We start from the raw sequence: 144,179 nt of genomic DNA, 5'->3' as shown, positions 1-144,179 counted from the left end.
GTTTTCCCATCAATAATCTATGTAACGATTTGGTGCCTTTTGTTTACAATTTAGATGTAAATGTTCTTTATCACAGTTTTCCCTATTTTGTGCTATGGTGTGGAAAACACAGTTCTATTTTTCAGCCTCTTTTCGAATGAGGTTGAAGTCATGTTACTAATGATTGTCAAAGAAATAAGAGTGTAATATGTTTTAAATTCTGGTCAAAGGCAGTTAATAGTTTGTTTACCCCCTCTTTTCCAGCTGAAAATCTGAAGGCCATGAGTTCTACATTATGATATAGATTCAAGATGGCTGAGGGCTGTACAGCTCACTTCAGAATTGTATTGGGAGAAAAATAAATCTCAGGTATGTTAAACACGAAGATTTTGGGTTTTAGTAACATTATGACTGAACTTAGATGATAGATGTATATGTATGCTCTCTGTCTGTCTGAAACTTCACTTCAAATGTATTAATAATGGAACGTAGAACACTTGCTGAACATAAGAGAATGTTTCTCTCTAAACAGCAAATGTATTATTCTTATATTCTAAAAATTGTGAAGTAATAACAGCTATTTACAAGCTGAGGAGGCATTAGTAATCATCCAAAGATTTTGATATATAGATTTGCATTTAAGGTTTATTGTGTGTTAACACATTTCAATTTCAATCTGGCTGTCTTATTATAAACAAAACAAAAAATTTATTACAGAATGTTTAAAGTCTAAACCACAGTAGGACAAAGCTAATTTATCTATTGTGAGATGACTAGGTGATGAAATTTTGTCATATTTTTAATTATAGTTGTGCTATAATAGACAAAATTTTTATTATAGAATGTTTAAAGTCTTTTTCTATACTACAAGGCAATTTACTGTGAGATGATTAGGTTTGACATTTTAGTCATATTTTTAGATATATAAATGTAATTTATATAAAACAAATGAAGTATAAGAAGATGCTATATACTATCTCCACATAATGGTTTAAGTGGTATGGCTATAAATTAATAATATTAATTTTTACATACTAAATGGATACTGAAGGGGTTAAAAAAGAAGCAAAATGGTAGTAGCTATAATTTTTAGAAATGCCATCAATACAAGATACAGAAAAATATGCATAGCTTTTAATTTTAAAATAATGTATTCCTGTAAAAAAAATTAAAATGATTGAAGTGCATAATGTAGAAGGGTTTTTCTCTCCATTCCAAGGCCCAGAAATAAACACCATTGATAATTTAGTATGCCTCTTCAGACATTTTGCAATGCTTTTGAAACATAAGCAGGATACAGTGCAATGGACAACATTATGCTGAATGTCGAACATTATCTTCTCACTTAAAATACATCATGCACATTATTTTTTTATTAGATTGCAAAAATTTACTTCATGTTTAAAAACTATTGCATATTATTCTAGAGCTTGTGGTTTTTATGATTCTATAGCCTGAAGATTCCTCAGTTGATTGAAATTTTAAAAACTATACTTTATCCCTCTTATAAATATTGCAATGATATATGATTATATTCATTTTCTTTTCAAAAATTTTATTATATTTATTGTGGTGACATTGGTTAACAATATTATATAGGTTCCATATTTCATCTTTTTGGGTAAAGCACTCCCCTCTGAAAAGTCAGCCTGAGGAAAGCAATAGCTCCACCATCTGAACTTCGTCTCACTCCACCCTGTGGAGCTTACACCTGCTGCTACGAGCTCTTACAGTGACTGCGCCTACCAGGCAGCTGGGAGGAGGAGGCAGATGGATGTGGATCTTGGGGTGCCTTGAGACTTTTGCTGATCAACCCACAGGTCCAATACTGGTAAAAGCAGGTCTTGGTGCTCAGCTTGGTCCTTCTCATATGCACCCATGCCCAGCAGAGACAACCACAAACTGCGGTTTTCTTCACTTGTGGCTCTGAACATGTTGCCGAGGGCCAGTTAGAGGAAATGTCTTACACTGGTCTGCACCAGAGTCCCTCCCAAGAGGCCAGGAACCAACATACCCAGTGGCCAGCTTCAGACATCAGAGCAGCATCCGATAAGCTTCACAAGCAGCATATCCGAAGTGAAATCTCAGCAGCACCAAACCCTGCTGAGGTGAATTTCACTTTGTGTGGTGATTGCCAATTTCTACTTTTTATCCCTTCACTTTTTTCATCCAGTCCCCCAACCCTATTCCCATATGGCAACCATCAAAATGTTCTCTGTGTCTATGAGTTCATCTCTGTTCTGTTTGCTTCTTTATTTTGATTTTTTAGATTCCACATATAAGTGAAATCATACGGAATCTGTTTTCATCAGTTTGACTTATGTCAGTATGAACAATTCCCTCTAGGTTCATCCGTGTTGCAGATGGCAAGATTTCATTCTTTCTTTATGGCTGATTCATAGTCCATTGTATATATGGGACACTCCTTCTTTATCCGTTCATCTACTGATCTGATGGACACTTAGGTTGCTTCCATGTCTGAAGCAAGCCTTTTGTAAACAGCATATGTAAGGGTCTTGCTTTATTTTAAATTCAGCCTCCATATGTCTTTTGATTAAAACATTTAATCATTTGCATTTAAATTATTGATAGATATGTATTTATTGACATTTTATTATTCTTACTAGAGGCCTAGTGCACGAATTCCTGCACTGGTGGGGTCCATCTGGCCCACCCCGATCAGGGTGGAGAGGCTGATATGGGGCCAGGCCAGCCAGGGGGAGGAGCTGTGGGAGGTTGGCCAGCCGGCCCACCCCTATCAGGCCAGTTGGCCAGCTGCTGTGCGTGTCATAGCAACTGATCATTCCGGTTGTTCTGGTCACTTGATATATATATATATATACTATAATTATATAACACACACACACACACACACACACATATATATATATGTTATATGGGCTTTTTTCCCCTTCTTCCTCTTAAAGAGGACCCTTTAACATTTCTTGTAATACTGATTTGGTGGTGCTGAACTCCTTTACCTTTTCCTTGTTCAGGAAGCTCTTTATCAGTTTTTTATTTTGTTTTGTTTTTATTTTATTCTAAATAATAGCTTTGCTGGGTAGAGCAATCTTGGTTGTAGGGTCTCACTTTTCATCACTTTGAATATTTCTTGACAATCTCTTCTTGCTGACAAAGTTTTTGTTGAAAATCAGCTGACGGTTTTATGGGAGTTCCCTTGTAAGTAACTAACTTCTTTTCTCTTGCTGCTTTAAAGTTTCTTTCTCTGTCTTTGAACTTTGGAATTTTAAATGTGATGAATCTTGGTGTGGGCTTCTTTGGGTTCATCTTGCTTGGGACTTTGCATTTCCTGGACTTGTAAGGAAGTTTTCTATCATTGAGATTTTTATTTCCTTGCTCTCTTTCCTCTCCTTTGGGCATTCCCATGATGCAAATGTTGGTACATCTGAAGTTGTCACAGAGTTCCTTATATTACCCAAATTTTTTTAGATTCTTTCTTCTTTTTGCCATTCTGATTGGGTGTTGCTGTTTTTTTGTTTGTTTGTTTGTTTTTTGCTTTATCATCTTTTAATTGCTGATTTGATCCTGTGCTTTATGTACTACACTATTAATTCCCTGTAATGTTGTCTTAATTTCAGTTAATGTACTCTTTATTTTATTTCTATTTTTTTATTGCTGTGAATTTTAGTCTTTATTTTTGACTGGCTCTTTTTTGTTTCCTATCTTTTGTAGGTGCTTTTTGAGGTTCTCAAAATTTCATCTACTCTTCACCTAAGTTCATTGAGCATCCTTGTAATCAGTATTTTGAATTCTACATCTGGTAATTTGCTTGTCTTTATTTTGTTTAGTTCCTTTCCTGGGATTTTGTTCTATTCTTTCATTTAGGACATGTTTTGTTGTTGTTGTTGTTGTTTTGTCTCCTCATTTTGATTGTCTCATGTTTGTTTCTATGTTTAGATAGAGCTGCTATGTTTCCTGGGCTTGGTACAATGGCCCAATGTAGTAGATGTGCTGTATAGTCCAGTGGCAGAGCCTCCCCTATTACTCAAGCTGGCACTCTATGTGTTGCCCTCCATTCCATGTGGGCTGTGTACATCCTCCAGTTATAGTTCAGCCTTGATTGCTGCTGTCACCTCAATGGGCACAATTTACCCTCAGGCCTAATGGCTGCAAAGACTGGCTGTGACTACTGTGGAGTTTCAGCTGTGCATGGGCCAAAGCCACAGAGCAGGACTTATTTCACTGGGACTCTGGTGCCTATTGAGTCTATCCCTTGAGTGTGTCTCTTGTAGAGGTGACTGGATATTGCTTCAACATAGTCTGAAACTGTCCACTGGTTTCACTGGTTCTGTGTCCTCCCGAGAGATGCAGCACAAGGTCAGCTGCTACCTGTGCCCTGCCTGAGGCCACCCAACATGAAATACAAAGTGATCTGCAGATGGCTGCTATTTGTGCTGAGCTTGGAGGTGCCCAGGTGAAGGCAAGCTGAGAACCGAGATTGCTTGCCACTGATTTCAGACCTGGGCCCACATAGCAAGAGAAATGGGACACACTGAAGACAGATGCTGCTTGATTGAGAGATTTAGGAAATTTTGCAGAATGAGCCCAAACAAGTAATTTTTATTAAAAAGCCAGTGGAAACAGCTCATGTGAGACCACAAGTTAGGTAGTGTGGGATCTCAGGGAATCACCAGGTTGAGCAAACAGTATTAGCCAGGTTGATGAAGACTCAGATATGACACCTATCTGCCAGCTCCATGGGGGAAGGTTTTAGAAAATGGCCTCTTCTAGCACTTCTGTCTGGGAGAAAGTTGCCCCACCAGCTCTCACCATGATGCCAGGCAATTTAGTTCCTTTCTGGTGTTGTAGTTGTTGCCCCTGCTCTGGAACTCAGAGTGAGTGAGTCTGCATAAGTCCAAGTATGGGCCTTTTAAAAGAAACACCCAGAAATCCAGTAGCCCTTCCTCTTACTTAGCCACAAACCCCACTAGTTTTTATAGCCAGAAGTAATGCTGACTTCTCTTACTGGCTGGGGAGCCTGGTATGGATGTCTCATGTACAGGCGAGGCTTATATTACCATGCCATCCCCTGGATTTTTACCCACCACATGGGCATGTGGGACCAACCCTTTTGGCATCTCCACCTCTCCTACCAGTCTTGACTGGTTTCTTCTTTAGTTGTAGGATATATGTTCAGCTATATTTTAGGTGGGTTTGAATGATGAATGCTTTGTAGATTAGTCATAATTTTGATGTACTTGTGGGAGGATTTGGGTACCACATTGACCTCAAAATTGTTTTTTTTTTCTTTATAACCTTATTCTTTAAACTTTTCTCTTTTTACTTTATAAATGTTTTTGTTAAAACCTAAGAAACACACACACACACACACACACACACACACACACACACACACACACACTAGCCTAGGCCTACACAGAGTCAAGATCATCAATATCACTGTCTCCCATCTCTATATTTTGTCCCATTATAAGGTCGTCAGGAGCAGTAACACACTGTCATCTCCTATGGTGGCACTGCCTTCTCCTGGAACACCTCCTAAAAGAACCTGTCTGACACTCTTCCTGAGCAGGTGTCATTCTTTAGAAATATATACATAATAGTTTGCCTTTTTTTTCAACATAGGTTTTCTTTTAAGCAGATAAGCATTTTTATTTATTAATAAAAATCTTTTAGTATTGGAGGTCCATGTTTTCAAACTTTTTAAGGAGCCTGTTGAGGTCTACAAAAGTTTTTTTCAAACCATTTACTGTAGCTTTTCTTAGGGGGGGTTGTCTTTATTATTCTCTTGCAGTTTTTGTTTCCCTTGACTTTTCTTCCATTATGTGTTCCTGTTCCAGTTTTAAAAACTCATATATAATCAATTCTTCAGGAACCACATCTAGGACGTTCTCAATGTTTTGCCATATCAGCCACAGCCTTGTTGATTGTTTCAACCTCGTCATCTGTGGCGAATCCTTTGAAGTCACAGACGGATCTCTTGACTGTCTTCTTCCAGATGCCATTCATATACTTTTGACATCACCCAAAACTAACAAAGGTTCTTGATTCAGAAATATTGTAATCCTCCTAGAACTATATCAGTGTCTTCTCAGTGTCTTTCTGAGTTGTCTCAATAGCTGGGTAAAGGTCACCCTCAAGTTGTAGACCTTTAAAAGCTGTTCCAAATCTTTGATCCATTGGTTGGGTCAAAGGGGTGGTGTTTGTAGTGAGAAACATCACTTTGATATAGAGATGAAGATCATAATTTAAAGGAGGGTATCTGAGAACATTGTCAACAGGAATCAAAATCTTGAAAGATATTATTCTCTAAATAGAACTTTTCTATTCTGCTGGTATAGCAATTCAAGAGGCTTCTTAGAAGAAGAGGACCTGGGTCATTGATGACTTCTTATTGTCTTATTGATCATATAGCACCCTGGCAGTATGTGATTATTGATAGACTTGAAGGCCCTGGCATCCTCACTGTGCCAGATCACAAAGAATTTCAGTTTGTAACCTGCAACATTGCTCCTAGGCAAGACTATTATCTCATCTTAAAAGACATGAAGTATGATATTGACTTAGCCTCCTTATGAATGAAAGTCTTTTCAGTCATATGTTTCCAGAATAGGGGGGTTTTATCCATATTGAATATTTACTCTAACAAGTAATTTATCTTCACAATCAGCTTATCTAGAGTTTCCAAAAATTCTTCAGCTGCCTTCACATCAGCCCTAACAGACTCACCATTTACTTTCATATTATATCACAAGTCAAATATTCTTTAATTGCTTAACCCACCCAGAGCTAGCAGTATATTCAACATTTTAACTGTGTCCAGCTTTTTCTTTTAATATCGCTAACAAAGTTTTTGCTTAGCTGTGGTTGTAATGGTGCTAAGAGAACTGCAGTTCTATATCTTGTCTTCAATCCAAGTTATTAGAAGTTTCTCCATGTCTGATATAGTCTCTTCTTAAATTTTTTAGTCTCAATGCCTTCAATGGAGCAGATCCTTTAACAGCTGTTGTTACTTTGTTTTTACTCTTTCAGATCATAGCTATGGTGGAATTGGACATGCCTGACAGGCAAGCAATAAGCATTCCTGATTTTCTACTTTTGTAGTATTTAATCACTTCTAATTTTGTTTCTAGGTCAGTTACTGAATGTGGCTTCTTACTGGTGACATTAGCGGTGAATTGTGTATGCCTAGGAGCCATGGTGAACAAAGCAATCTGAGATCAAATTAAGTACAAGAAAAAATGAGGCAATACAGACATAGTAAACATGTAAGAGGCTGCTGCCAGTGTAGCACAGCATACTGTTCTACAGCAAACTGGTATTTTTATAAGTAAAAGACTTTTTTTGCAGTTTTAGGTTCTTAGCAAAATTGAAAGGAAGGCACAGAGATTTCCCATATACCCTCTGCCCAGATTTATGCACCAACTCCCCATTGTCCACATCCCCCTGAACAGTGGTACATTTGTTGTAATTGATGAACCTACATTGGTGCATCATAATTAGCTAAAATCTATAGGTTTCATTAGAGTTCATTCTTTGGGTTGTACATCTATAAGTTTTGATTGTTGTATAATGATATGTATTCATGATAATAATATCATACAACATGTATTTACTGCCCTAAAAATCTTCTCTTTGCTTACTCATCCCTATCCCAAACCCTAACCCTTGGCCACCACTGATTTTTTTATTGTCTCTACTAGAGTCCAGATGCATGAAATTCATGCAAGGGGCTCAGCCCTAGCAGCCCGGGCTTCATCTGGAAGGTCGTTCAGATGGTCATTTGGCTGTTCGGTATAATTAGCATATTAGTTCTTTATTATATAGGATAGTTTTTTTTTTCTTTCCCAAAGGGTACTGTAGTTAAAATAGTACAATATTATCCTTTTGAGATTTGCTTATTTCATTTAGTATTGAGCATTTAAGCTTCCTCTATGTTTTTCATGACTTGATAGCTCATTTCTTTTTAGTGCTAATCATAGTGCATTGTTGGATGTACTACAGATTATTTATACATTTATGTAGTGAAGGACACCTGAGTTGCTTTCAAGTTCCATCATGTTTTCATGAACAAAAGAGACATCTATGGAAGTGGAGAGGTGACAGTAGAGAATCCTGGGTATTGGATTTTTGGACTCTGGCAAAAAAAGTGTCATTGTTAGGAGTCCAGATTAGTGGTTATAATAACTCTTTTCAAAGTTGGTTCATACTTAATTTAGTACCTTGGAAAATCTGTCTAACCTTTTTAAGCCTTGGTTTCCTTATCCGCAAAATGCAGAAAATATTTATATTATATCATGGTTCATTGAGAAGTAAATAAGATTATTTCTTAGAAGACTGCCCATTACATCCCATACCTTTGTTAATATTTTATTATTATAGTTATTATTAATCTTATTTTATCAAATATACCTCATAGTGGTTAAATATACCTCTGCCTTGATGGAAATAACATTCATACTTTGACCCAAGTGTAGAAAATGAATATCTGAAATTCTCTTTAAGAGAGAGAGAAGCATCAATTTGTTGTTTCACTTATTTGTGCATTCATTGGTTGCTTCTTGTGTATGCCCTGATTGGGGATAGAACTTTGTCCACCAGAACTTGTCTTATCAGGACATTACTCTAAACAACCAAGCCGGCTGGCCAGGGCCAGCATCTGCAAACTTTTAAACCAGAAAATCCTGTTAGACTCTGGTTGGAGTTAGTCCTTGGTTTCTATTTTTCTGCTATTTTTTATTTTATTTTATCTTTTTAATATGCACCTGCAGCAGATCCAGCTTTTAGCTTTTAGCTGTTTTATTTTCCACATAAACTGGAGATTATTCTCTGCTGAAATTATTTCTCACACAGCTGTGTAATACAATTACTGATACACACAACTTCAACAGGATTAATTATCATTATGTCACCAATTATATCATGTTGCTGATGAGTTCTGGTACAATTATTAAAAGAAATCAACTGCATGGCTAAGTGTTAGCAACTCTTTCTTATTGCTTTCATTAAAGCGGAATAATAGCTATATTCCAACTTTTAGATAATTGTCTAAGCTAATTGTCTATTAGATGCTGAATTCAAAATCATTTTATTAGCATGAGTTCAGGTGAAAATTTGGACTATATTTTAATAGAATACATTTTACTTAATCTTGGGAAATATTTTACAATACACAGTCATTGGGAATGTGTCATTTAAACAGTTTTCATCACTTAATTTGCAGGTATCAGGGCTGTTAAAAAAAAAAAACAAACACAAAACTATTTTGAATTTTTATCATATTAACTAATTTTGATATAATTAGCCATTTTATGAATCCATTTTAAAGGCTACTAGTGACCTGCCCCCACAACTATATTATAGCTGCCACATTCTTGTAGTGCACAATGAAATATGATGGGCCTTAGTACTTCCAAAGCTACTTTTTCATATATGTTGACAATTATGTGCAATAAAATAGTATAGCAAACAATGACATAGAGTTCACAGAAGCTTATCACTCCAAACAAGACAGATTTTATGGCACTAGACCCCTTAGAAGCCAGTGAAAACTATTTGAGGTGTCAAAATATATATACTACTCGATAATGAAATATTCCTTTGCAATCACTTCATGTGAAAGCAATCCCTAGGAAGGCAACGATTTAAAGGGCAAGCTCTATAATGGAGCAGTGAAGGTGCTTCACCTAAGATATATGTAATTTTTAGAAATTTAATTGTAACTGAGGGGCATGAGTCTGATAGACTACAGTCTCCAAGTACCTCTATATTGTATAGCCAGACCTTCACCTATGCCAAGCCATCATAGTATATATTTTCCATAGGCAATGTAACCTGAAGGTTATCCCAGCAATATTGCTACATTTCTGAAAAATTTTTAATTGTCTTAACAAACTGAATTCAAATAATTCAACTGGATCAGTCGCTGCTTCCCCAGAGGTTTGCCAGTAGCCACTTTATTAGATCGAAATGAATTTGCACCTCAGTGAGAATTCACTCTGGTCAGGCATAGTCAGGCCAGGTTAAATGGATTTCGCCCTGGGGAAAAGTTGAGAGTCATCACCCTGTTGAGTCAGTTCTCACTGTTTGAATCTTAACCTGAATCAGGGAACTAATAAGGAATGACTGGAATGTCCAAGAAGTAACCTACTTAGATTATTTTCCTCCATATGCTTATACTGGCATTTAAAATGAGCATTCATATCTTAGATTACACTAAATATAGCAATTAATTACAAACATATTTATATAGACCAATTTTTCTTTCCTTTGCCTCTTTCCATAGTGTTAATCTAAATTGTTAACAAAATCATTTCTAATGGATAATAGTGTATATGTCGTTATTGTATAGGTAGAAATGCCTCGATAAGCATCCTGTTCTTCCATGTCAAATAAAACAAAAAATCCATACTCAGGTAGGGAAGACTTTAATTGAAAGATTATTGCTAACAGGGAAAAAAGGGCTATGGCAATAGGAAAAACCCTCTAACCATCAGATTTATAGTCAGTTTCTTTAAGGTTAAGTTTGTCCTTCTTTCTTCCTTTTTTTTTTTTCTTAATGTGGGGTGTTAGCAGTGAGAAGACAAGACTTTGGTTCATGTCTTCTTAAAGGAAAGACTTCAATCAAAGAGAGTGTAGCAAAGTAAGTAAGAATTTATTGTCCTCAGCAAAAATGATACTTAAGACAGTGAAACAAGGCAGGTACATAGAAAATGTAATAAGAAAGCCTAGGCTGGGCTGCCTTGGACTGAGAAGTCAGAGAAAAGGGGGCCTTGGAGACAGATTCAGGGGGTTAGTTTGGGATGAGCTGCCACTGCCCATTGCTCTCCTGGTTACAAGTCTCATGGGGTCCCTTATAGGGAAGAAGGGAATGGTGTGTATATACTCCTCTGTGGGAAAGCACACACTTGAGCCTTCATCCCGGCAGTATTTATCTCTTTCTTGCAGGTGGAAATCTTAGGGGAGGTCTCAGAGGAGGGTCTCAGTAGAATATCCATCAGCTTTCCAAAATTGTTAACAAAAACATTTCTAATGGATAATAGCTTATATGTCGTTAATTTATAGATAGACATGCTTCAATAAGGTGTGCTCTTTCAGGGTTCTGGTTCCACAGATTGGTCAGCACCAGGGTCATTAGTCAATGCAGCTGATCTTGAGGCAGCTATGGTATCACTCATCTGGTTTTGATGCTTTCCTGGGACTGGATCTGAAATATGACTGCGGCCTAGATGTTATCTTTAGGGAGAAAAAGTGATGACCAGTGATATGAAAGACCAGGGGTCCAAACCACATGATCAGTGATATGCTAGGAGAGGATAGGGGGTGAGGTACTTGTTTTCCCATTTTGCCCCTTGTTAGGCATCCAGGGCTTTTTGGTGAGTTTCTATGCCATCATCATTACTCAGTCCATGTCTGTCTAACTGCCTATAACAGGGAATAATAAACAAGGCCAGAAAGAACCAGGATCAGACAACTGATTTCTCTTTGTGTCTACCTGTTCTAGGGAGGGGCCAGTAAGGAAGGGGTTGTTCCACATCCATGGCTTGCTTGAACTGATAATGAGTCACATTTCTGAAAACTAGAAGAATGAAATTACAACTAAAGTTCGTTGGCTCATAATAGTGGACAGGCTTTTCCTTACGGGTCACTGAGGACAAACAGTAATGTATGAGGCAAAAACAGGGACAGGGCTGGGGATAGACATTTATTCATCCGATCTAAACCACATAAAATTGATTCTTTTTGTAGTAGGCCTTTTTCCAGAAGGCTGGAGGAATCTCTTAACAGTTGCTATATTCTAGGACAGTGATGGCAAACTTTTTGAGCTCGGCGTGTCAGCATTTTGAAAAACCCTAATTTAACTCTGGTGCAGTGTCACATATAGAATTTTTTTTATATTTGCAACCATAATAAAACAAAGACTTATATTTTTGATATTTATTTTATACATTTAAATGCCATTTAACAAAGAATAATCAACCAAAAAAATGAGTTGACACGCGTGTCATAGGTTCGCCATCACTGTTCTAGGAGTTCAACGTTCACATAAAGTTTAGCATTATCATCCCCTGATCTTCAATGTTTTCCAGTCATAGTTGCTTTCTTTTATAGTATTCTAGAAGCCTGGTGCACAAATTCATACACAGGTAGGGTCCCTCAGCCTGGCTGGCGATCAGGGCCATTCGGGCCTTATCGGGGACAGCCAGATGGAGGAACCACAGGAGGTTGGCTGTGGGAGCACACTAACCACCTGGGGGCAGCTCATGAATATAAGTCTAAGTGACCAGTCATTGGGTCAACTGGTTGTATAGTCGCTTAGGATTTTATATATATACTAGAGGCCTGGTGCACAAAAATTTGTGCACTCGGCGGGGAGGGGGGTTCCTCAGCCCGGCCTGTGCCCTCTCACAGTCTGGGACCCCTCCGGAGATAACGTCCTGCTGGCTTAGGCCTGCTCCCGGGTGGCAGAGGGCAGGCCCAATCCCTAGGTGCAGCCCCTGGTGGGGCTCAGAGCAGGGCCGATTGGGGAGTTGGGGGGCCGCCTCCTGTCATACACAGAGCAGGGCGATCGGGAGGTTGTGATTCCACCCTTAGTCACACTCAAGGTAGGGCCGATTGGGGGGTCGGGGCACCAACCCTGTCACACTCAAGGCAGGGTCGATGGGGAGTTTGCGGCGCCACCCCCTGTCATGCACAGAGCAGGGCGCATCAGGGGGTTGGGGCGCCGCCCTCTATCACCCACAGAGGAGGGCTGATCAGGGGGTTGGGGTGCCACCACTCTCACACTCAGGGCAGGGCCTATGGGGAGGTTATGGCTCTACCCCGTCACACACAGAGCAGAGCCTGTCGGGAGGGGGGGGTTGGGGCGCCACACCCTGTCACACACAGAGCAGGGCCGATCAGGGGGTTGGGGCACCGCACCCTGTCACACACAGAGCCGCAGAGCGATCAGGGGGTTTGGGCGCTGCCCCCTGTCATGCTGATCCCAGTGCTTGGAGGCCTCGTGGCTCTGCTGATCCCGGTGCTGGGAGGCATATTACCCTTTTACTATATAGGATAAAGGCCTGGTGCATGGGTGGGGCTGGCTGGTTTGCCCTGAAGGGTGTCCTGGATCAGGGTGGGGGTCCCCACTGGGGTGCCTGACCAGCCTGGATGAGGGGATGGGGGTCCCCACTGGGGTGCCTGGCCAGTCTGGGTGAGGGGCTGAGGGCTGTTTTCAGGCTGGGGGTGACTGAAGCTCCCAAACGCTCCTTTTTTTCTTTTTTTTTTCTTTTTATTCTGGCCAGCTTTAGCTTTGAGGCTTGGCTCCAGCTCTTAGGCCTCCGCTGCTGAAAATAGGTTTCTGGCCTTTGCTTACAATGTTGCGATCCTGCTGGCTGATGCCCAGCAGATTTCTGGGGTTTTGTTTAGCTTCTATGTTTGTTACATAGTTGCTTGCACCTCAGAGGCCTGCAGCTGCAGGCGGGGAATGTTGGAGTCCTCCGTCACTGAAGCAAGCAAGCCTCATGTTAGTTTCAAGCTGCCTGGCTGCCGGACGCCATCTTGGCTGGCAGTTAATTTGCATATCTCGCTGATTAGCCAATGGGAAGGGTAGCGGTCATACGCCAATTACCATGTTTCTCTTTTATTAGATAGGATATATATATATATTAGAGGCCCCGGGGATTTGAGCCTAAGCTGACAGTCATACATCCTTCTGGCAGCACGGGAGCCCTCGGGGGATGTCCACTTGCCAGTGGGGAACAGGCCTAAGCTGCAGTTGGACTTCCTTAGTGCTGAAAAGAGGCGGGAGAGGCTCCCACCACCACCACTGTGCTGGCCGCCATCAGCCTGGCTTGTGGCTGAGCAGAGCTCCCCCTGTGGGAGCGCATTGACCACCAGGGGGCAGCTCCTGCATTGAGCATCTTCCCCCTGGTGGTCAGTGTGTGTCATAGTGACCAGTCATTCCCAGTCATTCTGCTGTTAGCATTAATTTGCATATTACCCTTTTATTATATAAGATAGAGGCCTGGTGCATGGGTGGGGGCCGGCTGGTTTTCCCTGAAGGGTGTCCTGGATCAGGGTGGGGGTCCAGCTGGGGTGCCTGGCCAGCCTGGGTGAGGGGCTGATGGCTGTTTACAGGCTGGTCAAGCCACCCAGAGGGGATCCTCACCCCATGGGGCTGTGGCCAGCCTGGGTGAGGGGCTGAGGGCCGTTTCCAGGCTGGCCACATCCCCTTCATGTTGGAGGTCCCTGCTGGGGTTCCTGGCCAGCCTGAGTGAGGGGCTGAGGGCTGTTTTCAGGCTGGCCACGCCCCCTGGCAACCCAAGCTCCCAGCCTCTCCTTTTTCCTTTTTTTTTTTTTTTCCTGGAATTTATTTGTCTTCTATAATTGAAACTTTGTAGCCTTGAGCGGAGCCCAGGCCAGCCAGGGCAGGTGGGAAGCTTGGCTTCCTCCATCGCCGGGTGCAACCCAAGCCTCCTGCTCACTCCAGCTCAGTGGCCTCCGTCATCTTAGTTGGTTTAATTTGCACACTCACTCCTGATTGGCTGGTGTGCGTGGCTTGTGGGCATGGCTTGAGCATTGAGCATAGCGGAGGGATTGTTAATTTGCATGTTTCTCTTTTACTGTATAGGATATATATATATATATATATATATATATATATATATATATATATCATCTATCATGTAATTTTTTAAAATATTTTATTGATTTCAGTCAGAGAGGAAGAAAGAGGGAGAGAGAGAACCATCAATGATGAGACAGAATCATTGATTGGCTGCCTCCTGCATACCCCCCACTGGCAATCAAGCCTGAAACTCGGGCATGTGCCCTTGACTGGAATTGAACCTGGGACCCTTTAGTCTGCAGTCTGACGCTCTATTCACTGAGCTAAACCAGGTAGGGCGAGCATGTAATTTTTAAGAGTTCTAGTAAAATTGGCATAATCTACTTCTTAACTTTCTCTAGTGCCCTCTGCTTCTTAGACCCTCACCCGTGTGTCTTAGATGTGGCCATCGATACCCTCACTAGTCTTCTGCTATGACTTTTTTTTATTATTCTCTCTGACCCTCTATCCTTTTCAAGCCATGTATCCCAAGGTCAGAGTTATGTCTCTGAAATGCAAAAAGCTCCCATGTAATTTTATGTTCTAAAACAACCTAACAACTGGATAAACTCCGAACTCTTTTTAATTGAATAATTATCTATTCCAGATGGGGCTGAACTCAAGTTTCCCTGCCTCCTCTACCTGCCATTTGCATCTGGGTGCCACTATAATACAATCTTTTAACCTGAAAACCCTTTTGCTACTTTTGGATATAGCAGGCCTTTGACCTGCAATGATTTTCTCTCTCATGGAAAATCCCTGTGCTTCTTTTAAAGTTGGTTGGTTTCATTTCATCTTACTTGCAAGGGTTTTTTGTTTGTTTGTTTGTTTGTTTCCTGGAAAGTATAATGACATTTAGAGGTGTCTTCTGTTTTCAAATAGCACTTTAAGACACACTATCGCCGAAACCGGTTTGGCTCAGTGGATTGAGCGTTGGCCTGCGGACCGAGGGCTCCCAGGTTCGATTCCGGTCAAGGGCATGTACCTGGGTTGCTGGCACATCCCCAGTGGGAGATGTGCAGGAGGCGGCTGATCGATGATTCTCTCCCATCGATGTTTCTAACTCTCTATCTCTCTCCCTTCCTCTCTGTAAAAAATCAATAAAATATATTTAAAAAAAAAAGACACACTATCATTAAGCCAATTACCATCTTATATTGTAATATCTCAACAAATTGTAAGCACCTTAGTGTCAGAAGCCATGCATTTTTCTTCATTTCTAAAGCCTTAGAGAATTGCTAATACATAACTGAAAATCAGATAATGTTTAGTTTTTGTTTTTTGTTTGTTTGTTTTAAATGAATTAAAGAAAGAAGCCGCTCTTTTACAAAAGGCAAAAATAAATGTCATCCAGAAAAAATGTGTTGTTCTTCCCAAAGATTACCAGAAACAGACATTCAAAGCTTCCCCAAATATTACATGTTTATAATGCAAAAAGCAAAATAACAAACACTCTGCAATAATGTCTAACCAAATTATTTCCTTCTTCCTTCCCTATTGTTCACTTATATGAAAATGGAGAGTGGTTAGAGAATGCTCATTTTTACAGAAATAAACAAACAACACACACACAAAAAAGCACAATGATTTAATCTTAGCTTTATTGTTTGTTACTCTATGCTAACTCTCATTTTTCATCCTTCACAACTCTATTGACTACTACTTTAAACTTTGTATGTCCAATATGTTTAAGTGAATTTATAAAGGATGTTATTAAAAACTAGATGTAGCACATTTGTATGACTTTGACTAGTAAAGAATGATTCAGATAGTTTAGTGTCAAATCTTTAAATGTATCAAAGGCCACTTTTTTATGACTATAATATTATATATTTCCATCATTTTTTCTTTACCTGTGCTTCAAATAAATTGCTATTCTATTTTAACTTATTTTTCATGTTATGTATAAATTATATTTTGCTCCTGAATTCTATCAATTTTCACTTGTCATGTTGAAATTGCATACTGACATAAGTACTTTTGTTCATGGAATTTATTTATTAATATTTTTATTGATTTCAGAGAGAAAGGGAGAGGGAGAGATAGAAACATCAAAGATGAGAAAGAATTATTGATCAGCTGCTCATGCACTCCTCCCTACTGGGGATTGAGCCTGCAACCTGGGCATGTGCCTTGACTAGAATTGAATCCAGGACCCTTCAGACCACAGGTTGATGCTCCATCCACTAAGCCAAACCAGCTAGGGCCATGGAATTTATTTTATTAAAATGAAATTTTATTTTGTGATGCAGAATCTAATAAACTTTAATTGCAAAAGATATACAAATGTGAGGAAATATTCTTATTAAGAAATACAATGAACATAATAGATCCTGATTATTAATAAAAAATGTATATAAGAGGTATTCAAAAAATATATATACACACTTTAGTAGCTCATAACTCAATTTTTAAAATGAAATGTATTATAATAAACAAGGACTTTATAATTATTCCATGTGTGTGTATACATTTTGGGGGGACACCCTATATAAATTCTTTTGATGTAATGCTATTTTATGTGATTCATATTAACATTTAGAATGTGACAAACTGAACTGATAAAAATATCATGTGTACTAGTCTCAGAAACTTTTGTTATGGGTTCTCTATCATAGTTTTAAAGTAATGTGGCATTAACTTTATGTATTAAGTAAGTTTTTATGTTAATACTTAGAGGAAAAATTCAAGCCATCAAAACACATTTTGTCTAACTTATCTTTAGATCAGAAATAATTGACAGAACAAGGGAATACTTTTTACCTCCTTTGCCTTACACTGAGACTAAAGATACACGGTTATAACTCATATGATAAGCTTTTGAATCTCCTTATGGGCCTCTAGATTTCATAATACTAAAAATGAAACGTGAATATATTCCTAAGACTAGTGCTATAGCATAACTATTTTCTTGACACATTTGAAACTGATTTAAATATGTGCATCAAATAGAACACATTGTTTGGGAAGATGTAGTGTGTTTTTAGAACAAGAAATATTTTGACATTGTAGAAAAATATAAGTAAATTTTATAATAGAAAAAGAAAGCTCTGCAGTGTGTCTGAAAGTAGTCAAAATTACAGAACGTGGGGTGTTTTGTTCTGTACTTGCAGTGTCATTTGTTTATTTTGTATTTACCTTCAACACTGGTTTGCAAGTATTTTCCCATATGAACAATTTTGAACGACAAGTGTATAAAAGCAGTTGTAAATTGCTTTTTAAAACAGCAGCATCTATGACACACACAAAAGATAAGAATAAATCAAGGTAGTAAAGTGTTCATCCTTATAGTTATGTATTCAGAGTGCATTTATGGTGTGCCTTCTATATTCTAAGTAGCATGCTGGCACAGCAGGCATAAAAGTTGACTAATGTAAGGAATTATGTACACAAGTTGTTACGGTAACATTAAATAAATAAGCTATCCTGTTGGGATGTCAGAGAAAAGTTCAGAGAAACAGTTTTTTTGGAGCTCAGTTATGAATTATCAGAAGGAGACAGCTATATAGAGAGGATAGAAAATCAGTCAAAACAGAGAAGACAGAATGTGCAAACTCTTGGTAATATAAAACATCCTGATGCAGGCTGGGGATTCAGCAGTTGCTATTACCAGAGTTCAGTGTGGAGGGACAAGGCAGAATGTAGCTATGGACCAGGCTATGAAGAACTTTAATTGCTAAGCTCAAGTATCCCAAAACTATTCTAAAAGTTATTAGTGTATTTTCAGGCAAATAATCTAATGGTCAGATTAACATTTTAGAGGAATCACATGGCATTATTTAGGGAGATCAACTTGAGAGGCATAAACTCGAAGTTAGGAGATAATTTAGAAAATTATTACAATAATATATGTGAGAAATAATACACTCAGGAAGTATTTGCTATCCATGGGAAGAGAATAGGAGGAAGGATATGAGAGATATTAAGGCAGCAAAACCTATTGTACATGACTATATAGGCAGTTTGGGATTGAGAGAAAAAATCATATTCAAATTGGCTTATAATTTTTTGTAGGTTATGACTGGGAAAATGGCAGTGTTATTCACAAGAACAAAGAAAGGAATAGGCTTTTGGAAACAGATTATTTTTAAATGGAAGCACGTTTGTGACACCAAGGTGAAAATTACTCTTGATCACATTAAAACTTCTTTATTAATAAGTTGATTTATGAGAAGTTTCATAGTATCACTTTGAATTAATAATGTAAAAAATACACATATACATTAACATTTTAAGTAAACATGGTTTTAAACAAAATTTCACACATTTTTGAAAATTGTGTGAAGGCCATGTGCTTTGCCCATGAGAAAGAGAGCAGAAATTAACAAAAAGAGATCAAATTTTAGGCTAAAAGATGTTAAGACAAAAATTTTTAACCCAGTCATTATAATTAGCAGCATTAGGTATTCACATTTCCAATTAAATTTGGGGAAATGAGAGATAATTATTACCTATTACCTCTCATTTGACCTAGAAAACCATAATTATTTTGAATCAAGTTCCATGAGGTATAATTTACCCATTATGTTGGTCAGTTGGTGCTTGAACTAAGCATTAAAAATATCCCTGAAAAAGGAGTAAATGGCTTTAAATCCCCTAGTTATGAATAAAACTTGTAGAACTGGAAGCAATGCCTAATGGTATTAACATTTTGGCCTGCAAAAGTACATTTGCATGATATACTTACTTCAGTCAGAATAATTTGTCTGTAAATAAGCAAACTCTTAAATACATGTGGCTTTGATAATGAGTACATAGTATATTTTATTTAATAATAATTTTGGAAATGAGGCAACTTTTTAGCTGTCCATTCTTCTATTCTCAGATTTCTCTTTTCTGAATTTATGATAGCTGCCACAGCTTTAAGTTGTATGTCCTCCAACAAAAGCAAAAGGAGGGGAATAATTTTTCTTTGTAAGTTGCACTATTTGTATTATAATAAAACCTCTTTTTTCTTCCTGAAGGTCCCACATCAGCATCATCTTCCTCTGCCATTTTTCAGGTTTGCTTTACATGTATATCAGTATACATTTCCATCAAAGATGGTGGTCGGCAAACTCATTAGTCAACAGAGCCAAATATCAACAGTACAACGACTGAAATTTCTTTTGAGAGCCAAATTTTTTAAACATAAACTATACAGGTAGGTACATTGTTATTAACTTAATTAGGGTACTCCTAAGCTGATCTTTGCTAAAAATGTCCTCAATCTGATTGAGGTCCGTTCGCTGAGGTCGACCCTTTCCAACTCTCCCATCCACACTCGTCTTGTATACTTGTTTCATCTATCTCCTTTCTGAAAACTGACTTCTGCGCATGGGCCACGAAGTTTCAATCGCACTGTACTGCATGCCCGCACGTGGTATTTTGTGGAAGAGCCACACTCAAGGGGCCAAAGAGCCGCATGTGGCTCACGGGCAGCTGTTTGCCAACCACTGATCAAAGAGGAGTAGACTTTGTACTAGGGATCACAGAGACTTATATTCTCTTGGACCACCAAACATGAGCAACTCCTGAATCCTATTATTAAGTATACAAGGGAGAAACTAAGATGGCGGCATAGATAAACACCGGGAAATTGCTGCCTCCCACAACAATTGAAAATTACATCAAAAACACAAAATGGACATCATCCAGAACTTCAGGAAAGCTGGCTGAGTGTAAATTCTACAACTAGAAGGAAAGAAAAGCACCCTGAGAGCCAGAGGAGCTGCGGAGGTGGAATGCAGAGGTACGGGGGCCTGCGTGCGTGGAAAGGGTCTGGCACCTGAGGACAGGGCTGTCTTTTTGAATCCCGAGGGAGACACAAGCTCCCGACGGCTCTGAACTCTGGTTCCGGGAAGTCTCTGGGGACCCAGAACTCATACGGGGAGAAACTGGTCTGTCTGGCAGCGGGCGATCTTGAGGGCGGCTTTCCCTCAGAGGTGCTTGCAGCCATTGCCGGGACACTGGGACTCGCGACTCCTTAGGGCAGGGCTGAGGCTCCGCCATAGCTGCTTGCTCCGCCCTTTGATTCCTTGAGACCCCGCCCCACCCAGGCTGTGGCAGAGGCTTTTGCATATGAATGCCCCGGCCATTTGCAACCTGTAATTACCTAACTGCAGCTGGGCCAGATAGACCCAGAGCTTCCAAGAGAAGGCCCAAGGCCCCATAGCAGCTTGCATTGCTACACAGCTGAGCAGCATCAGGGCACTTCCAAACTCCAAAAAAAAAGGAAGGGGAATCTGCAGTTCTCTTTGTAGTTCCTGCTGTGTAACCTCAGACAGAGGCTAAATTAGCACCTCCTTAGATCCAAGAACCACTGTACCCAGTGGTGAGAAGGGGGACCATCCAGATCACAACTCCTCAGATCCATAAGGGACACACTCAGGGTGCAGTCTCAGTGAGCACCAAAGCCCCACTGAAGCAAGTCTTGCCCCAGAAGGGTGTCTCCAGCACTGAAGTTCTCCCACTGCAGACACAGCTGATTCTCACTGCCAATTGGCCTGGAGGTCAATTCCTCCCAGTGATCCTACAACAACCAAGGCATAGCTACAAAAAGACTGTGCACAAAGCCCACACGGGGGTGCACCAAGAGTGTCCACCTCAGGTAACTGGGGAGGCTGAGCCACTGGGCCCTACAGGACACCTAGCACACAAAGCCACTCTATCAACACAGGGAAGCAGCCAAAATGTGGAGACAAAGAAACAGGTCACAAATGGCAGAAACGGAGGAAAGCAAATGACTGGATATAGAGTTCAAGGCCATGTTTATAAGGTTTTTCAAGAATTTTATGGAAACCGCCGATAAATTTAATGAGTCCCTCAATAAGTATAGTGAGACCATGGAGGACATGAAAAAGGACCAACTAGAAATTAAGCATACACTGACTGAAATAAAGAATAATTTACAGAAAACCAACAGCAGATAAGAGGATCCCAAGAATCAAGTCAAAGATTTGAAATACAAAGAAACAAAAAATACCCAACTGAAAAAGAAAAAAGACAAGAGATTCCACAAATATGAAGTTAGTGTAAGGAGCCTCTGGGACAACTTCAAGCGTACCAACATCAGAATTATAGGGGTATCAGAAGAAGAGAGAGGGCAAGATATTGAAAACCTATTTGAAGAAATAGTGACAGAAAACTTCCCCTACCTGGTGAAAGAAATAGACTTACAAGTCAAGGAAGCGCAGAGAACCCCAAAGAAAAGGAATCCAAAGAGGACCACACCAAGACACATCATCATTAAAATGCCAAGAGCAAAAGACAAAGAGAGAATCTTAAAAGCAGCAAGAGAAAACAAGTCAGTTACCTACAAGGGAGTACCCATACGACTGTCAGCTGATTTCTCAACAGAAACCATGCAGGCCAGAAGAGAGTGGCAAGAAATATTCAAAGTGATGAATAGCAAGAACCTGCAACCAAGATTACTTTATCCAGCAAAGCTATCATTCAGAATAGAAGGTCAGATAAAGAGCTTCACGGATAAGAAAAAGCTAAAGGAGTTCATCACCACCAAACCAGCATTATATGAAATGCTGAAAGGGATTCTTTAAGAAGAGGAAGAAGAAAAAGGAACTCTTACCATTTGCCACAAAATGGATGGAACTGGAGAGCGGATAAATACCACATGATCTCACTCATTTGTGGAATATAATGAACAACATAAACTGATGAACAAGGACTGATCCAGAGACGGAGAGGCATTGATTGGACTGTAGGGCTTTGGAAGGAGAGTAGGGGAGGGTGGGGGTAAGGGGGAAAAATCAACCAAAGGACTTACATGCAGGCATATAGGCCTAACCAATGGACACGGACAATGGGGGGGGGGGGTGAGGGTAACGTGGGGACAAGGACACATATGTAATATCTTAATCAATAAAAAATATATTAAAAAAAAGAATACAAGTAGAAATGTCTATTGGGTTGGCAACCTAATATCTCTACCACAACTTGCAAAATTAAAAATTTTTTTTTGGATGTGCATGTTGATAATTGTAAATTATTATTTGGATAAAGTTCCACTAGAACTTAGTGCAAGACCTGGCTTCTATCAAGTACTAAGGAGTTTAGAGAGAGTAAATAAATTCATCTATTTCTTAACTTCCTTCTCAATGATGTATGATTATTTTACAACATCTTTTTTTCTACCTTCTATCTACTAAAACCAACAACACCCAGAAATTCTTCCCTGAACATAGCCACAGCATTTCTTATTTCTGAATTGGAAAAATACCTCAATGTCCTAAACAATGTAAGTTATACTTAAAATTAAAAAAAATTAAGGAACCAGGTTACATAGTTATTTTAATATCTTCCATAAAAATAGTACTTAGGTTATTTTAATACAGTGAACATTAAAATTAGTCAAATGTACTGTCTCTAAAATTCTCTTGAATAAAATTTCCTCATTCACTAAGTAAAATAAAAGTCTAATATCTATTATTACTTTTTCTTATCTAAAAAAGTTTACATTTAATTCTGCTTTGATTTTGATTGGTATATCTCCTCTTACTGTTCCCCAAATACATCTCCTCTTCTTTATCATTTTTTATGGAAAGTTTAAATATGGTAATGATAGTCAGTTTGAGAACACAAAACATGTTTTGTTAATGACTGAAATTTCTAATATAAATATCAGTTTCATTTTAGCAGTAAAACTACTTTCAATCTCTTCTTAAATCATTAAATGATTATAAATATAACACTTTCACTGGCTGAAGTTCTCCACATTCACACATACACACCCACACACACACACACCAACATTTTTTTTTAAAATATATTTTATTGATTTTTTACAGAGAGGAAGGGAGAGAGATAGAGAGTTAGAAACATCGATGAGAGAGAAACATAGATCAGCTGCCTCCTGCACATCTCCTACTGGGGATGTGCCCGCAACCCAGGTACATGCCCTTGACCGGAATCGAACCTGGGACCTTTCAGTCCGCAAGCCGACGCTCTATCCACTGAGCCAAACCGGTTTCGGCAACAACATTTTTTTTTTTTTACTTTGGAAGTGATTACAACTCTTCAAAATTCTAATAGGAGATACACTTCTCCTTAGTTCTAGTTTTCAGAATATGTGTACTGAATAAATTAGGATGTAAATCTGGTATTAAGAACATTATCAAATTAAAACAGAAGAGCTTCTTGGATGTGCATGTTGATAATTGAAAGATGTTAAAATACACAAAAATAGATTGCATTATTGTTTTATGTTGAGTGAAGAGCCTACTTAAAATTTTAAAATTAAGTATCTATGATGAAAAATATTAAAAGAAATAGGAAATTTTAATTTATTGGTAAGTGTTTGGTAACTGTGATAAGATGTTATAAAGTCATAATAAGATACATACTTCTAGTAAAAATAATAGTATTAAGGAAAATGGTATGAAAATATTAATAAATAAAACTATTGAAGAAATTAGAAAATGTTCTTTTATAAATCTCATGATAATGGTTCTCATTTTATTTTAATGAGAACATATAATTTAATTTATTTTAATGAAATGTTAGAGAATAAATTAAACAAAATCAGACTCATAATGAGTGAATTTAGGAGGGAACATGTAGAACATTGTGATGAATTGCTAAATGCTTAGAAAGTAATTATTGAAATTACTGGATAATAGATCTAAATTTCAGTACAAAACTAGAGATGTTACAAGGAACAAAAGCAGTTTCTGAAAGTTTTCTCATTAATCAAGAATAACATGCAAAATGTGTCATTCAGTCTCCATAGAAAGTTGTTGCTTCCACACTGTGTGTGTTTTTCTTTCTTCCCCAATCTGATCTCTGATCTCAATCTCTTTCCCTCATATCCATACATCCAGCCTCATCAAATACTTCTCCTAGGTGTGTGTGTGTGTGTGTGTGTGTGTGTGTGTGTGTGCGCGCGCGTGCGCGCGTGTTTGTCAGGATTTAAAAGACTGGATGAATTTCAGATTATCTCACACAATAAAAAATGAACATAACATCGACAACAATAAAACACAGATGGAGGTATTTTTCCAGTTCATTCTGTTCCACTTTTCGCATTAGTGTGTGCTGCATCTTTGATCAAACAGTACAAAGAATTTTGATTATCCTGTTTACTAGGATAATAAAATACGCTATAAATAAAGATGGCTGTGAACATTGAAGAAAATAAAAACTGGGTGCTTTTGAGAATTTTAAAATATTGCCAAAATAATGTTTTGAACTGAATTGTGGAAAGAGAGATTAGTTTAGCTATTATGTACTTCGTACTATACGATGTTGATATTATGAATTTAACTCAAAAAAGAGCATTCTAAAATTAGTAACTATATATTCTGGGAAAAAACCAAAACACCTGTTTAACATCATATATTATTCTTGATATTACTTGCAGAAGCAATGTATTAGAAATACACAGATATTTCAAGGATTATCACGCTCCATTTTTATTTATTTATTTATTTATTTAGGATTTTATTTTATTTTTTTTGTCCTTTTGCAACCTTTTTATTTTATTTTATTTATTATTTTTATTTTATTGCTTAAAGTATTACAAAGGGTATTACATATGTGTCCTTCCCCCCCCACCCTTGACAATCCCCTGGCCTCACCTACCCCCCAGTGTCTTATGTCCATTGGTTATGCTTATATGCATGCATACAAGTCCTTCGGTTGATCTCTTACACCCCTCCCTCCTGCGCCCCAATCCTCCCCGGCCTTCCCTCTGCAGTTTGACAATCTGTTTGAGGCAGCTCTATATCTATTATTGTTCATAAGTTTATAATGGTCTTTATTATCCATGAATGAGTGAGATCATGTGGAATTTTTCCTTCATTGACTGGCTTATTTCACTTAGCATAATGCTCTCCAGTTCCACCTATGACGTTGCAAATGGTAAGAGTTCCTTCTTTTTTACAGCAGCATAGTATTCCATTGTGTAGATGTACCACAGCTTTCTAATATATTCATCTGCTGATGGGCACTTAGGCTGTTTCCAGATCTTAGCTATGGTGAATTGTGCTGCTATGAACATAGGGGTGCATATATCCTTTCTGATTGGTGTTTCTGGTTTCTTGGGATATATTCCTAGAAGAGGGATCATAGGGTCAAATGGGAGTTCCATTTTTAGTTTTTTGAGGAAACATGCTCCATTTTTAAAATTAAATATTTAATGATGCAGCAAATTTTTTCAGGGATTCAGGTGACTCAAAAGGTAAAGATCACAAAATATCTCTTCAACTGTGCTTCTTTAGCTCTGGTCATTTAGTCCACTACAAAGTGAGTACATAATGACAACTCTATCAATAAATGAATGAGTGAATTTTTCTAATGATTGGGACCTTCTAATGACTGGAATCATCATACAACCTCCTTCTAAAGTGACTAACTAATCTTCTAAGGGCAACTTTTTCTTTTTCTGCCAAGGATAGTGTGTGTATCAGTCAACAACTTAAGATAAATTAAAGAAGAGTAATCAGAGTAACTGTGCAAATTTTAAAACTTGTCCATGTTACAAAACGAGTATTGTAACTATAAGGCAGTCAGCAAAACATGATTTTTTTCAATAAAAATTAGGAATATGTATGTGGCTAGTTTGCTTGCATCAGAACCAATAGTAAGCCATAACATAAATAATATAGGTAGAATTAGGCTGAAGTGCCATATTATGATACATTACCATAGCAATATCTAATGAATTAGAGAATGTGCATAAAATATAGTTGCCAATACCAATATCTATGTATCTTTGAATTTTTGAATTTATGTATAGCGTATATAATATGCATGTTCTTTAACATTTTATAGTCTCTACCTTTTAAGTTATCATATAATTGTATATATACTAGAGGCCCGATTCACGAAATTCATGCAAGAGTAGGCCTTCCTTCCTCCGGCTGCTGGCACCGACTTCCCTCTGGCACCCAGGACCCCGGCTTCCCTCTGGCCGCCTGCAGGCACCTGGGACCCAGACTTCCCTCGCCGTCCCGGCTTTGTCCGGAAGGTCGTCTGGAAGGATGTCTGGAAGGTCTTGTCTAATAAAATATTATGCTTTTATTATTATAGGTTATTATAGATATATAGCATATAAACATCTCAAGATCTTCACATCTACCACTCTAGTTTAAGGCAGCATCATTTTTTACTGATGAACTATATCCTGGGACAGGATTGAGAGACATATCCGTAAAGTAACAAGTGGTAATTATTTTAGGCCTTGCTGGTCAGGAGGCAAACTGAGAGTACTGGATAGTTATGGGCAGTTCTCATGATCTGCAGTTGTTTTATTCTATACAGTCTCCACAGACACTGAATTAGCAATGACTGAATCACTGCTCCGAGAGAAAATACAAGTTTAGGCATCTGTGAGCCTCTGAACACAACAGTTTTACCAATCATGCAATATTTGAACTTGTTTTATGTGTGTTTCTGTCTAAAGAAACTTTATGTAATGCATATTGTTGATTCATTAACATTGAACTCACAGCCAACAGCACTATAATTCATGCCTGAACAGATCTTATCTGAAATATGTGTTTTCTCCATAAAATACAACACAGTCTTCTTGCATTTTGAAAGACTAACAAGCACATTAGTACTACTCCATGGGCCGTTTAAATGATGAAATCACCCACAAAATACACAAAAATGTGCCACTAAATAGACCTGGAATTAAACAATATTTGAAACAAGAAGTCAGAATGTAACCTTGTTCAGCCTTAGCCGGGAACATGCACATGGGTGACTGGTACGTTTGGCTGCTCTGTACATGTGCAGGTCTGCAAATGACTTTTAAAGTGCCTTCAGCATCAATTTTGGTGTTACCGATACATTTTAGTATGTAGACAAATTTACAAAAAACAAAATCCATGAGTAATGAGAATCAACTATTCTTATATAACAACTATTAAAAAACATAACAACACTTGGTAGTTCATGGGCTTTTGTAAAACTGGTTTTAGGCTTGATTTGGTTGGTTGGCTGTGGGTTGCTGATACCTAAACTAGGCTGCTCTTAGGATCTTCATTTATTCCCTCTGTTCTTCCCAGAATCTATACTCAGATCAGTAGACAATTTTCTCCAATACAAAACTATATATATATACATATATATATATATATATATATATATATATATACATATATATTTTTTCTTCAATATTTTATAGTCTGTACCTTTAAATTTATCATATATATGTATTATAAATATATGTATGAAGATCTCCACATCTGCCCTTCTAGTTTAAGGCAACAGCATTTTTTACTATGACAGTATATCCCGGGACTGAGTTGGCAAACATATTTGTAAAGTAATAACTGACCAGATGATAAATAACTTAAATTGCCTTGGGCAGGGAGGTAGAGGACAGAGACCCAATTATTGCCATTAGTGCCAGCTAATTCCAAAGACAGATGAAGTCCAGTGAACAAATAAACAACTCATGACCTTTTGTTCAAATTTATTCAAAAGATTCTCATTCTTTCTATTACAATGACAAACTCCCCACTGTGTCCCACAGATTTCCTGCAAAACTTCAGACTTGGATGCTGCACTTGCTCACGCTATTCCAGTCACTGATTTCCTAGATGTTATCACAAGGTATCAGACTAGCATCCAGTTCAAGGTCTTTCTGCGTGTGCTTTCTCCAGCAGGGAAAACCTGTTATTTAGATCTTTGAAAAGCAAATTAATCTCATGCTGGTGTCCGCTCACTCTTTCCTTTAAAGAAAAGTCTGTCCTCACAAAAAGTAGATTAGTCCTTGCCTAGGGAGAAGGCAGATAAGGATAACTGAGGCAGGGTAGTAATAAGCTAGGAAAATTCCTGGACAAGTGGAATGGGCAAACTGAGACAAGCTAATTAAATAAGGCTAAACAATTTGACCAATTTGCAGGCAGCTAGTGAATTGCAAGACCTTATCTTCCCTAACCAAAGACACTTGAGAACAAATGGTTTATACCTTTCCTCTCTGACCAGATAATAAATAGCTTAAATCACCCTGGTCAAGGAGATAAAGGACAGAGACCCATTTCATGTCATTTGTGCCAGCCGAACCCAAGGAAGAAGGAAATCCAGGAAACAAATAACAAAAACCCAATTAGAGCCAGACCAAAGATAAAAGTAAAATGGTAAAGCCAACCAAAGAATATTCCAAAGTTCCCCTGCACACTCATTTTGATGTATTAACAGTGGTTGGAAAACTGCGGCTCGCGAACCACATGCGGCTCTTTGGCCCCTTGAGTGTGGCTCTTCCACAAAATACCACGTGCGGGCGCGCATGTACATTGCGATTGAAACTTCGTGGCCCATGCGCAGAAGTAGGTATTTTGTGGAAGAGCCACACTCAAGGGGCCAAAGATCCACATGTGGTTCGTGAGCCGCAGTTTGCCGACCACTGTTAGCATGTTGAAGGACACACCTGGAAATCGGGTGAATATTCTATTGAAAGTCTCTCCTCAGATTCTTGCCCACAGAGTGAAATAAAAACCCTCAAGACAAAGGATACCAGTGTGGGCTCTCTCGGGAGCATGCCCATACCTGTTCTTGGGCATTAACTTTTTACTTCCTTTCTCCTAAACTCTAAGGGTTCCCATGAGACTTACAACCAGGGGAGCAAGGGGGTAGCAGTAGCTTGTCTTGATCTTACTCCCTGAGCCTGACGCTAAGGTCCCCTTCTCTGTGACTTTTCAGTGAGCCAAAAGCAGCCCAGCCTTGGCTCACTAATTTCCTATAACATTTCTAGGAGCAAAAGCAGGGCACCCCTAGGCTCTCTCCTGGTGCTTCTTCTACCCTTAGTCCTTCCTTTGTTTCGTCGTCTCCAGTTTTAATAATTGTACTAGCAAAATCATCTGGATCTGTGTTGTAAAATATTTTCTGCATGAAGCCAAGAACCCACATAATACAGGCCAGCCTGAGACTGACCTGCTTTGAGCCTGGCCCCCATTAGATAACATAACAACTAATGGTATAGGATTTACTTTTGGAGAAATAAAGATGTTCTAAAATTGATGATGATAATATGATAGATATACATCTCTCTGAATATACTAAAAGCCATTGGATTAAATACTTTAAATTGGTGTACTCAATGGTTTATGAATTTTATTTCAATAAAGCTATTAAAATAAAATGGCTATTCCATTTTTTCTCTTGTTTTTATGCTGAAATTTTAGTAGCATTTGTTACTACCTAATATTACATTACATATTTGCTTATTTACTTGTTATTATCCATTGTTAGCCCATGAGAACAGAGAGTTCATTGTATTAGTTCAAAACATGTTTCAAAAACACCTTGACACTTAGTAGATGCTCAATAAATATTTGCTCCATGATATTGAAAGAGTACACTTACTCTACTGTTGTGACATTCTACCCATTTCACTCTTAGGATGTTTACACAAACTATAAGACATAGGGTAAGCTAGATTTCTATTGAATCTCATTCAGATCTTTTTCATCTTTACATCCTCCATTTTCTATTGGTCTTTGGCTTTATCAAACTCTTGGATCTTTTTAAAATCACTTTTTTTTTCTATTTACCCACTAAATATTAACATTTTTTATCTCTCATTTTTGTAAATCATCAAATGGTTTATAATGTAATAACATTTACTGCCTTGTTACTAAAATTGTGGTCCACAGATCAACAGCATAAACATCAAAATAGAAATCAGAATTGCAGTCCATAATCCAGAAATACTGAATCAGAATCTGCATTTTCATGTGCTCCCAGCATGATTTATATGTCCATTATATTTGAGAGGCACTGACAGTGGACTAAAATGGTGGGACACTAATATGGAAACTAATGGCATCTCTTAAATGTTTAGACAATTCAATAGCAGAGTGAAGTAAAATTAGACAACAGAGTGATTATTATTCTAAGGATGTTCAGAGAATACCACCCTTTGATCACTCTGGAAGGCCACAAACCCATCCCAGGGAAGTCTGAGAAGGTTTCCCAAAGGATATGACCCTGAAACTGGGTTAATACTTGAATTAAGAGGAGAATGCAATTAGTCAATATTAAGTAAGTATTTGATACATGAAAGATGGAGAGTTCTTGTTAAGAACAAATGTCAGATCATATTCTTCTTTTATCCATCTTAGTTCCTGATCCTTAGTAAATACTAATAGAATTAATAAATAAATGGGGGAATAAGTTTCCTTCAAACTTAATGCATCTCTTGGCCATTAAATATTTTCTATGCTAATAGCCATAAATATGGAAAAATACTTTCATTATTACTAGATAGTATATCTTGTATTTAGAGCAAGTAGAGTTCTCTTCATAATCAAATATGTTCTTGATTTCCAGGACAGTTTCTCATTGGAATTGTTGTTTCCTCCAAATTAGTATGATAACATTAAACAGAATGTTTTAGTGTTGTTATATTAATGTTAGTCTGTTCTCCTTGTTGGACTAACCTGTTCCATGTTGTATTTGTATTTGTGCCTCTGAACCAACAATGCTGGAAAACATAGGCTTTGATATGTTGATTTAGTATTCACTTGACCTTGTCATGAATAAAACAGGAAAAAAAAGAGGAGGCGGAAATGTAACAAGATGTCCATATCTACACTAAGTACCCATGATGTCTCTAATTCTTAAACTATAGACAAGTTTTAATTTAAAAATTAATTATTAATTAATATGTCATTAATTTTATTTGCTGTTTTGGGTACGTATATGCATGACAATTAATGCTTTTTTACTCATTTATATTTAAACAAATATGTCACTTTTTATTTTTTCTTAGACAAAATATTAGCAAAATAAAAATATCTGCACTCATAAAAGACAAACATGCAAATTGACTGTACCTTTGCTATGCCTTAAGTCATGCCCACCAGCCAATCAGAGTGATTATATGCAAATTAACCCAACCAAGATGGAGTTCAGCAGCCACAGAGCTGGAGCAAGCAGGAGGCTTGGTTGCTCCAGTGATGGAGGAAGCCAAACTTCCCACCTGCCATGGCCGGCTCTGAGCTCCACTCAAGGCAACAAAGTTTCAATTATAGAAGATAAATAAACCCATATACCTGCTTTCCGCTGGCCGTGGCCACGGAGCTGGAGTGAACAGGAGGCTTGTGTTGCCCCTGGCGAGGAGGAAGCCAAGCTTCCCGCCCGCCCTGGCCGTCTCTGAGCTCCACTCAAGGCTACAAAGTTTCAATTATAGAAGGTAACTAAATCCCAGAATTAAAAAAATAAAAATAAAAAAAGGAGAGGCTGGGAGCTTCCATCGCCGTGGGGCTTGGCCAGCAGGAAAATGACCCTCAGCCCCTCACTCAGACTGGCCAGGCACCCCAGTGGGGACCCCACACCCTAAAGAGGGTGTGGCCAGCCTGAAAACAGCCATTGGCCCCTCACCCAGGCTGGCCAAACCTCCATGGGGTGAGGGTCCCCACATGGGGTGGCTTGACCAGCCTGCAAACAGCCATCAGCCCCTCACCCAGGCTGGCCAGGCACCCCAGCGGGACCCCCACCCTGATCCGGGACACCCTTCAGGGCAAATCAGCCAGCCCCCACCCATGCACCAGGCCTCTATCCTATATAATAAAAGGGTAATATGCAAATTGACCCTAACAGCAGAATGACTGGTCCATATGAAACACACTGACTGACCACCAGGGAGCAGATGATCAATGCAGGAGCTGTCCTCTGGTGGCCAGTGCGCTCCCACAGGGGGAGCTCTGCTCAGCCACAAGCCAGACTGATGGCTGCCAGTACAGCTGTGGTGGTGGGAGCCTCTCGCACCTCCTCAGCAGCGCTAAGGATGTCCTACTGCAGCTTAGGTCTGCTCCCTGCTGGTAAGTGGACATCCCCTGAGGGCTGTGGGTTGGCCAGAGGGATGTCTGACTGCCAGCTTGGGCCTGATCCCCCAGGGAGCAGGCCTAAGCCAGCAGGTGAACATCCTCTGAGGGGTCCTAGACTGCAAGAGGGCATAGGCTGGGCTGAGGGACCCCCCTGAGTGCACAAATTATTTTGCACTGGGCCTCTAGTTTTTTTTATATATTTGTCGACTACATGTAATATAGCAATTCAATAGAGGCAAGTTGAGATTATTAAAAGAATAGCTGCATTCCTTAATAAATATTTCTCTTTAAAAATATATGGTATTGAAATCATGTCATTATAATATTGTCAATGAATGTTCTTTTGGATTTAATAAACTTTTTAACCTATTGAGTATATTGTGCCTCAAGCATTTAAAATTATAAAAATTGTCCTTATGAATTACAGTAATCTACTGACTAGCAGAGGTTGGTGTTTGTGAATCAACCTAGGCATGTACAGTGCTCTGTGATATCAATTACCTTGATTTTAATAAACTTTACATGCCAGAGTTCATTCTCCTTGAGCACATATAAAAATATTTTCTACCACGTTTACAACTATCTTTAATATGCCAAGTATAACAATGAACAGGAATCAGTACTACCTCTAATTTCATTAATCATATTAAATCACTTCAGCAAATTATAGCTAACCAGTTCACTTAGAGAAAAATACTTGTACTATATTTGGAGCAATAGTTTTATACCTATAAGCTGTCATCTTTAACAATATTTCAAAATCAATACTAGTTAGAGAAACGGGCCTATAACAAGTATAGTGTTACAATTTTTATTGGTTTTTCTTTGCACTATAATCAGGCCTGCAAGTAACAATTCAGGCTTCAGTCCACATTTGAGGGAAGATTTTGATATATACTCATGTCAAATGTAAGGTTGCAGTTTATATTTTTCATTTAGAAAATAAATTGCTATTTCAAAAATTGTTTTCTTTCCCCTAATACTTCTATTGCCTCTCTTCTCCTTGAAATTAGAGTTATCTAGATATATGGAATCCATTACAAGTGCTATGTTAAGTTATATAAAATTAATGGTATATTTAGATATTACAAAATCATACAAAGCATAGATGACTTTGTAGTATTTTAAATGTTATTTTATATCTAATTAATTCATTCATTTTCTATCAGTAATTTTATTTTTAAATTATTAGTAGAGTTTTCTTTGTTTCTTGAGTCTTACGTATGCATAACAAGCATATTTTATTACCAGTTGACATTTATACACAATTCTGCTTGGAAAAATTGTTAGCTAATATGATAATAGATTTTTTCAATCTCAACCTTGTTTAGTTTCATAAGGTATACAAAAAAACCTGTCAAAATATGAAAGTAAGAAAAATAGCATTCAGCAGATTGTGGAATAAGTGGTGAGAAACATGTTCATAGATGAAGTAAAATATTTTAGAATAGCTTTAGTTGAAAATCTGTCAGTCCTTGGCTTTTTACTGAATTTTGTGATTAAATAGTTTAAGGTTACAATTAGAAATAAATTATATAAACCTTGAAAAGCTTATTCTAAATTTTAACCATGGCTTCCAAATAAAATTAAGTAAATATGCTAAAAAGAAAAATCATGCATATGAAGTTACCTGTATTTAAGAGCATGAAATATAAGAAAAATTCAGGCTTTTAATTGCATATATTGATTGCAAAGTGAGAAAAAAATATGAAAAGCCTGTGGTATTATTAGTGAGATTTATAACTAACATCTCCTGATACAGAATTAAATTGCTTGAGAAATTAAGATAATAATTTTATGTACAGGGCTATTCATATTAATTTTTACTAGAGGCCCAGCACACAATTTCATGCACGGATAGGGTCCCTAGGCCTAGCCTGCGATCAGGGCCATCTTCCGCCCACTCACCAGTCCCTTGGTCCCTCCCCCCAGTCCCGCCCGCCACCACCCACTCAGTTCCTAGTGGTTCCCGTTTGCCTTGCTGTGATTAGAGCCTGTGGGCTGGGGGAAGGGACCAAGAGTTGAGCCATTCTGCCCACTCACCAGTCCCCAGTCCCACCCTGCCACCAGCCACCCGGTTCCCCGTGGTTCCTTGTTCGCCATGCTGTGATCAGAAGCTGCGCCTGGAGGGAGGGATCGAGAGGTGGTCAATGCACCTCATAGTGACTGTTTGAGAAGTCGTTCCAGTCGTTATGCCATTATGGTCGCTGGGCTTTTATTATATAGGGCACTTAAGCAGAAAACACATTGGGTTTGCTATCTGTATACTGATTACAAACTAACAGTAGAGGTGGGGGGGCTGAAATGTTGGCCAGAATCAAAACCAAAGTGAGAATTTACTGTAACATAAAGCAAGCTATCAGTGGAGATGAAGATAAGTCATTGTTCCTATATTTCTACAGATCAAAACTACAGTTCTCATACTTTGAAGTTGGTTCTCAAAAAGAAGATTATTTCAGAGCTTACGTTTTGGAAATCTCATGTACACTCATGTACATACAGCCTTTTTTTTTTTTTTTTTAATCTTTTAGTGCCTAAAAGAAAAATATAATGTTAGGTAGTTTTTTCCTTTCCTTTTAAAAAATTTTATTCATTTTTCTTTGTAGATATTAGATGTTTTCTACATAAAAGATGTAAGATTTTTCTCTTGATGTCATGGGGATACTTAAGCATAACTTCTTATTCTGGCCTGGAATTCTGTGGATTCCTAGTCTGCCAACTAAGGACTCCAGATCAGGGAAATTGTCTTCTATTAATTTAATTATTAATGTACCTCCAAAGTATTATAGTTTGAATGATAAATTAAAGAGATCATTCTATACATAGTGTCCACAAACCTCTAACCCCATCGCTGATCTATAATCAGTACATTGTTGTCCTCACTGGAGTGCTCCAAATTGGTTCTCCAAATTCTGGCCCATTCCACAGAGGATAAAGTCTTTTGCTGCTTTTCTCTGTTATGGCATGAACAAAGTGCTAGACTTCACTTGACCCAGCTGACTAAAAGAATACTTGGAAATTGAGAGAAAAATAAAAACAGGTTTTGTTGTTGTTTGCGGGTAGAGTAGGAAGAAAATGTTAAAGTATTATGACATCAATTCCAGCGTGCTGCTTCAAAGCTGTAACTGGAACATGAAAGGCAGAAGCAGTGGCTCAAACTAGCAACATTTCTCACCTGAACACTGTAGTCTGATCATTCCAATTTTTAGTAACAAGGGAATGGAACAAATTATAGGTGATATTCCAACTTTCCTTTTTCCAAAGGATGGTTTTCTTTACCTTCTTTTCCTCTCACTTTCCCCTTTTCCCCTTTCCTCTCTCCTCTCAGCCTTCTTTTTTATAAAGAGTATACAATGAATCAGAAAATCTGCAAGGCAAAAAGTCTATTCATTGCTTATAACTATAAATTCAAAGACTATTATTTCAAAATTTTCAATTTGTAGTATTTAATTTTTATTCATTTCTACCTTCCTCTTGACAGACTTAACTGTGTCATTAATTATCACATTTCTGACACGATTAGGAAAATGTAGACACTGACTAAACAGCCACTTTCTAGAAACAATTTACATTAAGGAAGGAAGACCCAAATCTATGATTGTCTCCTTTTATTTCCACATCAGGAAAGTACAATGTCACTGATATATTAATATTTAACTGAAGTATAATGCAAATAAAATGTTTCAGCTACATTTCTCATGATTCTTCAACTAAATTAAACTTCTTTGCATTAAATATATTTTTGTTAGGGTGTTTATAAGCCATTGGTCTCTTACTAACTTATTAATTTGTCTTGGATATAAAGTTGAAATTGGTGACTTTGATTAAGCTTTTAAAATATGAGATGACAGCGTTATTGATTGCTATTTATTTTTGTGAAATAAGGAGGGCATATTGCATCTGCTTCATTTTCTTTCAGAGGATGTAGAATGAATACATTTTTTTAATTTGCTTATTCAAACATGCTTCCTATTTGGCTGCTGTGCAAAAGCAAGTAAAATGCCCACTTTAAGAATTATATATAGGATTCAAAAACTTGCAGGGCATCCAACTTGCAACATGAAGTTATCCTAGACTTTTATATCCTCACTAATGCCACTAAAACGCATCTTAAGCATTTTGCAACAGAATCCTGACAAAAGTATGTGAAGTCTTTGGCTTAAAGAGAAATGCCAACACTTAATTCAGATTTTTTCTGGTTCTCATTAACCTCCTGATTGATTTACTATGACATTTATTTCTGAATTTATATTAAGCTCTGAAAAGTTGTTGCATACATAGTACTACTTCCCTAACCCAGTTCTATTGTAAGCAGCATTTATTACAGCAATCATTCTTATGGCATTTAGACATTATTTCACATTCCTTCCCATTCAGCAACATACATACACAGTATCAATTTAACCCATTGGGGATGGATAAATTTTTTTTTACTCCATTTTTCAGTTGGTAGCCCATATCATTCTGGCACTCCCCCCCCCCCCCCCCCCCACACACACACACAATCCAGTTTTCCATCTTATATGCTTACTAAAACTTTCACAAATGTTATTTGTAGGCATGATTTTATAGAAAATATGTATTATTAGTAAAACTGCAAGTTAAAATAACACACGCTCAAAAACATTATGGTTTGAATAACAGGGAGTTTACTCTCCCACCCCCCAATAATAATATAAAAGAAAGGGGTTCTGGTCCTTCCAGGAGCTTAAATTTCAAAAGGTTATCAGATGAGCCAAGGTTAGTGAACTGGCAGGCTGGCTCTGATTTCAACATTTTGCTTCCCCCTCTGAGTACGAGGGAACAGTCTTGTTATCTCATAGCCAGCAGGAAGGGTGGGAGAGGATGCATTCCTGGGTATCCTTAATGAGATAACCTAGAAGTTTCACATGTTGCTGTAGGGGAGGATGATAAGCTCTTCTTTAGGTGGGCAACCCTGTGCCCAGGTAAACTGGGTAAATCTGTTCCTAAGACTAATGGATGGATGCTAGGAATAATTAAAATTATTGGACCCATGTTAGGAATAGGGGATTGATTATAATTGTTATGTGGGGAAAGGTTTTTTATATCAACAATCTTCTTCGTAGACTTTTCTGGAAAGAGAATATTTACTATACTATATGTAGAAATGGATAAACTTAAAATAAAGAGTAGTTGAGATTCTCCTAATACCCCCACATGATGTTTTTGTTGTTATTTTATCTATTTTTGTTAATGGGAATTGTATACTTCCAGATGCGCACTCGCACACACACACACACACAGGATCTAAAAATCATTCTGTTTCTTCACTTTCCTCTTCCTCTAAATCAAATCCTTGAAAATTTATTTGATAGATATTTCCCAAAGACATCCTGAATTTGTTCACTTCCTATATTATATTCCAAATGATTTTAGCACTCATGTAGCCATTATCTCTTTATAATAATCCCCAGTTAAGCACCAAGGTTGATATTTTTTAAAAAATATGCCACTCTACTTCTAATAAATCTCCAATACCTTTTTATTTTTTACAATTTGAATATTACCCAAACTCCTTATGAAAATTTTCTCAGTCACATCCCAAATTTACCTTCAGTGGCATCTGGAATCACAATCTCACTTGCTCAATAAATCCTAGTCTTGCTGGCCATCTATGTTTTGGCTGCCAAGGCAAACTTAGTCTACCCTCAGTGCCTTTATAATTGTGAATATTTCTGCCTGCATCATAATTCTCCAAGAAATGTCTTTCCATGGTGAGGCCATGCTTGTTTTTCAGAATTCAACACAACTGTCATCTCTCAGATATTATTTTCTGCCTACCCATTCTATTCACATTCATGTAGTTCCTATCCCACCATTATTCCTTTATGTGCATATAGAACAAATTACTATGTAAAACATGTTCTAGTTACTGATTTTTTCCTTCCACAGAATGTAAATTCTATGATAGAATAAGTAATATCTAATCCTTATGATTGTGTCCCCAGGTTCATAACAGTTCCTGGAACATGTTAGGTTTTAGGTTTTCAAGGCATAATCTTGATTGAATAACTTGATGTATCTATTCTTTTCAGTATCTCCTATTCCATGTAAATAACTCTCTAATGCTTACCAGCTTTTTCAGTATTCAGGTTTCATGTTTAATCTGGAATTTCAACAAGGTAGCAGTTAATGTGAGCCAGCAGTGACTTTAGATCCTGATATTCCCTAATTTACCTCCCTCCTCATGGAATGAAGCCTGCTTTTGGTTCCATTCACTTAGGACTTCTGAGTACCCAAGTTTATTTGAAACACTATTTAATAAAAAGTCAATATTATTAATTTCCCTCACATATGTGCAATATAAAAACATACTTAGATATGATACAATGAACAGACTAATGTTTATATTTAACACTAGGGGACCGGTGAACGAAATTCGTGCACTGGGTGTGTGTGGGTGGGAGTGTCCCTCAGCCCAGCCTGCCCCCTCTCACATACTGGGAGCCCTCAGGTGTTGACCCCCATCACCCTCCAATCGCAGGATCGGCCCCTTGCCCAGGCCTGACGCCTCTGACAGAGGCGTCAGGCCTGGGCAGGGGACCCTCATTTCCCCCCATCACTGGTTCTGCCCCCAGCCCAGGCCTGATGCCTCTGGCCCAGGCGTCAGGCCTGCGCAGGGGACCCCCAGACCCCTTCAATTGCTGGCTCAGCCCCTTGCCCAGGCCTGATGCCTCGGCCAGAGGCATAGACCCCCATCACCCTCGGATCGCCTGATCGGCCCCTTGCCCAGGCCTGACGTCTCCACCAGAGGTGTCAGGCTTGGACAGGGGACCCTCATCTCCCCCCGATCACTGGCTCTGACCTCCGCCCAGGCCTGAGGCCTCTGGCCCAGGAATCATGCCTGGGCAGGGGACCCCCATCTCCATCTGATCGCTTGCTCCACCCCCCACCCAAGCCTGACGCCTCTGACCCAGGCTTCAGGCCTGGGCAAGGGGACCATCATATCCCCCCAATCCCCGGCTCCGCCCCCCACCCAGGCCTAATGCCTCGGCCAGAGGAGTTGACCCTCATCACCCTCTGATCACCAATCACAGGATCGGCCAGTGACCAGGCCTGAGGCCTCCGGCAGAGGTGCCCGGCCTGGGCAGCAGGGACCCGCAGCTGCAGCGGCCCCGCGATCGTGGACTCTGCTTTAGGCCCAGGCAAGGGACCCCTAGCTCCCGGGACTTCCAATTTCCACAGTGCCCAGCTCCCATCGCTGGCTCCACCCATACTTCCTGCTATCACTGGCCAGGGCGGCAAAGGCGCCTGATTCTCCGATCATGGCTGGGGGCAGGCCCCTGCCCCCCAGCTCTTAGCTCCCCCCTGGGTTTCTGATCACTGTCAGTGGCAGGGGGCTTCTTCCTGCTTTCCCTTTCGCCTCCCTGCATTGTGCCTACATATGCAAATTAGCCACCATCTTTGTTGCCAGTTAACTGCCATCTTAGTTGGCAGTTAATTTGCATATAGCCCTGATTAGCCAATGAAAAGGGTAGCGTCGTACGCCAATTACCATTTTTCTCTTTTATTAGTGTAGATTTTCCATAGTAATTTTCCTGCATTCATTAAATGTACACCCAGTGTTGAATCATTAACCTGGCTACCAAAAATATTTAATTAACTCTTATCAGTAAGTAGACATCTTTTTTAATTTCCTAACTAGGGACATTTTTGCTAAGTCAATATTTCTTTATTTTTTTAAAAAAATAATATATATTATATTACTATTCTAAGAGATATTTCATTTTTTTAAATATATTTTATTGATTTTTTACAGAGAGGAAGGGAGTGGGACAGAGAGTCAGAAACATCAATGATAGAGAAACATCAATCAGCTGCCTCCTGCACACCTGCCACTGGGGATGTGCCTGCAACCAAGGTACATGCCCTTGACTGGAATTGAACCTGGGACCTTTCAGTTCGCAGGCTGACACTCTATCCACTGAACCACACCAGTCAGGGTGAGATATTTCATTTTTAACTTGGGAAAGAGCAAATAACACATGTTCACACATTTTTTAGAAATAATAGTAAGATCATTTTTTTTAAAATTTATTGGACTTCAATAAAAAATATAGCATATCACATGAGATGCCTTTGTAATAAAATATCCAACTCAGATTTGCTTAAACAATAAAGGAAAGTTGTTTACTTGTAAAACACAGTTTCAAAAGAAAACTAACTCCAGTACTGATATATTAGAGTTCTCACACTTTTCACTTCAATCTTTAAAGTATGACTTCTCCTATGAGCTAATTTGGTCTCACATTACATAGACTTTAAAAAATGTCCAGACAAAGCAACATTATAACTTCCCCTTTGCTTTCTTTTTATTTATGACCATGAAATTAATTTATTAAAAATTCTCATAAGACTCCCCTGAGGTTATCTTTGCCAGGAGGATTCCAATAGCTGATCAAGTAAATAGAATTTCTGTCCTATGGTTGGATTAGGTGAATCACTTATGGTCAGAGAGATCATATAAAATAAAACAAGTATTTTCTGGTATTTATTTATATAATAAAGCAGTTTAAAAATGCATGATGACATGTGAGAACAAATACAGACTATTATATTAAAATGTAGCTTTAGTATTTGGGATCTATAATACAATCATGGTATCTGCATTCTAATGACTCTCAAATAAAAAGAATTGCTCTGCTACAGAGCATTTGGAGTATGAGGTGGGAATATTTTTTTATTGTTAGAATACATTAAGGGTGACACTGGCATATTGTGGTCACATGGCATGGATGATGAATATGCTACAATGCACAGGTTATTCTTATACAATTAGACATGTTAAAAAATTGAACAGCTCATACTCTTGCAGAAAGATACATATAAACAGACATGTCAATATCAATATTAACACAAAAAGATAGAGGTAGATATGTAGATTTATAAATAGTCATACATATCACACTATAAATTATAAAAAATGAATAATTCATTCAACTATTCCTTTTGGTAATTTTAAACTGTACATGAGCCCTGTGCTCGGGAAAAACAGCAATGTTAAGGAACATTACATGATTACATCTCGTTCCTTTGGTCCATATCTCCATGCATGGCAGAGACAGTGAAGTCTCAGGAGTGCATCTTATCAGTGAGCCAATCGACCTTTCTTCGAGTGTTGATGAAGATGACTGCCTGAATGATGGCGAGGGTTTAATATAAGTCACACAATGTGTCCAGCTTCCATTCCTCTCTTTCCACATTGATGTAGAATTGGCGGATAACCTCCAGAGTCAACTCTTCCTTCTTGACAGGAATCAGAAAGGGGTCCCTCATGAACTCCTTGGTCACCTCAAGCACACCAGAAGGCATTATAGCTGGAAGAAATACCACCTGGGTGTTGCTGTTGAGCTTTTGGAATATGTCATACCAGTAGATCGGGTCCTTGAACACACGGCTTAACATTTCATTAGCTTCATTCAGTACATTTTGATGTATTTGAGAGACAGGTATCTGTGATTAAGCATGTCAAACACACGTCCTGGGGTGCCCACGATGATATGGGGAGCTTTCATCTACAGCTTCTGCACGCACGTTGGTACCCCCAATGCAACCATGGCAGGCGGCACCCATATAGTCTCCTAAAGCCATGACTACCTTCTGTATCTGCTGTGCCAGTTCTCTAGTAGGTGCCAAGACCAAGGCCTGAGTGGCCTTCAGATTCAATTCAATCTGTTGCAGAATCGATATGGCAAATATGTTTTCAGAAATGCCTTACTGAAAACAACCACCCCCTTCCATATGACATGTAAGACTCACAGATGCCTTTCTTTCTTACCTACTAAAAGTTCATATATAGACTTTCCAAATTCACATTCAGTGCTTCATTAATGATTATCTATGTGTACCCACTCAACAATCTAGACAAAATACCTGTTAATTTGACTTGACCAAGTTTTAAATTTCTCTCCTTTCTACAGGGCTCAGAGCTTTCAACCACCATTAGCCTGGGCCAGTATTTGAACATGGACCAACTCGTCCTTAATAGCACCTCCTGAGAATATGGTGCAAAAAAATGTATTAAGAAATTCCAACTCAGCATTGAAGTCAGAAATCCATGAAGGGAGGGCTCTCACATATCACTTATCACAGAAACATGGTGCAGTAAGAAGAAGAAATATTTCCTCTCTATTGGCAACAAGCTGTCCTTGCCTGCAACCAATGAGGAACTGCTATCTACCAATTCCAACTCTTGTATTTCTCCCATGAACTTTTGTTCAAAATAATTTATCCTAACTTCCTGCCTTCTTCCATTAAAGAACATTCTTTTCCTTTATTCCTGGACTACAAGTTAACCATATTTTACTTGCTCTATTTTCCAAATGCACTAGACTTTACTGGCTGAATTATTTACCATTTTGTTTTAAATTTGGCATAATGATTTAAACACCACCCCAATAACTTCCATTATATAAATGTTTAACATTTTATATGTAAAGCAACATAGAGAATCAACAAATAGAGTTTGGCAGAAGTGATTGGGATTAATGCTTGTCTGAAAACAAATTGAGGCAGGCCCATTGTTTATTATGTGTGTAGTTCCTTCTGAGAAAAAAAAATGGTTCAATAATGCATTTTTGAACTGATACAATTTAATCTGAAAAAGTTTAGGATACACTATTCTGTGCACCAGGTAATATCAAAATTAGGGTACAGACCAGCTGGAGTGGCTCAATGATTGAGTGTCAACCCAAGAACCAGGAGGTCATGGTTCCATTCCTGGTCAAGGCACATGCCCAGGTTACAGGCTCCATCCCCAGTGGGGGGCATGTAGGAGACAGCTAATCAATTCTCTCCCATCACTGATATTACTCTCTCTCTCTTCTCTCTGAAATCAATAAAAACGTTTTTTTAAAATATATAGGGTACATACTTGACCAGCTATCAGAGCAGAATAGAAACTCCTGCTCTGAGCCAAATTCTTTTTTTAAAATTTATCATTATTATTGAAAGTATTACTGATATCCCTTTCCTCCCCCATTAAGCCCTTCTAGCCCACACATGCCCCCAACCCCAGGCCTTCACCAGACTATTATCTATGTCCATGGTTTATGCACATATGCATATAAAGTCTTCGGTTAATCTCTCCCCACCCTCCCACCTTTCCTCTGAGATTCCACAGTCCATGTCAAATTTTTTCTCAGAATTTTGTTTGCCTTTCAGGTGGAAGCCTAGCTCCTTATATAACATTTGTAATGAATTGAAATTAGAAGGTCAAATATTTATTTGCGTAATTGTTGACATAGCCTTATTTAGCTCTGATTTTTATTATAAAATTATATCTGGTGTTGCTGCTAGGTCACCTCACCTCTTTTCTCCTTTAATCAAATCACGTCTGCTCATAATGAGGCTGTAAATCCTTCAATTTCTGTTTTTGCTGGAGTTTTTATTTTCTTTATATAAAATGTGCTGTGTCTTCAATAATATCCTGTATATTCACTAAAAATCAATGATTTAAATAATAATGTATTTTAATATAGATATAACCATTAATTGCCCCTTTAAAAATAAATGTATACTCATCCTAAGCATTAAGAAAGATCACCTACTCCCTGTGAAAGCTTACAGACTATAACAATTTATGCTAAAAACTTGAAATACCTACTTTAATAAACAATATTGAATGTGACATCTAGCAAATTTGGTCAAGTCTTGTGACTCCCAGAATGGTTTTTCCACTTCCAATCACACTAGAAAGTATGCAGTAGCATATTGGTCTATTGTCCACATTCAATAAAATTGAGTGATTACAACACATACATAACATCCTATCTAATAAAAGAGAAACATGGTAATTGGCGTATGACCGATACCCTTTTCATTGGCTAATCAGCAAGATATGCAAATTAACTGTCAGCCAAGATGGCGGCCGGCAGCCAGGCAGCTTGAAACTAACATGAGGCTTGGTTGCCCCAGTGACGGAGGAAACCAACGTTCCCCGCCTGCGGCTGCCTCTGAGCCTGCAGTTTAAGAAACATTGTAACAAATACGCCCAACTTCAGCCAGCAGATTGGCAACATTGTAAGCAAAGGCCAGAAACCTACTTTCAGCCGGAGGCCTAAGAGCTGGAGCCAAGCCTCAAGGTAAAGCTGGCCCAGAATTAAAAAAAAAAAAGGAAAAAAGGAGCGGTTGGGAGCTTCAGTCACCCCCAGCCCGAAAACAGCCCTCAGCCCCTCACCCAGACTGGCCAGGCACCCCAGTGGGGACCCCCACCCTGATCCAGGACACCCTTCAGGGCAAACCAGCCGGCCCCACCCGTGCACCAGGCCTCTACCCTATATAGTAAAAGGGTAATATGCCTCCCAGCACCGGGATCAGCGTGACAGGGGGCAGCGCCCAAACCCCCTGATCGCCCTGCGGCTCTGTGTGTGACAGGGGGCGGGGCCACAACCTCCCTATTGGCCCTGCTCTGTGCCTGATAGGGGGGAGCTCCCCCCCCCACGGACCCTGCTCTGTGTGTGACGGGGTAGAGCCACAACCTCCCCATCGACCCTGCCTTGAGTGTGACAGGGGACGGCGCCCCAACTCCCCAATCGGCCCTGCTCTGAGCCCGACCAGGGGCTGCACCTAGGGATTGGGCCTGCCCTCTGCTACCCGGGAGCAGGCCTAAGCCAGCAGGTCATTATCTCCCGAGGGGTCCCAGACTGCGAGAGAGCACAGGCCAGGCTGAGGGACCCCCCTCCCCCCCGAGTGCACAAATTTTTGTGCACCGGGCCTCTAGTAGTTTAATATAAAAGTATTTTAATAAACAGTTTTGATTTTTTAAAAATATTTTAACCTACCCATACTATTGTTACGAATAGGCTTCCAGCCTAGATGGTGTGGCTCAGTGGTTGAGTGTGAGACCATGAACCGGGAGGTCATGGTTTAACTCCCAGTCAGGGCACATGCCTGGGTTGTGGGCTCGATCCCCAGTGTGGGGCATGCAGGAGGCAGCCGATTGACACTTCTCTCTCATCAATGTTTCTAACTCTCCCTGTCCCTCCCTCTCTCTAAAATCAAAAAAAATGTTAAAAAAAAAATTAGGCTTCCAAAGTCCCAGTGAAATACGCAATCTTTCCCTCTCCAACAATTGGAGAATTGCAAATTGGAGGTGAAAAAGCTAAAATAAAACCTAAATGCTCTGCTATCTTTCTTCCTAAATTTAAACTCCTTAACTTTGTCACTTTTGAGCTTCAAGTTATTAGATAATGAGACAGAAAACATAAAAAAGAGCTCAGTGAACTTGACAGACCCACAGGGCACAACTAAAAAGTGTGCTGCCTTTATCCCCTCATTTTTTTTTCTATCAAATTAACACTGCTCCTCTGCCATTTTTTTTTTTTTTTTTTTGCAACTCCTGCCTGAAAGAGATAGTGTCTCTCTTTCCATTTAGGACAGTTTTCAGATCCTACTAACTTTTGTAATTTTTCTGTTCTAATTAGTTTAATTTTTAAATCATTATTCTAACAGTTTTATATTTCTATAGAAGACCTTTAATTTTATATGATTCCTCTCCATCCCAAGATTCCTTCATAGGGATATTGAGTTGAGCTAAGTATGACATAAAGCCAACTGGTCAAAGATTATGAAAAAATATTTGTTGGATATAAAGAGGAATTAAATTTTAAAATGTAATAACTGTAAGCACTAAAATATTATACAGTGAACAACTTATGTTATCAATTTATAACACTACAGATCACAGCCTAAACCAAGATTTAAAAATATGTTCAAAATGCTAAATGTGTCGTTGGTATCTCAAATTTTAGACCATTATATTAGAAGGTATTGATTGATGGTTAACCTCACTTCAGGCTATATACAAATAAGGCTATATACAAATAAACTAAATGAATTGAGGATCCTCAAATTATGCAGCAATATATATTTTCAATTCTAAGCCTATTTATAGTAGGAGTAAATTACAGTGACTGTGACACCAAAAAGCAAAAGTTAAAAAATAATTGCTACTAATCATAAATAATGAAGCAATACTATGCAGATAAATATGCATAAGTGTGTGAGTCTGTGTATATATTTTCATATTTTCTCTTCCCTTTTTGGGGGATAGTGGGTGACAAAATAGGAATGAGTTTCTTTTCCCTACTATTCTGACACTCCCTAAAAGTTCACCATATGCCTAATGATGTGATTATTTAATAAGTGTACCCTCAGTGCATTAAACACTGGCTACATGTAATTTAACAAAATATCTTTAAGAGAAAATACTTTCATTTAATTGTCACAAGTTTTTAGTCATTTGTAATATTCTAGTATGTGTAAATTAAAACCTATAATGATTGGAGAAATAATAAAAAATTAAGTGTAAATGTGTGGCAATAACGTATATGTTCAGAGAATACCATATTTTTCCATGTATAAGACTCCCCCCTCTTTTCCAACCCAAAATTAAGAAATCAATATTTTAAACATAAAACAGAACACATTTTTATTTAGTAATTACCACAGGTAATGTTACATACCAGTACTGTGATATTATGCAGCATGTCACTTTATTCAGCCTCTGTTGCCTCACTGCTCTCTTCTTCATCACTATTAGTCCCAGACATATCAATTTCTTCAACTTCTATTGTATCACTGCTGTCTTCTGTGTCACTGTCTACATATGTGAGATCATCCTCATAAAGTGGTGGTATTTTCTGAGCTAACTTTGTTCCTGTTCTCATGGCCGACCCTTCTCTCCTCATGAAATTGAAGCACTATTTTGCCTTTCCTGTAAAATCAACAATGTTCATTTCGCTTGCAAACATTCTTACCTGACATCGAATAAGCTTTGTTGACACACATAAGCCACTCTGGGGCAGCTCCATAATCCAAGTCCTAAGCCTCTGTTCCAAGTTTGCCCATTTTGCTGGTTTTCCTCTGAAGGCCTTCTTTTTTGCATCTTAAGGAGTTGTTCTTCCTGTTTTCTCCACTGTCTGATCATACACTCAGTGGGAGGAGGTCCAAATTGTCTCTCTGCAGCTCTATTTCTTGTTCTTTTGCATAGCTGATTACATTCAGTTTGAATTTTGCAGAGTAAGACAATCGCTTACCAGTATTTATCTTTTTATTTTTTGACATCCTTATGGTCTCAGAATGCTCTGGTCTCTGTTGAATCTGCACACTCTCCACCTCGACCTCCAATTATGGCATCAACTGACATCAGTAACAATAAGGCTCATGGTTGGAGGAAGCCTGTTTGACAAGGTATGGGCAGCTATGCACCCTGCAGCTCTCTCCTCGGCTAACTTCCCTGTATAAGACACCCCTCGATTTTCAGTCTAACAATTTTAGAAAAAAATAGTTTCTTATACACAGAAAAATATGGGAAATGATGAAAATAAGAGAAGACAGAAAACACATTTAATTTGCTAGTTAGGATCATTAAGAAATCTTGAAATTAAAATATACTTATATTACCAATAAGTCTATTGGTGAAATAGCTACATATAACTGATTTCACTATTTTTCCTTATAATAAAATTATATGTGATATCATATTCACTATAATGGAATATAGATATATTGATAGATAAATGATATAGATAGATAACTAAATCACTACTTATTACTTAAGTGCCTTCCTTATATTAAAATATTAAGAGTAAAATCCAATTTAAATTTATAATTTATGAACAAAGTATTTGCCAAAAATGTTTAATTCAAACAAATCTATATTTTTTAAAGAACCAGTCTACCTTTGGTTGATACTTGCACATGCACATTTACATGTCATCAGAATAATGCATATTTCTTTGTTCCCCAAATAAAATTTCTACTGACCTATTTGATGTACTTTAAAAAAATAATAATTAATCAATTAAATATTTACTATAAAGTAAAATCCTAAAATATATTATTTCTAATCTAGATGTAAAAATAATTGGTTCATTATTTTTTAACACAAAAGACAAATATTCCTAACCTAGTTATAAAACTAGTTTCTTTGATTTGCTAGTAAAATTCTTGAACCAATACTTATCTAAACATTGATGATTGATGATGAAATTAATGTATTTTTTAAAAAATTTACAGTGTGTTATTCTACACAAGACACTGATATATAATTTCTTTTAAAGCCTCTTATACTATTACCTATTATTTGATGGAAAATAAAAAGATCATGTGCAGAGGAGAATGAAATAGAAAGGGAGAAAAAATGGTTAGACAATCACATGTAAGATGTATTTGGAATTGATCATGCTACACTTCACTCACTTAATCCAGTGCTCATAAATTGGGTGATTTTTCTAAGCTCCCTAGCTCCAAAAGTCGTTTAGTTGACAAGCTTTGACATTTTTTGTGTTCTCTGTTTATTGATTTCCAATGGAATTCCATTTAAATTGATGAATGTGTACCTACCCTAAGAAAAAATGTTCTTAGTTCTTCTTCTGTCTCCAAAGTGAATCTAATAATAATTTTTTTTTTCAAAAACATAGGTCAAGGCACAAGAGGAATAAATATTCTTTAAAATTAGATAAAGTTGATAATATAAATGAAGTAAGTGAATAGATCATGGATGATTAAAACAAGAGCAACCAAGCAACTGGAACTTATTACATATTCATTGCAAATTTTTACCTCATAAATTTACATTTAACATAGGTATCTGAGAAGATTTTCATCTATATTTACTAATTAGACGTCTATACTTTTTTTGAAAATGTCTTCCAAATCCAGAAATGATTGCACAAATTGAAAAAGAAAATCTTTCAAGTAAATAGCTTCAGAGGAATAACATGAAAAATTGAACATTTTTAACCCAAGAAACTCCTACAATTCAAACCTGCTTCATGAGTATAAAATGATTGGAAATATTTTGTATAGCCTTATGAGTTCTGACCTTCTCAAAATCATGTAATAGGGGCAGAGAGCAAAAGAGATTGAAAGATAAAAGCAGTAACAGAAAGCCCAAAAGGGTACATCAAGTCATGGAGCATTTAGTTGTTCAGGAAATGAAGAACATATATGGTTTTCCATAAATATAATTGAGTATAAATAACCAAAAGAATATTTCACTAACATTTCTTTTTCTGAGATTTTCTGACAAAAGCTGAGACAGAAATAACTTTCTTTTAAAACATATCAAAATAATTTACAGAGTAAACAGCACTCCTCCAAAATCATTTTCTTAGAAATATTTTATTTGAACCTCTGTATGTCTGCATAATAAAAAATGTAATTCAAAAATAAAATCTTACTAGTATAAACATTTGTTTAGGCAATTTGGAATCATGAAAAGTTTGAAGAATGTAGATTCAAATATATGTTAATTTTGATTAAACCTTCTGCATGAGACCTATGCAGTTGTACAAGGCTCCATGCTCTGAAGAGTCCTGCTCTTGGTTTAATGCTCTGTTGTCACATTTTTGGGATTCTTAATAGATTTATCTTTGAACTTTTGTGCTGTAAGTCCAGTAGGACAATGGATCACATGTGAGAGCAAAGGAGATATAGGCATTGTGTGTCTATAGCTGTTCCTTGCTGTCCCATTCACATACAGCATATCCAATGTCCCAATAACACAAAATTACAGTAGACTCATGCTGCATGTGGATTTTGATAAGACTCAAAGCAAATGTAAAAGAAGCTTGTTACAACTGACTACTGATTAAGTGGGGGCACTGACAGTCTTGAAAGGCTGCACTTACAAATTGAACAAGAACATGCTTCAAATACAAAAATAGAAATGAAAATCATTGAAGTTTTTAAAAAAAAACATGAACACTCAAGAAACCGTATCATATCATTTATAATTATATTACTTCCTATATTAGCCAACAACTTACACTGAAGAAAAAGGAAATAAAAGAAAACCCATGTTTTCTTTTCTTTTCAATCAATCCTTCCTTATTCATCAGCTACACAGATATAAAGAGTTATGATAGAATGTACACATGTCTAAAATCATGAGTTAGTTTTTAATTGTTTCTTCATTCTGTTAAGAAAAAAATGCATATGCATGCATACAGCAAAAAAAAAACACACACAAATTATGAGGTGATATTTCAGTGTGGTTTTTATTTGCATTTCTCTGAGGATTAGTGATGTTGAGCATCTTTTCATGTCTATTGGCCATCTGTATGTCCTCTTTGGAGAAGTGTCTATTGAAGTTCTTTGCCTATTTTTTAAATTAGATTGCTTGTTTTATTGCTGTTGAGTTTTATAAGTTCTTTATATAGTTTGAATATTAACTCCTTCTCAGATACATCAAGGAATACGTTCTCCCATTCAGTGGGTTGTATTTTAATTTTGTTGATGATTTCCTTTGCTGTGCAAAAACATTTTAGTTTGATGGAGTCCCATTTGTTTATTTTTTCTTTTGTTTCCCTGGCCAGAAGAGATATATCAGAAAAGTATTGCTATGAGAAATGTCTGAGATTTCACTGTCTGTGTTTTCTTCTAGGATCTTTATAGTTTCAAATCTAACAGTTAAGTCTTTAATCCATTTTGAGTTTCTTCTTGTAAATATCTGTCTAATTTTCCCAACACGCAATAGACTCTCTTTAGCTCATTGCATGTTTTTTCCTCCTTTGACAAATACTAATTGACCATAAAGGCAATTAGTATTTGACAAAAGCCTAAGCGACCATTGCAACCAAACGGATGACTGAACAGACTGCATGGGGCAACCAGGCTGGGAGGGGGGTTAGTGAGAGGCTATCAAATGACTGAGCAGCAGGCTGCATGGGGCAACCAGGCCAGCAGTGGGGTTAATGAGGTGCAACCAAACGACTGAGCAGCAGGCTGTGTGGGAAGACCAGGCCAGCAGGGAGGTTAGTGAGGGGCGACCAAATGACCGAACAGCAGGCTGTGTGGGGCGACCAGGCTGTCAGGGGGGCAGTTAAGGGCCACCAGGCTGGTGGGGGGGCAGTTGGAGATGACCAGGCCAGCAAGTGGGATCAGTTAGGTGCGATCAGGCAGGCAGGCAGTTGAGCAGTTATGAGCCAGTGGTCCAAGATTGTGAGAGGGAAGTCTGACTGCCGATTTAGGCCCGATCCCCAGTCAGACATCCCCCGAGGGGTCCTGGATTGGAGAGGGTGCAGGCTGGGCTGAGGGGACCCCCCTCATGCATGAATTTCATGCACGGGGCCTCTAGTTGTTCTATAAGTCTGTTTCTATGCCAGTACCATGCTGTTTTAATTACTATGACCTTGTAGTAATATCAGGCAGCATGATTCTTCCAATTTTGTTCTTCTTTCTCAAGAACACTGCTGCTTAAACGAAATTAGACAGTCAGAGAAAGATAAATATCTCATGATCTCACTCATTTGTGGAATTTAGTGAACAACATAAATTGATGAGAAAAAAATAGAACCAGAGTCATAGAAGCATCAAACAGACTGTCCAACCTTTGAGGGAAGGCGGGGGGTTGGGGTTGAGGTGATAAGAGACCAACCAAAGGACTTGTATGCATGCATATGAGCATAACCAATGTCGGTGGAGGGGGGGGAGGACATGTGCTAGGGGGTGGGGGAGAAGTCAATGGGGGGGGGAAAAGGAGACCTATTGTAATACTTTAAACAATAAAGAATTTAAATTTTAAAAAAAGAACACTGTTGCTATTTGGGATCTTTTTGGTTCCATATACATTTTTGGAATATTTATTATAGCTCCATGAAATATGCCATTGGTATCACGATACCAATGGCATATTTGTGTTGAATTTCTAGGATGCTTTGGGTAGTATGGACATTTTACTCCTTCCTATCCATGCTTCCACTTATTTGTATCTTGTTTGATTCCTTTCTCCAGTGTCTTATACTTTTCCAAGCACAGGTCTTTTACATCCCTGGTTAAATTTATTCCTAAGCATTTTATTCTTTTTGAAGTAATTGTGAATGGGATTGTCATTTTACTTTCCCTTTCTGATATTTCACTATTGGTGTATGAAAATGTAACTGATTTCTGGATATTTATTTTGAATCCTGCTACTGAATTCATTTACCAGTTCTAGTAGTTTTTTTAATGGAATCTTTATGGTTCTCCATATACATATACAATATCATGTCACCCGCAAATAATGATGTACTTCTTCTTTTCCAATTTGCATGCTTTCTTTTTCTTGTCTGATTGCTGTGGCTGGGACTTCTACTACTATGTTGAATAAGAGTAATGAAAGTGGACACCTGTCTAAATGGCTATCATTAAGAAGTCAACAAACAAGTGTTGGTGAAGATGTAGATAAAAAGGAACCCTCGTGCACTGTTGGTGGAAATACAGATTGATGTAGCCATTGTGGAAAGCAGTATGGAGTTACCTCAAAACATTAACAATGGAACTGCCTTATGATCCAGCAATTCAACTTCTGGGAACTTATCTGATTAAATCTGAAACACTAACTCAAAAGAATATATGCACCTATATGTTCATTGCAGCATTATTTACAATAGTCAAAATTTGGAAACAGTCCAAGTGGACATCAGTAGATGAGTGGATAAAGCAGTTATGCTACACTTACACAACAAAATATAAAAAAGAAGAAAATCTTATCCATTGCAACAGCATGGATGGACCCGGAGAACGTTTTGTTAAGTGAAATAAGCCAGTCAGAGAAAGATAAGTACCATATGATTTACTCATATGTGGAATATACAAACAAACTGAATTAACAAGCAAAATAGGAACAGATTCACAGATACAGAGCAGGAAGACAGCTCTGGGAGTGGAATATTGGAGAGGGTGAAGGAATTAAGCAAAAAAAGAGAAAGAATGCATGGACATGGACAATAGTGTGGCGACTGCAGAGGGGAGGAGGTAGTTAGAGGTAGAAGATAGTATATGAGGGATTAATTATGATGAAAAAGAATCCTATATAATAAAGAGCTAATATGCAAATGGTTGTCACACCCTCATGCTGTCACACCATAATGGCTCAGACACTCAACACTGGGGAGAGAGGATTGGGGACCAGCCAGACACAAATGAGCCTGTGAGAGAGGAATGGCGACCAGCCAGGCACAAATTAGCTCACGAAAGAGGAATGGGGACCAGCCAGGCTGTGGCCTGGGAGAGGGACAAGCCGCCTGCCCCGCAATCCTGGGTGCTAGTGGCTGGGGCTGCACCTGCTGTCCAGCTCGGTAGAGGGACAATACACACGCCCCACAGTCTGCACAGTCCTGAGCACCTGCGGCTATGCCTGGAGCTCCAGGTGAAACCACCCACTACGGTCCCCTGTGGCCGCAGCTGGCCAAGGGGGAATCCGGCTTGGGTCCTGGGTGCCTGCGGCTGGTCAGAGGGAGGAAAGCCCAGGTCCCAGGTGTGGGGTGAGGCAGAGGCGGTTGGGGCGATCAGGCCAGCAGGGGAGCAGTTAGTGGCAATCAGGCCGGTAGGAGAGCAGTTAGGCGTGATCAGGCAGGCAGGCAGAGGTGGTTAGGGGCAATCAGGCAGGCAGGCAAGCAGGTGAGTGGTTAGGAGCCAGGGGTCCCGGATTGTGAGGGCAATCGGACATCCCCCAAGGGATCCCAGATTGTGAGAGGGTTGAGGGCGGGCTGAGGGAGCCACTGCATGAGTTTTGTGCACTGGGCCTATAATCTACACTAATAAAAGAGAAAAATGGTAATTGGCGTACGACGATACACTTTTCATTGGCTAATCAGGGCTATACGCAAATTAACTGCCAACTAAGATTGGCAGTTAACTGCCAACAAGATGGCGGTTAATTTGCCTATGTAGGCACAATGCAGGGAGGCGAAAGGGAAAGCAGGAAGAAGCTCCCTGCCACTGACAGTGATCAGAAACCCAGGGGGGAGCTAAGAGCTGGGGGGCAGCCATGATCGGAGAATCAGGCGCCTTTTCCGCCCTGGCCAGTGATAGCAGGAAGTAGGGGTGGAGCCAGCGATGGGAGCTGGACACGGTTGAAGCTGGCAGTCCCGGGAGCTAGGGGTCCCTTGCCTGGGCCTAAAGCGAAGCCCACGATCAGGGGCCGCTGCAGCTGCAGGTCCCCGCTGTCCGAGCCGGACGCCTCAGCCAGAGGCGTTAGGCCTGGGCAGGGGCAGAGCCTGCAACCGCAGGGAGCTGGGGGTCCCCTGCCCAGGCCTGACACCTCTGCCAGAGGCCTCAGGCCTGGTCAAGGGGCCGATCCGGTGATTGGTGATCGGAGGGTGATGAGGGTCAACTCCTCTGGCCGAGGCATCAGGCCTGGGCGGGGGGCTGAGCCGGGGATTGGGGGGATATGATGGTCCCCTTGCCCAGGCATGATTCCTGGGTCAGAGGCGTTAGGCTTAGGCGGGGTGTGGAGCAAGCGATCAGAGGGAGATGGGGGTCCCCTGCCCAGGGATGATTTCTGGGCCAGAGGCCTCAGGCCTGGGCGGGGGCCAGAGCCAGTTATCCGGGGGAAATGGGGGTCCCCTGTCCAAGCCTGACACTTCTGGCAGAGGCGCCAGGCCTGGGCAAGGGGCCAATCAGGTGATCAGAGTGTGATGGGGGTCTACGCCTCTGGCTGAGGCATCAGGAATGGGCAAGGGGCAGAGCCAGCAATTGGAGGGGTCTGGGGGTCCCCTGCCTAGGCCTGATGCCTGGGCCAGAGGCATCAGGCCTGGGCTGGGGGCAGAACCAGTGATGGGGGGAAATGAGGGTCCCCTGCCCAGGCCTGACGCAAGGGGCGTCAGGCCTGGGCAAGGGGCCGATCCTGCGATTGGAGGGTGATGGGGGTCAACGCCTGAGGGCTCCCAGTATGTGAGAGGGGGCAGGCTGGGCTGAGGGACACTCCCCCTCCCCCACACCCAGTGCAGGAATTTCGTGCACCGGTCCCCTAGTTATAAAATAAAGAGGAAAAGGAAATTATGTAACTTTGGTGATTTCATCCATAACTTAGTTGCTCTTATATTTGGAATTTAAGCTGATATTGCACTTCATAAAAATGATTGCTAAAATTCATTCTAAATTATTTGAAATTTTAATGATTCTTTAATAAAAATATTTGACAACAAATAAAACTCACTATGTTTATTTGTGAGAGATATGAAAAAAAGAAAAACACTGAATTATGTCCTTATAACAGTATTCATTTTTCCTATTTTTGACCAAGGGGTACAGCGTCTTCGTTTGGCGCTGGGCCCTGGGAATTATTTAGCCAGCACGTATGGCCGGGTCAAGTGGGAACCCACATACTTGAGGTAGGACAGACTCTTTCTTTGCTTCCATGTTTTCTTTGGCTGAATTAAGGGAGGTCCTAGTTGCTACTCATGGGGAAAAGCTAAGAGTTCACTAGACTCCATTTACCCAGTAGGGTGTTTTATAACCCCATTATGTCCCCACCTCGAATGACCACCACTTCTCTCTCCCTACCCCGAGCTAACAGATTCCTCAGCACTATCTGTCTTGTGTATATTAGTAGTAATTGCTTTTGGTCATAATTCATGTTTAAAACTGTTTCAGGGCTCTCTTCTAATCCTTTAAATTCTAATACCTATAATAGTCTATAGAATGCCATATCTAATCCCACCTCTTTCTTTCCTTAACTATTTAACCACCACTTAACTACTGAAACTGCACACTGGAATTTATATCCAATTACTGAAAAATTCTCTCCTTTCTCAAATTCTTCTCTCAACATCCCTTTCACCATCTTGTCCTGAAAATTGTATCTTTGAAGTAGATACTGCTTTCCATTAACTCCTCTAAGAGGTAGCTTTGTTTCCATAACCCTTTGTACCAATAGAACTGTAAATAGGGTAGTTTATCTTGGGCCTTTCTCTTTTTTATTCCCTACTGACCTAACATATAATTAGACTTGACCCATTACTGCCCCCCCCCCCCTTTTTTCAGTAATCTATAGATCTCACTCCTGCCTATTTTTGGAAGATTTTAGCTCACTTTCCCTTTCTCAAAACACCACTCCTGCCCTAATTGTTGTGATTTTATACATGTTGTCAATAAGTCTCCTGGTTAATAAGCTTGTTCTCTGTCCACTATGATCACTCATCTTCCCCATGGCCATATGCCAGGCATTGTCATTACAAGTAATTTAAATTATTGTGCAATATTGAGTTAAAGTATCTCACTCTAAAGCCATTGCCTATTATCTTTCAAGCTCATTCACTCTAGAAATACTTTAAGTATTCCTTAGTCTCCACCAGGATCTGTGATCTTTGACTCTAACTATCTTTTCCATCATATCTATCTCTTTAACCAGCCTAAATTCCATACATAATTGTTATTTACTCCCTCACATAATTCTTGGACACCCTTGCTTCAAGTTTACATGTCATGGAGATATTAATTAATTTTATCTCAATTAAATGAATATATACAATAAAATAATTTCAACATAATTTTGTTGTGTTTCAGAAACACAAATATATATTTAATACTTTTAAAAAGTTATAAGAAAAATAAAAATCTATGTAAAGAGTGAACATTCAGGATTTTATGAACAGACCCAGTTAACATTTTTATTCAATTAATAATCAAATTATCTCAATGAGAGGTTTTGATAAAGTTAATTAAACCAAATAACCTTTAAAGATAAAGCAAATGTACATGTTCAATAATAAGACTATCATGTGGAGTTCTTTAACTTAGGAAAATTCACATATTTCACTTTCCAATTAAGTGGCATGCGTACAGACAAGCCTAAGGCCATGATCCCCTTAGCAGCTCATTCCACTCAGAGCAGCAAGAAAAAGGACAGGCTGTTCATTCTCTTCCACGTCTCTTGTACAGATCGGAACAGCTGATGCTGTGACAGGCTGTCTGTCTTGTAATTTCTGTATATATTCATTTTTACAGCTGCAAACAGAACCTATTCTTATGAGAATTTACATAGAAATTCATCTTAATAAAGAAAGTCTCAAATATGTGTTAATCCATATACTGATACAAAGCTTTGTTTTTGAAAATTACATTGTGTAGTGATCACAAGAAGTACAAGTGAAGAAACTTACAAGGTAAAAATTATTATAAAAAATAAAAAGTGTTCTCAAGGAAAACATAATACTTTAAAAAATATTATATTAGCCCTAGCCGGTTTGGCTCAGTGGACAGAACGTTGGCCCGAGGATTGAAGGGTCCCAGGTTTGATTCTGGTCAAGGGCACTTATCTCGGTTACAGGCTTGATCCCTAGCTCTGGTCAGGGTGTGTGCAGGAGGCAACTAATCAATATGTCTCTCTCACATTGATGTTTCTCTCTTTCTGTCTCTCCCTCTCCCTTCCACTCGCTCCAAAATTCAATAGAAAAGTATCCTTGGGTGAGGATTAACAACAACAACAACAAAAGGTATTATATTAAATGTACATTATATATTAAATATATTATATTGTTATTAGAAAGGACCATTGAAAACCTAACTTAACTCATTGAAAGAACATGGTAAAGGGTACAAGTAGATAATGAATTAAAAACATTAATTATTATTTAAAAAATTTAAAGACAGTAACTATATTAAGGTGTTCTAACACTTATTTAGTAGAACTATTTCCATGAGAGGTATAAATCCTTGTGATATACTATTTAAGCATCTTGATTACAGCTAGAATTTAATAAATTATTAGACAATGATCCAGCAGTGCAGTGATGTGAGCACAAATCAGTCAAAAATATGTAACTGACAGAAGCTATCAACATTTTAAATTATTTCTTAAAAGAAAAGAAAAGAAAAAGAAAAGAAATCATAGGAAAAGTGCGTGTAAAGGCAAAATGGTGGTGTGACAGAAAAATGTTACTTGAACGCATTCTGGCCTGAAAACTGCATCTTCATTTGCAGAGTTCAGTATGCTGGGAGTAGTTCAATCTAATCAAGAGTGCTCAATTTCAAGTCAGCAGACATAGAGGCTACCGTGAACTTCAGCCTAAAAATATTTAACTGCAAAAATTATATAATATTATGACATTTTAAAGTCATTTTGAAAATAAATAGTATGTTTTCAATGGTGGAATTTGCTCTTTATTAAGTAGAAAAAATCTGGGATCATTAAACCCTTTACTTTAATAAGAAGAAAATATACATTAGGTAATACAACCAGTTGGATGAGGGCTGAAAGTGAATGGGGAAAGATAGGAAAGACAGAATTTAAGTTTTATCAATCAGAGCCTAGAGCACTCTATTTTATATCATTCCTTCACTCTTACCTTCTGTAATGTAAAAATTACTCTCTATAATTTAAAAATCAAAGAGTATCTCCAGATGGGAGAGTGCTCAGGTTGAGTGAAAAAGGCAACAGGGATTAATAAATATAAATTGCATTTATAAAAATAGTCACTGAGATGTATAGTATAACATACGAAATATAGTCAATATTTTTGTAATATTTATATATGGTTTCAGATTGGTACTAAGCTTATTGGGATGATCATTTTATAAGGTATATAAATGTTTAATCACTATGTAGTACTCTTGAAATTAATATAATATTGCATGTTAACTGTAATTGGAAAATAAATTAATTGTAAAAACAAAAATTAAAAAATTGGGAAGTTAAAAAATTAAAAACAAAATAAAAGCAAAGATTATAAAGGTGAAATGTAAACTATGATATTCATTATATAAAAAGACATGCAAATTAAATCCCAAGTGGATTCAATTTTATACTCATTAAAATTATAAAATTTGCCAAAAATTTGAGACCATGAGTAATGATGAAATATGATGATCAGCTGTGGTATATAAGAGTGGCGCAGATTTGAAAAATAATTTATTTTTTAAAATATCTTCACACAGTCAGACTAATGAGGATGAGTTGTACTAGTAATGAAGGAAACAAAGATATGTATTCCAGATCTAAAACCATCCTTGAAAAGCTAAAACTCTGTGGGAGAAACCAATCCTATCTAATAAAAGAGAAATATGGTAATTGGCGTAGAACTGCTACACTTCCCATTGGCTAATCAGGGCAATATGCAAATTAACTTTCAGCCAAGATGGTGGCCGGCAGCCAGGCAGCTTGAAACTAACATGAGGCTTGCTTGCTTCAGTGACAGAGGACTCTAATGTTCCCTGCCTGCCGCTGCAGGCCTCTGAGCTGCAACTCTAAGCAACTATGTAACAAATATAGAAGCTAAACAAAACTCCAGAAACCTGCTTTAGTCCGCAGGGCTTCAGCCAGCAGGATCACAACATTGTAAGCAAAGGCCAGAAACCTACTTTCAGCAGCAGAGGTCTAAGATCTGGAGCCAAGCCTCAAAGCTAAAACTGGCCCATAATAAAAAAGAAAAAAAGAAAAAAAGGAGCGGTTGGGAGCTTCAGTCACCCCCAGCCTGAAAACAGCCCTCAGGCACCCCAGTGGGGACCCCCACCATGAAGGGTGTGTGACCAGCTGCAAACAGCCATCATCCCCTCACCCAGGCTGGCCAGGTACCCCAGTGGGGACCCCCACCCTGATCCAGGACACCCTTCAGGGCAAACCAGCCGGCCTCCACCCATGCCCCAGGCCTCTATCCTATATAGTAAAAGGGTAATATGCCTCCCAACACCGGGAACAGCATGACAGGGGGCAGCACCCAAACCCCCTGATCGCCCTGCGGCTCTGTGTGTGACAGGGGGTGGGGCCACAACCTCTCTATTCACCCTGCTCTGTTCGTGACAGGGGAAGGTGCCCCAACCCCCTGATCAGCCCTGCTCTGTGCCTGATAGGGGGGAGCTCCCCAATGCCCTGATCGCCCACCGGCTCTGTGTGTGACAGGGTGCGGCGCCCCAACCCCATGAATGGCCGTGCTCTGTGTGTGACAGGGTGCGGCGCCCCAACCTGCCCCCCCCATGGGCCCTGTTCTGTGTGTGTTGGGGTAGAGCCATAACCTCCCCATCGGCCCTGCCCTGAGTGTGAGAGTGATGGCGCCCCAACCCCCTGATCGGCCCTGCTCTGTGGGTGATAGAGGGCGGCGCCCTAACCCCCTGATGGGCCCTGCTCTGTGCATGACAGGGGGCAGCACCCCAATCCCCTGATTGGCCCTGTTCTGTGTGTGACAGGGGGTGGCGCCGCAACCTCCCCATCGACCCTGCCTTGAGTGTGACAGGTGACGGTGCCCCAACACCCGAATCGGCCCTATCCTGAGCGTGACTGAGGGTGGCATAACAACCTCCCGATCACCCTGCTCTGTGCATGACAGGAGGCGGTGCCCCAACTCCCCAATCGGTCCTGCTCTGAGCCCAACCAGGGGCTGCACCTAGGGATTGGGCCTGCCCTCTGCCCCCCTGGAGCAGGCCTAAGCCAGCAGGTCATTATCTCCTGAGGGGTCCCAGACTGTAAGAGGGTACAGGCCGGGCTGAGAGACCCTCCTCCCCGCGAGTGCACAAATTTTTGTGCACCGGGCCTCTAGTAAGTATATAAAAGAAATTTACTAATAAAAATAAATAAATACTCATAAAGTACATAGTACCAAGCAATGTATAATGACTAACAATTGACTTACTATGTAATTCTCCACTCCCTTGTCTGATGCCTCTGGGATAATTCCTTTGAAGTTTAACTTCTACATCCGGCTGGACTTCCACATTCCCCCCCAGGTGTTTCCCACTAATCATCCTACACACAAATTCTGTCTCTATTTCCCAAGGAATCAATAAAATAAATGATGAATAAACAAATCAGGATATCAAACTGAACACAGACTAACATTATACCTGTGCAAAAGGTAAATGAAATGTAGAAAGGTATCTCTTACAGTGGACTCCATTGAGGGTGATTTTTTACTATTATTATTATTATTTTAAAAAATATATATTTATTGATTTCAAAGAGGAAGAGAGAGAGAAGATAGCAATAGAGACATCAATAATGTTGTGGGGGTCGAGCTCACAACCCAGGCATATGCCCTTGACTGGAATCGAACCCAGGATCCTTCAGTCTGCAGGCCCATGTTCTATCCACTGAACCAAACCAGCTAGAGCTGTTTTTTGTTTTTTTTTTATTGTCAATTTTCAATCCAAAAATTTAAGTACATTGCAAATTATTTTAGGACAATTTCAGGTAGACAATCTGTTTTGCTTGGCACACACTAAACAGCAGAGAATGGCAAATTACACTAATATTAGTGAACTATTTCAGTAATTTTCTAAAATCAAGTTAAGTTTATAGGAACTTATACTTAAAAAAAAAAAAAAAGACTACAGGATTTCCATAACTATCTTGAACCAAAGTCAAATACAAAAATTAAAGGCTTTAGTCTCCAGTGATGTTTAAGACAGAAATATAAATATGAACTAACTTAATTGCTTCTTATTTCCAGAATTACAAATTAATTTCAACGATCCATTGCTATTCTACTCCTAACAAGGAACTTTAATCCATTCTTGGCATTAACTTCATTTTCTTTCTCTGCAGGTTTAGAAGACCTACTTTGTTCTACTATCTCATTTCAAAAAAACACACAACTGTCATTTCTGCTGTGTTCAGCACTAGCCCTATCCAAGAGACTATGTGCCAAAACGTTTGTTTGATTGCATACTTTCTTTGTGTATGTTAAATGGCCCCCTCTTAGAGAAAGTTAACATACACTTAGGCCTAGTTTTAAATGCCTGATGTGAAATGCTTTCTGTTCTGCCTTAAAAAATGTAGTCCACATTAAAAGAAATGTATTAAAATCAGTGTACATAAAGAGAATGATGTTTTCCTCTTTTCTAGAATGAAAGGTGACAGCATAAATTTTAAAAAAACAAAAAGAATTTTGAGGTTTTTATGTATCTCACTTTCATAGATTATTGAAATTTAATAGTTAATACTTAATTCTCAAAAATAACAATATGAGACTATACTTAATGTATTGAAAATCTGAGGCCCACAGAATTCATGAAATCTGCCTAAGGTGACACAGCTCACATTGTAGTAATTAAGTAAACTAGAAGCCCAGTGCACGAAATTCATGCACTCTGGGGAGGGGTGTCCCTCAGCCCAGCCTGTGCCCTCTCATAGTCCAGGATCTCTGCACCTGATCACCCCACAGAGGGAGGCCCCACCCACCCGCCTCAGTGCTGCCAGCAGGTAGCCTGGGCCTCTCTCTGTGGGGCAATTGATCGCAGGGCTCTGCGATTGATCACCCCCACAGAGAGAGGCCCTGTCCACCAGCTGAAGCTCACTGGTCAGTGGCCTAGGACTCCCTCTGCAGGGCAATCATGGGGCGATGGCAGGGCCCCTGACCAATCACATCGCATCTGGCTTAGCTGCCCTGGCGCCAGTGGGTGTCATAGCCTGGTAGTCTGGATGCTCATTCCACTGTTAGGCTGTTCGGTCTATTTGCATATTACACTTTTATTATTATAGATAACTGTAATATGATAATTGGTATAATATGATGCCAAGACATAACAAGTGAAATATAATATAATTATACATATGATAAAGTAATATGTAATTATCCTATATCTTCCTAATGGGAATATAAGAAATTTGACGTATCCACATAGTATCTTAATCTTAAATTAGTTTCCAGTATTTCTCTGTATGAATAGAAGTAACTATAAGATAACCTGTGAATTAGTTTTTAAGATCAGAGTTTGATTTTTTTTCTAATTTCAATGAAGCACCATAGGATCTAGTCCAAGGAAATTTGTACTTTCCCTGAGTTTTTATGAAAACTGGAGAGTTGGAGTGTTTAAAAACATGGATTTTCTTTGCAGGTTGCTGCTGTGCATGCAAGACATTGCTGCTGCACCCACCTCTTTCAGGCCCCTGAGTACACCCTTCATCAATAATTAAAAGTGGTGATAAAAATGTATTACAAAACTGTTCTTAGGGAAACGCTGAGAAGATCAGAAACCAGGCCAAAAGTAATATGAAAGTGTTTCAAAGAGTTACCTCTCAAGAGTTAAAGTCAAACGAAGATTTAAACCACTGTTGTCCCTGGGGGCATACACCAGTCCGGGTGATATTGAGATTCTTTATCTATGAACAAAGTTCAAAGGAAAAAAGTAAAACCCAGTGTTCATCCAAGTTGGGTAATCTAAAGCTATCTCCAATATAAAGCTGAGACTAAATGGGCCATCATATGAAAATGATCTTGATATTAAAATACTTGTAAATTTTAATCTTGTTGCTCAGTCATTGGAAAAACAAAACCAAAAATTATGAAAATAATTGCCACAACCTCTTTGAATCCTAAATTCACACTGCCAATGTGTTCTACATAACCACAAAGTGAATTTGTATTTTCAGTAAAAATAAAATAATTTTATTTTAGTTATATTGTTGCAACTAATGAGAATCTTCTCCAGTGGTATGCACCTTAAATACAGATAATGGGTCAAGTAAAATACATCCAAAGATAAAAATTAGAATAAGAATTTATAAGAACGAAAAAAAGAAAGAATTTTCAGGGAAGGAAGACAAGAGAGAATACAATCAGATTCCATGTATTTTTAATAATAGAATGACTAAAAATAATACAAGATAAATATGCTTAATGTGTTTAAATATTTTAAAGAGCCCAGCCAACACAGCTCAGTGGTTGAGCATCAACTTATTAACCAGGAGGTCATGGTTCTTATTCAGGTCAGGGCTCATGCCTGGGTTGCCCTAGCATGTGCAAGCTTGATCTCCAGTAGGGGGCATGCAGGAGGCAGCCAATCAAGGATTCTCTCTAATCATTGATGTTGCTATCTCTCCCTCTCCCTTCCTCTTTAAAATCAATATAAATAAATAAATAAATAAATAAATAAATAAATAAATAAATAAATAATTAAATACATTTTTAAAGAGTTTAAATATTTTAAAGAAATAAAAAGGGCGTGGAAAATAAATGAAAGTCACTATAAAATTTAGCAAGCAGATCTCAAAAAAATAATCTCCCAGAATTATAATTTTGAAATTAACAACTCAAATGATGGTCAAAACATTATTTTAGATATATATGAATTAAGAAATAATGAACTATGTCGTAAATGTTTCCCTCCATGTCCCACGTGGTTCAGGCTTCAATATCTGGAAGAGGATCCACACACAAATGAAATAGAAAAGACAAGAGATAATTTGGAACTATTGGGGGGCCAGGCGGGTAAGTCCAACTCAAGAGGAAGGACTTCCTCCCGTGCTCAGTCACCTACCTTTTATAGTCTGAGGTAAACAATGCAGTGGTTACCATAGTTATAGTTCTTGTGAGTTTCACCTGTTTTGATCATGGTTACACTCCCTGCACTTCCCTCAGCCCATTAGCTTCCCAGGTAAGATCTGGGGAGTGTTATAAGGTCAAGCCTAATTATGCTAAGAGGACTGAGCCCTCTAAGCTGGGACTTGTTTGTGACTTTGCCAGCAGGTCAGTCCGAGGCTCAACCCTACATCCGTTTCCCACAGAACTATTAGTTACATCTCACAAATTTTGTAAAAATACAATAGAGACCAATCATGGGGAGGCTTCTGTAAGAGCTACAAAGAGCAGGTAAGGAGATCTAAAATACTCTGCACTGGATTTCTAGGAATCACTAAGAATTCCTTCAAATTTATAAAAGAGATTAATCTTCATATTCATGAGGACAATGATACTAAGGCATAAATATTTGAAGATATTTGCACTTCAAGTGAAATACAGAACCACTCAGAGAGCAAAGCATAAATTCCCTAAAAAGGAACAACTGTATTGAGGTGGACTAACACCAACAATGGAAGTTATAAGACAGTAGAATAGTGTCTAAAATTACAATGAAAATAAATATCAATCAAGACTCATATGTCAGGCTACACTATTTTTTAAAATAATGATAAAATGAAAACATTTTCAGAAAATAGTGTTTTCATCAAAAGACTATCTCAATAAGAAATTCTAAAAGATGTGATTTAAGCAGGAGGAAACTAATCTTAAAATTAAGGTTCACAATGCAATTAAGAATGAATAGAAAATAAAATAAAAATTCTGTCACTAATGAGATACAATTTAAGTATACGATAATTATAATGAAAACATACATAATTTTATAAACATGCTATAATAATTATCATTTTTATATCTAACTTTGGGGTTCAACAATAAATGATTAAGAAAAAAAAATACTTGGCCTAATGTAACTTAACATTGAAAATATAGCGTGCTGAGTTAAATGATCTTATGTTTTTTCACTATTTGAAAAGGAGAAAATTTCAATCATTCTTAACCTGAGTACATGTTAATTTTAACAAATGCAATCACAAAGAAAATAGAAAAGTAAGTGTAAATATAAATAGATTGGAGGAAAATTGAATGAGAAAAATATGAGAACCCAGAAACAGACAAATCAAATCTATCATGATAGACCTTTTTATTAGTTTTTGCTTAGATTGACTGGGATGGGACACATGATCTTTCTTGGGTGATATAAATAGTCTCTATCTTGATTGTGGTAATTGTTACATAGGTTTATGTACATATCAGTATTCAGAATTAAACACAAATTAATTGTTCATAAAACTATCCATCGTTTAAATCAGTGGTTCTCAACCTTCCTAATGCTGCGACCCTTTAATACAGTTCCTCATGTTGTGAGGAACCATAAACCATAAAATTATTTTCGTTGCTACTTCATAACTGTAATTTTGCTACTGTTATGAATCGTAATGTAAATATCTGATATGCAGGATGTATTTTCAGTGTTACAAATTGAACATAATTAAAGCATAGTGATTAATCACAAAAACAAAATGTAATTATATATGTGTTTTCCGATGGTCTTAGGCGAGCCCAGTGAAAAGGTCCTTTGACCCCAAAGGGGTCGTGACCCACAGGTTGAGAACCGCTGGTTTAAATTTTGATATAATTATTAATTTTAAAGCTCACTAAATCTGCTGAAAAGCTGAGTGGATAATCCTCAGAATTGTATATGTTAATTTAAATTCTCTTAGACATCCTTCCATCTCTCCTGCCTATCTCCTTCATGAAAACACAGCAGGAGAAACAGCTGAAAAGCATTCAGAGATACTGGGTTCTGAACACACCCCAACTCTAACAATAATTTTTTTTAAATAATTCCTCTTTGGCTCAGGTGAATATGATAACTCAACTGCAGTTTCTTTTTCCTCCACAAGGTTTCACCTCCCCCCAAGGCACCCCTTTAGATCAGATCCAAAATGAACCTCCATTGGCAGCTTTCAGCTGTGCAGCTCCCTTCCACTAGACAGAACTCATGCACTAACTCATTGACTCAGTATCATTGCTTGTACAGCTATTTCCAAGTGCAGCTCTCTGTTCTATCTTATAACCTTTCCCCCGCCACAATTATTTTAGATTTATTTTGCACGTGTCAGGCACCAGGCCATGGTACTCCTAAAATGGATATATATCAAGCCTCCAAGGATGGTGCTGACAATTCCTATACTTGATGTGAAGGAGTTAATATCTACTAGCACAGCTCATCCCTGACCCACTTTGAAGTTAAGAGTTCAGACTCCTGGCATGTATTTATTCACACACACACACACACACACACACACACACACACACACACAATCTCTATAAAGCCTCTCTCTTAATCATATCTCTCAGAAGTCCTTGAATTGGTTCTAGGATATGCTCTTGTCAATTTTGCTTAAAGTGCTCTGTCACACTCACATTTCAGCTATTGTGTAGTTACCAAAATTGAAAGTGAGTCAGGTAGATCCATAAGGATAAAACTGAGTCTATTCCATTAACCAGTAAGTCAAGAATACATATCTTCTTTATGTACAAAGTCCTGTTTGTATCAGGAGAGAACAGAGCAACTAAAGGTGCCTAGTGCACTGGGAAAAAGTTTCACAGAGAAGGAGGCATTGCCAATACACCTGGGGGGGGGGTGATTAATCACTTTTTCCAAGCATAAGTGAGAAAGAATATTATAGACAGAAAAATGAGTGATACAAAAAAAACAAAAAAAACACACATGATATTGCTCTCAGAATAACATAGGTAGCTAAAGTTAATTTTATAGGAGATTCAAAATTTGTAAAGTAGATTATTTAGATGGGGAACATCTTGAAGTGTGTTTATTGCTATTCTAGAAATTTTACATATCACATAAAATTGAGGTTCATAGGCAATTCATCAGTGACAAAACATAGCTGTCATTTTGTAAGTACTCAAATGTGTGAGATTTATTGTCATTATAATAATAAAACTTTTAAAGCATCACATTACTACATTACAACTTTAAATGTTTATTTTAAAACACAACTCTGAGAGCTATTTGAAGTAAAGAAACCAGAGACAGAGACTCCAGTTAGAAAATTATTTCAATAGATAACGTGAAAAGGTGAGAGTCTGAATTAGGACAGTGGCCAAAAATAAGTGGAAAAGATGGAATAAATTAGATGGGTGCTAGTACGGGGAGATTTGAAACATAAATATGGTGCCTATACTTTGTGAGGAATTTGATGAGAGGCACAGACCACAGAGATGACCCCCACGCCCCTTTTTTTTCTGTTTTGTGAAAGGATGATAGAGTGAAAAGACAAGTGAATTAGAGAGGTAAAATACTGCACTGAGTTTTATGTACAGACAAGCTTGGTAGAGCAAAAATCCATGTTTTCTGTGGCCTCTGAAGAAATTATAAATGGCAGAATTATCCATGGTTAGTTTGCCAGCCCTTATAAAATCCCTCTCCTGAAAGTAAATGGACCATTCTTCTAACCTCCCAGCAGAAGACCTTAATGAAGTCCTGGCCAGGTGGCTCAGTTGGTTGGAGCATTGTCCAGTACACCAAAAGGTTGCAGGTTTGATTCCTGGTCACGGCACATACTTGGGTTTTTTGTTTGATCCCCAGTCAAGCACATATGAATGGAAACCTTCTCTCTCTCTTTCTCTCACTCAAAAAATCAATAAAAGACATATTAATATGCTTGGTGAAGATTTAAAAAATGAAAAGAGGAACACCTTAAAGGAGTGAATCTGATTCCAGAAGAGGTAGGAAAAAGCTGTTTTCCTTCATGAGCACATATAAAAGAAGAACACAGTAGAGCACACCGAGCTCACAGGAGAAGCAAGTCCACTGCCTCCAAAGGCACATGTTGATTTATAGCCCTCTCTATATATAAAAGGTTAAGTGACTCTCTGACCGTCCAGTAGGTATAATGCACACTGACCACCAGAGGGCAGATGCTCAATGCAGGAGCTGCTGAGCTGCTGTGACTTGGCAGTGGTGGTTCTCAGGTGGCACATCCCAGAGCCAGAGAGGGGGAAGCCTGATTCCTCTCTGGGCTGGGCAATTCCACCTTTTGCCATGGGTTATGTTGTTGCCGGAGCACTGTGAGCCCCAAATCTGGTTTACTGCTGAGCAGCAGTGACTGCAGAGGCCTTTTATCCATGGAGCTGCCCCTGGTGTGCTGGCCAGGGAGGGACAGCGGGAGTTTGGCTCCAGGGTGTGTCCAGCCCTTCTCGCCCAGTCCCGCCTGGCCGGCCACCTTCTAATTAATTTCCTTTCAATGTGCATAAATCCGTGCACTGGGCCACTAGTGTAAGAATAACACCCTTGCGTTAGACCAGCAGCAAGCTTAACAGTTTTGCAGAGTCTGCCATAGCACAAAAGAAGAGGGTGATTGGCTCCTATTCTCACTAAAGTCTGCCCAACCATGATTATTTTTAAACCTCTCTTTCTATATTTGGTTACCTCACCACTGGTAAGTGGCAACTCTGTGAGATTAGAAGCAAGAAATAGAGAACTGGAAGAAAAAGGTATTCATAAGGAGAGGGTAATTAGATAAAGCACTGAAAAAAAACAAAAACACTGTGTTGTTAATTCTTGATTTGGAATATGCTTTCCAAATGCATATATTTCTACATCTACCCAAATGAGGAATTTTAAACAAATATATACATATAAGAGCAGATATACATATATATCCTATATAATAAAACCCTAATATGCAAATCGACTGAATGGTGAATGACTGGCAGAACAACCAGTCACTATAACGCACACTGACCACCTGCATTGAGTGTCTGCTAGGCCGCCAGCCAAGGTGGGTGCCAGTGGGGGCCCCTAAGTGCCCCACTCACCGATCACCCCACAGATCATCCCTGATCACTGGCCAGGCCTAGGCCCCCTACCCTATATATTGGGAACAGTCTCTTAGATTTAAAAATTAAAGCCTGGCAAGGCTGCTCTAACACTGAAAAAACAGGATGATGCAGCAATGACATGCATGGACTCTGGCTTGCACATTTTGTGGTCAGCCCTGATTCTGACACTTATAACTGTGTGACAAAGCCAATTACTAAACTTTTCTCTGCTTCAGTTTTTCCACCCATAAAATGGGAAAATGGTACTATTGCTTCAGAAGGATCATGTTATGTACTACTTTTTATAATTAGGGCAAAAAATGCAGCTGCCCATACAACAGCAAGATGCCTTTCACCTGTATGAAAAGTATGGTCACTGGTGCATGCAGCATCCTGGATTGTGAGAGGGATGTCTGATTGCCAGGTTAGGCCTGATCCACAGCCTAAATTTCATGCACCAGGCCTCTAGTATATATATATCTGATAAAATATACAATTGATCCTCATTAGTCAACTTTGTATTTGTCTAGTGGCTGAAATTTGTTATCTCAAATTAATAGTTGTGCTTCATGGTCATTCATAGACATGTGCAGAGGAGCAAAACTTTTGAGTTGCCCAATGGGCACATTCCTAGCTAAGGTCTAAAAAGTCAATGAATGCAGCATCTCTCAAACAGAGATGACCAGAAGATAGAGACAGTGGAGGGCAGAGTAAGAAGCTCAGTAGGGAGAGCTGCACAGGGTTTGACCCTCATTTTCTCCTTTGTAAGATAAAGAAAATGAAAGACACCAAATTGGAGTTGTTTTTTGGAAATAATATTATAATTAATGTGGGGAAAAAAGTGGAGTGGGATATAAAATGTTTGGTTTTAATTATAAGAATAATAAAGTATTGCAAAATATATATACCTCTGATTCAAGACTATTAAATTAATAGTGAATAGAGTAGGTTGTTAATGACCTGAGAAGACTTTCAAAAAAAAATTTAATCTGTATTTCATTGACTGAAGAAAGAACATATTTGCAGTGAGCACAGATTATCCTTTTAAGATGTTAGATGATGAAGGGGGAAAAAATACTGTAAAGTTAACATATGAGGGAAAGGAAGGATTTAGGGATGAATCAAATAAATTGAAAACCATATGAAAGATAGGAATTGGGGGACAACTGGGAATTAAACATTCAGGAAGGTGACTCAAGACATAATGGGGGTGTTAAGAAAACTTACTTTTAAGTGCTTTCATTTCTATGTTCATTATGAAGCAACCTATTGAAATGTGGGCAGTTAGGTTAGACAGAATGAGGATAAAGCATTTCACAGCAAGCAGCACATTTAAAGAAGATGGGGTTGGGATAAGTGATATAATTGGTGAGTAGTGCTAAAGTTCCCACAAGTTTTGAATGTGAATCAATGAATATGCTTTGGCACTAATCAGATCAGCTATGTAATTTTCTCCAACATGTCCCAAGAGCTTGCAGCAAGAGCAGCGAACACAGATGGTGAGATACACTATGTGAAAGGTTTTAACAAGGCATGTACAGTAGAAAGACCAGAAAGCTGAGGAAATTAAGGGTGCTTAAATTGAAGCCAAAAAGCTGGAAAGATAAGTAAAAATTAAAGAGGAAATACCAAGTTTCATAAGAGACTACATCTGTGGAGAGAGTGATCAAATGATCAGCCATCTGATTTTAACTCTTTTGAGGTAGAAAAAGTCCATTAAAAACAAAATAAGGTATTTTTTACCAAATTAAAGCTTAGAGGAAATTTTTTTTAAAAAAGAAAAACTTATGTTGCTTGGTCAATCATAGTATGTTAAGGCATCAGTAATCTGCAAGAATCAGGATTGAGAGTAAATTAATAGATAGTTGTGCCCTCGGTAAATATAAAAAGAGACGTTAAAACCAGTATGTTGGATTTGGTGGTCCATTTATATTTCCCTTATTTTTTTTTTCTAATTTTGCCTTTGTCTATAGTTTTGTGGTGTTTTTTTTTTTTTTTTTTTTTTTAATTTACCATGTTCATCAGGGAGGATAATGATAGTATGTAATGCATTGTATGAATTACAAGTCTTAGAATGGTAAACCACGGTAATTTCTATATTCATTGATAAAATGCAGTGTTATGGAACTTGAACCCCAGTTTATGTTTGTGTGTTTTTTGTTTTTTTGTTTTCAGTAATCTTCCAGTATACTGTCTTATGCAATAAATATTTTCAGTAAAATTTATATTTAATTATAGTTGAATTACTTCTCAGAGTTTGCTACTCCTCATAGATCAATAACTTAGAAATGATGTTTTTTTTATTCTATGCAGCTCTGACTATCGCCATGACTCTCTGTTCTGTTGTAATGTAAAGTTGTTATTTGTTGCCTCAATGTCTCCCTTTGTATCTGTACCCTGCTCTGCTTGTTTTGATCTTTTACCTAGTAATTGCCTAGTTTAGAGTATCTGTCCCCAATAGGTGTTTTTAAGCTTGAAGCCTCATTACAATTTGCCCAATTTACTCCTTCCCTCCTTTTCATTTGGACTGAGTTATGTTAACATTACCTAATTAGAATGTTTCCCACATTCCAAAACCATCTCCCCCATGCTCCTCAAAGGTACCTGAGGGTCCTTGCTCTGCTCTCTCCCTGCCCTACTTACAACAAAATAAAAATGTTGCTACTTATATAGAATCTACAGGTATTAAAAGAATATTAGTGGAAAACTTCAAACAACACTACTCTACGTTACTAAATGCAAAAGCTTGCATAAAATGAACAAATTCCTTTAAAGAAACAAATTAAAGCTTACTTCTAAAGAATTAAATAACCTGAACATCTTATATCTTTTAAGATACTGAATTTGCAACTAATGATTTTTACACACACACACACACACACACACACACACACACACATACACACACACACCTCCAGAATCAGATGGCTTTACTGTTGAATTATTCCTATCATTTAAGGAAGATGTAATATTAATTCAACAGAATGTCATTGAGAATATAGAAGAGGAGGAAACTCTTACTAATTCATTTTATGAGGCGCAAATTACAATGATGCCAGAGCTAAGAAAAGAAAGCTTAAGAACACAACACTAGCAAGTAGTTAACTGTATGAAATTAAAAAAGGAATAAATTAATGAAAAAAATCTAAAAGTAAAAAAATCTAGCCAAGCAAATACATAGATATTTACTTTTAATATTAAGAAATAATAAATAATACCCCAGTGGATTAATATTGGAATGGAAATTTGATTAAATGTTAGAAGATTAATATTTATAGAATAAAGGAGAAAAACTATATTATATAGAGCAAAAAATTAACTAAAAGTTATCTTTTATGATAAAAAACTATCAATAGAATTACACATCCTCATTGTGCCATTATACTTAATGGTGAAATATTAAATGAATTCCACTACAATCAGGAACAAGGCAATAATATTTACTCTCAACACTCACATTTTATATCCTATGAAGATAATAGCTAGGTCGAAAAGTCAAGAAATAAAAAATAAAAGGGGAAAAAATAGGAATGATAGAAATGAAATTGTCTATTTTCTCAGCTTTCTTGAATCTCTGCATATAAACACACAAAGATAATACAAAAAGCTTATAGCACTAAGAGATCCGTTTAGTAAAGTTGTAAGATATAATGCCAGTGTATAAAAAAACAATCATAATGATCTATAATAGCAATAAAATTTTGAAAATAGAATTTTCAAATACTTCATTTTATAATAGTGTTAAAACATAAACAGGCATAGTACATATTTTAAGAGTTTATTTGAGCAAAACTCATTTGGAATCTGGCAGAGTCAAAATGAGCATTGTTAAGAGAGCTCCATCAACAAAAGCTAGGGTTAAGACTTTTACATAGAAGAGGCAGAAGCAAAGCAAGAAAATTATTTCATTGTCTATGGCTTAAGCAGCTGTCCTATTGGGAAAGCCTAGATGACTGTTTGTGATTGGTTATCCTTTCATTTCAATTTCTTAACTGGGAGTCATTTCAGGCTTAAGTTTTGGCTTGCTGATAGAGGCTACTAAGGCATAAAAGCCATTTCAATTTAACGGACTCCTTATCTAATTAGATTAATGATAGTACCCAAAACTTAAAATATTTATGTATAAGACATGAAAGATAGACAGCATTCTGAACTCTAAAACACTGATTATAAAAGTCACAGATGACCTAAATAAATAGGGAGATAGCATATATTCATGAATTGGAATATGTCGTATTGTTAACATGTCAATTCTCTACAAACTGATTTATAGTTTCAAAACAATTGTAATCAAAATCCCAGAGGGAAGGTAGGAGAGGGCGGGGGTAAGGGGGGGCGATCAGCCAAAGGACTTGTATGCATGCATATAAGCCTAACCAATGGACACAGACACCAGGAGGGTGAGGGCACGAGTGGGAGAGTGGGGGGGAGCAACGGGGGGATAAGGACACATATGTAACACCTTAATAAAAAGTGACCCACACTTTTTAAAGTGTGGGTCAAACCTGAAAAAAAAATCCCAGTGTCATTTTTTGTATAAATTGATAAGCTGACCCTAGAATTCATATGAGAAGGAAGCAGAATGAGGATAGTCAAAAAGACTAAGAACAAGTTTGGAAAACTCAAACTTCATGCTTTCCAGGCTAAATATAATATTGCTCAAAACAAGACTTTCAATATATTTTTTGTTTATTTTTTTTAATATTTATTGTTGAAAGTATTACTGATGTCCCCTTTGCCCCCATTGACCCCTTATACCTTGCCCCCACCCCAGGCCTTCACCACCCTATTGTCTGGTCCATGGGCTCTGCAGACAATAAATATATGCATACAAGTTCTTTGGTTGGTCTCTTCCCTCCCACCCACCCTCCCCCACTTTCCCTCTGAGATTTGACAGTCTGTTCCATGCTTCTATATATCTGGATCTATTTTGTTCATCTGTGTGTTTTTAAATAAAGGATAGATATGTAGATCAATGGAACAGAAATAGGAAGTCTGAAAGTAGCCCCATTCAATATGGTCAATTAATACTGAAATAAAAAGGTTGTTCAATGGAGAACAGAGAACAGATAGCCTTTTTTAACTGATGTTGCAGTTATCCCTGATTTTTGCATATGAAAAATTAACTTTGATTAATATTTCACATAGCATATGCCGATTAATTTGAATTGAATCAGAAACCCAAGTCCCAAAACTAAAACTACAAACATTTAGAAAAACCGTATCATACAATTTTTACAGTCCTAGACTATGAAAATGTTTCTTATATATTATAATCAAAACACAACTTTTTCTATATTGGTCTTTATCAAAATTAACATCTTGTGCTCTTTTAAAAGTTATGTTAAGAGGATTAAAATACAATCCAAGGACTGAGAGAAAATATTTGCAAATTGCATTTGATAAAGGGCTTGTTTTAAGAAAATATAAAGTATTCTCAAAACTTCTTGATAAAATAAACAGTGATTTTGATAAAAGCACAGAATATTTATTACCTAACCAGATGTAGATGGAGAGTAAATATATAAATAAAATAATTATTACTTTTTAGGAAAATGCAAATTAGAATTGCAATGATGTACTATTACAGAGGTAGAATGGCTAAAAATTCTGACAATACCAAATGCTGACAAAGAGACAATACAACAGGAAATCTCATACAGTGCTAGTGGTAACACAAAATAGGATAGCCAATTTGGAAAAAAGTTTGTTCATATAATGAAGATAAACACACACTGACCATATAAGCCAGAGAACCAACACCCTAGTATTTGTCTAAGTGAAATGAAAAATATATATTTATACAAAAACCTGTAAATAAATGCTTATAGAGACTGTATGTTTACTTTCTAAACACTGAAGAAAACTCTTAACAAAGAAAAGGATGCACATACTATGTTAAATCCGTACAATGGTATATGACTCAGAAATAAAAAAGTAAAAAGCTACTAACAGTTGCCACAATGAGGATAAATTACAACTATGTTATTTTAAATGAAAGAAAATCAGACTAAAAGGCTACATAATTTTGGATAGGATATTCTTGGGAAGGTTAAACTAGAGAAACAGAAAACAGATCAATTGTTTTCAGCAGCTAGATTTGGGAGAGAAAGTGACAACAAAAGGACATGAGGGATTTCTGATACAATTTAAACTATATTACTTTTGGTGATAATCACATGACTGTATATGTTTATGAAAACTTATAGCACTGTGCTCTAAAAAAGGTAAATTTTGCTTATATAAATTATATTTGACTTAAAAATTATTAAAGTTAATTGATGAAAAGATCAATGAATAATACTCAAATTTCTGCTTTTAGAAGAGCAGAGATATATTTAATTTATAAATAATAGGTTTAAATGACCAAACTCTGTTGAATTTATTAGAAAGTAAATAAGAAGAACTCCTGTTTCAGCCCCAAGTAGAAAAGAAACCTCATGTAGCATTAAATTATTAGTACATTTGAGATGGACAGGGTAAATGAATTAGCAAAAGAAGAGTTATATTTACAACAGAGCATGTGATTTATATACAAGAGATTCCATATTGCTCCAGTTCAAAGTATGGGTCACAGAATTGTAAGAGAAACCTTTGGAATTAGACAAGAACAAGGCATGTATTCATTATTACTTCAAGAGTTATTGTAATGTATCCTGTGAAAAATGGATCGCCATCAAAAGAATGGAGTTAGAGGATTAAATATTCCTTTAAAAATAATTCTTCCTTTTTATTCTTCCCTTCCTCCTTTCTTTGTTTAGCATATCTATATCAATACTGACTATGCTTTAAGGATATACATATAGTAACCAACAATATAGAAAAAGCCCTTTTGGTAATGGGATTGAATTGCTGAGCAGAAGACAGACAATATGTTAGTTAATGAATAACATAACGCAATGTGATCTAATATTATATATAATAGAGCATAATATAATATCATATAATTTCAGGAAATGATACATATAAAATAATAAAGGAATGGATAGGTTTTTTAAATTAGGTAGTCATTAATGACCTCCTTGAACTTTGATATATGAAAAAACAACGGTAAAAGAAAAATTAAAAATATTAATGCTATAGGAAGAACATTTTTTAAATTCTCACCCAAGGATATTTTTTTCCATTGATTCTTAGAGAGAGAGTGAAAAGGAGGGAGGAGAGAAGAAAGACAGAGGTAGAGAAAGAGAGAGAGAGAGAACAAGAGAGAGAGAGAGAGAGAGAGAGAGAGAGAGAGAGAGAAAGCCATCACTATGAGAGAGACACATGGCCTGGTTGTCTCCTGCACATGCTCTGACTAGGACCAGGGATGGCACCTGCAACTGAGGCATGTGCCCTTCAGCGGGAATCAAACCCACAGTCCCTCATTCTGAGGGCGAGTGCTCTAACCACTTAGCCAAACCAGTCAGGGCTGGGAAGAACGAGTTAGATAGAAAGTAAATTCCAGTGGTACTAAAGCCAAATTGAATTTGACCTGTTAGAGGGACAGGAAGAATAATAGATTAAAATGTGGTGAGGAAATAGTGATAAGAAGTGAGTGTAAAGAGTTATTTGAGGGCCATATTAGGATTTTACAGCTATGATAGACAGATTTTTATGATGGCCTCCAAGATTTCCATTTGTTGGTGTACGTATCCTATATAATCCCTCCTCTTATGTGCAGGCAGGATCTCTAAATACAATGAATCACATCCCCATAATTATGTTACATTTTATGGAAAAAGTGAAGGAAATTTTTGCAGGTATAATTAAAGCTCCTTATCTGTTTTCTTAAAATTCATCAAAAGAAAGATTATCTTTGGTAGACTTCACTTTATCAGCCACGGCTTTTACAAGGTGGTCTAGAGCAGCCGTGGGCAAACTACGGCCCGCAGGCGGGATCCGGGCCCGTTCGGCTGTTCTATTCGGACCGCGGAGCCGAAAGAGCAGAGGGTTCTCTTGCTCTCCCCTTCGCTCCTTCACCAGCAGCAGTGTTAACATGTCAACGTCAGGAAACACGGCCACAGCTCCTTCTTCTGAGTCCAGTTTAAGAACCCATTGTGGCCCTCGAGTCAAAAAGTTTGCCCACCCCTGGTCTAGAGGAATGCAACTTGAAGCAAAAGAACCCTTTCTTGCTGGCATTAAAGAAACAAGCCACTATGAGTTCTACAGTTATGAGAAAATGAATTTGCCAATAGTCACATGAGTTTCAAAAGGTACCTTTAGCCTTGAAGGAGAACACCATTCTTGGTGACCCCTTGATTCAGCTTACAAAAAAAGAAAGTCAGTGGAGAATGGTGCTAAATTGTCTGGACTCCCGAGTCACAAAGTCTGTGAATCGATGTGGTAGTAAACTGCTAAATACATATTAATTTGTTATGTAGCAATAGAAAACTAATCCCATGCCTTTGATGAAATGTCACTTCAGGGGTCTAAGCAGGCGTGGTGCTGTGAGAACTGCTCTGATTCTGTAAGACATGTAAAGGATAGACCCAGTAAAATTTGCTAGTGGTTTCGATGTGAGAAATAAGAAATGAGGGAACCCAAGTTGACTCCTAAGAAAATGCTGTTATCTTCACCATAATGAGGATGCCTGGGGGAAATGGAAAAGGACCTGAATAGACACTGTTCCAAAGAGCACATACAGGTGGCCAATAGACATAATGCTCAAGGTCACTAATCATCAGAGATATGTAAATTAAAACCACAATAAGGTGTCACCTCACACCTGTCAGAATGGCTGCTATCAGTAAATCAACAAAAAAACAATTACTGGTGAGAATGTGAAGCCAAGGGAACCCTAGTGCACTGCTTGTGGGAATACAGACCAGTGCAGCCACTTTGGAAAATTAGAGTCTCCTCAAAAAATTAAAAATTAACCGCCTTTTAATCCAGTGGTCCCACTTCTGGGAATATATCCTAAGAATCCAGAAACCCCAATCAGAAAGAACAAATAAACACTTACGTTCATAGCAGCATTATTTACAATAGCCAAGATCTGGGAACAGCCCAAGTGTCCATCAGCAGATGAGTGGATTAAAAATGGTGTGGGATATTTAAACAATGGAATACTATGCAGCTATAAAAAATAAGGAACTCTTTCCAACAGCATAGATAGATCTATAGAGTATTATGCCAAGCTATCTAAGGCAGTCAGAGAAAGACAAATACCATATGATCTCACTAACATGTGAAATCCAATGAACAAAATAAACTGATGAAAAAAATAGAATCAGAGCCTGGACACATGGAACAGACTGACAAATGTCAGACAGGAGGGGAGCGGTGGGAAGGACTGGATAAAGAAGGTGATAGGATTAGCTAAAGGTCATATAAGCGTAGCTGATGGACACAGACAATAGTGTGGTGATGGTCATGGGAGGGGGAGGTGAGGGCTGGGTGGAGGTAGGCAAAGGGGCGGGGAAATGGGGAACATCTGTAATAATGTTAGCAATGAAAAATTTAAATAAAAAATGGTGTTCGGTTGAGTTGAGGTCTGAACAATTTGGTTTCATGCATATTACATTTGATATGCTGTTTAGACATCAAGCCAAATAGATATCAAATAGACATTTGCAAATAATATTCAGGCACTTTGGAAGAAAGAGTTAAACAATTAAAATGTGATAGTTCAGTAAATCAGAGATATTTAAAAATCCGAGAGGGGATAAGATTACCTAAAATGTTAGAGAACACTGACAGGAGTTTAAGATCAGTGTTTAATATGAGAACATTTGTAAGTAAGCCAGGGAAGGCAAGTCAGTGGTAAAACTTGAGAAGGAGAAACCGGTGAGGTGGAGGAAACCATGAGTGTGTAGTCTACCTGAAGTGACATGAAGAATGTATTTAAAGGAGATAGAGATAATAAACCACACCAAATGCTTGCAAGAAGTTAAATAAAATGAAGATATTGAACACATCATTGCAACTGGCAAGACAGAATTCATTGGAATATAGTGGTAGAGAGATATTTGCTTCTGATGATGTATATGTTCTGGGTGAAAATTTGAGTTAATCATCTTAGAGTGGGAGGTGAGTTGACATTTGGGAGAAAGGAGAAACTATTACCTTGGAAAGTAGGAGAGTGAATTGACTAGGAAGCAGTGAATTATCTAGGATTGTCAGCCAGAGTTATGTGCAGCTGTTTCATTTTATAGACAGAACAAGTAGAGATGAATGAAAAGTTTTGTGTTTTCTTTCAGGCCATTGTTATTAGGGAAAAGAAACCAGACAGTTGAAGCATTTTGCATTGGAGGAATTTTATTCATAGGCCATGGATATTAGCAGTTTCTTTTGTTATATTCTAACTAGAGGCCTGGTGTATGAAAATTCATGCGCTGGAGGGGGGGGTCCCTCAGCCCGGCCTGCCCCCTCTCACAGTCCGGGAGCCCTCAGGGGCAGGAGGCGACCTGGCGATCAGGGAGAGGTGACTCCCCATCACACCTCTGCTGCTTCCATTGCTGGTAATGCAAGCTTTGTCCGGCACTGGTTACCTGAGCCTTGGGTGGCCCTGGATGGGTGGGGGGCTGAGCAGACTTAGGGACTCTGGAGGCAGGCGCGCCAGTGGCTGAGGAGACTGGGTGCTGCCATCTTTGAGGGAGTGGCAGTCAATTAGCATATTCCCTCTGTATTGGCTATGGGTGCCTCCATCTTTGAGGGCAGGGCAGTCAATTAGCATATTCTCTCCTTATTGGCTGTGGGTGCCGCCATCTTTTTGACAGCAGGGTAGGTCAATTAGCATATTCCCTCTTTATTAGATAGGATGTTTTCTTTAATGCAGAGTGAAAAGTAATGGTATAATACTCCTCCTGGTCACTGGCTGCTTGCTCACATACTCTGACCCAAGGAAGAAACTATGGGGCATTCAGGTGAAAAGGAAATGCTTGCTATGCCCTTTACTTTTCCTCTCCCTTTTTCTTGGGAGCTGACAATCCTAAAAAAAAGCATGTGTCCTTAATTAAATAGTATTTTACTTAATCATTTAACTATTATTGGATATTAACATTTCCAGCATTTTACTAGTATAAAAATGCTACAACAGACATCTTTATGGTCAAAGCTTTGGTCCTTTTCTGATTTCTTCTTTAGAATAGATTTCTACAAATAAAATTACTGGGTTCAATAATGTTTACATTCAGATACAAGATATACATTATCAAATTATTCCTCATTAGTAATGTGTAATAGTAGCCATTTCAGTTTTTTATCACTGGTACTGGGACTAGATAATTTAAATAGTTTTTTAATCAAATATTAAAAAAAAACTTTAAAATTATGCCATTTATTGATTCTTTTTCTTTCTTTCTTTTTAATTGATTAAGGTATTACATATGTGTCCTTATCCCCCCATTGCCCCCCCCCCACTCCCCCACTCATGCTGTCACCCCCCCGCCCCCGGTGTCAGTGTCCATTGGCTAGGCTTATATACATGCATACAGTCCTTTGATTGATCTCTCCCCCTTACCTCCACCCTCCTCTACCTTCCCTCTGAGGTTTGATGGTCTGATCGATGCTTCTCTGTCTCTGTCTCTGGATCTGTTTTTTTCATCAGTTTATGTTGTTCATTATATTCCACAAATGAGTGAGATCATGATTAACTAAAATACTGCTTAATTAAGATTTGGTAACATGGCTTATGTTTTACTTCAAGTGAAATTTCAGGTTGTATGGATCCTTAAAAAGTAACATGATGAATGGGGGGGGGGGGCGGGAGTGCTAATTCACAAGAAAATGTGAATGATATTTTATTGGAAGATATCTTCAGGTTTTCTTTTATATAATTTTCAGTAATTTTCCTATTTAATAAAAAGTATTCTTTCCCTAACTGGTTTGGCTCAGTGGATAGAGAATCAGCCTGCAGACTCAAGGGTCCCAGATTCGAGTCTGGTCAAGGGCATGTACCTTGGTTGCAGGCACATCTCCAGTAGGGAGTGTGCAGGGGTTAGCTGATAGATGTTTCTCTCTCATCAATGTTTCTAACTCTCTATCTCTCTCCCTTCCTCTCTGTAAAAAAAAATCAATAAAATATAAAAAAGTATTCTTTAATAAAAAGTAAAAAAAAAAAAGTGCACATGTTCTTGATTGCATTTGGCTATGCCATGCACTACTTAAGGCTTAAGTGTTTCAGAACTACCAGTGTAAATTCATTTTCTGTCTAATTCTGAGGTTCAATATTTTTAATTCACTCGCCTACAAATGTTTCATTTTCTAATATTTATCAAGTAATGAACATCTTCATTTATTTTACTCTTTCTTATTCTAAGTTGATTCCAAACTTTTGTTAAGAAAGACAGGTTACTTATAGGGTTCCTTTAAGTGACCAAGTGTGAAAAGAAAAGCACAGAGCGAGCAGGAAGAGGAAGAATGAGAATTCTTCCAATGATACAAAGATCTAGAGTACACAATAGAGACAGAGGTGTGGGGGCAGAGATATCAAGAGGTGGGTTAATAAATCTGGTTATGCTTAAGTCACTTTAATACTTTTAAAGTCAACGTGATTTGGTATTACAGCTTTTTCAAAAAGAAACATAGATTCGGTATAACAGCTTTCTTCAGAGTTGTATATTGGTATCAGTGAAAGTTGACAACACACACAACTAAAAAACATGTGTGTGTTTGTACACTGTAAAAAAATGGTTACAGATTGCAAAGCAAAACTCCCAAAGATACCTTGCATTTGTAATGCTTAAATTATAACGGGGTCATATGATAGACTTTTGATAGAGATAACTAAAAATACAACTAGATAGAGACCATTTAATTTCTTTAGGTAGATTAATTGGATACAAAATATTGGAAATAAATATACTTATGTATTTTTGTCAAATATATTTGAACATATGCTGCAATTTCATTCTTATTCTGCTTTTTTATTTACTCTATTATTATTTTATTATGAATTATTTGACAGTAGTACTATGTTTTATGAATGTTTATGGTATATGTTACAATTGATGGAGATTTGGCCCATTACAATTTATTCTTATAGCCTGTCTTTAACTCAAGGATCATTGATTTAATTGATTTTAACACCTCCCTTTTATTTTTTTCAAACATGTGCTATTCAAATCTCATTGAATTTGTGAGGTTTATGAACTGAATAAAGACACCTAAGTATAGGTGTTAAAAATATAAAAAAACTCAATTCTATTTTAGAAATTTTGACTTGGTAAATTTTGCTTATATAAATGATAACAAAAATGTCTAATTTTTTTAGTAATTTGTTTTGTGATATATCTTCCAAAGTTTTCCTAAAATATCAGGGTTTCATACTATCTGTTATATGTATTTATTAAAGATAATTACCTGCCAATGACAAATTGAACTCATGTGTATACTGCAGGTAAAACTGTGATGTACTCATAATCCATTACTAATTTTACTTTATTTTATGAAACATTAAACTTTTCTTCTTTTAGCTTTAAGTGACATGCTCAAGAAAAAAACAATTCAATATATTTGAGAGAAAGAAAATATGAGTTTATTTTAAATTATACCTGAATAGAACTAACTAGCTTATACTGTACCAAGGTCACTTTGGAGGAGGGGGCATTATGCCATAAGTATAGAAAAGCTATTGAAAATTCATACCTGCATGAGCTAGGAAGTATTACACTTTATCACTTTACTGAAATCAAACCAAAATATTTTTTCCCACTTTGATAAAAAATAATTTTATCCCAGTAGGGGAGTTACAGGATAAATCTGTTCAATGTGCCAAGAAGGGATTCATGACCTGGCTTCTATTAACGGAAATGGGGTGTCTTGCAGCTATATCTCCATAAGTTGCACTGAAAAATACCTCTGTAAGTAAAGATTCAACCCAAGGGTTAGTTTTTACTGCAAGTTATAAACTTCAAGAAACTGGGTATGTAATGGAAGTGCTGACACAACCTTAAAGATCGCTGCTTAAACAGAGCAACTATAACACTCCAAGCCCTTTATTTCACAAAGTGTGAGTGTTTATGTTGCCACTGGATAAAAGAATTGATGTGGAAATTACTCATGCTTGGTGAATTGCATGGTAATAAAAGGAAGTGTTGCTAAATAAAGCTTCGGGTAAAGTGGAATATGGACTCAATTTTCCCTACAAAACCATTTTCACAAGTTTTATGTTTTACTATTTATGTTCAACAAATTCTGCACATTGTGTCATTTATCAGTTCTGCATTTCATTTGCAAACAATTCACTGATGAAATAATGTATGTAACAATAACGAGACAGTCACTTTGGGATTTCAGGAAGCAAGTACAATGACAGGAAAAAAACAACTTTTTAGAAAAGATTATAAAGTCAGGTTTTCTGTTTAAAATCATTAAAGTCTTGAAAAGTGTTTTGAAAATTGTAGGTATTCATGAAAGAGTTCATAATGTTATGTTAAATATCAGCTCATAATTTTTTGAAAAGCAGTTATATATTTCCAAAACAAATCCCATATGAAACATTACAAATTTACAAGACAAAAATCTCACTTTTTGTTTTATTTCTTTAAAAATTTTATTGCTTTAAACAGAAATATAAAACTTGTTAATAAGACTTGTTTCCTAATTTATAAGTAAGCATAATACACAGCTTTTCAAAGTAGTGTTTAAAATATTGGCAATAAATTATTCCCTTTGTTTATATGATTATAACTGAGAAATATTTGTGTAATCTGTGTATAGTGAGGCTACAGGATAGCAACAATAATTATGACACATAGTACTTGGTCTCAAGGATATCAGTCTAATGGAAGAGAAACATGAAACAAACATTCTTTGTAAGGATATATTTGAGATAATAAAAAACACAGCAAAAAATACAAAACAATATTGTTGTCAGGATTAAAAGAGGATAAAATGACAAAATATTCTTCATGATTACTGAATGATAAATAATAAACCATTAGGTAGATAGAAAAATACATTTTGGGCTAAAAGAAGAGGAAGAATTAAATGAGAGAAAAACAGCACTCCATGAAGTACATACAACATGAAGGAGAAAGACATGTAGTCATTGGTAATAATTCAAGTCTATGTCCATGTGATCGGTACAGGAGTAGGATGCTGATTTATAATGAAGAGAGAGAAAAGTTAGAAAGATAAAACTGAATTCTACCCCAAAGGCTTTCGAGATGTGTGAAGTAATTTTATGGTCATCCCTAAATGAGATAAGAATTACAATAAAAAAGGAAAGCAGGGGAAAAAAAACAGATAGAGGCAATCAAATTTTTTAAAATAAGATCAGATCATTTAAGCACTGAGTAAAACAGTCTAAAAGGGGTTCAGGAGCTAACATTATCAAGACATGGTTTCAAAGTAGACACATAGAAGGTGGACTAGATATATTTTTTTTTAGAATGAATTATTTTATTTTTTAAATTTATCTTTATTGACTATATATATATATATATATATATATATTTATATATATTGATTTTAGAGAGGAAGGGAGAGGGAAAGAGAGATAGAAACATCAATGATGAGAGAGAATCATTGTTTGGCTACCTCCTGCACACCCCCTACTGGGAATCGAGCCCACAACCCGGACATGTGTCCTTGACTGGAATCGAACTTGGGACACTTCAGTCTGCAGGCTGATGCTCTATCCACTGAGCCAAACTATCTAGGGCTCTTTATTGTTTAAAGTATTACATTTGTCCCTTCACCTCTCCCCTCCCCCTGCCCAGGAATCAATATTTTTAAATTAAGTGTTTTCTTATATATCTTAAAAATTACATTAAATCCTAAGTATCAGAAAATTATAGCCAAGACAAATAGTGAAGTTTTTAAATACAATAGATTTGGATTTGAATTCTGTTAAGATTCATAAATTTATGAGCTTGGTTTCCTCAACCAATTAATAGGAATGTTGCATTAATTAAAAGGAAAGCATATGTTGAGTACTTGGCTCATAAGTCATACTCAGTAAATGAGCCTCTGTTTTTATTTAATGTAAACACCCACAATGTTAACTCCTTTTCCTTTATTTTTAAGCCCAGCATGCCATGGAGCAATTGCCCTTTTGAAGTGCCTGTCCTAGATGTTGCATTGGGCTATGACAGATGGACACTCAGTAGCAGTCATGCAGAACATTTGCCAAATAGGACACTCATCTGAAGAAGATGGCAGTAATAGAGTTCTTCACTGCAGGACCCAAAGACCTACTGCCATTCACCAATGATTGCAGAAATTGCCTGGTCATTCTGTATCTAGATCAATACTGCTTGATAGTGGGCAATCAGTGCTAAAAATAGAGAAACTGACCACTCTCTTCCTCTCCCTCTTTTCCTTTCTTCCCCTGTCTTTCACAAACTAAAGAACATGGAATGAAAAAATTAAAATTTAGCAGAGAAAATATTTCAGGTGCAATATAAGGTGGACTTTCTCAACTTCTTCAGAGATAAATATTAGAATGTTTCAATAATAATAGATTAGAAAAAAACCTGTGACTTAATATTTAGAAAACAACCATTCCTCCTCTATAGTTTAATCCACTAATATCCTCACCCTCCACTTTTCTCTTCCTTCTTGTCTTCCTTCTTCTTCCCTTCATCAATAAGGACTTGAGCATCCAAGGATTTTGGCATTCCTGGGAGTGGGGGATGGTTTGGTTCTAAAACAAATCCACCGGCAGACACGGAGTGACAATTGTACTCTAATTGCCATTGTTTTATAGAGAAAATTTTTGAAGAAATTAAGTTGCTTGCCCAAGGGCAAATGATTATTTTGTTCCTCTGGAACCTATGATCTTAATAGCATAATGTGCTATCTTCTTCAATGTTGATTGAATAGATCCCAAAGACAGATTATCAACCAAGGCATAGTACTTACTAATTAACTTGCCTTTATGGTAAATACTATGGTAAATACTCATTCTCTTAGTTGTAAGAAGTTATGGCTGCTGAAGGCTTAAAATTGAGTTCCTTCTTGGAAATTGCCCTTGAGTGATGAATGCTGTCTCACCCAAAGTGATGCCCCCTTGTCAGAAGTATTCAGCATCTAAAGGCCATTTCATATGATTGTTAAAGGATTTAGTCCTTTACCCCCATTCAGGACCACTCTGAAGGGTCATTCTAGGTCTAGATAGCCCTACAAAATGGGCTGAAGATTCTGTTGCAGCTGGATCCCTATTCAACTTTCCCCTGTCCTGTCCTATTACTCTCACTTCCTTAGAGTATTTTCTAAGTATACTGCCCAGGAAATCTCTTGCATGCAAGTATCTAGCCACCAATCAATCCCATATGAGACAGCAAACTTAATTGATAAATATTGTTTGTGTTCAGATTACTCTATCAACTGGCCATTCCCACATCTCTATGTCTATCATCAAGACTCCCTATTCCCTGTGACACAAATTAGGCCACATCATAACTGCACAATGGCCTCTAAGTGTTCAAATAACAAAAAGAATCAAAAATCTTTCATAATAAATCAAAAGCTAGAAATGATTGAAGTTTATTGAGGAAGGCATTTCAGAAACTGAGACAGGGCAAATGCTCGGCCTCTTGCACCAGAGAGTTACCATCCAAGTTTGTGAATTCAAGGGTAAAGTTCTTGGGGGAAATGAAATGTGATGCTCCAGGAAATATATGAATAATAAGAAAGTGAAATAGACGTACTGCTGATATGGAGAAAGCTTTACTGCTCTGACCAATCCTACCAGCCACAACATGTCCTTAAGTCAAAGCCTAACCCAGAGCAAGGCTGTAACTCTCTTCAATATGAAGGCTAAAAGGTGAGGAATCTTCAGGAGAAAACTTTAAAACTAGCAGAGGTTGGATCATGAGGTTTAAAGAAAGATACATGCAAAAAAATAAAATAAAACTAGTCCACCAACTTATACCATACACAAAAATATTAGTAAATGCAAAATGGTAAAGGACTTAAATGTAAGATGGGAGCCCATAAAAATCTTAGAGGAATCCACAGGCAGCAAAATCTAAGACATATGCCAAAGCAATATCTTCACCAATACAGCTCCTAGGGTAATGGAAACTAAAGAGAAAATAAACAAATGGGACTACATCAAAATAAAAAGCTTCTGCACAGCAGAAGAAACCATTAATAAAACAAGAACACCCCCTGTATGGGAGAACATATTTGCCAATGTTATCTCCGATAAGCGTTTAATCTCCAACATTTATGAGGAACTCATACAACTTAACAAAAGGAAGATAAACAATCCAATCAAAAAATGGGCAATGGACCTAAATAGATACCTTTTGGAAAGAGGACATATAGAGGGCCAAGACACATAAGAAAACATGCTCAAAGTCACTAATCATCCGAGAGATGCAAATCAAAATTATAGTGCGGTACCATCTCACACCTGTCAGAATGGCTACCATCAACAAATTAACAAGGGCAAGTGCTGGCGAGGATGCTAAGAAAAAGGAACTCTCATGCACTGCTGGTGGGAAAGCAGACTGGTGCAGCCACTGTGGAGAACAGTATGGAGTTTCATCAAAAAACTAAAAATGGAACTCCCACTTGACCTAGTGATCCCACTTCTAGGAATATATCCCAAGAAACTAGAAACACCAATCAGAAAGGATATATTCACCCCTATATCCATAGCAGCACAATTTACAATAGCTAAGATTTGGAAACAGTCTAAGTGCCCATCAGCAGAAGAATGGATTAGAAAACTATGGTACATCTACACAATGGAATACTACACTGCTATAAAAAGAAAGGCACTCCTCCCATTTGCAACAGCATGAATGGACTTGGAGAGCATGATGCTAAGTGAAATAAGTCAGTTGGAGAAAGATAAATATCACATGATCTCACTCAGTTTTGGAATATAATGAACAACATAAACTGATGAACAAAAACAGATCCAGAGACAGAGAAGCATCAATTAGACCCTCAAACCTCAGAAGGAAGGCAAGGAAGGGTGGGGGGGAAGGGAGAGAGATCAACCAAAGGACTTGTAAGCATGTATATAAGCCTAACCAATGGACACAGACACCAGGCGTGTGAGGGCACAAGCAGGGGTTTTGGGGGGGGGGGCGCAAAGGGAAGTTAAGGGCACATATGTAGTACCTTAATCAATAAAGAAAAAAAAGAAAGAAGAAGAAAGAAGCTGTCTCCATAGCCTAAAAGTACAAAGTGAAGCAGCAAGTGCTGATGTAGAAGCTGCATCAAATTATATCGAGGACTGGGCTAAGATAATTAAAAAGGTGGCTTATCAAGTAATTCTCTCTTGGACCACGTCCAGCGTGGCTAGAGAGCAGACAGAAGTCCTGAGTAGGGTCGATGGGGGATTGAGAAAATGAAAGAGACAGACATAGAGGCAGTACAGAACGCTGGGACTGGGTGGGACAGCTGGCCCTCTGATGGAGACACAGTGAGCCAGAGCGGGTGCAGCGCGTTTATTATATACTGCATGATTCCAGGAGGTTTTATTAGAGTTTAAAACAAAGGAAATTATGAGAAATCATGGTTAAAGATCAAGCTATAATTTTTCATTGTTGTAGCTTCTTTGTAATCGTCACTCCTGGCTAAGCCTCGATAATTGTGTCCATTCCTTGCTCCTGGCTGAACTTAGATAATGAAACCCACCCCCTGGCACCTGAGCTAAGGGTCAGGCTGACAATGTACCTGCCTCTGGCACAGTGTGTTTCCAGGACCTGGCTCTGCCAATGCCACTGGAATCAGCTGAAAATAATTAAAGAAATGTGCAATGTGCCTTCCCAGGCACTCTCTACAGTGGCTACACTAAATAGCATATTTTCAATATAGATAAGACCATCTTATGTTGAAATAAAATACCATGTAGGACTTTCATAGCTATAGAGAAGTTAATGCCTGGCTTCAAAGCTTCAAAGGGTAGGCTGACTCTCTTGTTAGGGTCTAATGCAGCTGGTGACTTTAAGTTGAAGTCAATTCTCATTTAACTCTTCCAAAAATCCATAGAGCTCTATGTAAAATTGACTCTGCCTGTGCTTTGTAAATGAAACAACAAAGCCTGGATGACAGCACATCTGTTCACAACATGAATATTTTAATCCCACTGTTGAGACCTACTGCTTAGAAAAAAATAAAGGTTCCTTTCAAAATATTATTGCTTATTGACGATGCACCTTGTCACCCAAGAGGCCTAGCATAGAGATGTACAATAAAATCAATGTTGTTTTCATGCCTGCTAACACAACATCCAATCTTCAGCCCAGGGATTAAAGAGTAATTTTAATTGTAAAGTCTTATTATTTAAGAAATATATTTTGTAAGACTATATAGCTTCCAGAGATAATGATTCCTAAGATACATAGATAGTGATTTCTATGATGCATCTTGGCAAAGTAAATAGAAAACCTTCTGGAAAGGATTCACCATTAGATGCCATTAAGAACATTCATAATTCATGGGAAAAGGTCAAAACATCAATACTAACAGGAGTGTGGAAGAAGTTGATTCCAACGTCATGGATGACTTTGAAGGATTCAAAGACCAGTGAATGAAGTAACGGAAGCGGTGGTGGAAATAGCCAGAGAACCAAAATTAGAGAGAGAGCCTGGCGATATTACTACATTGCTGCAATGTCATTATAAACTTTAATAAATGAGAATTTGCTTCTCACAAATGAGCAAAGAAAGCCATTTCTTAAAATGGAATCTACTTCTGGTAAAGATGTTTTGAAGGTTGTTGAAATTACCAAAAAGGATTTAGAATATTACACAAACTTAGTCGATAGAGCAATACTTGGTTTTGACAGGATTGACTCCAGTTTTAAAACTTTACTGTGGGTAAAATGCTATCAAACAGTATTGCCTACTATGGAGAAGTCATCCATGAATGGAAGAATCAATCGATGCAGAAAACTTTTTTGTTGTCTTATTTTTAAGAAATTTCCAGTCGCTCAACCTTCAGCAACCATCACCCTGATCCATCAGCAGCCATCATCACTGAAGCAATGCCCCCAATCAGCAAAAAAAATTAGCACTCACTGAAGGCTTAGATTTTATTCTTTTTTAGCAACAAAATATTTTTTAAAATTATGGGTTGAACAGGTTTTTTGACATAATGCTATTGCTCACTTATTAGACTACTGTATGATATGAACATAATTCTTATATATACTGGGAAACCCCCAACATTCATGTGACTTGCTTTCTCATAATATTCACTTTATTGCAGTGGTCTTGAACTGAATTCATGATACCTGTAAGGTATATCTATACTACAGAGAGATGGAAATGAAAAGGATCCAAATATTTAAAGGAAGATAATACTAGTAAATTATTTATAATAGAAATCAGAAAATATATTTAGAAGGCTGATTGGCTTAATTCAGGAAGTATGTATTGATTACACAAATGTAATAAAGAAAAATTCAATAAATTATTCCAATTTGAAAGAAAAATCCAGTAAAGTATACAAATAAAAACCAAACAAGTATTTTTTCATCTTCTATGGCTTGCAAAAATAAATGACTTCTATAGGAAACAATAATACAAAGCCAGTTATATATGGGTAATCTCATCTTTCTCAAAATTTCAACACATACCTAGCTTGATGAATACCAAAGCCCTTTATCTTGCCCAAAGCTCTCTGCCTGATCTTCAAACTTTGACATATACCCCTCTACCTTGTATCTTGTACTGAATATTCATTGGATATCTCAAAATAAATATTACAAAACTGAGTTATTTCTTCAAAATAATTATTGCCTCCCCATCCTTTCTCAAACTGCCATTTTTCTCTTTTCACTTTTGGTTGATACCAAAATATACAAATGTTGTAAAAATTTGAATCTTATTTTTAATTTTGGGCTCTTTCTTAAATTTTATATCTTGTTATTTTCCAGTTCCAGCCAATTTGCATGTATTAGTATCTTTTCTTTATTCTCTCCCTAGTTGGATTCTTATTTCTGGCTCTTCATTCACCATAAATCCTTTAAATATATATCACCAACATGAGTTTTTGCCCTGATGAAAATTGTTTAACATCCCCTGTTGCCTTTACTATAAAAGGCTCCTTAGGATGTCACGTAAGATCCTTCATTATCCAGTACCTAATTACTGTTTCAACTTCATTTCTTATTGTTACTGGACAGGGACTGGCCCAGAGCAAGCCTGCCTCAGGCTGGCCTATAGTGTGTGGGTCCTTGACTTCCTATAGGAAACATTTCACAACATGAATCCAGGTGGGTTTGAGAGTATGTTTTTAATGCTGGGGACAGTGGGACAAAGAGAGGGTTAGGGTAGAAGAAACAACAGGGGAGAGCCTACCTGTTGCTCTGCTTTGGCTCTCTAGCAATCTTATAGGAAAGGAGTGAACACTGTTAGCTTACTGGGAAGTGTAGGTCACAGTGATCACAAGTGAGCCAAGATGGGGTTGCTTTGGTTCACTGAGAAGTCAGAGAAAAAGGGGGCCTTGGAGATAGGATTGGGGGTAAGCCCAGGCCCAGCTGCCCACTGCTCCCTTAGTTGCAAATCTCCTGGGGTCCCTTAGAGTTTAAGAAGAAATAAAAAGTTCATGCCTGGGAAGGGGCATGAGACATGCTCTAGAGTAGTGGTTCTCAACCTTCCTAATGCCGCTACACTTTAATACAGTTCCTCATGTTGTGGTGACCCCCCAACTATAAAATTATTTTCGTTGCTACTTCATAACTGTAATTTTGCTACTGTTATGAATCATAATGTAAATATCTGATATGCAGGATATATTTTCATTGTTACAAATTGAACATAATTAAAGCATAGTGATTAATCACAAAAACAATATGTAATTATATATGTGTTTTCTGATGGTCTTAGGCAACCCCTGTGATAGGGTTGTTCAACCCCCAAAGGGGTCTCGACCCACAGGTTGAGAGCCGCTGCCCTAGAGTGAGCCAGTTGAGTATTTGTCCTGCGGGCTTTTTATCCTTTTTCCCCCCTGAGGGCAAGAATCTTAGGGGAGGGTTTCAGTAGAATATATTCACCAGCTTTCCAGTTGCATTTTTAATATGCTGATGCATCAAAATGAGTGTATGGGTGAGTTTTGGATTATTCTTAGGTCTATTTTACTATTATACTTTTATCTTAGGTCTGTCTGGCTTAAATGGTGGGTTTTTGTTATTTATTCTCAAATGTCATCTGCCCTTGGGTTTAGCTGGCACAAATGGCATTAATTTGGTCTTTGTTCTCTATTTTCTCAGGCCAGAGTGATTTAAGCTATGCATTCTCTGGTTGGAGGAAAGAGGTTTAATCCATTTGCTCTCAAGTGTCCTTGTTTAGGGAAGATAAGTTATTGTGATTCACAAGTTGGCTGTATGATGTCCAAGTTGTTTGGCCTGTTTTAATTTTCTTGTCTCAGTTTCCCCATCCCACTTGCCCAGGAATTTTCCTAGCTTCTTATTATCCTGCCACATGACTACCTTTTTCATGTGCAACAATTTACTGTTTATGCTTTGAAGCATACAACTACTTTTCAATCTGACTTCAAGATGGCGGTATTTAGGCAGCTTCTCTTTTGCGAAAGCTTTAATCTGCTCGACACAAAACCTACAAACTTAACAAAAATCAGTGTTGTACAAAAAAATATGTAGAATATTTTTTTCTCTTTTATTCTTGTAACATTTGATACAATTCCTCTTTCAACATACCCCAACAATTTTATGTGCTATACAAATTTAACCCATTTTGAATATAAACTATTTAAATATAAAATGAAATTTATTTTATATTATTTCAAAGTGTTTTAGCTAACAGACTGGTGGCTTTATAAAAATCTGATACATTCCTGTTTTTGCCAACTTATTTTCTCACATTCAAAAAAATAATAATAGAATGTTCTCCTAAACACTGTTTCATTTATTGTTTAATTTAAAATAAAAGAAAGCACAGGGGACCCAGGTTAAAAAATAAAATAAAAATGGAGTCCTGACCTATGTCTGCTTAATAAAAGATCTACTGTGTCCTGGGGTTACTCATTGTGATTTGCAAACCGAATTGAATTGCAAATAACAAATTCATATCCAATAAATTATGTGATGTGAAATGGAATATTCCCTAAAACATTCAATTGAGAATAGGTTTTATAAATTCCACTGAGAACACATTTGCAACAAAACTCAGGTTGTGCTTTGGAGATATTCTGAATTATTTCTGATTGAAACCATCTGGCTGACTGCCATATCAATTTGTACTGGATTATTTTTCATTACACTTCTAGTCTTACCCATCTTCTCAGTAAATTTACATGTAGCAGAATGTTAAATGGGAAGGTTTAATTTGAATGATCTGAATTTAATAGATATGACATTTTGATGTAGCTAACCGACCTGAAGGTAGAAATCTGTAGAACAAGTGAACACGTATTGAAACCTTTTCCCAAATCAAGATGTATGGCGGGGGCGGGGGAGGTGGGCGGGAGGAGCTTCCAGAGGAGAACTGTGAAGAGATTTATCGATGCTATTCTACCAAGGGAAACAGAAAACAAAACAAAACAAAACAAAAAACCCAAAAAAACAAAAACAAAAACAAAAACTTTAATGAGAAGAAGCAGATAGTTTGAAATATGGCTGTTAGAACTTAGCAGACCCAAGTAACTGCATTTAACTCAAAGACTGAGATTTGATCCACCCCAGGAAGTCTCAAGGACAGGAATAACACAGGTAGAATAAATATTTGGGTAGCATAGCAAAGGAATGTCTCCACTATGTCTGGGGTATAATAGTACTTCCCTTGAAAATTTTCAGTCATTTTTTTTTTTATAAACCAACTCTTGAACTCATAGTAAATATCCCTATCTGAGGGCAATTTATGCCTAGCACGAAAAGACAACATGGAAAAAGCAATAGAACTGTAAATATGAAATATCTGAAGAGACAGAAAGCCAGGGGGTGAATGGCAAGTGGTCTTCTAAAGGGAGGCACCACCAGCATCTTGAGATGATAATTACACAAGAGAAACCCTTATCTATAAGTAGAACCAGGCCCAGAGAGAGAGGTGCTATTGTGTAAACTTCACACAAGAATTTTAGCCCTGATTTGACCTTCCTTCCTGGGCTAAACTTTAAAGGACTCCAGGTGAGGAAGGGGGAAACACTTAGTATTAAATTAACTTTACAACTTCCTGTGATTGGAATTTTAGATACTAAGTTTAAACTGTGTTTGAAATGTAAAAACATCTCATCTCTTAAGAATGATTGGAAGCAATAAAACATGTCTAACTTTTATTGAAGGGCAGAAAGAAATTACCTCACTGAACATTTCAAGGAGGCAGTGGGAGGTTAAACTTAAGTTGTGCTTATATCACTGGCCTTGAGTCATTCTTATTAAGCATATTATTATATCTCTGATAGCTATCTTAGTCTTTTCTCTAACTTGACCCTCCCTAAATCTGTTAAAAATCTGTTTAAAATAAAGTATAATAAAAATAAAATTTGTTCCTATAAATTTAATCCCTCACTTCCCTTTTTATTTTCAAGGCTGTGGTTCTTCAAAGAAGCATTTATGTTCAGTGATTTTATTTTCTCATCTTTCAAGGTTCGCTGTCAGCACCAGACCTGTATGTATGTGTCAAACTGTCTCTTCATAATTTTCATTTGCATATTTAACAGATCACTTAACTCTAACATTTAAAACATGATTTAGTGATTTTAGTTTTTAAACCTCCTCCACAACAGCTTTCCACATTTTGAGATGGAAACTCCTTTCTCCATTGGCTCAAGCCAAAATCTTCATACAATTCTTGTCCCCTGTCTGTTTCAATTCCATGTCCAATCCATCAGCAAATTCTAGTTTCATTACTATAAAAGTACATTTCAAATTTTGTCATTTCTTCTCAATTCCACTGTAAACACTCATGTGTGAAACAACTTTGTCTTAGCTGGATTTATTCAATAGTATTCTAACTAAGTGAATAATAAATGTTTTTCTGAATAGGCAGATATTTTAGATAGTTTGAAAATACTTTCCTATTATATTTACTAGTTTAGTAACATATTCACTAGCAAATTTACTATACTAAATATATTTTGTATACACTAAAATATATTTTTATAAATATTTTAGACTTTGAAGGAAAAGAGGCTAACACAAAGATAGGATGTAGATACTTATATCGCAGGAGAGGAAACATTTTTTATTGTGAAAATTAAAAATGCAATACTATGAGTTTGGACAAATGTATAATGACATGCATCCATTATTATAATGTCATACATAGTGTTTTCAATGACCTGGAATTCCTCCAACTTTGTTTCTGTTTTTCAACAATATGTTGGCTACCCAGGGTCATTTGCCTCTGCAGGTAAACTTTAGTATCAATTTGTGAATACTCACAAAATAACTTGCTTGTGTTTTAATTGTTATTTTATTGAGTCTTAGAGCAAGTTGTAAATAACTGACATCTTACTAATAGTGAGTCTTCCCATCCATGAACATGTATTATCTCTTCATTGATTTAGTGCTTTGATTTTATTCATCAGAATTTTGTAATTTTCCTCACAGATCTTGTACAAATTTTGTCAGATTTGTACCTAAGTGTTTCACATTTTGGGTTGCTAATCACTATTGTATTTTTAATTTCAAGTTCCATTGTTTATTGCTGGAATATAGAAAAATGATTAACTTTTTTATATTAACTTTGCCACATGTAAACTTGAAATAATCACTTATTAGTTACAAAAGTTTTTACTTTTCTACATAGACAATTAAGTCATCTGTGAAGAAACAGTTTCATTTCTTCCATCCCAATCTGCACACTTTTTATTTCTTTTAGTTGCAAGGACTTGTAATATAATCTTGAAAAGGAGTGATGAGCAAGGCCATCTTTGCCTTATGCCTGATCTTAGTGGGAAGGCTTCTAAGTTTTCACCATGAGTATGTTGTGTGTTGTACGTTTTTTTGTAGATATTTTTAATCAAATTGAGATATTATATCCCTCCATTCATATTTTGTTGAGATTTTTTTAAATCATAGGTAAGTTTTGCATTTTGTCATGCTTTTTCTGAATCTATTTATATGATAATATGAGTTTTTATCCTGTTGAAATAATAGATTACATTAATTGCTTTTTGTATATTGAACTATTCTTATATATTTAAGATAAATTATATGTGTTGGTGGTATAAAATTTTGCTTATACTATTTGAATTTAACTTTTTAGTATTTTTTATGGATTTTACATATTTTTTTCATTAGAGATATTGGTCTGAAGTTGTCCTATTTTCTAATGTATTTGTCTGGTGTTGGTATTAGTGTAATGCTGGTCTCATGGAGTGAATTAGAATCTATTTCTTCTGCTTTTATACTCGAAAGAAATTGTAGAGAATGGGTACAGTTTCTTGCTTTAATGTTTTGTTTTGTTTTTATAATTCATCAGTGAACCCATCTGGGCATGGTATTTTGTTTTGGAACATTAATTATTAATTTGCTTTATTTAATAAATATAGGCCTATAAAAAGTGTATATTATTTGTGTTTGAGAGTTTTGGCAGGTTGTGTCTTTCAAGAAACTGGTCTATTTTCTAGGTTATTAAAATTTGGGTAGTCAAGTTATTCATAGTATTTATTTTTTATTATTTTTAATATACATTGTATCTATAGTGATGGCCCTCTTTCATTTCTAATATTAGTAATTTTTGTCCCCTCTTCCCCCCGCCCCCCTTTAGTTAGCCTGGCTAGAGACTTGTCAATTTTATTGACATTTATAAAGAACCAGCTTTTGGTTTCATTGATTTTTTCTATTAATTTTCTTTTTCAATTTCTTTAATTTCTACTATAATTCTCATTATTTACTTTCTTCTTTTTATTTTACTTACTTTGGTTTTTATTTCTCTTTGATTTAAATTTTAGTTTCCTAAGTAGGAAACACAGATTATTGATTTTAGATCTTTATCTTATATAATAAAAGGGTAATATGCAAATTGACCCTAACAGCAAAATGACCAGAATGACTGCTTGACCAGTCACTATGAGGTGCACTGACCTCTCAGTCCTTCCCCTCAATTTCTCTTTCAGGTAATTGTCAGCAACACAGCAGTAAATATCAACATGAAGCAGATTATTATTGTAGATTACGCAGGGAGAACAAAGGGTAAAATATTTAACTGCAGCAGTGTTTGACTATATTCACTGCGTACTGAGAAAACCTGAAGTCATTTTCAAGTTCCTCCATTTCTTATTTCTTTTCAGTTGGGTGAAGTTTCTAAGCTTTCTAAATTTCAATTTCAGGCTAATGCAAAGAAAATAGGATCCCACTGAGTCTCCTATCTACTTACTCCAGGACTTCTGTGAGGATCAAATGAGATGAGGCATGGGAAAACGCTCCACAGACATTTGGTTAAAGTGTAAATGTTTCCATCTGGCTATAAAGCAAGTCGTGTTCCTGGGCTGAAGAAACTGCAAGTAGGCTAGTTGTGGCTAGGGAGAGGAAGCCAGGTTTTGCTATGTGACATTATTACCCAGCGCCCACAGCCACCCTTTCTGGGCTGGGTTTGACTGTGGGCCACATTTTGCACCATGGGGTCTCTGCAGCATCGGCTGTGATTTGGCAGGCTATTGCTCCTCTGGGGTGGTGGTGGGGCCTGTGTCCCACTTGGGGAAGATGAGTGTTGCTTTGTGGGCGCCAGGTCCACGCTGCTGTTTTCCTGTAAATGGCCAGTGCGTGTCACAGCAGCTCCTGCATTGGCATCTGCACCCTTGTGGTCAGTATGGATCATAGCAACCAGTCAGATGGTAGGACATTTGGCATATTAGCCTTGTGTGTGTGTGTGTGTGTGTGTGTGTGTGTATTGCTATAAACTTTCCTTTAAGCATTGGTTTGCTGAATTCAACACATTTTTGATAATTTGTGTTTTTATTTTCAATTTGTTTGAAATATATATATATATATATATATATATATATATATATATATATATATATATATATATTTTTTTTTTTCTTAATTAAGAAGATTTCTTCTTTGACCATGTACTATTTACTATTTAGAAGTGCATTGTTTAATCTCCACATATTTTGGAATTTTCCAGTTATCTTTCTGTATTGAATTCTAGTTCAATTCCATTGAGTTTTGGGAGCCAACATTTTAATATTTCTATTCTTTGAAATTTGTTAAGGTATGTGGTCTATATTGGTCACAATATCATGTAAGCTTGAGAAGAATGTATATTCTCCTGTTGTTGGATGAATTAGTCAATAGATGTCAATTACATCCAGTGAATTGATGACATCGGTAAGTTCAACCACGTACTTTCCTATTTTCTGTCTGCTGAATTTGCCCATTCCTGAGAAAGGAATGCTGAAGTCTCCATCTATGACACCAGGTTCATCTATTCCTCCTGTAGTTCTATCAGATTTTGCCTCATAGTTGAATGCTATGGTGTCAGACACATGTGTGTTAAGAATTGCTAGGCCATGTTGGAGAACTGACCACTTTATCATGATACAATGCCCTTGTTTCCCCCTGAAAACTTTCATTGCTTTGAAGTTGGCTTTGTCTGAATACAGCTTTTACTGATTTCTTTAGATTAGTGTTAGTATGTTATATTTTATGCATCCCTTTATATTTAATCTATATAGGTCTATCTTTTTATGTGGGTTTCTTATAGACAATATATAATAAAATATATTGTTAGATTTTATTTTTTGGATCCACTATGGCAATCTCTGTCTTTTGGTTAGTACTTTTATGCCATTGATATTTAAAGTGGTTATTGATATAGTTGGATTACTATCTACTATATTTGTTACTGTTTTCTATTTGCTTCCTTTCTTCTGTGGTACTAACTGAACATTTTGTATAATTTTATTTTCTTTTATCTTAGCACATCAGTTATACCTTTTTATATTTTTTAGTGATTGCTCTAGAGTTTACAATATATGTTTACAACTAATTCAAGTCCGCTTTCAAATACCATTATAGCACTTCCAGGGTGGTGTGAGTGCCTTGTAATAACCAAATAATCCTAATTCCTCCTTTCTGTTGCTTCTGTCATTGCTGTCATTCATTTCACTTATTTATAAGCATGCACAATCATATATCAGTATATGTAATCAAATTCATTATTATCATGAACAAATTGTTACTTGTTAGGTGCACTAAAAAAAAAAATTATTTTACCTTCACTTAATCCTCCTTTTTTATTCTTCTTTTCCTTATGTAGAACCAAGCTGCTGACTTATATTTTCATTTTCTCTAAAAAATATTTTTCTTTAAATGTTTTTCACAAGGCAGGTTTACTGGGCTATTATATCAGTACAGTATTTTATCTGGCCATTTCAGAATAATGATGCATTTAATAATATTAGGGCATCCAATAGTTATTTTCTTTTTAAATGGCTTTTGATACAATTAGCAAAAGTCAACTATCCCTAAATATTTATACTTAGTCTCTCATCCACATTGATGAAGTACCACAGACATTGCTAAAGGCAACTCTTCACATTTCACCTGTACCTACCCCAATGAACCACAAGTGAAAAAATGGCTAATTATGCCATATTAATGCATGCCAGGAATCATCACTTCTGCCAAGAATTATTATTACTGTTTGGTGAGTAATTTAGCTCCACAACCCTATCCTTACAGTCTGCTAATTAAAAGTATTTATACTGCTTATTATCTTCATCTTCAGAACACGAATAAAGATTTATGTGTAAGCAGCCAATTTGCAAGTGTTATCTGAGAGAGCAGGGTGGGAGATGGAGAAAAGGAATATATTTATTTTGTCAGCTTACATCTCCTATTGGTCAAGAGTACCCCGGATGTTGTTCACTGTGCCTTATGTTCCCTTCACTTTTGAGTTCTGCATATGAGAATGGCAGGTGTGTTTGCTTACCTTAGAAGACAGGACGACAAGCAAGTTGTGGCTGCAAAACAATCAGGTGACACAGACACAAAGCTACTGCTTTAAGTCTGTGTAGAACTAGACACTGCAGCAGTGGCTGCAATAAAATAAGGACTACAGGATATAATGTTACATCCAAAGGAAAATCTATGTACTATTTATTACAATCTCGATTAAATAATTAGGTGTTCTGTGCTTTGTTCTCCAAATTGACACAGTTCTATAATGATAGGTCAGCCCTTTTCACTACCATTGTACAGCAATATTGTAAAAATATTTTTGCATGATATTTTTTTGAAAAGAAAAATTAAATAGAACAACAAAATTACTCTTATTCTAAATTTTCTACTATGATTCTTTCAAAATTACTTTCTTTACTATTATATAAAATGTAATTTTACTTCAAAAATTCACAGTTTTACTTCTAATAATGCTAATCAACTATTGCTGACAAATTTAAAATGTTACATTCTAAATAAAATGGTATATAATTTTATAGGGTAAAGATGCAAAATAATTTAGTTAAATGTAAAGTACTTTATGTTTGAAGAAACATAAATGCCTTATAAATATGCATTTATAGCTCTGAATTATTTTGAAAAAACTAATATTACCTCTGTGGGTTCTGAGAGGTTTAAAATATTAATACTATACAGGGTGGGGTAAAAGCAGGTTTACAATTTTTTATGTGGAAAATAATATGATAATTAATAAATAATAAAATAAGAATAAATCTGTGTTTTGCATACTCACAACTATAAAACTACTTTTGCCCCACCATGTATGTATTCTTTCTTGATTTCCAAAAATTTCTCTGAGAAAAATAAATTATATTTTCTTAAGGTATAATGAATGTATTTCAGGTCTCAGAAGCATCTTGTGAAAGTTATTTAACAGGACAACTTTATTATGTATTTATTAGGGAGTAGAATGTCTGATTTAACCCTATGACTTTACATGTAGGATAATATTTGTACTCTTTGTAAAGTTTCTATTACATGGGATTTTATGTCAACACAGTATCTTACTTCTGCACTTCCACGGAATATAAAAAGCGCACTCCACCAATTGCCTGTTATTAATCTACAAAATAAACCTTCTGCATTCTGCTGTGCAAAGTTATCAATATTTCCCCAAAATTGACAGGACACTTGAAAACCAAGTGAACCTTGACTTCTTACAGTGAAGCTGAAGGTCTCCTTTACATGACATATACACCATAATAACCAGTGATCTATATAACTGTAATGTGCCTGGGTCACTCAAACAGATGGGGATAAAGTTCTGGCTTTCATGGGTAGAATTGTTGCTTTAACTCATGGAGTTTGAACCAGAAAAGAAGTTAATTGCATTCAAAAGAGTTTGAGAATTATATTCTCCTATGACCTTGTGGATTTGCACAATGAGGCATTATTTTCACAGAGATCAGTACCACAGAAGATCCTTAGAGACTGCATTTAGTAGTAAGTTTAAAATTATATCAAAGTAAAGCAGTCAACTTTATGGCAGTTTAACATCCCTTTAAAGGCTTCCGTAAAACCTAACTTCCCTTGTAAGCAGAAATTTCCAGAACAACAGCACCACCTGAGTCATGGGGGAGGTTAATAGATGTGTGATATGCACTAAAGGAAACTGAGATTGATATTCTGGGCACCAGTTTTTCAAGAGGAAAACTAAACCTACAGAAAAGTACTTCAAGTCTAATTAGGCAACTGAGAAGCAAGAACCAAATACTACTCAATGGTCTGCAGCCTAAGATGAGCTACAGAATCCCTCCTCCTGCACTTTTTTTATTTTTCCTTGATTCAGTCACTGACTTGTTTCCATCACATGTTCCGTCATTTAAAACAGGGGGATAGAGCTGATTTAAGGCAGACCAGGCGCCTGAACTGTTGGAGCATTTTCATGCTCTGACCTTTTTCTTGGATTGCAGCTTCATATTTTTTGCTTTGATATTTACTGCTATCCTGCCATTTCCATAACATCTAGACTTCCAAGTTGATAAATTGCATTTTGATTAACTCCTCTGTTTCTAGCTCAGTTTGCTTTTGTAGTGCTAACTACAGCCACAGATATCTGACTGCTATGAATTGCCCTCCCTAAACCAGGGCTAGAAGGCTTTCTGGCATCGAATATTGAGTAATGACTATGTGTATCAAGCAGTAGAGATTGTCTTTATTCTCCCTATAAGTCAATTTTAGAAACCACAATTTATTGATCATACCATTAATATATTTTATAGATTGAAAATCTGAGCGGATTAATATAATATCATAGTCAATGTAATAATAAAAAAATAAATTTCATCTTTATTTTTAAAATCCTCATCTGAGGATATGTTTTGCACTGATTTTATTTATTTTTTTATATAACTCTCTTGATCTTTTATTTATTTATTTTTAATTTCTTTATTGATTAATGTATTACATATGTGTCCTCATCCTCCCATTACCCTCCCGAACCCCCCCAACTCATGCCCTCACCCCTCTGTTGTCTGTGTCCATTGGTTAGGCTTATATGCATGCATACAAGTCCTCTGATTAATCTCTCCTCTTTACTCCCACCCTCCCTAACCTTCCCTCTGAGGTTTGACAGTCTGATTGATGCTGCTTTGTCTCTGGATCTGTTTTTGTTCATAAGTTTATGTTGTTCATTATATTCCATAAATGAGTGAGATCATGTGATATTTATTCTCTGACTTTTCCATTGATTTTAGAGAGGGAAGAAGAGAGGGAGAGAGAGAGAAACATCAATCTGTGAGGGAAACATTGATTGATTGCCTCCTATATGAACCCTGCCCTGGGGATCAAACCTGCAACCTGGGTATGTGTCTTGACAGGGAATTGAACCCACCATCCTTTGGTGCACAGGACTATGCTCTAACCAACTGAGCCAACTGGCCAGGACTATTTTGTTTTTTAAATTGTAGAGAGAAAAAATAATCAATGTTTTTCTCAAATTATTTCTTCAGCATTTGAAAAAAAAAAGTTCATTTTTCCCAACTTTATTGAGGAACAACTGACAAATAAAAGTTTTGGATATTAAGATGTACAATGTGATGTTTTCATATATGTACATATTGTTAAATAATATTCATTGATGAATCAAGCTAGTTAACATATCCATCACCTCACATAGTTACCTGTGTGTGGTGAGAACACTTGTGATCAACTCTCTTAGCAAATTTCATATATACAGTGCCATACCATTAATTATAATCTCGCTGCTATCCATTAGGTCTTCCAAAGTTATGGTTGAAAGTTTGTACCCTTTGACCTGCATCTCCCATTTTCCCCACTGCCAGCCCCCAGCAAACACCATTCTACTCTCTGTTTGACTATTTTAGATTCACCATAGAAGTGAGATCATGTAATATCTGTCTTTTCACATCAGGCCTATTTTGTTAGCATAGTTATTTAGTTAGTAAGGAAGGAAGGGAGCAAATGGAATCAGACATTAACTCTGATAAATGAGGAAGGGACAGCTTCACAAGCTCTCCAGGGGATAGGCGCATTGCTCCACCAAAGGGATTAACATCCTCCCTGGTCCCCAGTAGGGAGGAAGGAGTGGCTTTCCAATTTCCCCTGGGGACAACCAGCCCCTTCCCATAGACTAACCAGGGAGAGGGAGAACCAGTAAAAGGGGAAATTCCTCTGCTGAGGCACGTGCAGTAGAAGCCAGCTGCAGGGGGAGGAGAGCCAGGTAAGAGATTGGTTTCTTTGAAAGAAAGCTAACCCCTTTCAAAACCCCAGGAGAGATAATCTAAGCTTAACACAGACTCAGGGTTCCTTTGTGCACTTGTGCAAGTTCTCTCTCCATATCAGAAGCATGCGGAAGCTCAGCGCCCACTTCCTGCCGGATGGGAGCAGAGACTGAACTACATTAGAGTCTTCAAGAACTAAACTAGGTTACGGAAGGTTCAAATCCGATGCTTTGGAAGCTGATGCAGGGGTAATGGCATAGCATCTCCAGGCCCTGGGCCTTCTCCTGAGATTGGTGAGGACAACTGAGGGCCTTCAGCACCAGAGGTTGGACTTTTCCCACAGCCAGAAGAAGCTGGGCAGTCTGGTGGTGGATGAGACATCAGGCACCTAGGGGCAGTCCTTTTTTTTTGCATTCCAGTAGGTCTTGAGGCTATGCTTCAAGTCATCTTATGCCGGGTCCCCAAAGTGCAGTGTCCCCAAAGTGCATCTCCTGTGATTCCACAAAAGAATCTTATTTCCACTGGCAACAATTTCGCTAAGCATAATGATGTCCTCCAGGTTTATCCATATTGTCAATAACGGAAAGATTTTCTTCTTTTTTAAGGCTGAATAATACATATCATCCAAGTTGTCAAAGAAAGGATATTTGGATGAAAAATGCAGCTAGACTTCATTAGGCCACATTCTTGTTTCCCGACTGTTTCAACTGTTTATCTTAACCTTGGGATCTCCCCTCAGTTAGCATGGTAATATGTGGCTCTCAAGGAGCTCGTCTTTCTCCTTAATGCGCTTATCTGCTTGACCCTATCATGCATCCCACCTGGAAGAAATGAGATCAGACTAGGCATTAAATCAAATTTTTATGAGGCGTTAGGTGATAACAAAAGGGTAAAAATGAAAGAAGATGATATCCATATGGGCCCCAGACTGATTCGTGTAGTAGATGAATGTGATGTCCTTAAACTTGTCTGCCCCTAAGCAAATATATGAAAGCCTCATCCTAGTTCCAGTACTCTGTTCTAAAGCCCATCTTTTTCCCGGATGAATTATAACATCTCTGGGAAAAGTAGACACCGCTCAAAATGAGTATGCTGAATGTAAAATGATAAACTCAACATTCATCCTAGCTAGAGAAATATATTTGCTAAACAAGAGGGTTAATATAAAGATTGTGTATTTAGATAACAAGGACTGAAACAATGGTCTGAAGGTAAATGTGAGTATAATCCTCCTTGTACTGGATGTGGAACAACAAGCTGTATGATAGAGTAGTGCAAAAATCATTTTAAAAATATTATCAAGAGCTCAGAATTATAGCTTTCTATATGATCATACAAGTTGTATATAATTTTTATCTCAATTGTATTTCCATAGATTTAAAAAATTGATACAAGATGATAATCTCCCTAGGAATTTTAAGTGTATGGTTGATTCATGAACGAGTGAAGAGAAAATGGATGACAATATTAAAATTGTAAAAAATAAACTGAAAACAAACTGTGTCACAAGCTATAGCTGGCACTCAAATAATTGAACTCATTTAATCTTCACAAAATTATTGATAGAAAATCAGAGTCCTTTTCAAGTATGTCATTATAACTGTACAGATTCAATGTGTTCATTGTTTACTATGATATGCTGTCATTTATTCAATTATTCAATAACTAGAGGCCCAGTGCATGAATTTGTGCACAGGTGGGGTCTGGCCGGTCTGCCCAGATAGGGGCCCATCAGGCCAGGCTGGCGGTGAGGGATTGGGGCTGCAGGCAGTTGGCAGACAGGCCCCACCTCCATTCGGGGTGTTGGGGGCCCATTGGCACAATCAGGCTGGTTGGCTGCTGCAGTGCTCATCATAGCCACTGGTCATCCTGCCATTCTGGTCGCTGGGCTTTTATATATAGAGATTATTTTATGATCACCTAATGCAGTGATGGCGAACCTATGACACCCGTGTCAGAGGTGACATGCGAGCTCATTCTTTTGATTGATTTTTCTTTGTTAAATGGCATTTAAATAAATATCAAAAATATAAGTCTTTGTTTTACTATGGCTGCAAATATCAAAAAATTTCTATATGTGACACGGCACTAGAGTTAAGTTAGGGTTTTTCAAAATGCTGACACGCCGTGCTCAAAAGTTTCACCATCACTGACCTAATGTGTCTTATACTATAGTATACATAAAATATCATATTATGTATCGTATTAGGTAAGTGATATTGTGTTACAAATATAAAAATAGGATTAATGAAGATAAATAACTTGATCAAGTTCATGCAGCAGTAAGTGACAAAATGAAGACTCAAAAACATATGCTTTTTACCACTTTTGATGTATTTTTGAGCCATAGTTCTAGTCTTCCTTTACATTTAATATAGTTTTCTCTAGATATAAAATTGATGTATAGCTTTGTACAATTGTCATAAAAGTATAAATTTTTAAATATATTTTTATTGATTTCAGAGAGTAAGGGAGGGAGAGAGAGATAGGAACATCAATACTGAGAGAGAAACATTGATCGGCTGCCTCCTGAATGCTCCCCACTGGGGATTGAGCCCGCAACCAGGGCATGTGACCTTGACAGAATTGAACCCAGGACCCTTCAGTCCAAAGGCTGATGCCCTGTCCACTGAGTCAAACCAGCTAGGGCAGGGGTCCTCAAACTTTTTAAACAGGTGGCCAGTTCACTGTCCCTCAGACCGTTGGAGGGCCGGACTATAGTTTAAAAAAAAACTATGAACAAATTCCTATGCACACTGCACATATCTTATTTTGAAGTAAAAAAACAAAACGGGAACAAATACAATATTTGTATTTGCATGTGGCCCACAGTCCGTAGTTTGGGGACCTGCCGGGGTCCAACCCCAGCGGGTCCACGGGTCCCCAAAGGTGTGGACGGAGTAGGCGAAGAAGGAATGACACAGGGACTTCTCCAGCCAGGTTTGGTCACCAGGTTCTAGTCAGGTTCTCTTGCCAATTTCTGTAGTCAGGTTCAGTCCAGGATCCCTTGCCATGTTCTCTCCAGCGAAGCTCCTCCATCTCCAGGTTCCGCGTAGGTTCTGTCTTCTGAATTCTGTCTGTTGTTGTCTTGTTGCATCTGTATTTATACCAGTTGATTCCATCCTATCAATCTCTATTCCAAAGGTTAGGGCGTTTCTTATCTCCATTCCAGGGAGTAAAGATTATGTAGCTTAAGCATGATTGTTCATAGTTAAAGTGATTAATTACCCGCCTGGCACTTAGTTGAGGGGTTTTATTCCCTCCCTAACTTCAGGGGAAAATCCCTACCTGGGGATTCAACCTTTCTCGGAGAGGTGACCTTGGTTAAAACACAGCACCAAGAAGGTGAGCAAACATATTAAGAACCGTATGCCATATATGCCAGGTCCCTTGAAACAGCAAGGATGGACTGGCTCCCGGCAGGGACCCCTGAGCTAGGGTTTAAAAGCATGACTTTTAAAAGCAAATAACCATATATATAAACATTACCACAAACTTTAAACTTTGTCTAACTTATGTTTTGAGAATATATTATTTTTAAAATGTGTTTAAATGCCAAAATATTTTTATATTATGTGAGAAGATCACATCATTTTTTTTTGTCCTTAAGCTCTAGTCTATCAATCAACATAATGCAATTCACTTTGTCATCTCGTTGTCTGCATGGTAAATATATTTGGGTAAATAACACAAGTGTCCATAGTTGCAGTTTTATACTCTCACCATTACCGAACAATAGTGTTTCAAGCCTGCAAACAACTTTTCTCCGTGACTGATGTCACTGCTATTTAGCCTTTCCAGGTTAGCATTTATTGATTTTGCTTTTACTTTGATTGGATCTTACCTACCCTGGTGCTTCAGTAAATTGAAACCTTCTGCAGTTTATGGAAGAAAGCGAAGAGCAAGGCTATGAGAAAATGTACACTGACCTCAATTTGTTTCAGGCACTATTGGTAAAATCATTGCCACTGTATTACAGAAGTGACCTTACCTGGATTTGTGTAAATTCCATCTGCAATATTGTAAATAGCCTGATGGAAGATTGGCCTTAAGTGTAATAATTAAAATTGCTTTAAAACTAGAAATACAACTATCTGTGGCTGTTTTATAGAAATCTTGCAACATTCCTCACATATATTAAATTCCATTTATCCACTAAATCATTCCTACAATTTTTGTGATTATCTATTGTGTAATGGGCAATGTTCCTTTTGTGAGGGTTAAAAAATAGACTGTGGAATCTGTATGGGAAGGTGGAGGTGGGTGGGAGGGAAGAGATCAACCAAAGAGCTTGTATGCATATATGCATAACCCATGGACACAGACAATAGGATGGTGGAGGCCTGAGGCAGGGGGCAGAGTATGCTAGAAGGGGTCAATGGGAGAAAAAGGGGACATATGTAATACTTTCATCAATAAAGATTTAAAAAAATGTTGTTAAAGACAGAAAAATAAAATAAAAAATAGAATATAGTGTAGTGTTACAAAATAGCAAAGGATATATCTAAGTTAATTGAAAATTATGGTGCATTATAACAAATTAGAAACGCTATGTAAACTGTGGATGCACAGATTAAAGGGAGCGCATATAAACCGTGGTGCAAACTGCGGTTCCTCTGTAAGTAAAATGGAAATCACTATTGATAATTTGCTGGAACAACAATGATAAACAAACTGGACATGGAAACTGGGATAATGGGCACACTAGCCTGATAGATGTAGAAGACTTTACAAGGAACATCTGAAATTAAACTTGAATTGGGAGCTACTCAAAAAGAGATTGGGCAAAAAAATAAAGGCAATTTAAGGCACATAGCACCCAGAATGAGTAGAGGCACTGTAAATGTTTCTCTTGACTCTTCATCAATTTATAAAAAAGCCAGAGGAGTATACATTAGCTAAAATACAAAATTATTTAAAAGCATACATATATTTGTATGTATATATACACATGTGTTAAGTCAACATATGAATATATTATTTATTTTATATGTTTGCCCCCTGTCCCCAAACCTCACATGATATTTTTGTATATCATGTGTGAATACTGGTTTCTCTGAAACAATTGAATCACCATTACTGGAGGTCAGCTTTTACCAAGCACTAGAATCCATCTACTCCAACATGACTGACTACTTCTGGAGTAAAGAGCTTGGGCCTATATGGCTTTACAATCTTTTTCAAAGCAAGGTGAAGTGCACACAGATGGCTTTCCTGCTCCCTCAGGAAAATAGGCATTTTTCTTCTCCTTCCCCTAGACCTTTTCCATCGTCCTTTTTCATTCCCTGGACTGAGGCGTCACAGCCTTCATTAGGCAGATCAAATTCCACGGACTGTTGGGCAATCCTTTAAATTCTATGGTAGAGTTTTGGAAGAAACAGATGTCTTTTCTACTATGGAAAAGTAGAATTGTTGATAAAAGAATTTCAATTTAATTAATTGCTTTAAAATAGAAGTCTTGTGGATCTATAAGCCCAAATTATTCAACATATTAGATTTGAAAATATATTTACTGGTGTTCATAGCAGTTGCCAATCAAAACATGATTAATTTTCTCCAGTCCAACTTGTATAGAACTTGAAAACCATCACTCTCTTCCTTATAAGAAATCAAGTCACAAGTAAAAACCAAAACAAACTAAAGGTCATCAATTCTTACCAGACTAATCATGGAATTGAGGTTACAGGGCAAAATTTGTCATGAAAAGTGTTAAGAAACATAAAGAAAATCACAGTTTACCTTGGGTAAAAGCAGCTCAGGATTAAAGGCAGCGCCAGAGCAGAAGCCAGGAGCTGCAGCCAATACCAGGAGGAACTTTTAAACCAGTTAAGTGGAAATAGTGGGAGGCTCAGTGTAGTTTGAAAGTTAAAACATCTACCAGGATTCAGCCTTAAAGGGCCACCATAGTTTTGTGTGTTTTCCCTCCAAAAGCAGGCATATCATATTCTAAATGCACAAAATAGGAGATAAAAAGAAAACCATAAAAGTAGCCAGAAGGGGCTGGAAATCTACCTACAGAAAAACAAACAAAAGTTACATCAGATTTCTCTTCAGAAACCATGCAAACAAGAAGAGAGTGACATGGAATAAAGTGTAAAAAAAAAAAAAAAAAAGAAAAAGACATTAACTTAAAATTCTGGATCCAGAGAAATTGTATTTTAAAAGTGAAGGAGAATTAAAGACTATCTCCGACAATCAATAATTAAGGTAATTTGTTACCAGTAGATTTACTTGCAAGAAATTTAAATAAGTTTCTTTGGTGAAAAGAAAAATGATACAGGTCAAAAATTTGGAAGCATATAAAGTGAGGAAGAGTGTGTTAGAGAAGTAATGAATGAAAATAAAATAATGTATTTTATTTTTCTTAATTCACATAGCATGAGTTTCTTCAAAATACTAATAGCACAATGCATTTAGTAAATGTAGCTCATGCATACGTAAAATGAATGGCAGCAATGAAAGAAGGGATTGGAGGGAGGAATACCATATACTCTAAGTTACTGGCACTACCTTCAAATTAGTATAGTGTTATTTGAAAGAGGATTTGAATTAATTTTAAATGTAATTTCTAGGACAATGACTGAAGATTTAAAATTTTTTTAAAAAGTATAACTGATATGCTAACATAAAAGAGAAAATAGAATATAAAATACTCAATTAGAACCAAATAAGGCAAGAAGATAGAATTTATAAATAAACAAATAAATAAATAACAATGAATACAAAACAATCCTATATAATAAGAAATGAATATGCTAATTAGTCCAGATATGCTAATTACTCATGACCAGTATGCAAATTGACCATCACTCAAACACACAAGATGGCTGCCCCTATGTGGCCACAAGATGGCCAGCAGGGGAGGGCAGTTGGGGAGGACCAGGCCTGCAGAGGAGGGCAGTTAGGGGTCACTGGGCCAGCAGGGGAGGGCCATTGTGGGGGACCAGGCCAGCAGGGGATGGTAGCTGGGGGCACCAGGCCTACAGAGGAGGGCGGTTAAGGGCAACTGGCCAGCAGGGGAGGGCTGTTGTGGGGGGCCAGGTGTTCAGGGGAGGGCAGTTGGGGGTGACTGAGATGCAGGGGAACAGTTAGGCATCAATCAGGCTGGCAGGGGAGCGGTTGGGAGCCAGCAGTCCTGGATTGTGAGAGGGATGTCCGACTGCCCGTTTAGGCCCCATTCCCTGAGGGGTCTCAGATTGGAGAGGGTGCAGGCTGGGCTGAGGGACAACCCCCCATTGCACCAATTTCATGCACCGGGCCTCTAGTTATAAATATAGATATTCATCCAAATACTTAATAATCACTGTAAATGTGAATGGTCTAAATATACTAAATGAAACATAGCAACTTTGAAAATGCATAACCCCCCAAAAAATATACACACACACCCCAAAAGAAAACCAAGCCAAATTATATGCTGTCAACCAGAAACCCACTTTTAATATTAATGCAGATATAGATTTAGAGTAAAGAAGTGGAAAATGCTATCACTAATTAAAAGAGAGCTGGTGTGTCAATATTAATTTTAGAAAAATAAATAAATGACTTCAAGAAAAGGAAAATTATTGGTGTAAAGAAGAACCATAATGATAAAGAAGCCAATTATCCAAAAATACATAGCAATCCTTAATATGTATGTTCTAATGACAGTATGGCAAAACACAGGAGGCAAAAACTGATAGGACTAGATGGAGAAATAGACAAATCTGCTATTACACTTGGAGACTTCAGCACCCTTTGATTAATAATTGACAGATTCAGGAGGCAGAAAATCCACAAAGATACAGTGTAACTGAGCATCACTATCAATAAATTGGATATAATTGAGATTCATAATGGCATTTACCCAATAATGCCAGAATATAGATTTTCCTCAAGTTGACACCAAACATTCACCAGTATAGACCACATTCCTGCTCATAAAAGCACATCTAATCAAATTTTAAAAAATAGCATACAATGAATGTGCTCAGAAACTAGAAAATAACAGAAATATAGCTAAAAATCCCCAAATATTTGGCTGCAAAACTACAACTTCTAAATTACACAAGGGTCAAGAAGATGTCTAATTTTTAAAAATGTTTTGAATGAAATGGAAAGGAAATACAACCAATGAAAATTTGTGGGATGCAGTGAAAATAATACTTGACAATGAATTACAGCATGAAATAAATATATTAGAAAATAAGAACAATGTAATGTTAATAAGTAATTTTTTTTTTTTTTACTTTGGGAACCAGAAAAGAAGAAGAAGAATTAAATCGAAAGTAAGCATAAGAAAAGAAAGAACCCAGAGAAGAAGTCAATAAAGTTGAAAACAGGTACACAGTAGAGAAAACAGTGAGACAAAAAACTGGTTCTTTGATAAAAACAATAAAATTAATAACCACCTAGCAAGCCTAAATAAAAAGAAAGGAGATAAGATACAAGTTACTGATATCAGAAATAAAAGAGGGACCATCACTAGTGATATGTTGGATATTAAAGGATAGCAAAAATAACATAAACAACTAACCCTCAAATTTAATAATTGATAAAATATAACAATACTTTAAAAGAAACAATTGACAAAGATTCAGAAAAGATGAATAATATGAATAGGCCATTTTCTACTAAATAAATGGAATCAATTAATAACCTTCCAAAATAAAATAAGAGGCCTAGATAAATTTACTGGTGAATTTTATCATAAAGTCAAGGGACAAACAATATTAATTTTTTATAATCTGATTTGAGAAATAGAAGCAGAGGGAACATTTCCTAATTCATTCCATGAGGCTATCAATGACCTAATACCATAGCCAGACAAATAAATTACAAGAGAAAAAGAAAAAAAGAAAACAAATCTACAATATCTCTCATGGACATAGTTGCAAATATCCTCAACAAAATATTAGCAAATCAAATTCAACAATTTATTTTTAAAGTATATAGGGTGTCCCCAAAATGTATACACACACTTTGAATAATTATAAAGGCAGTGTTTATTAAAATACTTTCATTTTCAAAATTGAGCCATTAGCTGTTAAATTGTGTATACATTTTTTTGGAATACACTGTATACTCTCATCAAATGGTATTTATTTTGGCTATGCAAGGCAGGTTTATATTCAAAAGATCGATTAACATGATCTATCACATCATTTGGCTAAAGAAGAAACTATTACATAATCATATAAACCAGTGGTTCTCAACCTGTGGGCCGCGACCCCTTTGGGGGTTGAACGACCCTTTCACAGGGGTCGCACGACCCTTTCACAGGGGTCGCACGACCCTTTCACAGGGGTCGCCTAAGACCATTGGAAAACACATATATAATTACATATTGTTTTTGTGATTAATCACTATGCTTTAATTATGTTCAATTTGTAACAATGAAAATACATCCTGCATATCAGATATTTACATTACGATTCATAACAGTAGCAAAATTACAGTTATGAAATAGCAACGAAAATAATTTTATGGTTGGTGGTCACCAAAACATGAGGAACTGTATTAAAGGGTCGCGGCATTAGGAAGTTTGAGACCCACTAATATAGACGGAGAAAAAGCATTTGACAAAATATAACACCCATTTATTATAAAAACTATCAGAAAACTAGGAATAGAGATTAACCTCATCAACTTGGACACCTCAAAAATCCTACAACTCACATCATACTTAATGGCAAAATTACTAGAAGTTTACCCACTAAAATCAGAAAAAAGAAAGGAGGTCCTCTCTTACCACACATTTACAGGAATGTACTGAAAATCCAACTAATGCAATGATACAAGAAAGAAAAGCAAATATAGGGAAGAAGGAAATAAAGCTATTTTTGTTTGCTGATAATATGATTATCGATGTAGACTATCCAAAAGAATTGATACAATACTTGTGGAACATTATAATAGTGCTCATAGCAAGGTTGAAGGTGCAAGGTTAACATAATTCAATCACTGTCTTATGTTCTAGCAATGAGCAGTGGTATTTTAAATAAAAAACACAGCACCATTTATATGACTCTGCCCCAAAAAGAAATGCTTGGATAAAAATCCAACAAAATACATACAAAATAAATATGAGAGAAACTGCAAACTTTGATGAAAGAATCTAACTAAATAGTTATTCCTTGTTCTTTGATTTGAAGACTCAATATTGTTTAAAAAGTTAGTTAAACTTAAATTCATTTATAGATTTAATACAATCCTAATAAAATTATCAGCAAGTTATTTTGTGGATATTGACAAACTCATTTTAAAGTTTATATAGACAAACAGAAGGCAAAGAATAGCCAATACTGAACAGACAATACTGAAGAAGAACAAAGTCAAAATGCAATTAATATCCAGACAAACTGCATAGCTTCAGTCATGTAGATAGTATAATATTAGTGAAATAACAGATTAAAAAATCAATGCAATGAAATAATGAGCCTAGAACCAGACTTGCACAAATATGTTTAACTGATCTATGATAAGAACAAAGGAAATCCAATGGAAAAATGATTGTCTTTTCCAAAAATATTGGTGAAACAACTGAATATCCATATGTAAAAACATGAATGTAGATACAAACCATACACCTTTTATGACAATGAACTCAAAATAGATCATAGAATTAAAATGTAAGTGAATAACCATAAAACTTCTAAAAGATAACATATGGAGAACATGATGGATAAAAGCTATGTGACCTTATTTTGGCAAGAATCTTTTAGATACAACACAAAAGCACAATCCATGGAAGGAAAATTTGCTAAATTGGAGTTCATTAAAATGTAAAACTTCTGTTCTGTGAAATACACTGTTAACAGAATTAAAATATAAGCCAAAACTTGCAGAAAATATTTGCAAATCACATATCTGATGAAGTACTTGCACCCAAACTAAACTAAGAATTATTGAAACTCAAAAATAAAAAAATAAAGAACCCAGCCCAGGCCGGGTGGCTCAGGTGCTTGAGTGTCCACATCCTGCACTCCAAAAGGATGCAGGTTTGATTCCAGTCAAGGCACACACTTGTGTTGTGGGTTAGATAGCCAGTTGGGCACATATAGGAGGCAACCAATGGATGGTTCTCTCTTACACTGACCTATCTCTCTCTAAGAATCAATAAAACTTATTATTGGGCGAAGATTAAAAAAAGAAAATAGCCCTAGCTGACATGTCTCAGTAGTTAGAACTCAGTCATGCACTGAAGGGTTGCAGGTTCAATTCCTGGTCAAGGGCACATACCTGTGCTGCAGGTTTGATTCCCTGCCCCTTTCAGGGGGTTTACAGGAGGCATCCAATCTATGTGTCTCGCTCATCTCTCTCTCTCTCTCTCTCTCTCTCTCTCTCTCTCTCTCTCTCTCTCTCTCTCCTCTCCTCTTCTCTCCTCTCCTCTTTCTTTTTCCCCTTTCATTTTCTCTAAAAATGAGTGGAAAAAATATCCTCAGGTGAGGATCAACAAACAAAAAACAAAGTAAGTAACCCAATTAAAAAGTGGGGATTATCTGAACAGACACCTCACCAAAGAAAATGTGCAGATGTGAAATAAGCATTCAAAAAGATGCTAACCATCATATATCAATAGAGAATTGGGAAATAAAACTATAGTGATATATCATTAGGAAACTATTAAAATGGCTAAAATTCAAAACACAGACAGAACCTAATGATGACAAGGATTTGGAGCAATAAGAACTCACATGTATTGCTTTTGGGAATGAAAAGGTACAAATAATTTGGAAGAGAGTTCAACAATTTCTTATAGAGCGGAACATAATTTTACCACACAACCAAGAAACCAGTCTCCTGCCCATTTACTCAAGTAAGTTGAAAACATTCAGAAAAAAAACACAGACAAAATGTATTATTTATAATGACCAAAAACCAAAATAAGAAGTTCTCTAACAGGTGAATTAATAAGAAAAATGTAGTAGGTCTATACAATGGAATATTATTCACCTACTTAAAAAAGATATCAAGTTACAAAGTACATAGAGGTACTTAAACATGTATTGCTAAGTGCAAGAAGCCAGTCTTAAAAGCCTATATATTACATAATCCTAACTACGTGGAATTCTTATAAAGGTAAAACTATTGAGAAAGTAAAATATCAGTGGTTGCCATGGGCTGGGTGGCAAAAGGGAAAGATAAATAGTGAAACACAAGAGTTTTAGGATAGGGAAACTATTCTATATCATGCTGTCATGGTGCACTCTAATGATGGATATATGGCATTATGAATTTGGCTAAAACAAATAATTGTACAGCATGAAATATGAGCCATAATATAACCTATAGACTTAGTAATAACAGTGTATCAAAATTAATTAATCAATTTTAGCAAATGTAACACATCAAAGCAATAGAGAAAATTCTGGATGGAGAAGAGGGAATATATGAGAACTCTTTCCTCTCTTCAATATTTTGGCAAACTTACAACTCCTCTAAGAATTAAAGTCTACTAATTTCAAAATTGCTTCACGATGCTTATGCTAATGTCTAATATACATAGACATTATGCAAATTATATATATATATGCAAATTAGCCAGGACACCGTAACAGTCAGAACTGGGTCAGGAGGTGGTTGTGTGCGCAGATGGGTCCAGAGCAGAGACACAACACACAAGGGGCCCACCCTTGCTGGAAGACAGCACACCAGCAGTCCCGCCTCTGCACGTGAGCTGAAGAGGAAATACCTTTTCTGACTGCTCATTGGCTAATCTCCCTGTATGCCACTCGCAGTGTTCATGGTAACTTGGGTAATAAGAATCCAAGAAGGTGATCTAGGGTTTTTCCACCTCACTCCTGGAGGAAAAAATGAAAGTCCACTTCTGGAAGGGTAAAGAAATGTCATATCTTGCCCTAGCCAGTTTGGCTCAATGGATAGAGCCTTGGCCTGCTGACCACAGAGTCCGGGTTTGATTCTGATCAAGGGAATGTATCTAGGTTGCAGGCTCCTCCCTGGCTGGTGCCCAGGTCAGGGCTCATGCAGGAGGCAACCAATCGAAATGTCCCTCTCACATTGATGTTTCTCTCTGTCTTTCCCTCTCTCTTCCACACTCTCTAAAAATCAATGGAAAAATATCCTCAGGTAAGGATAAAATACAAAGAAAGAAAGAAAGGTCATATCCTATGAAAGACACATCTTGAAAATGCCTAAAGAAAGTTGTCATTTTTTCGTGGTGAAGGGTCTGGAGTTCTTGATGATGAAAACACCTTGGTGGCTGCAGCGGCCAGCAGTGGAAGCAGCAGCGGGTTGATGGGGGTGGTGCCTTCCCCTGATCAGCCAGTCACCTCCCGCAAATTTCCTAGCATTTTACTAAGTTACTTTTATTGACCAAAGTGAGGAAGAGATTAAGATACAGTTATCTCTAACTTTAGTCCAAAACTAAAACTTGAAAAAATAAAAATATTCAAAATTTATAAGCAGGATAGTCCAAAAAAAGCAATGTTACTTTATCTTTCATGAAAGCTAATTGAAGAGAAAGGTTAAATAGTTATAGAATATTTCAAGCCAACAATATTTAATTAGTTTTATTTTTGCTTTCTTTTTTTAATTCCAATTCAGTAATAACATATGTTGCCCTAATAAATAATAGAAGAGTACTATGAAACTTCTTTGTGTTTGTTACAGGAATATTTTATTTAGTTACAATAAAATATAGGTGTCAAAGGTAGGGGCAGAAGAAGTGGTAGTTGCAGTGGCAAACAAGGTAGGGTTTGTTGGTAAGAAGCAAAGATTCTAGAATAATCTATCTGAGATGATATGGCTGAAGAGAATTGAGTCTGCAGAAAACTTAAAGAGTTACAAAATTAAGTACAACCTATTGAAGCAAGTATTGGCAGAGACATTATTTAAATGTCTCCATCATCAGCAATTAAACAAAATGCCTTTACTAAAAAATAGTTTTTGTATTTTTCAAAACATTTATGCATATTACTACTGTAATAATTGCATTTACTATACAATGGTTTTATAGTAAACTGGAGGCTCAGTGCACAAAATATGTGCATGGGTAGGGTCCCCGGGGCCTCCCTTCCTCCGGCTGCCTGCCGCCACCACCGGCACTGGCCTCCCTTTGCACCTGCCTTGGCTTCCCACTCACCTGCTCCACCATCCGACCATGGTCCTGCTCTCTTTGGGGCCTGATGACTCTGGCAGCACCTCCACTGCCACCTGCTGCCAGCACCATGTCACTGACACATGCTGTGTTCTGTGCCATCCCCCTGGTGGTCAGTGCACGTCTAACTCCTGCCCGTGGGGGCAATTTGCATATTAGCCTTTTATTATATAGGATTTGCCTCTTGAACTTCTACATTTACATACAAATAAAACTGTGAAGACTAAAAAATAAAATATATTTATTGTATATTCTAATTCTCTATGATAAAAGATTTTAGTGTGTTTTTAATGTTAAACATTTTACCTTTACTTTTATTTTCTTTGACCTTTTATATAAGATGGGACTTTAGTGTCTCAAATCAAGTTATGTTCATCAACTAAAATCAGATTATGTCTTACTGAAAGAAATATGATTGATGTAATATGACAAGGGCAGCCAACTATGACACATAGGTTTCAAAATATGAAATGCTTCTGTGGATATAAACAAAAATAAAATAGTGTTGTTTTTTTAAGGGCTTAGAGAAAATACATTTAGACCTCACAATAAAAGCAAAAATGCCATTAGACTTTATTAATTACCACACTCATTAGCAACTAAATTGCACATTTTCTAAAATACATAGCAAATGTGAAAAATGACAAGTGATTCTCATTAAAATGAATTTAATCTAAGTTCCATTTTTAAGGAAAATGTTAGAAAATAAATTGAAAGAAAATGATTTAACTACAAAACAAATTACCAATTAGAAAGAGTATTTTTAATTAAATATATGCTGAGTAAAATCCTCATATTGACTTGATTATGAATATCACCCATTCTGACATGTGCTTTACTTTATGAATTATATGCTAAGGTTAATATTTGTAGAAATTATAAAAATATTTGAGGGACAAATAATACTACATTTTCCATTTTTTCTTTTCTTTTTTTTTTTAAATCCTCACTTGAGGATATTTCTTTCATTGATTTTTAGGAGAGTGAAAGGCAGGGAGGTGAGGGGAGAGAGAGAGAGAGCAACATTGATGTGATAAAGACACATCTACTGGTTGCCTCCCTCATGCACTCCGACTGGGGCCGGGGATAGAACCACAATGGAGGAACATGCCCCTGACCAGGAATAGAACCTGTAACCCTTTGGTCCATAGGCTGTTACTCTAAACACTGAGCAAAACCTGCCAGGGCAATAATAGATTTTTAAAGTAATATATTCCCAACAAATGAGTGAGATCATGTGATACTTATCTTTCACTGACTGGCTTATTTCCCTTAGCATAATGCTCTCCAGGTCCTTCAATGCTGTTGCTAATGATAAGAATTCCCTCTTTTTTATAGCAGCATAGTTTTCCATTGTGTAGATATACCATAGTTTTCTAATCCACTCATCTGCTGATGGGCACTTAGGCTGTTTCCAAATCTTAGCTATGGTGAATTGTGCTGCTATGAACATAGGGGTGCATATGTCCTTTCTGATTGGTGTTTCTGATTTCTTTGGATATATTCCTAGAAATGAGATCACTGGACCAAATGGGAGTTCCATTCTTAATTTTTTGACGAAACTCCATACTGTTTTCCACAGTGGCTACACCAGTCTGCATTCACACCAGCAGTGCAAGAGGTTTCCTTTTTCTTCACATTTTCGCCAGCACTTGCCATTCGTTGATTTGTTGATGATATCCATTCAGACAGGTGTGAGATGGTACCTCATTGTCATTTTCATTTGTATCTCTCAGATGATTAGTGAGTTTGAACATGTGTTTATATGTCTCTCGGCCTTGTGTATGTCCTCTTTTGAAAGGGGTCTATTTAGGTCTGTTGCCCATTTTTGATTGGATTGTTTATCTTCCTTTTGTTAAGTTGTATGAGTTCCCTATAAATGTTGGAGATTAAACCCTTATCGGTGATAACATTGGCAAATATGTTCTCCCATGCACTGGGCTCTCTTATTGTTTGTTGATGGTTTCTTTGCTGTGCAGAAGCTTTTTATTTTGATGTAGTCCCATTTGTTTATTTTCTCCTTAGTTTCCATTGTCCTAGGAGCTATATAGGTAAAGATATTGCTACAACATATGTCTGATATTTTGCTGCCAATGGATTTTCTAAGACTTTTATGGTTTCCCGTCTTACGTTTAAGTCCTTTATCTATTTTGAGTTTGTTTTTGTGTATGGTGTACATTGGTGGTCTAGTTTCATTTTTTTGCATGTATCTGCCCAATTTTTCCAACACTATTTATTGAAGAGACTGTCTTTACTTCATTGTATGCTCTTGCCTCCTTTGTCAAATATTAATTGAGCCTAATGGCTTGGGTCAATTTCTGGGTTCTCTGTTCTGTCCCATTTGTCTATATGTCTGTTCTTGTGCCAGTACCAGGCAGTTTTGAGAACAGTTACCATGGAAAACTGAAGTGGACCTTGAAGACATTATGCTAAGTGAAATAAGTCAGTCAGAAAAAGCTAAGAACTATGTGATTTCACTCATATGTGGGATATAAAAGTGAAACTGGCAAATACAAACCTCAGTGTGGTGCTTGCCAGAAGTGGGGAGAGGGGTTTCTAATATAAAGTGACAGAAGAAGATTTGACTTTGGTTGATAGGCACACAGTGCAATATACATATCTTGTAACATAGAAACCCACCCTGAGACCTGTATGTTCATGTTAACCGATGTCACTGCAATCAATTTAATAAATTAATATTAAAAAACAAAGAGAAGAAGAAGACAAGAAAACAAAAAGAGTCCTTGAGAAATCATTTGGTCCAGATGCCCTTGTCTGGCTAGGGCTATACTCAAAATATCCCCAAATTAAGTGAGTACATTTTTTTTCTTTTTAACTTCTAGAGAATGGAAATTAAGGACCTACTCTAGACATACATTTCCATGACTCATACCTGATAAAATCAAAAGGTTTTTACTCAAGCTTAGTCCTCCAACATGGAAACTCATATATTATCCTTTGGGGATGCAAAGGAAAATAAGATGATGGTTTTAAAAATAACAGCTTTTTATGTACTTTTGAATATATCTCTATATAAGAAAGAAGACATAATAATGCTCAAAATACACAATCTGAAAAAATATTCATTATATTTTATTTTAAAATATATATGTGTACATATATATGTATTTATGTATACCTTTCCTCATTATTCTAAATTTTATCCTTTTCTTCATCCCCCTCTCTGGCTCAAACACTCTACATATTCCAAATATATTAGAATGTAAGCTTTAATTAATTAATTTGCACAATCAAAAAATATTTCACATAAAGAATTTCTAGGAAGGTGACTTGACCATTCTGATATAGATAGCTAACTATGCTGATTCCAACATTTACTGTTTAAAAAAATTGAAGGTATTTTCATTATAAGAAGAAGCAATCATGATCTAAGTTATATAAACTAACACACTGATATCTTTTTAAAAATATGTGTGTGATCACATCGATTTCATAACATTAGGTATAGGATATTTTGAATTATTCATGCACAAAGAATTATATTTTCACTGTATACATGCATATATATATATATATATATATATATATATATATATATATATACACACAGCCACAAAAGAGAGTCAAAATATAATCTACAATACCTGGCACCACTGACTATGCTTCAGTGATTTTTAGAAATGTAAAGAAATGAGTAAATGCAACTATATACATATTGTTAGATTATAATTGAGAAGGCATAAAGGTAACATGAGACAGAAAACAATGCCCTTTTGTAATAATCCAAAGTTGATGCATGTATGTTCTCATGCTGTGCTGAATAAAATAGACGATAAAGCCATTAAATCTGTATCGTAATGATGTTTTTATTTTCTCTTTTGTAGAAGATTACTATAATACATTCAACCAACTGACTTTTCAAAAATTCTCTCTATAACAGTAATAATAACAATGACACTACAGTGTTATGGGGTATTTGTCTTCCAATGTGCCCATTGTTTATGGGTTCATTGCCTCATTCATTTTAGCACCGTTCCTGTGAAGAAAGTGAGGTCAGGCATTATCTTCTTCATTTGCCGTACATGTAACGGCAGCAGAACGAAGCTAAACGACTCACGGGGTCATTTGCAGAACGTAAGTCCGAATCTGGATTTCCTGATTCTCATCATTTTCCACTTTCAAAGAATTAGTCACTTCATTCATGTATCCTGCTAGCAGGTTTCTATATTGTGCAAATAAAGGACACCAGGTAAATTAGAATTTCATATACAAAATAAACATTTATTTAGTAAAGGTGTACCTTTGCAATATTTGGGACATACTTATACAGAAAAATAAAAGCTTATGTGAAATTACTGGGTTGCTTTTTTTTTTTTTTTCTGGAAATTCTACCTGGTAACCAGAACTAAAATGTGATGACAACTACATGATTGAACTAGTAACACAGAAAGAAGAGATGAATTGGAATATACCCAAACTGAGAATGTTTGTCCTATGAAAATACTACCAAAACATGAAAAAAAAAATCTACACAATGGGAGAAAATGTTTGCAAATCCCATATACAGTGAAGTAGTTTTATCCATAATGTATAAAGAACACTTACAACTTAATTATATAATGATATAAAAGGCTATTTAATATTTGGGATCAAATTATTTTTAAAATAACTTTATTTTATTAAAGAATTTATTTTTTAATAACAGCTGTATTCAAATAGCTCACATATTCTAAAATGTACTATTTTAAAGTGTACAATTCAGTATATTTTAGTATATTCACAGAGTGGTTCAACCATCAGCACTATCTAATTTCAGAAAATTTTAAACATTTTAATAGTTATTTCTCCAAAGATATTTAAGGTCCAATAACATCTGAAAAGATGGCCAATGTCATTGGTTCTTAAGAAATTTCAAACCAAACCACATGAGATACCACTTCACACCCACAGGAATAGATATAATTTTTAATAAAGAAAATAGGTATTGCCCTGGCCAGTTTGGCTCACTGGATGGAGTGTCGGCCTGAGGACTGAAAGGTCCCAAGTTCGATTCTGGCTAAGGGCAAGTACCTTGGTTGTGGGCACATCCCCAGTAGGGGGTGTGCAGGAGGCAGCTGATCGATGTTTCTCTCTCATTGATGTTTCCGGCTCTCTATCACTCTCCCTTCCTCTCTGTGAAAAATCAATAAAATATATTTTTTTTTAAAAAAAGAAAGAAAATAGGTATTGGCAAGGTGTGCAAAAATTAAAACACTAATGCGTTGCTAATTGGACTGTAAAATGGTATAGCACTATGTAAATGTCTTGACAGTTCATACATGTTAAACATAAAGTTATCATATGACCCATTAACTCCAGTCCTGTTTATATACCCATGGAAAATGAAAATATATGTCCACAAAGTACTTTTACTTGTATGCCCATAGATATCTTATTCAAACTAGCCAAGAATTGGAAATAATCTGAATGTCCATTAGTTGATGGATAAAGACAATGGCATATCACTTGGCAATAAAAAAGAATACCATACTGATAAAAACCTAGAAAATATGGTAATATGGGCCAGTTATGGAAGACTCCATGTTATGTAAATTTATTCATGTGAAATGTCAAGAACAGGCAATATATACATGCAGGAAGAAGATGAACTGCTGTCCAAGACTTGATCACGGGGAGACAGGGGAAAGGAAATGACTGTTAAGGGGCATGAGTTTTCTTCTTGAGGTGATCAAAATGCTTAAACTTCAACTGCAGTGATGGTTTCACAAGTCTGTGGATATACTAAAATCATTGAATTAAACATTATAAGTGGGTTAATTTTATAAGATGTGAACTATAATTGAATATAAATGAGGGGAACAACTTTTAAAAAGAAACAAATGATATTTAAACAAAGAATATCCAGGATACTTTCTCTAACTTTGACAAGAGCTATTAAGCTGTAATAAATTTTGGTCCCTGATTATCATAAAGAAGACCCTTGGTATCATAAAGAATTGATTAGAGAGAAACAGACAGATGTTGATGGATATATAGAAGGATAGATAGACTGATATAAATGTGATTGAACAAGAATAATAAAACTAGAGGCCCGATGCCCGAAATTCATGCAAGGTGCTCAGCTCTCACAGCCACAGTGGCTTGCCTTGGTCCTTGTAGCCCTGACTTTGTCTAGAAGGTGGTCTGGAAGGTCATTCGGCTGTCTGGTCTAATTAGCATATTATATTTTTAGTTGAGGCCCGGTGCACAAAAATTTGTGCACTCGGGGGAGAGGGGGGTCCCTCAGCCTGGCCTGTTCCCTCTCGCAGTCTGGGATGCCTCAGTAGATAATGACCTGGTGGTTTAGGCCCGCTCCCGGGTGGCAGAGGGCAGGCCCAATCCCTAGGTGCAGCCCCTGGTCGGGCTCAGAGCAGGCCCGATTGGGGAGTTGGGGTGCCGCCCCCTGTCATGCACAGAGCAGGCCCGATTGGGGAGTTGGGGTGCCGCCCCCTGTCATGCACAGAGCAGGGCGGATTGGGGGGTTGGGGCACCGCCCCCTGTCACACTCAAGGCAGGGTCGATGGGGAGGTTGTGGCACCACCCTCTGTCATGCACAGAGCAGGGCCAATCAGGGGGTTGGGGCGCTGCCCCCTGTCACGCACAGAGCAGGGCCCATCAGGGGGGTTGGGGCTCTGTGCCCTGTCACTCACAGAGCAGGGCCAATCAGGGGGTTGGGGCTCTGCCCCATGTCACTCACAGAGCAGGGCCCATCAGGGGGGTTGGGGCTCCGTACCCTGTCACACACAGAGCAGGGTCGATCAGGGGGTTGGTGCGCTGTCCCCTGTCATGCACAGAGCAGGGCCAATCAGGGGGTTGAGGAGCTCTCCCCTGTCACTCACAGAGTAGGGCTGATAGGGGAGTTTGGGCAGCTCCCCCTGTCACACACAGAGCAGGGCGGATCAGGGGGTTGGGGCGCCACCACTGTCACACTCAGGCCGATGGGGAGGTTATGGCTCTACCCCATCACAAACAGAGCAGGGCCTGTGGGGGGAGGGTTGGGGTGCCACACCCTGTCACACACAGAACAGGGCCGATCAGGGGGTTGTGGCGCCACACCCTGTCACACACAGAGCCGCAGGGCGATCAGAGGGTTGGGGAGCTCCCCCTTATCAGGCACAGAGCAGGGCTGATCAGGGGGTTGGGGCACCTTCCCCTGTCATGAACAGTGCAGGGTGGATAGGGAGGTTGTGGCCCCACCCCCTGTCACACACAGAGCCACAGGGCGATCAGGGAGTTTGGGCGCTGCCCCCTGTCACGCTGATCCCGGTGCCGGGAGGCCTCTTGGCTCTGCTGATCCTGGTGCTGGGAGGCATATTACCCTTTTACTATATAGGATAGAGGCCTGGTGCATGGGTGGGGGTTCCCCCTGGGGTGCCTGGACAGCCTGGGTGAGGGGATGATGGCTGTTTGCAGCTGGTCACACACCCTTCAGGCTTGGAGTCCCCACTGGGGTGCCTGGCCAGTCTGGGTGAGGGGCTGAGGGCTGTTTTCAGCCTGGCGGGTGACTGAAGCTCCCAACCGCTCCTTTTTTTCTTTTTTTATTCTGGGCCAGTTTTAGCTCTGAGGCTTGGCTCTAGTTCTTAGGCCTCAGCTGCTGAAAGCAGGTATCTGGTTTGTTTGGGTTCTATAATCAAAACACTGTTTCAACTCCAGCTCTGAGATCCCGGCTGGCTGAAAGCAGGTTTCTGGGGTTTTGTTCAGCTTCTATATTTGTAACAATGTTTCAAACTGCAAGCTCAGAGGCCAGCAAGGCAGGCAGGGAATGTTTGAGTCCTCCGTCACTGAAGCAAGCAAGCCTCATGTTCGCTTCAAGCTGCCTGGCTGCCTGCTGCCATCTTGGCTGGCAATTAATTTGCATATCACCCTGATTAGCCAATGGGAAGGGTAGCGGATGTACAGCTAATTACCATGTTTCTCTTTTATTAGATAGGATATTATAGATGTTATTGCAGAATCTAAATAGTTGATATATTAGTGTCTATTATAAAATTCTTTCAACTGTATTGTATTTTAAAATTATTATAATGAAAATAATTTTTATAAAGATATTAACAAACATTTAAGAGAGGGTTTTCACAGTGGTTCTATTCACCTTTCTAATAATATTGACAAATGAAATATTATTTGAGGATATTTTGAGAGACTGAATCTGTGTAGCTAGTTTTTAAACTTGTTTTATAAACTTAGTAAGTTATTCTATTTTTGAGTTGGGTGATCATACTTTTCAGTTGGTTTCATTTTTTTTTCCCTATAGGTCCAGCATATTTATAATAATGCTATCTTTTATTTTAATTTTAAACATTTAATTTAAAATCTTATAAAGTAAGAGGTTAGAATTACATGGATGTTGAGAATCCACCCATTCTTTTATTTTTCATATCTGAATAATTTTGTTTATTTGTATGTTTGTTTTTCTATACATACCCATGGACTCAGACAATAGTTTGGTAAAGGTCAAGGGATGAGGAGGCGGGGATGGGTGGAGGTGGGCCAAGAAGGGGAAAAAGAGGAACACCTGCAATAATGTCAACATTAAAAATGTTAATAAAAAGGAATCCACCTATTGTTAAAATTAATGTTTACACTTAATTGTCATTCTTTATAATTTCAAATGCTGAAGACACAATCTATTGTCTATTTCATCCAGTATGAATTAATATTTTGTATTGTTTGGTCTTTGAATAAATTCAAATTTAACTGATATAATTCTTTAACACACTTATGTATTCAATTTTATACTGAATTAGAATTTATTTATTAGTTAAAGTAGTGTAAATACAACAATATGAAATAATAACTGGTTACAAGATGTATATTTCAGTTGAAATGGACAAATAAAAATATGTGGTTCTATGACACACTTTATTAATGAAGAGAATTGTGAAATATGAGCAGTATGTTGAATCGCATCTCCCAAAAAGGTATGTGGAAGTCCTGACGCTGACGCCTGTGAATGTGACCTTATTTAGAAGCAGGGCCATTGCAAATGCAATCAGTTAAAGTAAGATGAGGTTGAACTAGATTAGTGTTGAACCTAAATCATATATGACTTGTGTTCTTATAAGTAGAGGAGAAACACAGAGACACATAGGAGCTAACACCATGTAAAGACTGAGGTAGAAATTGTAGTGATGTGTCTACAAGCCTGAGAACACCAAATATTTCCAGCAACCATCAGAAACTAGGAGAGAGGCTTTGAACAGATACCCCTCAGAACCCAGGGGAATTAACCATGACAACATCTTGATTTCAGAATCCTAGCATTCAGACAGTTTTAATTTGTGCACACATGAATTATATATATATATATATATATATGTATATATATATATATATATATACACACACTAATAAAAGAGAAAAATGGTAATTGGCGTACGACGATACCCTTTTCATTGGCTAATCAGGGCTATATGCAAATTAACTGCCAACTATGATTGGCAGTTAACTGCCAACTAAGATTGGCAGTTAACTGCCAACAAGATGGCGGTTAATTTGCATATGTAGGCACAATGCAGGGAGGCGAAAGGGAAAGCAGGAAGAAGCCCCCTGCCACTGACAGTGATCGGAAACCCAGCGGGGAGCTAAGAGCTGGGGGGCAGGGCCGCCTTTGCCCTGCCCCCTAGCCATGATCGGAGAATCAGGCGCCTTTGCCGCCCTGGCCAGTGAGAGCAGGAAGTAGAGGTGGAGCCAGCAATGGGAGCTGGACACGGTTGAAGCTGGCAGTCCCGGGAGCTAGGGGTCCCTTGCCTGGGCCTAAAGCGGAGCCAACGATCGCGTGGCCACTGCAGCTGCAGGTCCCTGCTGCCCGAGCCGGACGCCTCAGCCAGAGGTGTCAGGCCTGGGCAAGGGGCTGATCCTGCGATTGGAGGGTGATGGGGGTCAACGCCTGAGGGCTCCCAGTATGTGAGAGGGGGCAGGCTGGGCTGAGGGACACTACACCCCCCCCCCCCCCCCACACCCAGTGCACGAATTTCGTGCACTGGGCCCCTAGTATATATATATTTATATATATATTTATATATAATATACATGTATATGGTTATATATAATATTAAAATAAGATATGTGATTGCATATACATAATGATATATGCATATATACATACAAACATCTACACTAATAAAAGAGAAACATGGTAATTGGCGTATGACCGCTACCCTTTTCATTGGCTAATCAGCAAGATATGCAAATTAACTGTCAGCCAAGATGGCGGCCGGCAGCCAGGCAGCTTGAAACTAACAGGCTTGCTTGCCTCAGTGACGGAGGAAACCAACGTTCCCCGCCTGCAGCTGCAGGCCTCTGAGCCGGCAGTTTAAGAAACATTGTAACAAATACCGCCGGACTTCAGCCAGCAGATTCGCAACATTGTAAGCAAAGGCCAGAAACCTACTTTCAGCCGAGGAGGCCTAAAAGCTGGAGCCAAGCCTCAAAGTAAAGCTGGCCCAGAAAAAAAAAAGAAAAAAAAAAGAAAAAAAGGAGCGGTTGGGAACTTCAGTCACTCCCAGCCTGAAAACAGCCCTCAGCCCCTCACTCAGACTGGCAAGGCACCCCAGTGGGGACCCCCACCCTGATCCAGGACACCTTACAGGGCAAACCAGCCGGCCCCACCCATGCACCAGGCCTCTACCCTATATAGTAAAAGGGTAATATGCCTGCTGGCACTGGGATCAGCGTGACATGGGGCAGCGCACAAACCCTCTGATCGCCCTGCGGCTCTGTGTGTGACAGGGGGCAGGGCCCCAACCCCCTGAGCAGCCCTGCTCTGTGCCTGATAGGGGGGAGCTCCCCAACCCCTCCCCCCCCCATGGGCCCTGCTCTGTGTGTGACGGGGTAGAGCCATAACCTCCCCATCGGCCCTGCCCTGAGTGTGAGTGTGGCGGCGCCCCAACCCCCTGATCGGCCCTGATCTGTGGGTGATAGAGGGCAGTTCCCCAACCCCCTGATGGGCCCTGCTCTGTGCGTGACAGGGGGTAGCGCCGCAACCTACCCATCGACCCTGCCTTGAGTGTGACAGGGAACGGTGCATCAACCCCCCTATTGGCCCTACCCTGAGCATGACTGTGAGTGGCATCACAACCTCCCAATCTGCCCTGCTTTGTGCATGACGGGGCGACTCCCCAACTCCCCAATCGGGCCTGCTCTGAGCCCGACCAGGGGCTGCACCTAGGGATTGGGCCTGCCCTCTGCCACCCGGGAGCAGGCCTAAGCCAGCAGGTCGTTATCTCCTGAGGGGTCCCAGACTGTGAGAGGGCACTGGCCGGGCTGAGGGACTCCCCCTCCCCCCCGAGTGCACAAATTTTTGTGCACTGGGCCTCTAGTCCTATGTAATAAAATCCTAATATGCAAATAGACCAAATGGCAGAAAGACCAGTCACTATGACATGCACTGACCACCAGGGGGCAGATATTCAACACAGGACCTGGCCCTTGGTGGTCAGTGCACTTCCACAGGGGGAGCGCTGCTCACCCAGAAGCTGGGCTCATGGCTGGCGAGCGCAACTATGGTGGCAGGAGCCTCTCCCTGTTGTGCTGCAGGAGAGTGGTAAGGAGTGAGGGGTCCGGGACGGTGAGAGCCCTGGACTGCGAGAGGATGTCTGACTGCCAGCTTATGAAACATGCAACCAGAAAAGAAACTAAAAAGCAAACTAACACCAATATCTTTACAATTTTGATATTATCTATTTAAATTTTCAAAATACAATGTTGAAGTATGTGGTATAAAAACTAAAGAAAAATTCGTTCAATGTTTGATTAAAGAAATAAGCAAATGATTCAACTCATATATATTTATATATTTTGATTTTTATTAAAATGTTTAATCCTTACTATGGCCATGAAAAAGAAAATGTTATCATAATGCTCATGGTTTTGTTATTTTATATATATATATATAATATGTAAGTTTCCTTTCCCCCATCTAGGTAATGACATCACATAGCAATGTCCATCTTCCACTCCCCAGTGACAACTAGCCTCCTTACAGTTTCTTCAGCCCAGGAACACGACTTGCTCTATAGTCAAGTGGAAACACCTTGCACTGTAACCAAATGTCTGTGAAGCATTTTCCAATGCCTCTTCTCATTTAATCCTCACAGAAGTCCTGGAGTAGGTAGAAAGGAGAATTAGTGGAATCATATTTTCTTTTCATTAGCTGGAAAATGGAGATTTAGAAAGTTTAGAACCTTGACCTGACTGAAAAGAAGTAAGAAATGGTGGACCTTGAAAATGACTTCACGTTTTCTCACTGCACAGAATATAGTCACACACTGTTGCAGTTAAATATTTTACTCTTTGTTCTCCCTACATGATCTACAATAATAATCTGCTTCGTGTTGATATTTGTAGGGAGTGGCTCTAGAATTAAGCCTAGGATTGACCTGTGGCAGAGCCACAAGCAAGTCTCAGCTTAGAGGGCAGAGCCCTCTTAGCATAATTAAGCTTGATCTTATGGCTGCTCCCGAGATCCTTCCTAGGTAACTAATGGTCTGTGGGAGATGCAGCAAGTGCTGCCAAAACAAGTGAAGCTCACAAGAACATTGTAACTATGTTGACCACTACCTTGTTTTTCTCTGACTATAAACTAAAACCTCAGCTTGCCGGTTGGATCCCTCTCTGCAGCCTCATCCATGCACAGGAGATCCACCGAGCCCCAGCTCTATTCTCTTTGTTTGTCTTTTCTTTAATCCTTCACTGTCCCTCCACAGGCTCACCAAACCCTTGGCTGTGCTGGCATGGCACAATATTTAGTGCTGTGTTGCTGACAATTACCTGAAAGAGAAGTTGGGGTACTTCACTGGGCTGGAAAAAATTTAGCCACATCAGAAAGCAGGTCTACTTAAGCAAGTTTGTTGTATATCTATAAAAGACTACATTGACTTGCGCGTGAGCGATACATATACAGCTTTCACTGGCACCAATCGCACACGTGTGTTTTGATCTGTCATTGTCAATTGTGAATTTGGTTGATACTTCCATTATAAAGAAAGGACAAATAACAATATTAAAATATTTCTTCTAATTTATTTTCTTTCAATGTGCACAGATCCATGCACTGGGCCACTAGTTTTATATAAACCATATTCCTTAGATATATGGAAAAAACATATTTACATCCAACCTAATTTTTAAACTACTGAAATCCAGATTTATTTTCAGTTTTTATGCACCATCAACCATTTTTGTGATTTTTTTTAAAAACGACCTGTCATTTCAAAATAATAAGGCTAAATTATATTTGCAATAAGTATTTTCCATTGTATTGAAATTAATGACTTTAGCTTTCAGAGAATATTTTATAAATAGGTATGTAGTATAGAATGGTAAATAACTAATAAATTGAATTATTTAATTTGCAAGCAAGATCAAATTTCTTAATATAATTCCATCATGTCTTATAGATATTTATATATCAACTAGGGGCCCGGTGCACGAAATTCGTGCACTGGGTATGTGTGGGGGGGGAGTGTCCCTCAGCCCAGCCTGCCCCCTCTCACATACTGGGAGCCCTCAGGCGTTGACCCCCATCACCCTCCAATCGCAGGATCGGCCCCTTGCCCAGGCCTGACGCCTCTGACCCAGGCTTCAGGCCTGGGCAAGGGGACCATCATATCCCCCCAATCCCCGACTCAGCCCTCCGCCCAGGCCTGACGCCTCGGCCAGAGGAGTTGACCCTCATCACCCTCCGATCACCAATCACCGGATCGGCCCCTTGACCAGGCCTGAGGCCTCCGGCAGAGGTGTCAGGCCTGGGCAGTGGACCCCCAGCTCCCCGCGGTTGCAGGCTCCGCCCCTGCCCAGGCCTAACGCCTCTGGCTTAAGCGTCTGGCTTGGGCAGCGGGGACCCACAGCTGCAGTGGCCCCGCGATCATGGGCTCTGCTTTAGGCCCAGGCAAGGGACCCCTAGCTCCCGGGACTGCCAGCTTCGACCGTGCCCAGCTCCCATCGCTGGCTCCACCCCTACTTCCTGCTATCACTGGCCAGGGCGGCAAAGGCGCCTGATTCTCCGATCATGGCTCTTAGCTCCCCCCTGAGTTTCGGATCACTGTCAGTGGCAGGGGGCTTCTTCCTGCTTTCCCTTTCGCCTCCCTGCATTGTGCCTACATATGCAAATTAACCGCCATCTTGTTGGCAGTTAATTTGCATATAGCCCTGATTAGCCAATGAAAAGGGTATCGTCGTACGCCAATTACCATTTTTCTCTTTTATTAGTGTAGATACTCAAACATACACTATAGATAGTATCTCTCTATGTATCTGTGCATGCTTGGGTATGTATGAATATATGTGTATGTTTGTGATATATATATGTGTGTAATGTCCATCTAAATGTTTCTTTTTCTCAATGGACTCATTTATTTCAAGACGTTGGCAATTGATTACTACTAAAATAGCTTTAGACCATTGTTAGCAAATTGTTTTTCAATGTTTAATAATTTATCCTCCTATTACAACTTTTCTAAATATATTTCTTAAAAGTAGAGACTGGAGGAACTAGTCAGGAAGATGGAAATCCATAGGTGTCAGGTTAAAACCAATCATAAGCAAACTGTGAATCGATGTTAAGTTATACACCAGGCCAGCTTTAAAAATGATTATCAAACTGTGTAAGGATAACTGAAACCAGTAACAGAGTAAACACTGCGTTAGGATAATAAGGTGCTGACGGGGCGAATGCCTTCCAGCTGAATCATGTTTCCATTCCTGGAAGATTTTGCAATGAGAATTACGCATTATCTACCCCAGGGTTACCCAGTCAGAATGTATTTCTACAGATGAGCTTGCTGATATGACACAGAAACGCACAGCGATAAGTCTTACCGAGTCCCAGTGCTTGCGGGCATGCGCCTTGCACATTGAGCAGACTCGGTCAATGCTACATCCTCAGTTTGCTCTAGACAACAACAAATAGAAAACACCATGCAGCTGAAGAACAATACCTGATGGGAAAATAAGCCAAGCATTATACTTTGGTGTCTTATGACACTATTGAGAAATGAATCCCTTAGGGGGACTGTGGAGAAATTCATAAATATGTAAAACAGTTAAGTCTTAGGAAAGTATATTACTTTGTAGGATTAGATTCAGAAATGGGCAAGCTATAGCTTTCTTATATATAAGAGCTTTGTGACTGGAAATAAGATTTTTGATAAATAGCTCACACATAATGGCAAGTGACAAATCAGGAGATTTATAATCTATGAATTGGCATTTAGTCAGTGTACTTCTAACGTTGGTTATTATCAGTACATCCAAAGCTGATGAGCTAAGAATTTTTATTTTCTTCAGTTAGACTATAAATGAAAAGAGATTTCTACTTATTCATGTGGAGTTGTTCATTTGGAAGATATGCTGAATTTTTAATCCTAGGCTAATTTCCCCAGTTTTCAGTACACAAAGAACACCCTTGCTCTAGTCTGTAGTACACATGTTCCCAGACAAGGCTGAAAATTCCAGCTTTAATTCAAGCAAAACATATATCAGATGTTTATTTATTCTACTGCTTCAAATTGTATTAAATATTCCAAAGTGAATGTAAATGGTTTTAAATAATTTATTTTTAGAATTATTCATACCCTCAAATCTATGCACAGATAAGAAAGATTTACCCATATCTGTGAATGTAATTCCTTTTTATTATACATTTCTGAAAATAAACTCTCTTGAAATATAAAACAGCACAATAAATGCATCTGCAATGCTTTATCTATTCAACTATGTTATATTCATCAAGTTGGGCATAGTACTTGCTGCAGGTATCATATTGCTTTGAGGATAATAGGAACTCAAAAAGTCTTGGCCTAATTATTCAAGTTAGGCACACAGAAATGCATTTGAGAAAATTGATAAAGTTGTTGATTATTTATATAAATAAACATGTGATGTTTGTGGTGTATTGTGCAGAAGTGTTGATACAACATATAATAATTAAATCTAAATGCCAAAGGATTCTTTACAAATTCCTTTATAATAAGCCAAGGAGATGAAGCAGCGCATGAGTTTTTTATTGTTGTTTTAAAGGTAAGTTCTATGAATATACTTTATTAGAGGCCTGGTGCATGAAATTCATGCACTGAGGGGTGTCCATCAGCTCAGCCTGCACCCTCTCCAATCTGGGACCCCTCGGGGGATGTCTGACTGCTGGACATTCCTCTCACAATCTGGGTCTGTTGGCTCCCAACTGCACACCTACCTGCCAGCCTGATCACCCCTAACTGCTCCCCTGCCAGCCTGATTGATGCCTAACTGCTCCCTTGCAGGCCCAATTGCCCCCAACTGCCCTCCCCTGCTGGCCCAGTCACCCCCAACCGCCCTCCCCTGCTGGCCTGGTTGCCCCTAACGGCCTTCCCCTGCAGGCCTGGTCACCCCTAACTGCCCTCCCCTGCTGCCATCTTGTGGTGGCCATCTTGTGTGAGGGTTTGATGGTCAATTTCCACATTACCTCTTTATTATATAGGTTAAGTGAGAGAATATATAAATGACTCTGAAATTTTTTGGCAACTTACTATTTTTTCTCAATAACAACAGAAAGACATTGGAAATTATTGATTTTCTCATATTAAAATCTCTAAAAAAGAGTGCACTGTAAAATTCTGAGATATAAAATATAATTTAGCAGGTCATACATGTCATAAACAAAGATTAAAATCAATTAATTATTGCCCTCGCTGGTTTGGCTCAGTAGAGTGAAGGCTGTGGACTGAAGGGTCCTGGATTAGATTCCTGTCAAGGGCACATGCCTGAGTTGTGGGCTTGACCCCCAGTGTGGGGTGTGCAGGGGGCAGGTAATCAATGATTCTTTCTCATCATTGATGTTTCTATCTCCCTCTCCCTCCCTCTCCCTTCCTCTCTGAAATCAATAAAATACATTTTTTAAAATCAATTAATTATTAAAATATAATTACAAATATCAATATAGTAATGTACATAGGCAAACAATAAAAGATGATAAGAGTATGTTTAAGAATTTGAATATTAAGAAACTCTGGGGAACATCATCAATGTTTAAATTAAAATTGTATGATAAAATAATGTGTCAAACACTTGGAAATCTTACTGAAACTTCTGGAGAAATGATACATGAATATTTGTGACAGATGATGTTTACATTTCAATCAAGTCTCCTCAGGTGCTCCACAGATCTCTGTCTCCTGTCCTTCCAGATACATAGCAGATCTGTACTTTTCTACTTTCTTGCAAGTAGGAGGGCCCATGTGACTAGCTCTGGCCAATAGACTGTAAGAGTTATGGTGATGGTACCGTGATGCTAAGAGTTTCTGGGCCGGAGCAGTTCATTGATAGTTAAGACTTTCAAGCAGGTTCCTCAGCATCTGTGATACTAAAAGGGCCAGGTCTTCCAGACGATTCAGCTACATGGTAATAGGTCTCCCTCAGGCAGCATCTGGAAGTGACCATGTGAACGATAATTATTTACCAAACCCATGCTAGATTCATAGAATAAAGGACGACTAAAATTTTATCGTATTTAACCAGTAACATTTGTGGGTTGTTGCTTACCACACAATAATCTAGCCTAACCTGACTAATCCACAAGCAGTATGTAACTGCAATGAGTCCAGTCCACCCTCAGCCAAAGCCTATGCTTAGACATATATTCCTCAAGTATTGAACAATTAAAATTAATAAGAGTCCAACACTATTCGATGGTATACTGTTATCCCACACAATAGTATTGTGAAACATGACTAGTTAAAGTAATTAAAGAGCCCTGGCCAGTGTGGTTCAGTTGGTTGAGTATAGTCCCATGCAGGAGAGGTAGCTGGTTCTGTTCTCAGTCTGGGCATATGGCTAGGTTAAGGGTTCAATCCCAAGTGGGAGAGGTGCAGGAGGCAGCCCATCAGTGTTTCTCCCACATCGATGTCTCTCTCTCCTCCTATCTTCTTCTCTCTCTAAAATCAATAAAAAATATTTAAAAAATAAAGTAATTAAAGTCACTAACCAGATAATTAGGTATTTATAACAACTAAAACGTTCAGAAAAGAAATATGCACACACAATTTTTAAAAATTAATACATGCTGTATTCTTCATTCTGTCTGCTCATCTAAAATAATCAAGAAAAAAAACAGGATAAAAATGATTTAATATATAGCATTTATAAATATTTATTCCTATGTAACATAAATATAAATGCGTGTGTGTGTGTGTGTGTGTGTGTGTGTGTGTGTGTGTATCCTGCTCTCACCAATATTAATTTCATAGCAAAAAAACTTGGAACAATAAGCTGAAAAATTCATACTACCTTGAAGAATTTGTACAAGGAGAGAGAAATTATTTAGAACTAGAAAGAGACATGAAGGTCATTTCTTCATGCACACGTTCAGTGATTGATGGCCCGCTTTTGAAGAGTTTCCCTGCAAATGAAGAAAAAAATGTTATAAAGAAATCACAGGAGTGTAATGAATTATGGTGAGAATGTATGGAAAACTGTGTAGTCTGGCTCATGAAAGAATTCATTGGAAAGGGAACCTGAATATAGAAAGTTAGAAATGCCCATAGTTCTAATCTAGTTTACTGGTGTCCTTGAAGACATATACGTAGGGAATGGGGAAGGGGAAATGATATAGTTACTTAAAGACCTTGTTGCATATGATAAAACCTCTTAAAGTATTTGGAAGTTAGTAACAGAAATAAGTGTTTTGCAAATGCATGTTATCCTTGGTACTGTCCAGACACTGAGGATCTAACAAGATTGCTCTTGTGCATTAAACTTAATGTCCTAGCAATTGTTTTGTATGTGTTGCCATTTCAAATACCAATTATGAACTTAGCATTTTTAAGAAGACATAGAATATTTTATGTTGTGTAATCCTAAATATTTCAAAGTAATTTTTAAACATTCAAAATACTTATAAAAAGATGTACTAGTTATTGAAGTCAAGCTTATTTAGGGACTATGACAAAGCCCAGAAATCTCTGGGTCCAAGGTTACCACTGCAACAAATTCATATCCAAGTGTCAGTTAGTATGTTTCCCTGTGAGAAAGTGTGTGTATCTGTATGTGCATGTCTATAAGTACCTGTGTGTGTTGGGGTGTAACATATAGAAATAATTTACAACATATTATTTTATCTTAGCAATTGTCAGTTTTAACACATTAGTGTGAAATATGGAAGACTTCAATAAACTGTTGGCACTCACAGAAGGAAAAAGTCACAACCTTTTTTTCTAGCTATAATTAACAAAAATAAAATTTACCTTTAATGAGGAGAACAATATTTTTAAAGCATTCCCTGGCCCCTTTATTTCTTTTGGAATAAAGGTATTGCACAACTACATACATTCATGTTTGTGAAAAGAATAAAGTTTAAGAAAACGAAAGAATTTGTTAAAGACAATAGCAAACAAAGTATACAAATGTTTCCTCCCCCTGAAAAAATGGTAACATTTAATTTACCCGGAAAGGCAAATGAGCAAATACAAAGGTGAGTCAGAAGTAAATGTGTACCAAAGTAAAAAATTCAAATTGGGTTCTTTGCCTAAGTGAAGACCTAGTGAAGTTTAACAATAACTTGCTCAGTTTAACACAGATCTTTTACATACTTTGACATTTATCTAATAATGGATATTTAAAAGAATAGGACTTTTTCTTAAATGCGCATTGTGCAATGATAAAAATCAGCATATCAAAGAATCTATATTGGGGAAACTGAAGTCTAAAGATAATCTCAACCCTACTAGATGGCTGAGAGGTCAGATGCTATCCCTCAAGCACTACGACTCCAGGCTCCAGAACTGACCCCAGGACACTGGGCTCTATAATTCCTAACCTTCAAATGGGGAATCAACTTTCTATTCAGGATGGGAGTTCCCTGGCCTGTATTTTGGCTAACTGGGCACAATTAACCCCCAGACCTTAAAAAAAAGATTAATTGTAATTGGGTCTGACCACAATATAAGCTCCCCGATGGAGAGTCATGGCCTCAAAATAGGAGCATTAATCACAAGATCATGCTTCAGTGGGATCTTTTCTGCAAGCGACAGGGCAAAGGGTCAGAATCCCTTATGTCCAGACTTTTTTCCTACTATGGGAATAGGAGGATCTCCTTTAGAAATATACATTGACTACCCTGGCTGTATTACAGCTAAACAAAGACCCTATCGCACAACCCTGTGCTAAGAGCCACAGAATTCCCCCTGCTACACCCCCATTCCAGTGCCTAAACCTTCTCTCTATCCAACTCTTGCCTCTATACTCAGAAAAAATGCTCCATCATTGGAGATGGAAAGGTCAAGACCATCACTACCTACTCCTGCCAAGGTCGATCCCCTGGTGAGGCACCAGGAGAAAGAGGCCCATTGCTTGTCCATAAGCCCTTCTCACTTGTAGAATTAAAACAAATTAAGGCATCAGTTAAAACATGGATTGTAGTTATAAAATCAATGCAAATTCAATAGTTGTATTTGGAGTTAAATTATTTTTTAATTGTTTTTTTTTTGTTTTTTTTACAGAGAGGAAGGGAGAGGGTTAGAGAGTTAGAAACATCGATGAGAGAGAAACATCGATCAGCTGCCTCCTGTACACCCCCTCTTGGGGATGTGCCCGCAACCAAGGTACAAGCCCTTGACTGGAATCAAGCCTGGGACCCTTCAGTCCGTAGGCCAATGCTCTACCCACTGAGCCAAACCGATTAGGGCTGGAGTTAAATTATTTTAACAAATAAATTTATTAAATAAATAAATTAATTAAGGCAGATCTCAGGGATTACCGTATTTTTTTCCTGTATAAAATGCCCCTATGTATAAGATGCCCTCTCCCCACCTTTCCAACCCAAAATTAGGAAATCAATATTTTAAAGATTTTGATGGTTTTCCTCTTAAGGCCTACTTCTTTTTTGGCATCTTAAGAAGTTGTTCTTCCTGTTTTCTTCACTGTCTAATCATACACTCAGTGGGAGGAGGTCCAAACTGTCTCTCTGCAGCTCTTTTGCATAGCTGATCACATTCAGTTTGAATTTTGCAGAGTAAAGAAAATCGCTTATGAGAATTTATCTTTTTATTTTTTGACATCTTTATGGGCTCAGAATGCTCTAGTCCCTGTTGCATCTGTGCACTTTCCACCTCCACCTTCAATTACAGCATCAGCTAACATCAGTAACAACAAGGCTTGTGATTGGAGGAAGCCTGTTTGACAAGGTATGGGCAGCTACACACCCTCATGGCTCACTCCTCGGCTGATTTCTGTGTATAAGATGCCCCTTGATTTTCAATCTAATGATGTTGGAAAAAAATAGTGTCTTGTACACAGAAAAGTATGGTACTCAACCCTGATGCCTATTTTGACACCTTCCAACATATATCTTTAGCCTATGTGTAAGGACATAATGATAATCCTGTGCCAAACTTTGTCAGATACTGAGTTCCACTGAAGCTGATAAATGCTTATACCCCATTCCTCCACCTTCTACAGCTCCTCCACTACAGCTTTGCTTTCCTTGTCTGGATATGCTCTTCTCTTCTCTTCTTTCTTCCCTTATATCTCCTCCATTACTACTCCTTACTGATGTTAGGGGCAGAAATTGAATACTGGGACTGGCTATAGTTATAAGAAGTATAAATAATGCTCTGTTAAATGTGATTGTTTTGTTCTGATTTTTAACAAAAACCGCTTTGTTTTTGTTCTTTAATTTTCAAACCTTTATTGTTGAGAGTATTACACACTTCGCACCAATTAACCCCCATTGCTCCCCTTCACCTGATTCCCACCCCAAGCTAGGTCTTCACCACCTTATTATCTGTGTTCATAGGTAATGCATAGTTCTTTGGTTAATCTCTTCCCACCTCCCTTGCCTCCTTCCCTGTGAGATTTATCACACTGTTCCATGTTGTCATGCATCTGGTTCTATTTCATTTATTAGTTTATTCTGTTTATTAGGTTCCTTATTCATTTATAGACTAAATTGTTGATAGATATGTATTTATTGCCATTTTATTGTTCATGCTAGAGGCCTGGTGAACAAATTTGTGCACAGGTGGGGTCCCTCAGCCTGGCTGGCAATCGGGGCTGATTGGGGCCACAGGAGGTTGCCTGTGGGGAGGGGCCATGGGAGGTTCTGACCAGGCTGGCTGACTGGGGGAGGGGCTGTGGGAAGTTGGTGGGTTGGTGGAGGGAGGGAGGGCTGCAGGAGGTTGACCAGCTGGGGGGAGGGGCTTCAGGAGGTAGGCCAGCCTGGGGGAGGTGCCCACTGGAAGTGGGCTGGCAGGCCCCCATCGGAGCCAATTGGGGCTGGCCAGCCGGGGTGAAGGACCACAGGAGGTTGGCTAGCTGCAAGAGGTTGGCTGTGGGAGTGCACTGACCACAAGGTGGCAGCTCCTGTGTTGAGTTCTGCCCCCTTGTTGTCAGTGTGTGTCATAGTGATCTGTTAACCAGTCGTTTGGTCATTCAGTCATTTGGTTGTTCGGTTGTTTAGGCTTTTATATATATGGATTTTCAATCTTCTTCTTCTTCTCCTCCTCCTCCTCCTTCTCTTTCTCCTTCTCCTTCTCCTTCCCTTCTTCTTATTCTTCTTCCAAATGATTCTTCAATACTTCATGGTTTTGTGATGATGAACTCCATTAACTTTTTTTTTTTTACTCTGTGAAGCTCTTTATCTGACCTTCAATTCTAAATGATAGCTTTGCTGGGTAGAGTAATCTTGATTGTGGGTACTTGCTACTCATCACTTTGAATATTTCTTGCCATTCCCTTCTGGCCTGCAGCATTTCTGTTGAGTAGTAGCTGATAGTCATATGGACATCCCCTTATAGATAACTAACTACTTTTCTCTTGCTGCTTTTAAAAGTCTCTCTTTGTCTTTAACCTTTGGCATTGTAATTATGATGTGTAGTGGTGTGGGCCTCTTTGGGTTCCTCTTATTTGGGGCTCTCTACACTTCATGAACTTGTAACTGTATTTCTTACACCAGGTAGGGGAAGCTTTCTGTCATTATTTCTTCAAATAGGTTTTCAATATCTTGTTCTCTTTCTTCTCCTTCTGTAACCCCGTAATATGAATGTTGGTGTGCTTGTAGATGTCCCAGAAGCTCCTTACACAATCTTCATATTTTTGGATTCTTTTTTCTCCTTGCTCTTATGATTGGGTATTTTTTTGCTTCCTCGAATTCCAAATTGTTGATTTGATTCTTGGCATCATTTACTCCACTGTTGAATCCCTATAAATTGTTTTTTATTTCAGTTAACGTATGCTTAATTTCTGACTGATCCTTTTATGTGTCTTTGGTGTTTTCACTAATGTGCTTGAAATTCTCACTAAGATCCTTGAAACTCTCACTAAGTCCCTTGGAGCTCCCATTAAGATCCTTGAGCAAACTTATAATCATTTTTTTTTGAACTCTGTATCTAGAAGTTTATTTCCTTCCTTTTCATTTAGTTATTTTTCTTGATATTTCTTCTGTTCTTTCATTTGTGACGTGTTTCTTTGCCTCTACATTTTGGCTGCTTCTGTGTGTGTGTGTGTGTGTGTGTGTGTGTGTGTGTGTGTGTGTTTTCTATATATTAAGTAGAGCTGCTATGTCTCCTGGAATTGGTAGAGTGGCCTTGTGTAGTAGGTATCCCGTAGGACCCCGTAGCTCAGCCTCCCCAGTCACTTGAGCTGGGCACTCTAGGTGCACCCCCTTGTGGGCTGTGTGCACAGTCTTGTTGTAGTTGAGCCTTGATTGCTGGGATGAATTGACTTCCAGGTTAATTGGCTGTGAGGACCAGCTGCAACTACAGTGGAAGAGCTGATGTGCAGGAGATATCGCTATGGAGCAGGACTTGCTTCAGTGGGGCTTTGGTGCTCACTGAATCTTCCCCTTGAATGTGTCACTCAAGGATGTATATAGTTGTAATCTGGTGTGGTCTGAAGCTGTCCACCAGGCTCACCTGCTCTGGGGCCTCCTGTGAGATGCAAAATCAGCCACTGCCTGGGACCACCCAGAGTGATCTGCAGATGACTTCTAATGGTACCCAAACAAGGGCAAGCTGTGAAGCAAGGGAGGCCACTAGTAGTGCTGGGTTTTGGGCCACTTATAGGTAGGTATGGGGCATGCTGATGCCAGTTGCTGCTTGTTTAAGATATTTTAGGAAAGTCTGAAGCCTGAGCCAGGACATGCCATTCATATAGAAAAGTTTCTTTAAATAGCTTGGGTAGGGCTGCAATATGGTGGAACAGAGTCTCTGGGAACCAGCAGGGTAAAGTGAACAGAGTGAGCCAGGTTGTTGGAGACTCAGATATGGCTGCCAAATGAAAACACTTCGTACCCTGGTTGGGAGTTGTTCCTAATCAGGACCTGGGAGTTAACCTTGGAATTCGGTCCATTCTCATGATCATGGAAATGTTAACAACTTTGTTACCCAAACAATGAATCCCTGCCCCAGCCCACATTGCCTGTAATAATTATAACCACTCTTATTCTTTTTGCCTACTTCCCCATGTAATCTTTTCCTTACCAATGTAAGTAGCTGGCTTATGGGATGGTGCAGAGCAGATTTTTGTGGATGACCTGCTGCTTTCCTATCTATATTGCCAGCATTACTGGAGTAAATGCTCATATATGATTCAACCCTATCTCTGTTTAACTGGCTCAAGTAGTGACAGGCACATATTCCCCAATCTCTAAGGGACCCCATGAGACTTGTAATCAGGGGAGTAATGGCCAGTGTCCGCTTGTCCCAGGTTAACCCCCTGAACTTGTCTCCAAGGCTCCATTTTCTCCCTTTTCTCTGACTTCCCAGCGAGCCCATGCAGCCCCATTTAGGCCCTCCTGTTGCTTCTCAGATGCCCTTCCTTATTTCACTGCCCTAAGTATGTTTTTGCTGAGGTCAATAAATTCTTGTTTGCTTTTTTACACTTTATTTCTTGACTAAAATCTTCCCCTCAAGGGAATAAGAACTGAGGTCTTTTCTCACTGGGTGACAATAACACAAGTCTTATATTGTGTTACATTATAGTCATCAGCAATCTCAAGTTCAAAACTAGGTTATCTCAGTGTCCCATCATCAGAAAGAGCATAATCTTTAGAACCCTGATGATTGGATCTATGCTTGAATTCTGAGCCCTGAGTCTCTAACTTTAATATATTCATGTTATTTATTTGATTTCTAGAGCTTCATTCACAATCTTTATAAAACTGTTACCAATTGGGGTTACCGACTGGGACCCTGGTTCTTCTTGTCAATGCAGAAAATGTTTTAAGGTCAACGAAAATGAAAGTAAAGCAAAGTAGGGTGTATTGAATATATACTTCAAATGAGGAGCACGCCAGGAGAGGAGAGAGAGAGAGAGAGAGAGAGAGAGAGAGAGAGAGAGAGAGAGAGAACAGAGAAGAGGGGTCCTTGGAGGCAGGTTCACTGCCCATTGCTCCCCTGGTTGTAAGTTTCATGGGGTCTCTAAGAGATTGGGGGATTCTTGCCTGTGGGGGAATGGCAGGAGCATACTCCTTGGAGGAAGAGTATGCCCTGGGTTCTTTGTCCAAGAGTATTTATCTCTCTCTTGCAGATGAAAATCTTAGGGGAGGTCGCAAGGGAGGATTTTAGTGTGATATTCATCAGCTTTCCAGGCATGCTCTTTCAGGGCTGTGGTCTCCACTGATAGGTCGGTTTTAGGGCAGGGGGTCCTTCAACAATGTAGCTGGTCCTGATACAGCCAAGGAGTCACCTGTCTGGTTTGCTGCTTTTCTGGGCCTGCAGTTGAAATGCAACTAAGGCCTGGATGTTATCTTTAGGGAGAAAAAGGTCATGGGTTCAAACTGCAGAATCAGTGATATGCTAGGGAATGATAGATTTCCAGCTGGTTCCAAACCTGCCCACTGGTGGTCAGCCAGCTGCTAGGGCATCCATAGAGAGGCGGTATGAAAGCAATGTTGCTCTCACTGCTGTTCAGGACTCCAGGGCAGGCCTCACCTGAGCCGCTCATATCTAACTTCCTACATAACAGAACAGTTCTTAAAATATATAATGCAAACTTAAGAATATAAGGATTTGTGATAGAGGGATCTGGGAGGAAGATTAAGTATATATTGGCATAGAATATTCTCCTTTATAACTACTTAAAAATGAGAGTTATATTGTTACTTTATTGTTGTTCTTCTTAAAATAATGAACAAACATCTTAATATGCCATAAGGGTCATTTGGGATGGGAAGAATATAATTTTATAGAGTGACTTCTCATTCATCTTTTGAAAAACAGGATCTGGGGCCTTGGAAATGAATACCAAGAACAGGACAGAGTTTCAGGTTCCATGAAGCATGAGAAAAAAGAAGCTATGATTCACTTTTAATTATGCTGAGATTTCTAACCAATTTAAAAGCATAGTCTGGTGGCAATAAATGAGCATGACAAAAGAGTAATCTTTTTTTCCTCTGATAGTAATTAGAGAGGCTGGTATAAAACATGGGGGGAAAGTAGATGTTTAGATGAATAACATTTTAA

At 37.9% G+C, this 144,179-nt stretch overlaps 1 pseudogene; it reads right to left on the bottom strand.

Moving 5' to 3' along the window:
- Nucleotides 1-41,367: 41,367 nt before the first annotated feature.
- LOC132226724 (eukaryotic initiation factor 4A-I-like) lies at nt 41,368-117,849 on the bottom strand (annotated as a pseudogene).
- Nucleotides 117,850-144,179: the final 26,330 nt, after the last annotated feature.

Source organism: Myotis daubentonii, chromosome 2 (assembly GCF_963259705.1).
Source record: "Myotis daubentonii chromosome 2, mMyoDau2.1, whole genome shotgun sequence".
In the NCBI taxonomy this organism is placed as follows: Eukaryota; Metazoa; Chordata; class Mammalia; order Chiroptera; family Vespertilionidae; genus Myotis; species Myotis daubentonii.
This window is presented reverse-complemented; position numbering and strand designations above follow the sequence as displayed.